The following is a 144,179-nucleotide window of genomic DNA, read 5'->3' as shown; positions in this document are numbered from 1 at the left end:
AAGATACGAACCCAGTTGAACAATTCATGATAGGAGAGATCCTCCATGGTATACAGTTACTGATAAGAAACTTCTAACGAAACAGAGACAACTGCTTAATATTTTTAAATGGAATTATTCCTCTTTTTGCTACTGGAACATTAATTATAATACACGTAATTATGAAATTGACAAACGTTGGAAGTAAAATTTTCACAGCTAGTTACTTGGGATGTTGTAATCCACTCAATAGTAAGTTGCTGTGACATGCTCTGTGAGGGCAGCTGAATGTGGTGTTGTGTTTTTATTTGCTGCTCCGTATACCATACATAGCCGATGAAACAATGATGTAAACAATCAAGTTTAAATTTACCACTCCGGTAAATGGATCAGAAAAGCAGCAAAGATGTAAGCATACAAAGAGTATGAGCTACGAAGTGCAAAGATGTTATGTTTTTAGAATACAGGAAAATAACCACGTGTCGAAATTGCAGTCGCAATAAATAATGTTTTAACAGCTAAAAGCGGAATGATTTCATTTAAAGACTTCACGAATGTTGCGGACCCGTGTATCGTCAAACTTGTGCTGCATTGTAGGTATAAAGCAAAGCGTAAGTCTACATATAGAAAGATGCTGAATGAAACATGCTTGGCGGACAGGAGAGTAGTGCATGAAGCCTTGAATGACTATCGTCGAAAGATCTTTGACAAAACTCAAAGAAATTCTGGTCATGTGTAAAGGTACCAAAATTAGCGTCCACTCATGAACAAGACCGTAAATGAAACTGAGATTAGCAAAGTAAAAGCAGAAATGTTTAACTCTGTTTTTAAATAGTCCTTTATCAACGAAAACCCACGAGTATTGTTCCAATTTAGTAGTCTTGCCACTGAAAAGACTGAAAAAGATACGAGGTGTGGCTAGAAAAAAACCGGACTAGTACTGGTGAAACAATAAAACGAATGCAATAAGGCTGAAAGTCGCGTGGCCTGTCACGTGACTCTCGCTCCGCCTACTGCTCGAGTTTCATCTGCCTCCTGCACTCAGTCTGCCCGTGGCGTCTGTTTTAAGTAGTTCACGTTTTGTCTGTGCGTCGGAAAATGTTGAGTGTACAGAAAGAACAGCGTGTTAACATCAAATTTTGTTTCAAACTAGGAAAATCTGCAAGTGAAACGTTTGTAATGTTACAAGTGTACGGCGATGATTGTTTATCGCGAACACAAGTGTTTGAGTGGTTTAAACGATTTAAAGATGGCCGCGAAGACACCAGTGATGACACTCGCACTGGCAAACCATTGTCAGCAAAAACTGATGCAAACATTGAAAAAATCGGTAAACTTATTCGACAAGATCGCCGTTTAACAATCAGAGCAGTGTCTGAGTTAACAGGAGTTCACAAGGAAAGTGTTAGGCAGATTCTTCATGAAAGTTTCAACATGAACAAAGTGTGTTCAAAAATGGTTCCAAAGTGTCTCACAATTGAACAGAAGGATCGCCGAAGAATGATTTGTTCTGACGTCATGGAAAACATTGAAAGTGATCCCACCTTCTTACAAAATGTTATTACTTGCGATGAATCGTGGTTTTTTACTTACGATCCCGAAACTAAACGCCAATCGATGCATTGGAAAACTCCTGGTTCTCCACGACAAAAAAAGCACGAATGTCAAAATCGAAATTCAAGGCAATGATGATTGTTTTTTTTTGACATCAAAGGGATTGTGCACATTGATTGGGTACCAGAGGGACAAACAGTGAATCAGCATTACTACATTAGCGTCCTGGCTACCCTACGTGAGCGAGTACGGAGAAAACGGAACGATTTGTGGAGAAAAAAGTCATGGATCCTTCACCAAGACAATGCCCAGCTCACAGTGCGTTGTCTGGGCGCTGATGACCCCGCTGTTTAGCGCCCGTAAACCTCAAACACACACACACACAGTGCGTTGTCAGTGAAGACGTTTTTAGCAAAACACAACATTCCCATCTTAGATCATCCACCCTACTCACCTGATTTGGCCCCCTGTGACTTTTTTCTTTTCCCTAAAGTCAAGTCAGCTTTGAAAGGAACTAGATTTGAGACTGTTGAAGCAGTAAAAGAAAAAGCGACGGAAGTAATGTATGGACTTACCGAAAATGATCTGCAGCATTGCTATGAACAGTGGAAAATTCGTATGGAGCGGTGTAGAGACCGAGGAGGAGAGTACATTGAAGGAGATAACATGAAATTGTAAATAATTATAAATAAATGTTTTTTCCAGCATCAGTCCGGTTTTTTTCTAGCCGCACCTCGTATATGTGTCAGTGGCGTTGAGAAACAGCTGAAATCGTTAAAACTGAACAAAGCCCCAGGGCCCGATGGAATCCCTATTAGAATCTATACCCGCGAATCACTTAGCTCCTCTATTAACTACAATCTATCGTACATACCTCGAAGAAAATACCATACCCCGTACCTGGAAGAAAGTACAGATCACACCTGTCTACAGGAAGAGTATCAGAAGTCATCCACAAAACTACCACCAACATCCTTGACACCCATTTATCGTAGAATCTTAGAACACATTCTGAACTCAAACACTATGAGGTATTTCCAATAGAACGACCACCTCCATGTCAACCACCATGGATTTCGAAAACATAGGTCATGTGAAACCGAACTCACACTTTTCTCACATGGCAGCCTGAAACCCATGCATCATGTCTGTCAGAAACGTGCAGTATTTCTAGATTTCAGAAAAGCATTTGACTCTGTAACACACTAACGCTTATCAAAAGTACCATCACATGGGATATCGGACGAAATGTGTGACTGGATTGAGGATTTTTTGGTAGGGAATATACAACATGTTATCTTGGATGCAGAGTGGCCGATGGATGAAGAAGTATTTTCGGGTGTACCTCAGGGAATTGAGTTGGGTTCCTTTCAGCTCGTGTTGTATATTAATGACCTTGCGGCCAATATTAATGGTACTCTCGGACTTTTTGCAGATGATGCAGTTGTCCATAATGAAGTACAGTCTGAACAAAGCTGCACAAATATTCATTCAGACCTCGATCAGATATGAACGTCGTGCAAAACGGAAAATCATGGTATCCTATGAAAATAATATCAATGAATCACTATTGAAATCAGTAAACTCATACAAATACCTGGGTGTAACACTTGGCAGGGACATTAAATGGGGCGATCACATAGGCTGACTCGTTCGTAAAGCAGGTGGTAGACTTCGGTGTATTGGCAGAATACTACGGAAATGCAATCTCTCTAGAATGAAGATCGGTTACAAATCATTAGTGCGACCCATCTTAGAATATCAATCAAGTGTGTGGGACCCATACCAAATAGGAACGTATTTTAGCAAAGGCGAGACGAATCATCACAGTTTTGTCTGACTTGTAGGAGGGTCGAACAGTGATGTTGAAATAACTGAACTGGCAGACTCTTGAAGATAGAGGGTAACAATCCTGAATAAGCCTACTTACAAAGTTTCAAGAACCGGCTTTGGTTCAAATGGCTCTGAGCACTATGGGACTCAACTGCTGAGGTCATTAGTCCCCTAGAACTTAGAACTAGTTAAACCTAACTAACCTAAGGACATCACAAACATCCATGCCCGAGGCAGGATTCGAACCTGCGACCGTAGCGGTCTTGCGGTTCCAGACTGCAGCGCCTTTAACCGCACGGCCACTTCGGCCGGCGAACCGGCTTTAAATGATGACTCTAGTCAGGTGGCTTGCGGAGTATGGATGTAGATGTAGATGTAATACAACCCCGTACGTATCGTTCCGATAGTGATCATGACGACAGGATAAGATTAAGATGTAGATGTAATACAACCCCGTACGTATCGTTCCGATAGTGATCATGACGACAGGATAAGATTAATTACAGCAAGCACAGAGACATTTAAACAATCATTGTTTTCGCACTCCATACGTGAATTGAACGGGAAAAAGCCCTAATACATGGTACAGTGGGACATACCCTGTGGTCGCAGAGTGTGGATGTAGGTGTAGATAATACTGCGGTTCCTCTACTTCCTCGTCTGTGCAAAACAGTTGGAAAAACGATTCGAACTATCAGCTTTCACCCAACTACTAACATTATACAGTACAGTAACAGCTCTAACAGAAGGGCTTCCATTTCGAGTTCACCACAAGCTAACGTTGTTTCGGCTGTTATTCTTACGGTTTTAACTTCTATTCATGACTCATTTAATTGAATTAAATTCTTTCAAACTGACTGACATTTGAAGCACGAATAGGCTCTCTGTCTGCCCATTCTGAAACAGATTTTTTGTGGTTTCTTGAAGTCACTTAATATTTCATTTGGCTCAATGGATCATGTCCGAAGACTACAAACAAAGTTTTAAAAAAAGTCATTGTTCGTGTCTTCAAACGATTTGTTGCTCCACCGGTCAATGTGTCATCTGACATTAAACTGGTCCAACTAGAAGTAATATTTCTGAGCTAACGTGAGCTGCTTCCAGAGAAAGTCGTTTGGGAAAACTCGTTCTTACGTGGCTGCGTATTAAGAAACAAGTTGCGTTGCGAGAGCTGGCGTACGAGGAAAACTGTAGCACGGCCGTTTTTCCTGCTCCGTGGTGCGACTGCGGACTTCTCATTGGTCCGACAAACCATTAGCCTTGCCCAAGTTTCGAGGTTCAACTTGTTCACTACTTTCTATTGGTGCGCGAAGTGACCCCGTTTGATGAATGAAGACATGGTAGCTTTTGGCGCCCAGATTTGCTGGGTAACAGCTGATGCAGGTCATGTAAGAGATTTTCGAACGAAAAATCCACGCGTTTCCCTATCAGAGAGAACCTGATACTGTGACTACTTCTAAAGGCTGTTTGTGTACGGTGTACTATAGTGATGAGGTAAGGCCACTCGTCTGACTTCGGAGATGTTTGACAGGTCTGTATTCGTGTTGTCTTGTTGATTTGATGAGTTCTTGCACAGTGTAATGTTGTTATGGATGATTAAGAAAATGGTAGAAAGATAGATGACGAAAACGAGAGATGCCATTTATACTATTCCTCTCTGATAGCTCCAACGGGGTGGTGATAATAACATCACACGGATACACCACTGCCTATAGTTTTGTGTGTTTCCACTTCGTGAGAGACCATAGAAAAGTTCGAGATTTAGAATAGAACAAATGTGCACAACTTGGTGATCAGGAAACCTACGCCACCTCTTCTACTCCTGTATCCCAGACTTCTCTGGGTTAGGAAATATACTCAATATTTCGAACGATGTCCTCATGGTAGAAGGCCACTGTAGCTTTAACAATCTCGGCTATGTGGATGGGGGTAGGATGACTAAACACACACACTAATACGTGAGATGTATTCGCAGTTACGAATATGGACAACGATCAGCTGTGTAATGGAACCACGGACATGAGAATCTGTGCCGAACCGGGACACGCATGCATATCTAAAAGAACATTGCGTCTTATTTCTGAACAACATAGGTACAGCAATATCGTGCACACACGAATGGTCGAATAGGCGAAGAACACAGGAAAATAAATGTCCAGCGTCTTGTCAAGATCGGCGTAACTAGAAATGAAGAACTAACGCAACTCACCATTGATATAGAAGGAAGAGTTGTTGTTTAATCAGAATGTTCTGGCAGAGATTTGACTGTAGCTCCTCCAGAATAAGAGCACATCATATTAATCAATAAGCTACTCGTTCGGTCGATTTGGTGAAACTTTCTTGTTCTTACTGTGATTGTTATTAAAACTTTTCTGAGCAATGCTCCAGCTAGCACACATTTTTATCGTTGGATACCCTTCCGTCACTACAAATTAATAACCCAATATGGAACTAAAATGTTCTTGGGTCTCTTTTTTTAAAGGTGTTTCTCTGTAAGGTTTGCTGTAAATGCTAGTACACTGTATATCTGATTTAGTAAATCTGCACCAGCACTGCGTTTACTTCGGCAAGTGTGAAAAACTGCTTAAGGATACCAACCAGTCACGTCAGTGTGTCACAATAGCAACCGATTACCTACTGTCCGGCAAAAATGTTCAGCTTTCCTCACGGATGTAAATGAATGTCCACTAGCAGCTACACCTGGTAATTCCTTTACGTCGTGAAGATGTATCCGATGATGGTGCGCGTGTTCGGCCTACGAGCAGGTTGAATCCATGAATATCCTTACTTAACAGTTTCTTCTTCCATACAAGTGTGCTTGTGTCACAATCTTATATCAAAAAATAGACGAAGACACTCTCTTTCTCCGATAAATGATGATGACGATGATGTTTGGTTTGTGGGGCGCTTAACTGCCCGGTCATCAGCGCCCGTACAAAGTCGCAATTTTTACACAGTCCAATTTTTTTACACATTCCAATCTAGCCACAGTCGCATATGACGATGATGGAAAGATGAGTACAACACTAACACCCAGTCCCCGGGCAGAAAATCCCCAACCCGGCCGGGAATCGAACCCGGGACCCCGTGATCCAGAGGCAGCAGCGCTAATCACTGGACCACGAGCTGCGGACTCTTTCTCCGATCGTCGTCCGCACCAGAACTAAATACAGGACGGCACATAGACGAAGAAAATGTATAGTCGCAGCTAAGTCTGCGGCAGAGTAAAAGAAGGTAAGCTTTTCAGTACCGCTAAATTGCCTTCATAGATACGGGCAAAGAAACGATATTTATACCGCCCTCGATAACAGCTTCTCTTTTTTACTTAATTGTTTTCCCTTTGAGGTGGCTCCAAGCAATGGAGCCGATACTTATTCGGTAGCAATTAACACAACTCAGAACATTTATGCACGGCAACCGAAACGGTAGGAAAAGAAATTCAGTGAAAGTATACACGTATGATCTTACGTTTTCAATTAAGCTCACTGAGATAAAATTAGTCTCTTTTACATTTACGTCACTTTTCGGGGTTAGAAGCGCTTGGTTTTTCTGTAGCGCTTCCCGGATCTTACGCCTCTCGTTGTTTGAACGAGTTGGTTCGATAGTGATGACACTTGTCTGATATTAGGAGCAGTGATTTCAAAGCCTTCTCTACATATTCCTGATTTAGATTGACGTAGTGCCCCTAAATAGCTTGCGGCAAATCTCTTTGTCAGGGCGGAGGTACCAGAACGTGACCCAAAGGGCGATAGTTGCGTGATTGGTCGTCGGCTCTGCCCGTGTACGTCAGAAATTGCAGGAAGCCGAAGTTGAAACTCATAAATGTTTGACAGTAAATTAAACGTATAGCCATATATCTTCTATCCTCTTCTGAGTGAAATTTTACGATAACTGTAGCAACATATGCCAAATACTACTAATATTACTAGTATTTAAAAAGATAAATATTTTGACCGAAGTAGCTACCCACAGTTAGGAGCAAGACGCTCACCACGGTAGGGCAGAAAGTAGGACGTCATAGTTTGGACCGATCGAGGTGGTGCAATGGTTAGCACACCGAACTCGCATTCAGGAGGCCGACGGTTCAAATCTCTGTCCGGCCATCCGGATTTAGGTTTTCCGTTATTTTGAAAATGACATGGCGGATTTCCCTCCACATCCTTTCGTCATCTGAGAGTGTGCTCCGTCTATGATGAACGCGCTTTTTTCGCCATAGTTTGGGCAGACGTTGGAAAGACTTTGTGCGTGGCGTTCACATGTAGGGCGTCTCCTAAACCTTTGCACGTAAACCCACTTTTTTGTGGCCCTTTTTCCTTTTTCTCACTCCATTGTTTAGGGTAGCTATTACAGGAAATATGATGTTAATATCGGCCCGCGCTTGAGTGGCACGAGGGAAATGTAAGACACATATTCGTGTTCATACCAGTCATTATGGGTGTATGCTCCTCACAGAGAAACAAGTAATGTACCTGATGCTCATCCATTATTTACTGTTGCATTCATGTTTGTCTGATCTCTTTAAGTAGTCTGATTGATTAAGGAGGCTAAAAATATTCAGGATAGATGCACAGTTTACAACTGGTGTATAATTAACGACAGGACAGTTTTAAACAATCTATATTGGCTGTGATTATAAGAAATTGTTATTCTTTTGTAGATAGATATCGTGGAACGGCGAAAATGTTAAAATTGGACCACCCACAGGAAGGTGAGACTGTAAATTTCTCTCCACCGGTAGTAATGAACACAATTGAGACTTTGAATGTAAGCATAAATTATATAAATTATCGAACTGCCAGCGCGATAGCAGTTTCGATATTATTAATAAGGAGGGTTGTTGCGGGAGAAAGTTCGCCTCTGTTGAAAAAGGGTGGAGAGGGGAAACATTTATTATTTATTTTTTTATTTCTTTATGTCGATGAAGTGACTTCGGCAGTCGCCCACAATGGTTTAGCGAAATCTCTGAAAACGTAAGTCAAGATGTCAAGCTCGAGGTTTGATGTTGACAGGAGAAACCTGTGTTAACAACTGTGTCCCAGCACTTGATAACACCGCAATATGTATACAATACAGCTTGTATATGGATGCGGTCCCACTGTGAACTCGCCAACTCTTGTGTGTGTGTGTAACAAGGCCGATGCTTGAGGCAACGTGTCTCCCGACGGTTCAAGGAGCCAGCGAGCGGGCCTGCTACACCGGTGTCAAGGTGTACCACTCCCCCCCCCCCCCCCCCCCAAGAAAAAAAATCGTTTAGTAGCGATCTGTCCTCGCATAACACGGTCCCCAACAGCCCCCTCCCCCCCCCCCCCCCCCAACCCGTTTAATAAACTGGCTATACCAGTCAGAATCGTGTCCCGTTCTTGTACCACGAGAGACCTAACCGATAGATATGGAGCTGGGTCACGTTAATTGCAAAACATCTGTGCTCTTCAAACACAGGGCTTCGATCACTGTTTTTTAACATCATCATTGGAGACGGAGGATGGACTCGCATCGCAAAAATATGGGGAGAGAAGTTGGCGGAAGCCTTTTTATATTTACAGCTTTTGTCCTGCTTGTCGTGTGCGATATAGGGAAATTTAGGCACAGGTACCGTTTCCTCTCTTTCTCTCCCCATTAGCCGGCCGGGGTGGCCGAGTGGTTCTAGGCGCTACAGTCTGGAACCGCGCGACCGCTACGGTCGCAGGTTCGAATCCTGCCTCGGGCATGGATGTTTGTGATGTCCTTAGGTTAGTTAGGTTTAACTAGTTCTAAGTTCTAGGGGACTAATGACCTCAGCAGTTGAGTCCCATAGTGCTCAGAGCCATTTGAACCATGCCCTATCCAACGTCCGGGTAATATGTTGTTGAGGTGTCGGCGAACTGTAATGCGGAAGTGTGGTGGTGCTCCGTCATGTCGACCACATAATCTGTTGTATTGTCAAAGGCACATCGCTGACAGAGTACTCCACAGGGAAACCAGGTATGTTCCTCCGTCGAGGCATTGTGGAATATTAACTGCTCCAAGAATGTCATCGCCAACAATCCCCGCCCACACATTAATGGTGAACCGATGCTGATGACCGAGCGAGGTGGCGCACTGGTTAGCACACTGGACTCGCATTCGGGAGGACGACGGTTCAATCCCGCGTCCGGCCAACCTGATTTAGGTTTTCCGTGATTTCCCTAAATCGCTCCAGGCAAATGCCGAGATGGTTCCTTTCAAAGGGCACGGCCGACTTCCTTCCCAGTCCTTCCCTAATACGATGAGACCGACGACCTAGCTCTTTGGTCTCTTCCCCCAAACAACCAAACCCAACGATGCTGATGATGCGCCTCGACAATTCTCCGAGGATTGTCTGTAGCCCACAGATGACGATTATGCAGACTCGTGACTCCGGCTCTGGTAAGCGTTGCTTCGGCGGTAAAGAGACAGAAAACCTATAATTGTGCTGGTCTGGTGCAAAATCCTTCCCATAGAGGGAAATCCTCTGCTGATAATCCTTGCACTCGTTGCAGGCGGTAGGCATACTAGCTGTTCTTATGCAGGATACACACAATCGTACTTTGGCTTAAACCATGTTGGCGGGCCACTAATCTGGAGCTTGTATTGGGCTTAGTCTCAATATCCTGTAGAATCCGGTCCTCCAAATCTGGTGTGGGCACAGTTTGCCACATCCCTGCACGTTCGTCTGTCTGAAAGGACTCATTACCACACAAACGCTCAAAAAGGGCTTGAAATGTTGTGTGACGTGGTCGGTGTCTGTGAGGGTAGTTGTTTTGGTGCAGCCGTGCTGCCTCTTGACCGTTTCCATCTGCTTGACCGCACACAAACATCATCTCATCTAGGCTAGTTCCCGAATTGCGGCTCGTTCCAACTTGAACATCGGGACATCCTACCGCTTACAGTATGCTGCGTCAATCGCACAGCCTGCAACACACAAGGAAGACACGAGTAACTGTCATTCGCCAGCACCATCTACTGAGGCAACCATGCATTTCCGGACACATGTTCGTACGACCTTTTCTCCTTCATTTCCAGTCAGGAATCCATCACTGTAGTTTGTCGGTTTTATTAATGTTCGCCCTTTATGTACAGTTGTTACGTTGTAGAAATCAATGTACACACAGGTGTATGTTCCTCTATATCAGATTCCACTGACAATGGGTTAGGCACCCGAATATCGTTTTGGTAAATAAACATTTTAAATGCAGCTCATGGTCATAGTATGAAAGCTTTCACGACCGGATGACATATCTTCTGGTAAACCTTCCGGGATGTAAGGTCGTGGTCCATGAAACTCTTCAGGTCCTAACGTTTCGTCCAGAGCTGCGCTGGACATCTTCAGAGGGGTGTTTCTCCGGCAAGACTCACCGGAGGAGAAACACCCCTCTGAAGATGTCCAGCGGAGCTCTGGACGAAACGTTAGGAGCTGAAGAGTTTCATGGACCACGACCTTACATCCCGGAAGGTTTACCAGAAGATGTGCAGCTCATGGTATTTTGAAGGTGTGCTTTAATAAGTATCTTAAAACCACGGAGAATCAATAATTCAAGATTTTTATATCATACTGGGTTGTGCTGCTCCGTATAGCTTCATTAGTTTAGAAATTAATCAACTTGTATCACGCGATATAAATCCGCATTTCTGAAGGAACATATTGAAATGTTCGTCAAACCAATACGGTTCATGTTCCTCATGGTTTCTTTGAATCAGTCCGAGTAAATCCAGGAGTGATAAATTCGACAAGACCGTTGTAGCGTCAAATACAGAAATATGAAAAAATATATATTATTTTTATTTGTTCACATGGCACCGTATATGATAGGTGTAATGTTCAAATCTATGCTCTCATTCACGTCAAACGAATGCCGACATGGTTTATTGAACATAGCAAGGGCCAATTTCATTCCTTGTATTGTATCAAAACAAACGTTAATTCTCTAACGGTATTATGGTCGGTGGGGTAAAAAAAAATGTAAATATCGTGTGATTAGGGCCTCCCGTCGGGTAGACCGTTCGCCGGGTGTAAGTCTTTCGATTTGAAGCCACTTCGGCGACTTGTGCGTCGATGGGGATGAAATGATGATGATGATGATGATTAGGACAACACAATACCCAGTCCCTGAGGGGGGAAAAATCTCCGACCCAGCCGGGAATCGAACCCGGGCTCAGCTACCGGGGCGGACGTCGGTGGGTGTAACTCTGTAAGCTTCCTTATTAACACTTGATACACAAATTGTAACCAAAATAATGCAAATAGCTGAATGAACACGATTAATGGAGACGTGTCGTGAAAGACATAACTATAACTGTCAAATATTACAGCTGCTATATCAGTAATCAAGCATACATAATCTACAATAGTTTCTCCCCTCTAATGCCAAAACAAATATCATTAACAAGAAGGTAACACGGTCTTTAGAGATGGTGCACAAACACGCATTAGGGAAGGCTGGAGGAGAAAGGAGTCAGCTCGATGTGAGGGAAACTTCGGAAACGCTAAATCCGGATGGCCTGTCGGGGTCCTGAACTCTGGTCCTCCAGGGTCTTAACCACTTCGCCGTATCGTTCCGCATTGAGGTTAGAAATTAAAGTCAGCAACTATTTCATGAGAAACGGAGTTTCCAGTCTGAATTTCGAGCAAAATGACTTCTGATAAAATGATACATATGCAAGATGTGGTGTCGATAGCTACGATGCCACGGCGTAGGTGCAAGTTCTTAGGTTGGCACTACGACACCGACACCGACGACAGCGCCCCCTGGCCGGCGCTGTGCAGCTCTACGAGCGCCGCTGCAGATTCAGCCCATTTGATTCCGAGTAGACGACCGAGCAACATTATTTGTATTTCCTAGTGGGTGAGCCACGACAGATTTTGCCTTTGTAACTTCTAGCCGATGTTAGATTTGACATATGTACAGCTTCGCACATACGTGCTCATCTTTACCAAAAATTACGTATATGTCATTGACTAATATTCTCTATTAAATGTACTTTTACGTAAAAAGTTGTACCGAGAGTTCTACCTCACCTGCTCCTCCTAGCTTCCTACATTCGGCCTACGCTTCAGTTACAGGAGCAGACCCACGCGCCGCCTTCAAGGCGGGATACAAAACAAGAGATTGTTAGCTAGAACAGTACGGAGTGCAATCTTTACCACATGTGATATATGTATGTCAAAGTCTGATACCGGCAAGATGTGTAATACGTCGAGATGTCATTTCAATGTGTTATGAAAACGTTTCACATTCAAATAACGTTTTAATTACGTCTATTTGAAAACTTCGCCATTTATTTCGACCTCATTGTATTTTATTGTTGTAGACTCTACTGTTAGTCTGCTTCCATCAACAAAAATGTTTGTTTGTTATTCGAGGAAAACCCAGTTAAGTTGCTCGAAGGTGTACTGAACCGCAATCCTACCGAATGCAATTATAGTGTGCTAACCACTGCGCCATCTTGCTCGGCAGATTAACAAGAGGACCATCAGGACATAATGAGACAATGTCGCACAGTGTCACCTTGGTGTTTAAGAAGCCCACAGTGAAGTGTTCTTCGCACTCGGCGGCGAGGAACTGGACAGTAATGGGGCACTTAAGACTGTTACAACGTGACTGCCATTTGTCACACACTATGTTACAGCTTGTGGAACACCAACTGACAAATACCACAAGCTTTCCTTCCCAGCGTAATCAAAGTGTACTCGAGAAGGACCAGCAGAGCGACCGCCAGTTTATTTCAGTACATACTCTTAAAAGCGTGGAACGCTTCTCCGTAAAACTCTACCTTTCACCTGACGCAGATTTTGATGATAAGAAAGGTGTGTTAAATACCATGCATTAGATTACGTGATGTTTAAGGTGCATTACGCATTACTGCAGCGAACTGTCAAGACTCTGTTTGGAGAACTAGAAAATACTGTATACGGTGTTACCACTGCACAGGCCACTAAGATTTTATGGCCACAGAGCCCACTGTAACCAAGACGATAGCCCTTAAAAGTCAAAACGCTCTGATTATATAAAGCACATAGCCTCCCACAGGATGGAATATACTTAAAAACAAAAACAAAAAATAGCGCTTTTAGCGGAATATAATAAACCGACATTTGCAACTCGTACCAGTGTTGGACTCATTCGACTCAATGACAATTTATAACAAATATTTAGATCGGCAGAACTATGTGAACAAGTTGAACGGTGAGAATGAGACATGTCACAGGGAGGGGTCTGCTGCAGATTGACGGAAAACACAGCAGACCACGTTGGCTGCGACAGTCTGGACCTGAGTATTTCTGCTACGGACTTTCACCCACCTGCTGTGGACTTCAGTAACTCTTTCTCGCCTGGGCACTTTTTGGGGAGGGGGACCGTTCTTGATATTTAGTGAGTGCTATTATTGATTTCTGACAGGTAATCGTTTGGAGAATGGGAATCGAATATTTTGTTGACACCGACTTACATATGGAGGAACGATCACAAAGATAAAATGAGGGAAATCAGAGCTCGTACGGAAAGATATAGGTGTTCATTCTTTCCGCGCGCTATACGAGATTGGAATAATAGAGAATTGTGAAGGTGGTTCGATGAACCCTCTGCCAGGGACTTAAATGTGATTTGCAGAGTATCCATGTAGATGTAGATGTAGACGTCAATGTAGCTGACTCGGTCACTACAGGTGACTAATATAGTGACTACCAAAACTCGTCAGCAATAGCTCTCGCGAGACTGTTTACCATCGAGATGAGCTTAATCCCTATGGTTTTTCCCATCACTACAGCCTGTGGTGTTATTACAATTATCGGCTGACTTTCCAGCATAAAACATCGCTTATATTACTAGGTCGATAAGTGACTAACTCCTACGACGGGAATAATTTTGCCTCGTCGCTTAAATTTACATACAAACACCATTTAATTTCGATTTCAATAGTACGTAACCCGTAGTCCTGACAAAATCTTGGTTTTGCTTGTAATTTTCTTGTTTGAGTGATACCGGGAAAAACAAGTACATTTACTCATGTGGATATCTATGAGTGATTCCGCCGTGTGCCACCAATTCTCTGTTTAGAGCATTAGCCAAATTATACCAACATACATACACTGACGGAAAAATACTGCAACACCAGAAAATAATTAATGTACAGAAATGAAATTTTGACAGTACATTTATCTAGGTAACACACTTATACGATTAGCATTCCAAAATCACAGGTTAATACAAGGGCGATATACGGCATTGCAAATGTGAAATGCTACTACATTAATAACCGGTGTAACCACCAGAATGTTGAATGCAAGCATTCAAATGTGAATGCTCTGTGTTGTACAGGTGCCAGATGTCAATTTATCAGATTGGTTTCCATGCCTGTTGTACTTAGTCGGTCATTACAGGGACGGTTTAATGCTTTTTGTGGATGTCTCATATGTACTCTTTTGGAGACAAATCGAGTGATCGAGAAGGCCAAGGTGACATGTCGACACCGTGTAGAGCATGATGGGTTACAACAGCTGTATGAGCAGGAAAGCACCACCGGGAATGCTGTTCATGAATGGCAGCACAACAAGCCCATCACCAAACTGACGTGAGGACCTGCTGTCAGGGTGCGTGCGATAACCACGACAGTACTTCTGCTGCCATGCGAAATCTTACCCCAGACCAAATCTTCAGGTGTAGGTCCATTGTGTCTAGCAAGCAGACACGTTATTTGTAGGTCCTCAACTGGCCTCCTTCTAACCAACACACGGCCATCACTGGCAAAGAGGCAGAACCAGCTGTCGTCAGTAAACACAACATACCTCCACACCGTCCTGCAATGTTCTCTCTCTTGACACTACTGAAGTCGGAAACAGAGGTGGTTTGGGGTCAGTGGAATGTACTCTACAAGGCGTCTGGCTCGGATCTGTGCTTCAAGTAACCGATTTGTAACAGTTGATTGTGTCACTGTGATGCCAACTGCTGCTCAGATTGCTGCTGGAGCCGACCAGGGTGGCCGAGCGGTTCTAGGCGCTACGGTCTGGAACCGCGCGACCGCTACGGTCGCAGGTTCGAATCCTGCCTCGGGCATGGATGTGTGTGATGTCCTTAGGTTAGTTAGCTTTAAGTAGTTCTTAGTTCTAGGGGACTGATGACCTCAGATGTTAAGTCCCATAGTGCTCAGAGCCATTTGAACCATTTTTTGCTGCTGGAGATGCAGTACGATGCGCAGATCCTTACGGCGAACAGGGTGGTCTTTTCTGTCGGTAGTGCCAGGTCGCCTTCTGGAGCCCGGTCTTTTTACGACCATTCATTCCCGTGATCACCGCCGCCAGCAATTATGTACAGTGGCTACATTCCTGCCAAGCCTTTCTGTAATATCGTAGAATGAACATCTAGCTTCTCGTAGCCCTATTACACAACCACGTTCAAACTGGACAATGTGTTCATAATGGCATATTTGTGGCCTAAGGCATTCTTGACTAACACCAACTCAGCACGTCGAATCTCAAAGATAACTAAAGATCCAGACCGTTATACGATGTATATAAAGCAAACCTGATTTGCATCCTCATAGTGGCTCTATTAGAGCTACTCTTGTGCGACTGGCGCGAAATTTAAATAAACATAATCTTTCAGATGTAACACGTCAACCAACTTTCGTTTACGTCGCACAACTTCTTCTTCTTCTTGCGGTTTTTTTTCCGGTCACCGTCTTTACATATGTAGTGGGGAACAAATACTGATAACATGGTCAAACAAGAGAAGGCGCCAGCCAGTAATGAGAGCACGCGAAAGTGTGTCGGATAAGCAAACGCGTTTGTGTGTGTCCCGCAACATGACAAGAATTTTCGAGAGGTGCGCCATATAGACCGATGTTAGAGTCTGGTATTTCCAGCATTTGATGTAAAAACAAAGTGATTTGAGAAAACAAGAGTAACATTTAATATCTTGTTTTACTTCACACTACGCACCATTGTTCTAACTCTATTCACTGCTGAAAAGCTCGCTGAAATAATTATTTACTTTGGTGTTAAAAAGCGATTTATTGACCCGTTTCGGGCTCTGCCCATCATCGGAAATATAAAAAGAGAACAAAGTGTTCACTCAGGGTATCGAATCATGTCTATCACCCATTAGCAGCGGAACTATTTTGTCGACTTATTGCCCGCATCTCGTGGTCGTGCGGTAGCGTTCTCGCTTCCCACGCCCGGGTTCCCGGGTTCGATTCCCGGCGGGGTCAGGGATTTTCTCTGCCTCGTGATGGCTGGGTGTTGTGTGCTGTCCTTAGGTTAGTTAGGTTTAAGTAGTTCTAAGTTCTAGGGGACTTATGACCACAGCAGTTGAGTCCCATAGTGCTCAGAGCCATTTTGTCGACTTATTCAGCAGTGGATTAAGATGCAAGTTTACATGATGATCGCAAAAGCCTTCTACGCGACTGCATGTCGCACCCTAAGTCACGTTTACTGATCTACTGTACTTGAATTAAAATTAAAGCATGTAGACTTTGGATTTCATTATTATAACATTGTTGTTACAGTTCTACTTCTTGCCTCTCTTACTGCAGTGTTGTAACGCATATTAATGGCACTGCGGTACTTTTAGATTATTTACCCAGTAAATACTAAAAAAATGGTTCAAATGGTTCTGAGCACTATGGGACTCAACTGCTGTGGTCATTAGGCCCCTAGAACTTAGAACTACTTAAACCTAACTAACCTAAGGACATCACACACATCCATGCCCGAGGCAGGATTCGAACCTGCGACCGTAGCAGTCGCACGGATCCGGACTGCGCGCCTAGAACCGCGAGACCACCGCGGCCGGCCAGTAAATACTACAGATAATTCCCGTCTAATGTAACTAACCACGGATAGGAATTTCAAGTCTGTCACGTTTGGCTGCCTAACTGAAATCACTATCTCAAGCTAATTTAATTGGTAAGTGCGCTCGTTAGCACAGCAAATATTAACTGGAGCGAGTTACCTTAAATGTATACACACGCGCACTCGTCACTCATTGGCTGTCGTTTCATGGCCGTGGCGTTTGTGACCCACAATTATTTGGAAAAATTTGTTCGGTTTGACGTTCCCTATGTTAAATCCTGCCTACTCGTCAAATATGGGGTGCCTAGGAAACCTGTTTCCTGGGATCGCTAGACAACAATTCAAGCAAATCGGCTTAATGAATTTTATTACAAAAGGAAATGATTACAATACTTAACTTTGTGTTTCCAATCCCAAAGAAAGCAGGTGTTGACAGATGTGAAAATTACCGAACTATCAGTTTAATAAGCCACAGCTGCAAAATACTAACGCAAATTCTTTACACACGAATGGGAAAACTGGTAGAAGCCAACCTCGGGGAAGATCAGTTTGGATTCCGTAGAAACGTTGGAACACGTGAGGCAATACTGAACCTACGACTTACCTTAGAAGCTAGATTAAGGAAAGGCAAACCTACGTTTCTAGCATTTGTAGACTTAGAGAAAGCCTTTGACAATGTTGACTGGAATACTCTCTTTCAAATTCTGAAGGTGGCAGGGGTAAAATACAGGGAGCGAAAGGCTATTTACAATTTGTACAGAAACCAGATGGGAGTTACAAGAGTCGAGGGGCACGAAAGGGAAGCAGTGGTTGGGAAGAGAGTGAGACAGGGTTGTAACCTCTCCCCGATGTAATTCAATCTGTATATTGAGCAAGCAGTGAAGGAAACAAAAGAAAAATTCGGAGTAGGTATTAAAATCCATGGAGAAGAAATAAAAACTTTGAGGTTCGCCGATGACATTGTAATTCTGTCAGAGACAACAAAGGACTTGGAAGAGCAGTTGAACGGAATGGACAGTGTCATGAAGGGAGGGTATAAGATGAACATCAACAAAAGCAAAACGAGGATAATGGAATGTAGTCGAATTAAGTCGGGTGATGCTGTGGGAATTAGATTAAGAAATGAGACACTTAAAGTAGTAAAGGAGTTTTGCTATTTGGGGAGCAAAATAACTGTTGATGGTCGAAGTAGAGAGGATATAAAATGTAGACTGGCAATGGCAAGGAAAGCGTTTCTGAAGAAGAGAAATTTGTTAACATGGAGTATTGATTTAAGTGTCAGGAAGTCGTTTCTGAAAGTATTTGTATGGAGCGTAGCCACGTATGGAAGTGAAACATGGATAATAAATAGTTTAGACAAGAAGAGATTAGAAGCTTTCGAAATGTGGTGCTCCAGAAAAATGCAGAAGATTAGATGGGTAGATCACATAACTAATGAGGAGGTATTGGCTCTGAGCACTATGGGACTCAACATCTTAGGTCATAAGTCCCCTAGAACTTAGAACTACTTAAACCTAACTTACCTAAGGACATCACACACACCCATGCCCGAGGCAGGATTCGAACCTGCGACCGTAGCAGTCCCGCGGTTCCGGACTGCAGCGCCAGAACCGCTAGACCACCGCGGCCGGCCAATGAGGAGGTATTGAATAGAATTGGGAGGAAGAGGAGTTTGTGGCACAACTTGACAAGAAGAAGGGACCGGTTGGTAGGAGATGTTCTGAGGCATCAAGGGATCACAAATTTAGTATTGGAGGGCAGTGTGAAGGGTAAAAATCGTAGAGGGAGAACAGGAGATGAATACAGTAAGCAGATTCAGAAGGATGTAGGTTGCAGTAGGTACTGGGAGATGAAGAAGCTTGCAGAGGATAGAGTAGCATGGAGAGCTGCATCAAACCAGTCTCAGGACTGATGACCACAACAACAACAACAACAAATTTGTGTTAAAAAATGGTTCAAATGGCTCTGAGCACTATGGGACTCAACTGCTGAGGTGATTAGTCCCCTAGAACTTAGAACTAGTTAAACCTAACCAACCTAAGGACATCACAAACATCCATGCCCGAGGCAGGATTCGAACCTGCGACCGTAGCGGTCTTGCGGTTCCAGACTGCAGCGCATTTAACCGCACGGCCACCTCGGCCGGCAAATTTGTGTTAAACAGATGCGTCGCAAGGAAAGGGCGACAGAGAAAATAAACAATGTTCTTCAGCATATACAACTCCTAAGTCGCTGGTCTTGAAGTGCCTAATCTTGTTGCTGCTGTAGAAGTGGGCCGCGACCAGTCGGCGGGGCGCTTATGTCCTTTTCGCATAAAGGCCGCTGCCGTTGCGTTGTCGTCCTGGAGAAGGGCCGCTCAGCGTGCTATTGGCTGACGTCTTCTTCACAGCCCTCTCTGCTCTCTCGTTTCCGACTGGCGTGCAGCGCTTGACTTTATGGCGTAACACCCTACTCTGGCCTGACCTTAACATCGGACTGATTTCCTCCAGCTCGTTAAGGTTCATAGGGACATAACAGGCTTGCTAGGGGACTAATTTATTAAACTTATCCATAACTTATAACACGTGGTAAGTGACTGGAGTAGTACTGCATAATTCACACTACATCACGTAACAGAATGTGATACTGCAGACAACACAGTGTGTTATAGAGTGGGCGCGTTCCCCGAACTGCTCGTGCGAGCTGGCCTGCGCTCACGCCTCAGCGTTGAGCAACTGGCCGGCTCATGGACAGTAATGGTGTGGGAAGGGGAGGAGAGGAGAGGAGAGGAGAGGAGGAATCGTAAGAAGGCAGCTCTGCGCGAGAAACTATTCTCAATGAGGCTATCCTACTGAAAGAGCCTTAATTCTAGGGAAACGTATCCCTTTGCGATGGCCGATCAATGTCTTTTGCGGCAAATTTATTTCCTAGGACTCTCGTTCAAGAGAAATAACAATAAAAATGAAATTTACACTTACTTTTATAGATGAGCCAGAGAGCATGGGGCGTTTAAGTAAGAAAGATAATACATCATACGACTGATGCACCCTTATGATAAATGTCGCTATCGGACGAAGTTTAATTTGACATCAACTTGCATTTCGTGACTGTTTTATTGACACGTTGAACATAAAGCCAGTGGATGTCAATGAATCTTACTTGACAAAAGTATGAATGTCTGGTTCCACTTTCTAAGCACAACAAATTCGAAGATAAGGTTATAAGTTGCACACAGCTTTTGTGGACAGATTTCGCTCTCTTCACAGCGGAAAAAAGTAGCTCGCATAAGTACTCGCATGTAGATAAACATCTGCATAATCGTAGCTGAAAACCCGTGAAGTTGTTGGAAATTATGGTGAGGAAAATTTTATACGAGTCTGCAAGACGTGAGGGGCAGTTAATATACTACTGGCCATTAAAATTGCTACACCACGAAGATGACGTGCTACAGACGCGAAATTTAACCGGCAGGAAGAAGATGCTGTGATATGCAAATGATTAGCTTTTCAGAGCATTCGCTCAAGGTTGGCGTCGGTGGCGACACCTACAACGTGCTGACATGATGAAAGTTTCCAACCGATTTCTCATACACAAACAGCAGTTGACCGGCGTTGCACAGGATAGAGTAGCATCGAGAGCTGCATCAAACCAGTCTCTGGACTGAAGACCGTAACAACAACAACATTGGAATCCTACTTCCAGAAAACAACGTGTTGCATTACTTATTGAACGTTTATGTTCGAATACATGTTTGTTAATAACCATAGTGATAATTATATTATTAGATACTTATATATTATTGAATTATTAGATACTCGTATTGTGAAATTTCTCAGGCACTGCCTGTCACGCTGTAGACCTCAAAGTTCCAAACTTTAGCTAGCCCTTCTGCACTGACGTCTTCTAAATTGATGTCGAAGTGTCTCACTTCCGCTTTTCAGTTTCTAACCCGGTCATAACGCTGCCTGCCATCGACTTAAAAAGAGCTCCTCTCCACTTTAAGCACTGCTCTGTTAAGTATACAGGGTGAGTCACCTAACGTTACCGCTAGATATATTTCGTAAACCACATCAAATACTGACGAATCGATTCCACAGACCGAACGTGAGGAGAGGGGCTAGTGTAATTGTTTAATACAAACCATACAAAAATGCACGGAAGTATGTTTTTTAACACAAACCTACGTTTTTTTAAATGGAACCACGTTAGTTTTGTTAGCACTTCTGAACATATAAACAAATACGTAATCAGTGCCGTTTGTTGCATTGTAAAATGTTAATTACATCCGGAGATATTGTAACCTAAAGTTGACGCTTGAAACCTCCGACGTTCAGTTGCGTGTTGTAACAAACACGGGCCACGGTCGGCGAGCAGCATCTGCAGGGACATGTTTACGATGACGACCGTATTTACGAGTGTGGCTGTAGTGCACTGTTGTGGTTTGGTCTAGCTGTCGCAGTGTCTGCATGTAGCGCTTGCTGCTATTGTTATTCTGCATTCGTCTCCGCACGCAGACCAATTGTAGTACACCGTATTACCAGACGTCTGTGATAGTGTAGTGTTGTAGGAACTGTGACCATGGTGTATTCGAACTCTGAATAGGCGGAGATGATATTCATCTATGGCGAGTGTCGACGAAATGCAGCTGAAGCCTGCCGGGTGTATGCAGAGCGGTACCCGGACAGAGCGCATCCAACGTGCCACACATTGCAAAACATCTACCGCCAACTGTATGCAACAGGTATGGTCGTAGCACGTAAACGGGTCCGTAACAGGCCCGTCACAGGAGAAGCGGGTTCAGTTGGTGTGTTAGCTGCTGTCGCCATGAACCCACACATGAGTACACGGGACATTGCGAGAGCCGGTGGACTGAGTCAAAGTAGTGTCATGCGCATACTGCATCGTCACCGCTTTCACCCGTTTCATGTGTCGCTACATCGGCAATTACATGGTGATGACTTTAATCATCGAGTGCAATTCTGTCAATGGGCATTAACAGAGAATGCGTTGCAGTTCTACCTGTTTACCGATCAAGCGGGTTTCACAAACCACGGGGCAGTGAATCTACGGAGCCGGCCGAAGTGGCCGTGCGGTTAAAGGCGCTGCAGTCTGGAACCGCAAGACCGCTTCGGTCGCAGGTTAGAATCCTGCCTCGGGCATGGATGTTTGTGATGTCCTTAGGTTAGTTAGGTTTCACTAGTTCTAAGTTCTAGGGGACTAATGACCTCAGCAGTTGAGTCCCATAGTGCTCAGAGCCATTTGAATCTACGGAACATGCATTACTGGTCCGTGGACAATCCTCGCTGGCTCAGACAGGTAGAGCGACAGCGACCGTGGACTGTAAATGTATGGTGCGGAATCATTGGCGACCACCTCATTGGTCCTCACTTCGTTGCAGGGGCCCAAACAGCTGCAACATACATTGCGTTTCTACAGAATGATCTTGCTCGAAAATGTCCCACTGGAAACGCGTCGACGTATATGGTATCAGCATGATGGTGCACCTGCACATTCCGCAATTAACACTAGGCTGACCCTTGACAGGATGTTCGACGGGCGTTTCATAGGACGTGGAGGACGCATAAATTGGCCAGCCTGTTCTCCTGATCTTACACCTCTGGACTTCTTTCTGTGGGGTACGTTAAAGGAGAATGTGTACCGTGATGTGCCTACAACCCCAGAGGATATGAAACAACGTATTGTGGCAGCCTGCGGCGACATTACACCAGATGTACTGCGGCGTGTACGACATTCATTACGCCAGAGATTGCAATTGTGTGCAGCAAATGATGGCCACCACATTGAACATCTTTTGGCCTGACATGTCGGGACACACTCTATTCCACTCCGTAATTGAAAACGGAAACCACGTGTGTACGTGTACCTCACCCCTCATGGTAATGTACATGTGCGTCAGTGAAAAAGACCAATAAACAGGTGTTAGCATGTGGACGTAATGTGCTGTTCCAGTCTCTTCTGTACCTAAGGTCCATCACCGTTCCCTTTGGATCCCTACGTAATTCGGTGCTCTCCGATACACACGATCGAACAGCGGAGGAGTGGTACTCAAGCGTCAACTTTAGGTTACAATATCTCCGGATGTAATTAACATTTTACAATGCAACAAACGGCACTGATTACGTATTTATTTATATGTTCAGATGTGCTAACAAGACTAACGTGGTTCCATTTAAAAAAACGTAGGTTTGTGTTAAAAAACATACTTCCGTGCATTTTTGTATGGTTTGTATTAACCAATTACACTAGCCCCTCTCCTCACGTTCGGTCTGTGGAATCGATTCGTCAGTATTTGATGTGGTTTATGAAATATATCCAGCGGTAATGTTAGGTGACTCACCCTGTATACGGTTGTGTCTGAGGCTACGCCGGCCTTAACAAGAGGTCATTCGTCTGAAGACAGCATGCACTCTGCGCTCCCCTGCACTACACAATACTTCTAGATAAGCTCAAGTACTGTGGTATGAATGGAACAGCGCTCAAATGGTTTAAATCATACCTAACTGTAAGAGTGCAGAAAGTTGAAATAAGCAGTTCACATAATATGCAAAATAAGCTGGGGATTTCTCAAACTGGGGAACAACCAACAATTGGATGCCGCAAGGTTCGGCCTTGGGTCCTCTGCTGTTCTTAATATATATTAATGTCTTGCCATTGTATATTCACGAAGATGCAAAACTGATACTCTTTGCCGATGATAAAAGTATAGCTGTCACACCCAACAGACAAGAATTAACTGGTGAAATTGTAAACGATGTTTTTCAGAAAATTATTAAGTGGTTCTCTGCAAATGGGCTCTCATTAAACTTTGACAAAACACAGTATATACAGTTCCGCACAGTAAATGGAATGACACCATTAATAAATATAGACTTCGATCACAAATCGGTAGCTAAGGTAGAATATTCAAAATTTCTAGGTGTATGCATTGATGAGGTGTTGAACTGGAAAAAACACACTGAAGATCTGCTGAAACGTTTGAGTTCAGCTACTTATGCTATTAGGGTCATTGCAAATTTTGTCGATATACATCTAAGTAAATTAGCTTACCACGCCTATTTTCATTCTCTGCTTTCGTATGGCATCATTTTCTGGGTAACTCATCATTGAGTAAAAGAGTGTTCATTGCACAAAAGCGTGTGATCAGAATAATAGTTGGAGCTGATCCAAGATCATCCTGCAGACACTTATTTCAAGAACTAGGGATCTTAACTGCAGCCTCACAATATATATATTCACTTGTAAGCCTACTGTAATGTCGCTGGTTTAATTGTGGAGTATCTTTGCGGGCAGCCGCGTCTAGACAGTCGAGCGCGGGACACGGAACTGTTATGTAGTGTAGTGTGTAGCTCTGCATGTGAGAGGCATTGTTAGTATGGAAGTTGAAGTGTTGCTACAAGTGCTATTATAGTAAAGCGGTGATATGGAAATTGTTGAGAGGAAAGTGCGTCAAGAAGTAATTAGAAATGAGCAGTGCCGTCAATAACGTATTTGTGTTTCCTCTCATTGCGTGTCGCACAGCATCCATCATCCGCGTCGTGTTCGGTCTCCCAGAATGAATTAATATGAATCAGTAAAAATTAGTTACCATAAAAGAGTGCAGTCAGGTGCCAGTGACTTGTAGCGAGCGTGAGAACGTGCGTTCGATCATCGCGTTCCGCATTTATCAACAATCAGCCGCGCCGCGACGGTTACGCGCACGCTCGTACATGTGAGAACTAAGGAACTGAAAAATAAACTTTACGAACAGTGTCATATGATTACTAGTGTCAAGGTGGACTATTACCAGATATCTGCATGTGTGACGAGCGTGAGAACTTTCGTTCGATCATTCGGCTTCCGCATCATCAACAATCACCCGCGTCGTGTCGGTTACGCGTACACTCGTCTGAGTGATTTGTGGACTGATAATCATACATTATTTGGGATAAACACTTATGAATGAGAATGTAAACAGTGCAAGCTGCGATTTCCTTTCATCGTCTCAGAATATAGATGTTCATACCAGACGTAGGACAGTGTTGTGCTTGACGTTGAGTGGCTCCCCTAAACCCGCTTGCATATTTAGATAGATAATTTCAGGCAAGCCAGCAGCAGTGTGGAGCAGAACAGTACGACCGCCGCGGGAGTATCAGGTGCGTGGTGTGGACAGGGCGCACGGTCAAGAAAAGCAGAAGCGACAAACAGTTTAAGGGTACCCCCCGCCCATTAGTGCTCCTGGGCGTGTTACACACTTATGAAATTTGTTATTAACAATCCGAATGAATTCAAAAGTAATAGCAGTGTACATGGCTACAACACTAGGAGAAAGGATGATCTTCACTACTCAAGGTTAAATCTAACTTTGGCTCAGGAAGGGGTAAATTATGTTGCCACAAAAGTCTTTGGTCACTTACCTAATGGCATCAAAAGTCTGACAGACAGCCATATAGCATTTAAAAGAAAATTAAAAGAATTTCTGAATGGAAGCTCCTTCTACCCATTAGATGAATTTTTGGATATAGCAAGTGGGTAATTTCCCCACACCCGCCCCCCCCCCCCAAAAAAAAAAATTAAGTGTCATGTAATATTTTGTGTAATGTAATGTCTTGTATAGCCACCTTTTATTAACCTGACACGTTCCACATCATTACTAAGTGTCGTATTCATGATCAATGGAACAAGCACTAATCTAATCTAATGACGTCCGACCGCGCCGTTTTATTGCGAGCGCTCACTGCCCGGGCTGTGAGGGAGCGAAGCACCCGCGCTCGCCTGCCCGCCTCCTGAACAGGCGTCTGTTAGACCACCCCGGCACAGGCAGTCGATGGCAGAAACAGGTTATGTTTCAATTAATACTGAATGATATTATACCCATATGAAATAATTAATTTCTTTACAAGCTTTCATCAATTTTTAATGCTACAAATAAATTTTACATACGTAAACCGAGTGAATTCCATGTATCAACAAATTATTTTAATAATTTTAAGTTTTCGGGGAAAAGTAGTTATTTTTGTTTGTAAAAATCACCTATATTCTCATCTTCTTGCGATCTCAGCCTAATCAAATACACTACTGGCCATTGAAATTGGTACATCACAAAAAGGACGTGCTACAGAGGTGAAATTTAACCGACAGGACGAAGATGCTGTGATATGAAAATGATTAGATTTTCAGAACATTCACACAAGGTTGGCGCCGGTGGCGACACCTACAACGTGCTGACATGAGGAAAGTTTCCAACCGATTTCTCATACACAAACTGCAGTTGACCGGCGTTGCCTGGTGAAACGTTGTTGTGATACCTCGTGTAAGGAGTAGAAATGCGTACCATCACGTTTCCGACTTTGATAAAGGTCGGATTGTAGCCTATCGCGATTGCAAGTTATTGTATCGCGACACTGCTGCTCGCGTTGGTCGAGATCTAATGTCTGTTAGCAGAATATGGAATCGGTGGGTTCAGGAGGATAATACGAAACACCGTGCTGGATCCCAACGGCCTCGTATCACTAGCAGTCGAGATGACAGGCATCTTATCCGCATGGCTGTAACGGATCGTGCAGCCACGTCTCGATCCCTGAGTCGGCAGATGGGGACGTTTGCAAGACAACAACCATCTGCACGAACAGTTCGACGACGTTTGCAGCAGCATGGACTATCAGCTCGCAGACCATGGTTGCGGTTACCCTTGACGCTGCATCACAGACAGGAGAGCCTGCGATGGTGTACTCAACGACGAAACTGGGTGCACGAATGGGAAAACGTCATTTTTTCGGATGAATCCAGGTTCTGTTTACAGTATCATGATAGTCGCATCCGTGTTTGGCGACATCGCGGTGAACGCACATTGGAAGCGTGTATTCGTCATCGCCATACTGGCGTATCACCCGGCTTGATGGTATGGGGTGCCATTGGTTACACGTCTCGGTCACCTCTTGTTGGCATTGACGGCACTTTGAACAGTGGACGTTACATTTCAGATGTGTTACGACCCGTGGCTCTACCCTTCATTCGATCCCTGAGAAACCCTACATTTCAGCAGGTTAATGCACGACCGGATGTTGCAGGTCTTGTACGGGCCTCTCTGCATACAGGAAATGTTCGACTGCTGCCCTGGCCAGCACATTCTCCAGATCTGTCACCAATTGAAAACGTCTGGTCAATGGTGTCCGAGTAACTGGCTCCTCACAACACGCCAGTCACTACTCTTGATGAACTGTGGTATCGTGTTGAAGCTGCATCGGCAGCTGTACCTGTACATGCCATACAAGCTCTGTTTGACCCAATGCCCAGGAGTATCAAGGCCGTTATTATGGCCATAGGTACTAATTTCTCAGGATCTATGCACTCAAATGCGTGAAAATGTAATCACATGACAGTTCTAGTATAATATGTTTGCCCAATGAATACCCGTTTATCATCTGCATTTCTTCTTGGTGTAGCAATTTCAATGGCCTGTGGTGTATTTATATTTACCAGTTCCATACCAAAATAACTGTCTTTATGAAATAGTCTGCTTAAAATTGCTGTCTGTTTATACATGTTTGAATCTCCCCTTCACCTAAAAATAATGTTACTTAAAATGCAGCTTGACTCATAAATGATTACGTTAACGGCACTGTTTGTGAGAAGAAACCCTTCAGACGGTGGCGGCAGTTGTTGATGAGCTCTCTTCTTAACAAGATGTCTCTCCTATGACCGTCTGCTACACAACTTTTCCTTTGGAATTTTAGTTTGGCATCGTGTAGGATATGTTTACAAGTAAGCAATAAATATATTACGTCGCTTTGTTTACAGAGTAAACATATAAAGCCTTAACTATGTTTATTTTTAATTAATTAGTTTTCGATAGATAAGCTGTTGATTTACAACCCCCTCAACTACACAACGAAACCAAAGGAATTCATTACAATTACTGTATACATGGACATTGCTGCACATGTGCACCACACATCGACAGGTGCCTAAATGTGTGTCAAAATCAGTCAAAAAAAGCCAGAAGGTCGACAATGGGTAATCGACTGCCGACTGAGTAATATAGCATGTTGCGTTTCGAACTTATGTTTTTCGAACCGGTTGAAACTAATACTCCTAAGCATAAATGATCCTTAAAAGTGCAAGTAATATTGCTAGTTAATTGACAAAATTGAAAAACAATTTCCGTTTCCTTGTAAAATCGTATTCTGCAACATGTCGTGTACTGGTATACTAACTTTCAGTTAGATTTCATGACTAAAGTAAAAATGTAAAATTTATTCACCAAAACTCAAAAGCTACCATAAATTTGTCACTGAAGATTGGTTCCTTAAAACGAGCATTTTAATCGATGCAGCTGGTGTGCTTCTAACGGATTTTATTTTTAATTGTAATTGCGATACTCAAAGGAACACTGATTAAAAGCGGCGCTTATTGTATACCACATGACCGTGCTACAGTATATTCCTAGATACATAATATTTCAAAAACAGTTGTGAATCCAAGCGTTTCAGATGTCATTTTACAGACGGCGATGAAAATTAAATGGACAGATAAGAAAAGAAAAGAGACGCTTCACGGCACAGTCTACGGAGAAAAGAATGTGTGAAGCACACCGAGCATAAAAAGACTCAGTGTGCTAGGACATGTGAGAATAACAACCGAGGAGTAACTCTCCTGAATACAGAAGTAGCCATAGAGGACAAAAACTGTAAGGAAAGACAGGGCGTAGGCTATACAGGGTGGTCCCGAATTCATGGTACAAACTTTAATGGTAGGTACAGGACATTGTAACAAGGATTTATTGTATAGGAATGTATAGTCGCAGGTGACGCGGTGAGGCGTAAACAGGGGAAAGAGAAATGGAGTGATCGGTTGGTGTCACTGCCGGTAGAGGGCAGTAGATGAACATGATGTATCGCAGTAGGGACAAGCGCCATTCACAATTGTGCTGCCGTAGACGATGGGTGACTTTACGTATGCAGAAAAAGCAGACATGCATTACATGTACGGCCGTGCAAATGGTAACGCCAGAGCTGCGTTACGAATGTATCGCGCGGAGTATCCTAATCGACGAATGCCGGATCATAGAATTTTTCAACGGTTACATCGTCAACTTTGTGAAACAGGTACGTTCGACGTCAACAGACATGACGCTGGTCGATTAAGAGCTGTACGCACTCCAAGACTGGAAGAACGCATCTTGAACATAGTGGCTGATAGACCCGAGTCAAGCACAAGAACTGTTGCGCGTGACGTACATGTGAGTCATCAGACTGTATGCAGAGTGTTAAATGAAAATCGCTTACACCCCTTCCATTTTCAAAAAGTACAAGCATTGAATCCGGCAGATTATCCTCTTCGCGTGAACTTCTGCCAGTGGTTGTTGCAGCAATGTGCGTTGCAGCCGGATTTCGTAGGTCATGTGCTATTTACAGATGAAGCGACATTTACACGCGAGGGTGTCTTTAATGCGCACAATTCCCATGTGTGGGCAACAGATAATCCACATGCAACGCGTCCACATGCGTATCAACAACGTTTCGGTATTAATGTGTGGGCTGGTATTGTGAACGACTTTTTGATTGGGCCATACTTACTACCCACGCGACTCTGTGGCGAAAGCTATCTTATTTTTCTGCAAGAAGTGTTACCAGAACTGCTGCAAGATGTTCCGCTCGCCATTCGTAACCGCATGTGGTTTCAGCACGATGGAGCGCCAGCACACTTCAGCACTGCTGTACGGAATTACCTGAATGCCACGTTTGGTGCTAGATGGATTGGGCGTGGTGGACCAGTCCCTTGGCCACCCCGATCTCCTGATTTCTCTTGCCTCGATTACTTTTTATGGGGACATCTTAAGAGCCTTGTTTATGAGACTCCAGTTGACTCAGATGAGGATCTCGTTGCTCGCATATCTGTAGCTGCTGCAGGTGTGCGTGAAATGCCAGGCATCTTTGAACGTGTACGCCAATCGCTGCACCGACGCTGTCAAGCATGTATCGCTCATGGTGGACGCAATTTTGAACACTTACTGTAAACATGACACTTGTCAACAACGATTTCAATAAAATCTTTCGTTTTCCTTTCGGCCGTTATTTCCCCTGTTTACGCCTCACCGCGTCACCTGGGACTATACATTCCTATACAATATATCCTTGTTACAATGTCCTGCACCTACCATTAAAGTTTGTACCATGAATTCGGGACCACCCTGTATAGAACAAGTTATTCATGGTGTTGGGGGCTGATGCTCCGCGCTTTTCTTACATAAGATCCTGAAAGCTATGGATGAAGGTAATCAGAGGATGCGGTATTTCATTGTGGCTGAGCGGTTCTAGGCGCTTCAGTCCGGAACCGCGCTGCTGCTACGGTCGCAGGTTCGAATTCTGCCTCGGGCATGGATGTGTGTGATGTCCTTAGGTTAGTTAGGTTTACGTATTTCTAAGTCTAGGGGACTGATGACCTCAGATGTTAAGTCCCATAGTGCTTAGAGCCATTTTTTGATGCGGTATTTGTTAAAAAACGCATTGAGTCAGCATGACATCAACAAGCATCAACGAAAGTACTATTATATGAGGCTCCAAACAATATTTGTGAATGGGCTGAGCATTTCGCGGCAGGCAGTACGCAGCGTGTTATCTTGGATGGGAAGTCATCGACGGAAGTAGATGTACCTTCAAGTTCCAAGAACGCTACTGCAACCCTGTTTCTTCGCGTTGTATATTAATGACCTGGGAGACAGTATTTATAATTAGCTCAGACTTCTCGCAAATGATGTATTTATGTACAATGAAATACTCTCCGGAAAAAAAAGCTACTCAAATATCCAGTAAGATACTGCATACATAAGATTTCAGATTGGTGCAGAACCTGACAAGTTGCTTTAAACATATTAGCTACCACAAGAACTCAAAAATCTTAGCAGTAGCCCAAACACTTTCAAGTCTAAACTGAAGAGTTTCCTCATGGCTCACTCCTTCTATTCCGTCGAGGAGCTCCTGGAAGAGCTGAAAAATTAAGCAAATTCCAGTGTTACATTGTTGATTTTCTTTATTTGAACTTAACGAATTGTCACCTGAATACGTTTCTTGTATTTCATTTTATCTGTTTCTACTATCGTGTTATAATTTCATGTATTGACTCGTTCCATGACCATGGAGACTTCTTCTTAATTTGGTCCCACGGAACAATGAATAAATAAATAAAAATAAATAAATAAAACCGTAAAATTATACACTTTACAAAACGAAAACAAACGTAATAGACAGCGACTACAATATCAGTTATTCACACTCGAAACAGGTCAACTCACAGAAATACCTAGGTGTAACAATTTGTAGAGGCGTCAAATAGAACGATCATATAGGCTCAGTTGTAGCTAAGGCAGGTAGCAGACTCCGGTTCATTGGCAGGAGACTGGGAAAAAGCAGTCAGTTTACAAAGCTGACTGCGTCCAAATGCTTCTACGCCATGTCTTAGGGTACTGCTCAAGTGTGTGGGACGCATATCACCTAGGACTAACAGGGGATAATGAACGTATATAGAGAAGGGCAGCACGGATCGCCACTGATCAGCCAAAATGCTCACATAATCCTTGACAGTAAGGTCACCTCTCAGATTAAGCAAGGGGCCCATGGAGCAAATACTTACAGTTTTAGACTGGCAATACCGTGTACACTATTGCTGGTGTCACTAAAGCTCGCAGTTTAGAATCGCAATATGGCGGCGAGCGCAAAGGACGTATAAATAGCTGTTTTTTTAATGATAAAACAGTCGTAAGAAATGGGAATAAACTGAGACAACTAAGTTAGCTTTTAGAGTGTTGACATAATAGTCAATACATTCAACGTGTTCGGCTGTAATTTTTCTTAGAGCAGACGAAAGATACAAGGAAAGGAACATGTCTTAATGCAAGCATAAATAGAAACCTCTTACGTATTTTTGCTTTTGTAGTGTATGTATGCCTAAATAATTACATTATAGGTAATCTTTTGCGAAATACCGGCAGTATTTAAATAGTTTGTGTACATTTTAAGAGGTTTAATGATCGAGTATTAACGGACATAGCTTAATGATGTATTTTTAACCAGTTTTGATCAACTTATTTGAATAGTATGCTCGTTATGAAAGTGCTCCAATAAGTAGGACTTGCTATTTGTCGTTGATAACAAGTGTCTTAATTAATTTGAGTGCTCTTACGATAACTACAGTTTGCCTTAAACGTTTAACAAGGTGGTCCATTGATAGTGACCGGGCCAAATATCTCACGAAAGAAGCGTCAAACGAAAAAACTACAAAGAACGAAACTTGTCTAGCTTGAAGGGGGAAACCAGATGGCGCTATGGTTGGCCCGCTAGATGGGGCTGCCATAGGTCAAACGAATATTAACTGCGTTTTTTTTAAAAATAGGAACACCTATTTTTATTACATATTCGTATAGTACGTAAAGAAATATGAATGTTTTAGTTGGACCACTTTTTCCGCTTTGTGATAGATGGCGCTGTAGTAATAACAAACGTATAAGTACGTGGTATCAAATAACATTCCGCCATTGCGGACGGTATTTGCTTCGTGATACATTACCCGTGTTAAAATGGACCGTTTACCAATTGCGGAAAAGGACGATATCGTGTTGATGTATGGCTATTGTGATCAAAATGCCCAACGGGCGTGTGCTATGTATGCTGCTCGGTATCCTGGACGGCATCATCCAAGTGTCCGGACCGTTCGCCGGACAGTTACGTTATTTAAGGAAACAGGAAGTGTTCAGCCACATGTGAAACGTTAACCACGACCTGCAAGAAATGATGATGCCCAAGTAGGTGTTTTAGCTGCTGTCTCGGCTAATCCGCACATCAGTAGCAGACAAATTGCGCGAGAATCTGGAATCTCAGAAACGTCGGTGTTGAGAATGCTACATCAACATCGATTGCACCCGTACCATACTTATATGCACCAGTAATTACATGGCGACAACTTTGAACGTCGTGTACAGTTCTGCCACTGGGCACAAGAGAAATTACGGGACGATGACAGATGTTTTGCATGCCTTCTATTTAGCGACGAAGCGTCATTCACCAACAGCGGTAACGTAAACCGGCATAATATGCACTATTGGGCAACGGAAAATCCACGATGGCTGCGACAAGTGTAACATCAGCGACCTTGGCGGGTTAATGTATGGTGCGGCATTATGGGAGGAAGGATAATTGGCCCCCATTTTATAAATGGCATTCTAAATGGTTTTCCTACGTAATGTTCTACCGATGTTACTACAAGATGTTTCACTGCGTGACAGAATGGCGATGTACTTCCAACATGATGGATGTCCGGCACATAGCTCGCATGCGGTTGAGGCGTTACTGAATAGCATATTTCATGACAGGTGGATTGGTCGTCGTCGCAGCATACCATGGCCCGCACGTTCACCGGATCTGACGTCCTCTGATTTCTTTCTGTGGGGAAAGTTGAAGGATATTTGCTATCGTGATCCACCGACAACGCCTGACAACATGCGTCAGCTTACTGTCAGTGCATGTGCGAACATTAGGGAAGGCGAACTACTCGCTGTTGAGAGGAACGTCGTTGCACGTATTGCCAAATGTATAGAGGTTGACGGACATCATTTTGAGCATTTATTGCATTAATGTGGTATTTACAGGTAATCACACTGTAATAGCAGGCGTTCTCAGAAATGATAAGTTCACAAAGGTACATGTATCACATTGGAACAACAGAAATAAAATGTTCAAATGTACGTACGTTCTGTATTTTAATTTTAGAAAACCTACCTGTTACCAACTGTTGGTCTAAAACTGTAAGCCATATGTTTGTGACTATTACAGCGCCATCTATCACAAAGCGAGAAAAGTGTTCCAACTAAAACATTCATAGTTCTTTACGTAATACACGAATATGTAATAAAAAATGGGTGTTCCTATTTTTAAAAACGCAGTTGATATTCGTTTGACCAATGGCAGCGCCATCGAGCGGGCCAACCATAGCGCCATCTGGTTTCGCCCTTCAAGCTGGACAAGTTTCGTTCTTTGTAGTTTTTTCGTTTGATGCATATTTCGTGAGATATTTGGCCCGGTCACAATCAGTGGACCACCCTTATACCCTAATTTGATGTTCTTCTCATAACACGATTCTTCATTGTATGTCTTAAACTCAACTAGTAAGCAAATATCTGCTCAACTGCAGAAATTCTTTAAACCACCCCGAAAAGCTTACAACGCCATTTAGTTTCAGAAAATCGTGTTAGTACCACATACAAACTTTCTCCCGTCGCCATCTTACCTCACCAAACGTCAGGCTTCAGTAAAAGCTACTTCTTTGCCATTCTGTACCATGGAGTACCGCGACATGGCTTCATAAATGAGTGGTTTTGGGATTACTGCTCGCCCTGTAATTGCCGGCCTATGAAGCTTCCTTTGTGCAGTTTTGCCTGCTGACAGCTGCAGTGACTTTTGCAGCTCTCTTCCTCAAGCAACGCACACTTTCGTTCACGTTGTACCTCAGTTGATGATGTTTCTCTGCTCTCCCTGTAAGCGATATAAGCCTTCAATATGATACACTTTGAAACTCGAAACACTTCGGTTACCTTGGTTACAGAGGCACGTACCATACGAGCGCAACAAGTCGCCGGCCGCGGTGGTCTAGCGGTTCTAGGCGCGCAGTCCGGAGCCGCGCGACTGCTACGGTCGCAGGTTCGAATCCTGCCTCGGGCATGGATGTGTGTGATGTCCTTAGGTTAGTTAGGTTTAAGTAGTTCTAAGTTCTAGGGGACTGATGACCACAGATGTTAAGTCCCATAGTGCTCAGAACCATTTGAACCATTTTTGAACCAACAAGTCACCCTCTTTCGATTCAATGAACTCATAACCGCAAAGAACACTATTCTGACCACGACTGAATGTACTGAAGACGTTGCACATTGCACAGGTGGCGTTCGTGTCCAAATACAACAGCGCAACCAGCACGCTTGGCTATCATGTGCATTTATGTCCAAGCATGCACTTCTCAGAGATTCAGGAACCAGGTTTTAAATTGTAAGACATTTCTAGGGGCAGATGTGGACTCTGACCACAATCTATTGGTTATGAACTGTAGATTAAAACTAAAGAAACTGCAAAAAAGTGGGAATTTGAGAAGAACCAGAGGTTGTAGAGAGCTTCAGGGAGAGTATTAGGGAACGGTTGACAAGAATGGGGGAAAGAAATACAGTAGAAGAAGAATGAGTAGCTTTGAGAGACGAAATATTGAAGGTAGCAGAGGATCGAGTAGGTAAAAAGACGAGGGCTGATAGAAATCCTTGGATAACAGAAGAGATATTGAATTTAATTGATGAGAGGAGAAAATGTAAAAACGCAGTAACTGAAGCAAGCAAAAAGGAATACAAACGTCTCAAAAATGAGATCGACAGGAAGTGCAAATTGGCTAAGCAGGGATGGCTAGAGGACAAGTGTAAGGATCTAGAGGTGCATATCACTAGGGGTAAGATACGAGATGCTGCCTACAGGAAAATTAAAGAGAACTTTGCAGAAAAGAGAACCACTTGTATGAATATCAAAAGCTCAGATCGAAACCCAGTTCTAAGCAAAGAAGCGAAAGCAGAAAGTTGGAAGGAGTATATAGAGGGTCTACAAGGGCGATGTTCTTGAGGACAATATTATGGAAATGGAAGAGTAAGTAGATGAGGATGAAATGGGAGATATGATACTGCGTGAAGAGTTTGACAGAGCACTGAAAGACCTAAGTCGAAACAAGGCCACGGGAGTAGACAACATTCCATTACAACTGCTGACAGCCTTGGGAGAGCCAGTCCTGACAAAACTGTACCATCTAGTGAGCAAGTTGTATAACACAGGCGAAATTCCCTCAGACTTCAAGAAGAATGTAATAATTCGAATCCCAAAGAAAGCAGGTGTTGTCAGATGTGTAAATTACCGAACTATCAGTTTAATAAGCCACGGCTGCAAAATACTAACGCGAATTCCTTACAGACGAATGGAAAAACTGGTAGAAGACGACCTCGGGGAAGATCAGTTTGGAGTCCGTAGAAATGATGGAACACGTGAGGCAATACTGACCCTACGACTTATCTTACAAAATAGATTAAGGAAAGGCAAACCTACGTTTTTAGCATTTGTAGACTGGGAGAAAGCTTTTGACAATGTTGACTGGAATACTCTCTTTCAAATTCTGAAGGTGGCAGGGGTAAAATACAGGGAGCGAAAGGCTATTTACAATTTGTGCAGAAACCAGATGGCAGTTATAAGAGTCGAGGGTCAGGAAAGGGAAGCAGTGGTTGGGAAGGAAGTGATGTTATTGAATCTGTATATTGAGGAAGCAGTAAAGGAAACAAAAGAAAAATTCGGAGTAGGTATTAAAATCCATGGAGAAGAAATAAAAACATTGAGGTTCGCCGATGACATTGTAATTCTGTCAGAGACAGCAAAGGACCTGGGAGAGCAGCTGAACGGAATGGACAGTGTCTTGGAAGGAGGATATAAGATGAACATCAACAAAAGCAAAACGAGAATAATGGAATTTGGGTCGAATTAAATCGGGTGATGCTGACGAAATTAGATTAGGAAATGAGAAACTTAAATTAGTAAATGAGTTTTGCTATTTGGGAAGTAGAGAGAATACAAAATGCAGACTGGCAATGGCAAGGAAAGCGTTTCTGAAGAAGAGGAGTTTGTTAACATCGAGTATAGATTTGAGTGTCTAACAACCCTACGACAACAAAGGTCAAAAATTAATTATGATTTTAGTGTCGCTCACGCTGCTAAATATTGCATTTTCGGGCAACAACCAAGTTATATTATGTGGCAGGTCTGATTGGAGCACAGTTAATAAAGTTATTTCGTGAAGTAATGGATAAACTAGACACTTATATTTTCGTGTTTCCAACGCCCCCTAGTCTCGTTGTGAACTCATGGCTCAATCGTCGAAAATATAGCTAGTGATGGTTCCAAGCTCGGATGGAAAGAGGCCTAGGTGTTATTCTGCGATATTCAAAAGTTTTATAGACGTGTTTCATAAACCGTTCTTGAAAATTAAACTTTTGCAAGTTAGGACAATGGTGATGTAAAAAATTAATCAGCACTCCGAATTTAAGTTAGACTTCCTTTTTATTACTTTTGTTGCAACATCACTCCACAATATAAAACATACTTGAAAATATCTTCCTCCCTGTTAATGTTCACATTTCATAAACTGGCTACAATATGCGTCTTTTCAACATGACAACCAAGACTTGACTCTCTAATAACTGCTTACGGGCCCAAAACTCAGAGTTACAAGTACGTCAAAGATCATAGTGACAAAAGAAAGAATACACATAAGAATAATATCATTGCAATTCAAACATATCGATGTATGAAAGTACCTCTACATTAATGAAATCAAATCTGAATGTTGTCACAGAAATATGTTAACTATTTTACAGAAACACAGTAGAATATTGCTGGTATCGAGAGGTTGAGGTGAGGTGCCGTAATGGTTATGTAATTCAAGTACCATTACGAGTGTCGGGAAGTCGTTTCTGAAAGTATTTGTATGGAGTGTAGCGATGTATGGAAGTGAAACGTGGACGATGAATAGTTAAGAGAAGAAGAGAATAGAAGCTTTCGAAATGTGGTGCTACAGAAGAATGGTGAAGGTTAGATGGGTAGATCACATAACTAATGAGGAGGTACTGAATAGAACTGGAGAGAAGAGAAATTTGTGGCACAACTTGATTGGAAGAAGGGATCGCTTGGTAGAACATATTCTGAGGCATCAAGGAATCACCAATTTAGTATTGGAAGACAGCGTGGAGGGTAAAAATCTAAGAGGGAGACCAAGAGATGAATACACTAAGCAGATTCATAAGGATGTAGGCTGCAGTAGGTACTGGGAGATGAAGAACCTTGCACAGGATAGAGTAGCATGGAGAGCTGCATCAAAGCAGTCTCTGGACTGAAGACCGCAACAACAACATGCGTTTCTCACGGCGTTTCCATATTTTCGTCCGATGTAGGTGCAGAAGAGACTGGCACTGGAGACGAAGGCGTGGAGCGCCGCATCAAATCAGTTAGAAGATGGCGACCCTTAAGAAGCATCGCGAGTGGCAGGTACCAGCGGTTCTGCAACAGCTCGCTTCTTCTCTGCACAGACGGTTCCGGTGCGTCCCGTCTGCTGCCGCTGATCACGGCGCTGACGGCGATGGGGCTGCGGCTGCTGCCCCACCAGCGCCCCCAGCCGCTGGCGGGGCTGCGGCTGCTGCCCCACCAGCGCCCCCAGCCGCTGGCCGAGGACGACCCCTGGACGCAGTCGCGGGTGGCGGCCCCGCCGCCGCTGCGCACTCTCTACCAGTGGCGCCAGATCGACTTCGAGTTCCCGTCGGAGCTGGCGCGCCAGCAGATGGCGGCCTCCGGGCGCTACGTGCGCCGCAACGCGCTCCCGCTGGGGCTCGACGTTTACGGCGACCGCATCTTCGTGAGCGTGCCTCGCTGGAAGGACGGCATCCCGGCCACGCTGGCCACCATCCCCAGGGACCCAGCCAAGGTGCGTATCGGCACTCGGCACGACTTTGTAAGCTCACTGTACGTAAATGGCGGCTCTGCTACTACCGTCCATTCCAGGTCCCAGTTAACAGTATCATCATGCTATACAGGATGTTACAAAAAGGTACGGCCAAACTTTCAGGAAACATTCCTCACACACAAATAAAGAAAATATGTTATATGGACATGTGTCCGGAAACGCTTAATTTCCATGTTAGAGCTCGTTTCAGTTTCGTCAGTATATACTGTACTTCCTCGATTCACCGCCAGTTGGCCCAGTTGAAGGAAGGTAATGTTGACTTCGGTGCTTGTGTTGACATGCGACTCATTGCTCTACAGTACTAGCATCGAGCACATCAGTACGTAGCATCAACAGGTTAGTGTTCATCACGAACGTGGTTTTGCAGTCAGTGCAATGTTTACAAATGCGGAGTTGGCAGATGCCCATTTGATGTATGGATTAGCACGGGCCAATAGCCGTGACGCGGTACGTTTGTATCGAGACAGATTTCCAGAACGAAGGTGTCCCGACAGGAAGACGTTCGAAGAAATTGATCGGCGTCTTAGGGAGCACGGAACATTCCAGCCTATGACTCGCCACTGGCGAAGACCTAGAGCGACGAGGACACCTGCAATGGACGAGGCAATTCTTCGTGCAGTTGACGATAACCATAATGTCAGCGTCAGAGAAGTTGCTGCTGTACAAGGTAACGATGACCACGTCACTGTATGGAGAGTGCTACGGGAGAACCAGTTGTTTCCGTACCATGTACAGCGTGTGCTGGCACTATCAGCAGCTGATTGGCCTACACGGGTACACTTCTGCGAATGGTTCATCCGACAATGTGTCAATCCTCATTGCAGTGCAAATGTTCTCTTTACGAATGAGGCTTCATTCCAACGTGATCAGATTATAAATTTTCACAATCAACATGTGTGGGCTGACGAGAATCCGCACGCAATTGTGCAATCACGTAATCAACACAGATTTTCTGTGAACGTTTCGGCAGGCATTGTTGGTGATGTCTTGATTGGGCCCCATGTTCTTCCACCTACGCTCAATGGAGCACGTTATCATGATTTCATACGGGATACTCTACCTGCGCTGCTAGAACATGTGCCTCTACAAGTACGACACATGTGGTTCATGCACGATGGAGCTCCTGCACATTCCAGTCGAAGTGTTCGTACGCTTCTCAACAACAGATTCGGTGACCGATGGATTGGTAGGGGCGGACCAATTCCATGGCCTCCACGCTCTCCTGACCTCAACCCGCTTCACTTTCATTTATGGGGGCATTTGAAAGCTCTTGCCTACGCAACCCCGGTACCAAATGTAGAGACTCTTCGTGCTCGTATTGAGGACGGCTGTGATACAATACGCCATTCTCCAAGGCTGCATCAGCCCATCAGGGATTCCATGCGACGGAGGGTGGATGCGTGTATCCTCGCTAACGGAGCACATTTTGAACATTCCTGTAACAAAGTGTTTGAAGTCACGCTGGTACGTTCTGTTGCTGTGTGTTTCCATTCCATCATTAATGTGATTTGAAGAGAAGTAATAAAATGAGCTCTAACACGGAAAGTAAGCATTTCCGAACACATGTCCACAAAACATATTTTCTTTCTTTGTGTGTGAGGAATGTTTCCTGAAAGTTTGGCCGTACCTTTTTGTAACACCCTGTATGGCTATCTGTCCCACTTTTGATGCTATTAGGTAAGTGACCAAAGACTTTTGTGGCAGCATAATTTACCCCCTTCTGAGCCAAAGTTAGATTTAACCTTAAGGATGATCTTCACTACCCAAGGTTAAATCCATTTTCCTTTTAACAGGAAATTAAAAGAATTTCTTAATGGCAACTCCTTCTACTCATTAGATGAATTTTTGGATATAGTAAGTGGATAATTTCCCCAACCCCCACCAAAAAAAATTAAGTGTCATGTAATATTTTGTGTAATGTAATATCTTGTATAGACATCTTTTATTAACCTGACACGTTCCACATCATTACGAACTGTCGTATTCATGATCTATGAAACAAGTACTTATCTAATCTAATCTAATCAGTTATACACGAAACAGTAGCTTATAAAATACGTAGAGTGTCAGGTTTTTTAACAATTCAAACTTAATACAGTCAGACTCGCTGTACTACATTGTCCCATCGTGGGACCTTTGCTACTTCCATGAAACACTATTGATTTTCATGTTCAACTGACGGCAGAACGTCCTTTTCCGAACGATAAAAACATACGAAAAGAAAACAGCAGCAGTGTCCTAAATGTAAGATTGGCCAATGAAATAACTATAGCTCGTACAATGCAAATGGGTTATGATTAAATTTTGACAAGATTCACTAAATTTACTTTCATCTTTTACAAAGAACAACTGAACTTGTAGGGAAAGATCCGTACCCAAACATTGGAAAGTTGCACAGGTCACGCCAATATTCAAGAAAGGTAGTAAGAGTAATCCACTAAATTACAGGCCTATGTCGTTAACGTCGATATGCAGCAGGATTTTGGAACATGTATTGTGTTCGAACATTATGAATTACCTCGAAGGAAACGGTCTATTGACACACAGTCAACATGGGTTTAGAAAACATCGTTCCTGTGAAACACAACTAGCTCTTTATTCACATGAAGTGCTGAGTGCTATTGACAAGGGATTTCAGATCGATTCCGTATTCCTGGATTTCCGGAAGACTTTTGATACTGTACCACACAAGCGGCTCGTAGTGAAATTGCGTGCTTATGGAATATTGTCTCAGTTATGTGATTGGATTTGCGATTTCTTGCCAGAGAGCTCACAGTCTGTAGTAATTGACGGAAAGTCATCGAGTAAAACAGAAGTGATTTCAGGCGTTCCCCAAGGTAGTGTTATAGGCCCTTTGTTGTTCCTTATCTATATAAACGATTTGGGAGACAATCTGAGCAGCCGTCTTCTTTTGTTTGCAGATGACGCTGTCGTTTATCGACTAATAAAGTCATCAGAAGATCAAAACAAACTGCAAAACGATTTAGAAAAGATATCTGAACGGTGCGAAAAGTGGCAGTTGACCCTAAATAACGAAAAGTGTGACGTCATCCACATGAGTGCTAAAAGGAACTCGTTAAACTTCGGTTACTCGATAAATCAGTCTAATCTAAAAGCCGTAAACTCAACTAAATACCTAGGTATTACAATTACGAACAACTTAAATTGGGAAGAACACATAGAAAATGTTGTGGGCAAGGCTAACCAAAGGCTGCGTTTTATTGGCAGGACACTTAGAAAATATAACATACATACTAAGGAGACTGCCTACACTACGCTAGTACGTCCTCTTTTAGAATACTGCTGCGCGGTGTGGGGTCCTTACCAGATAGGACTGGCGGAGTACATCGAAAAAGTTCAAAGAAAGGCAGCACGTTTTGTATTATCGCGAAATATGCGAGAGAGTGTCACAGAAATTATACAGGATTTGGGCTGGAAATCATTAAAAGAAAGGCGTTTTTCGTTACGAAGGAATCTTCTCACGAAATTCCAATCACCAACTTTCTCCTCCGAACGCGAAAATATTTTGTTGACACCGACCTACATTGGGAGAAACGGTCACCACGATAAAATAAGGGAAATCAGAGCTTGTACGGAAAGATATAGGTGTTCATTCTTTCCGCGCGCTATACGAGATGGAAATAATAGAGACTTGTGAAGGTGGATCGATGAACCCTCTGCGAGGCACTTAAATGTGATTTGCAGAGTATCCATGTAGATATAGAAGTAGATGTAGATAAGGTATTCAAACAACGAAATGCGACAAGTAGACATGAAACCATGTTTTTCAACTTGAAATTGACCACTGTCGTGACTGGAAATCCAACACCTCCCAATTAACGAAGTACAGCTCCGTTTCCAGTGCACATAGTTATAGCAAGTACTGATTTGAAATTGAAGAAACTAGTCTGTCACCACATTTATACGAGGGCTGGAACTTAAATAGTGGCAACTATTTATTCGCAACAGATACAAGTAGGTTACATGTTTGTACCTGTTACTGTCCTTCAAAGTGGTCACCAGCGTCGTGTAGAACCCGTTGCTAGCGATGTGGAAGGCGTAGTATACCGTTAGCAGAGCCTGTTCTGTTGATGGTGCGAATGGAGCGGTCTACTGTCTGTCGAATCTCTGGAACAGTTCTGAAAAGAGTGTCACGAAGTGGTTCCTTCATCTTCGGAATCAAATCAGAGTCACAAGGACTTAAGTCCGGGGAGTATGGTGGATGGTACAGTACTTCCCAGTCCCATCGACCGAACAGGACAGCCACACTTTGCGCTGTATGCGCCCGCGCATTGTCGTGCAAAATGATGGGTGGGTTGCGCAGAAAGTGTCGCCGCTTCTTTCCCAAAGCTGGTCGCAGGTGATGCTCCAAAAACGAACAGTACTACTGTGCGATGACGGTCTGCCGTGGAGGAAAGTAATGCGTTGGGATAACGCCGTCAGAGTCGTATACGAGAAGCACCACAACTTTAGACAGCTCCATTCGCACCATCAACAGAACAGGCTCTGCTAACAGTATACTACGCCTTCCAAATGGCTGGCAACGGGTTCCACACAACGCTGGTGACTACTTTGAAGGACAGTAACAGTTGCAAACATGTAACCTTTTGTATCGGTTGTGAATAAATAGTTGCCACCATTTAAGTTCCATACCTCGTATGTACAAAAAAATACAGTCACACACAAATCATCAACAATGCTGTATTTTGGTGGCTTGCATACATCAATGATTTAGATAGTGATACTGTAGGAGCAACATCATTTGACGGGTATCCGTGGAGGGGCCAGACAAACCCCATGGTTTTAGTGGTTTCAGGGGCAACAGTATGCATGATTGACTAATCTGGTCTTATAACATTTAACAACATGGCCCTGATACTCTGGTAATGCGAATGGCTGAAAACATGGGGAAGCTACAGCTGTTACTTTTCGTAAGGGCTTACAGCTCTACTACATGGCTTAATGATGACAGCATCGCCTTGCGTGCGCAATACATTTTGGAACTAAAATAGTCCTCCACTCAGAAAAATGTTGTCATCAAGAGAAACAAAGCCAGCATTCTACTGTCTGAGTGTGGAAGAAAGAAATGGATAGGTTAAAGTTAGATATACCGGGAATAAGAGAAGTGTGGCGGTAGGAAGAAAAGGATTTCTGATTAGGTGACTACAGGGCTGTCAACGCAAAATCAAATAAGGGTAATGCAGGAGTAGGCCTAAGAATGAATAAGAAAATATGAATGCAAATGAACTTCTGCGAACACCGTACTGAACGCAATATCATAGCAACTTTGACACAAAGCCAAGATCTACTACATACCTATAGCAGACATATGGGCTGATGCAAAAGATTTTACATCACTGATCACTATTATCGACAGGATCGAAGCTGTACTGGTGATGATATATATCTAATTTCCTGAACGGTTACACATATCGTAACGCTGTTTTAGGCAGATGTTAGAGCGTCGAGAAGCACGTATTTTTTTGTATTGTTGATGTGTATTTTTTGTATTGATGTTTTTAGCGCTGGTATTAACGAAAATATTGAAGCAAGTATGTTTTTCTTAAATCAAATCGTATACTTTTTACAGGTGCATTCGATAGCTCTTGAGGGCTGCGTAATTGTATACGGTAAGGTGGGCCTGCGCTACGCAAATAAAGATTTATTTCCCCCAGACCAACTTATGACCTAGATGCAGGTTCACCTACGAATGTTGTATGTGGAAATACGACATAGGCTAGAATCTAGCGTATCACATAGAGTTTAGAAAAACTACTTCACATTTGTGTATCCCCCCAGATTTGTGTGAGTTGAAAACAGAGAAATCAACTGCTTTTTCTTCAAAAGTAAAGAAGCCCTATACGCTGCAAAAAGCAACTACTGTATTAAATATCTAAATGTAAGAAGGAACATTTGACCTATGTTTTCCTGTACGTGGCTGCGTCCTTCTTAGAGGTAAAATACATGCTGTCGAACAACTGTGTCTACCTATACTGTTCTAAATTATATCACATGGGATACATTCGTTGAACCAAATACTTTATCAAACATACTTTGGTGATCCTCTGTATATCGCAAAATAAATATTCTTAAGGAAACGTCATTTTCTGCTGAACGTAGGCGCGTAATGACCGTGTTACCAGCTACGTGCAATACACGTTGTCGACTTATTGACATTGCAATGCAATTTCGTACACACGTAAATGAAATAAACAATTTACTAATAATGATTTGGTAACCACCCAAATCACATAATATAAAGTTTGTCTTCCAAAAAAATAACTTTTCTCTTTAGTTAAGCATTTGTTCAAAGTGTAGACCATGGACTGAAAGGCACATTCGCAACCACCATTAGAAAGAACGAAGAATAGATGTAATTACAGTGGATAATACGGTAGAGCATGCACTGGCGATTCGACGACACATATCATCTGGCATAGTTGGGGCTTCGTCGTAGACTGCGTCTTTGAGTGCTCCCCAAAGAAAGAAATCAAGAGGAGTCAAATCAGGGGACCTCGCAGGTCATTTGAGAATAGAATTTCGTTCTATCCAACGTCCAGGAAAGTTCTGGGGGCCGAACCGCACAATAAGCCTGGGTTCGGTGTGGGGCGGCGGTGGGGTGGGTGGACTGCTGTGTCCTGTTCTGGGGTTGTGAACCGCTGAAGGCTACGGCGGGACGAAGCCTCTCTGTCGTTTCTAGGTCCCCGGTTCAATACATAATACACAATCCCCACACGCCTAAAGTTCGGAATCGAGCTTTCAGAGTACCTCCTTGGCCCCCAAAGTGCCACATCTTAAGCCACTTAAGCATCTATGGAGTCAAATCATTTGTCTGTTAGCACTGATTGTCTGCGACCCTCTCTTCAACAGCTGTGAAAAGCAATACAGACAGCACGGCTGCATACACTCGTACAAACCTACTAGCACTTGTCTGAGTTATTTCTAGTTGATGCCTGAGACAGCAGGTATTTTCCCTAAAATTAAGTCAGAGGTAAAGACTGTGGAGCTCAACCCATGAATGGGCTTCTGGCCTGACTGCTGGTGGAATTCAGACTTTGGTTTGCCATGGCACTTGAACACTCGTATCCCCTGAATTTTCTAGCAGTCTGAGAGGACCTGGGTCCATCTTAGAGGGACTGGAATCCCGGATTGAATCCTGAACCTCCAGCGGTAGAGCCTAGTGCCCTCCCTGATAGATCAGCAAAGCCTCCTCGGTACACGCAGGTGGTCATAATAACTCGACTGGAGCGGCCGGTGCTCTGGGATCATCGAGCTGAGGAGTGTGGGCACTTTGCAGGCGGGCTCGCAGTCGCCGGCGCTTCGGCCGTACCCCAGCTGGGACTGGCACGGCCGTGAAGACTGCGTGGGCCTGACGTCGGTGTACCGCATGCACGTCGACCCCTGCGGCCGGCTCTGGGTGCTCGACTCGGGCGTCACCAACGCCATCGACAAGATCCGCCAGCAGTGCGCCGCGCAGATCTTCCTCTTCGACCTGCGCACCGACCAGCTCATAATGCGACACGTCATCCCCTCCGACCAGGTGAGTGCACACAGCAGCAACACCAGTCTGAAACCGACGCTCTGAATGTCTCTCTTCCATACACGTCGAGCACTACTATCAGAATTAATATTTCACTCTGGAGCTCGTAACGTTTCACCTCTCGATGTACACATAAAATTAATGTATGAGAATGCAGGCTTTCTCGGCGAATCACGATGATAAAAACTTTTCGGGTTGACAGACGAGTCAATGTGTTGTTCTCCAGCAACTTTTCAGCAAGTTTCTTATTTCGCATCTTCGCCTGAAGGTAGCAAGTAAGAAACTTGCTGAAAAGTTGCTGGAGAACAACACACTGACGCAGCTGTCAACCCGAGAAGATTTTGTCTTCAAAATTATTGTAATTTGAATGAAGAAAGGCGACCGCTGTGGCCGAGCGGTTCTAGGCGCTTCAGTCCGGAACCGCGCTACTGCTACGGTCGCAGGTTCGAATCCTGCCTCGGGCATGGATGTGTGTGATGTCCTTAGGTTAGTTAGGTTCAAAAATGGTTGAAATGGCTCTGAGCACTATGGGACTTAACAGCTATGGTCATCAGTCCCCTAGAACTTAGAACTACTTAAACCTAACTAACCTAAGGACATCACACAACACCCAGCAATCACGAGGCAGAGAAAATCCCTGACCCCGCCGGTTAGTTAGGTTTAAGTAGTTCTAAGTTCTAGGGGACTGATGACCACAGCAGTTAAGTCCCATAGTGCTTAGAGCCATTTGAACCATTTTGAATGAAATAATATATAACTCTGCGTCAGTAACAAAATGGTTCAAATGGCTCTGAGCACATTGGGACTCAACATCTGAGGTCATCAGTCCCCTAGAACTTAGAACTACTTAAACCTAACTAACCTAAGGAGGTTCGAGTGTGTGTGTTTGTCCTTAGGATAATTTAGGTTAAGTAGTGTGTAAGCTTAGGGACTGATGACCTTAGCAGTTAAGTCCCATAAGATTTCACACACATTTGAACATGTGAGGCGACCAAGAGGTTAGGCTGCGACTTGAACTACCAGTAATAAAATTAATAAGCTACACCACTTACAAACAAGATGCTGTTTAAAGATATAAAAGACACTTACATTGAAAGGAGAACAATATGTGTGCATACTTTTAATTATACATCACTGACGCAGCGTCGTGCGTGTTTGTGTGCTAAGGAGCTATAATTTTCGTTAACAATTTTAAAGCCAACTGTGTAAAAATTGCACGACTTGCAACAACAATTTTGTCGAAAAAAATATAATTTCTCTGCTACAAAGACACATTGTGTCACGTACACGGGGAGAAGCACATGCGACTGTGACCACCATAATACAGCACACATACTGGTCCTTAGGCACTGTAAGCACCTTTTATACCTGAAAACTATTTTCCAAGTCTCATCTATATATAACTGGTGTAACTAATTCATTTCATTATTAACAGTGCACGTTGCAACCTAACCTCTCGACCACCGCACATGCAACGATAACAAATCGCCTACGCTTGCCGCTAAGAACAGCAATGTAAAGGAAGAATTCACCTGATTATGATTACCCATCGCCAAGCACAGAAATGGAAGTAAAAACTTAATGACGCCAAAATTTTTTCCATTTTAACTAACGACACCGTCCACAAGAAATGTAATGGATAATGTAATTTGTTTAGCAGTATCTCCCATCTAAGTGCACATTGTCGCTCTCGATGTATGTGGACATTGCATAGTGATAGAAAGTTCCTAATGAATATGTGTCAAGTTAAATTGATGAATTTTCATAATTTTAATAAATTTGGAAGTAGACATTTAAGTGTTACAAATCACACTAAATTTTAGTAGTTATTGATAACTACATAAATAAATAAAATGTTTCCCAAATATGGTCCCTTACATACTCTATTAAAAATTCATACTATAATAAAGGTGTACGATCTTATAACAACGCCAAGTTTTCTCTTCTACAAATAATTTGTTAACCTAGTTGCTCCTCACAAAACCTTTTAGCTCAAAACAAACCCTCTTACATCTACTTTCTCAATACATGCTAGCAACATTGTCCGAAATTTCTCGTGGGTAAATATAAAGTATATAATTTTCAGTCAGTCAGATAACGCATTTACAAAAATAAATTATGTAGTTGTAATAAATGGTTTGGAAGCTAATTATATTGACAACAACTTTTCGTATTTCAAAGTTTCTGCTTGTTAAATATTGAATATAATTTTATAGTAACTTCCATCAAAATATTTGTTGCCAGGACGATAGTACATAAACTCTCTTACATGTTTACTTTCTGACAGTAGACAGGCGCAAGAACACAGATATAACTTGTTATTTGTGTGAAATTAATGAGTGCATCAGGCCAATTGTATCACAAGCGGAGTGTACTATTCAGTGCAACTTCTGGTAAGCTGACGATGTGAATCGGATTTGAAATCGAACCTGGAGCATCGACTTTGGATGAGACTGCTCTCACCAACTAATCATCTGAGTATGAATGGCGGTCCGCCATACGGTTTTAACTTGCCAGTAATTCTTTCCCAATCCTCCAAACTCTGTAGAGGTGCAAAGGCCCACTCAACAGGCATCATTTGCAGGAGAGCTTCTGCGGAATTTGATAAACGGGAGACCAGATATGGGAAGGTTGAGGCTTGAGACGTTTTCAGATGGCTTAGTAACGAAATTCAAAGAATCCAGAATCTCGTTCGACACACGACTTTTACTGATTTCTGGAAACCAAAATCTCTCGAGTCATTCGACGCCGTTTTGGATACTTTCTTCCATTCTTTCATCTTCCGAAAAGCTTATGACCAGAGTTTCCTGGGGTATCAAAAAGATTTCTTTGTCTATTAGCTTGCAAAAAGTAAAAAAAGAAAAAGAAAAAACAGTAACTTAGGTATAAAACGTAAGTATTCTGGACCTTCTAGATTCAAGTCATGAATCAATTCCTGGATCTGAAACGGAAAATTATCTTTCATAAGGAAAATGCAGTTGCCTAAGAACACTGAGGAGCCTGAAGCGCAAATTTTTGGTACATCTGCAGTCTGTCTTCATTAGATTTGGCATCCTCTGAATTCCATCTATCGTAGTAAATTAATCTATGGTTGGAAAATGTTTGTAGTTCAATGAAAAGCTTAAAGCAGTAGTGCATAGGCGTTTTTTTTTTCGGAAATTGCAAAGGAATGGAGTCCGCGCAACAGAGAACCGTTGGGCGAAATCCATTGACTAAACAGGAATTATGACGGAAAATACGTTATTGTTTACATTTAAAGGGCAGCATTCGATTGTCATATCGGTTAATGTTCCCTTGACCTCAAAATTTATGGAGTTGTGGAGGTCGTAAGTTCAAAATAGAGGAAATAACAGTATTCATATGTATATAAAGCTTTAACATGATGTGTGTGAAGATACGGTTAATTCTAGTCACAGCAGCAACAATCTACGAGGTGCGACAATAATTTAATGAGACTGATGTGAAAAAAAAAATGTTGCTTACCGTTTTAGTCAAGTTTAGCCTTGTCTCCTTCAAAGTAGTTCCCTTCTGATTGCACACACTTTTTCCAGTGTTTCTGTCATTGATGGAAACATTTCTGGAACTCATCTTCTGTAATATCCTCCAAGACCCTCGTCGCAGCTTTTTGGACATCTTGTGTTGTTTGAAAATGGTGTCTCTTGACGGCCATTTTGACTCTTGGAAATAGAAAAAAGTCGCACGGAGCGATATCTGGTGAATAAGGTGGCTGTGGTAATACTGAAATTTGTTTTGAGGTTAAAAATTGCTGTACTGACAGAGCAGTATGGGATGGCTCATTATCGTGATGCAGATCTTCAGTTATTAGTTGGAGAACCGTTTCTCGATTGATGTTCAGTTCTTCTGCAATCATTTTCACGGATAATCTTCGATCAGATCGTTCGAGTTCAAGCACCCTGGCCAAGTTGACATCCATCTCTGAGGTTGATGGTCGTCCACTAAGATCTTCTTCAAGATTCGTTCTGCCTTCACTAAACATTTTATGCCAACGAAAAACTAGAGCTATAACCTCCTCTCCAAAAGCCTTCTGAAGCTTACCGTAAGTTGTCATCGCGTTTTCACCCAATTTAACGCAAAAAGAAATGACATACCGTTGCGCAATATTATGCGGTTCCATTTCCGTGACGAGAGACACAAACACATGTTAACTTATTACAGCACAACTCACGACTGAGCAGTTGCATCGATGTGCTGCTTGGACTAGAAGCAGATTATAGACCAAGGTCAAAGGTATTGTGCCTACACAAGCCTGCAGGGTTGCCACATCTTGCAAAGAAAATCAGTCTCATTACTTTATTGTCACACCTCGTACAGTGTGGTCAGAAACAGTCCGAGAAGCTTGTCATGGTGTTGCAGGGTAAATTGTGCTGAGAAATAGATGTCAAGAAAAAAAATTTGGTATGTTGCACCGTTTCCGAATTGTTAAGCATTGAAGTTAGCCAACCAGGCCGTTGCGAGCGCGAATTCAAGCGGTCCGCCTGAGACAGTGTCGCAGTTCTTCGTTTGTTTTCCTAAATCCGACCAAGAGGGCGAGACAAAAATTGTACATGGGACGTTATTAAGGATCGAACCCGAGCCAAAGGCTGAGCAGTCTTGTGCGCTATCACTTACACAAGGGGTTCCCAACAAAATTTTTTCGAGGACCCCACCTCATCGAGCATGATTGGTACCTTGTCATATCACAGTATCAAGTACCTAAAAAAAGCCAAATTATGAGTCTTTTTATACGTTTTCTATTTTTGGTACTTAGAAAAAACATTGACATATTCCTTATTGAAAAAATATTGAGCTTAATACTTTTTCAATTTAGCCACCATTGTTATTGTTAAATTTTTGATTATTATTTCTTAAAACCTTTGTCTTCAAATCTGGGTGTTTAGTATAACAAACTCCTTTAAAGAATAAAAATTGATTATGAATTGAAAATGAAAGGAAAAAATTAAAACTGTGTGTATTGGTCTTTCAAGTGTACCACACTTGAGATAGCATTGAGTAGACATGTGTGAAAAATAAGAAAATCTAATTCAAGGTATTATTTATTTGAAAAAATATAGTTACAGCAGAGTACTCCATCAGAAGCGGCCAAAACAAAAAATCTGTTATCATACGAAATATATTTGATATATTTTTTTATTCTAATAGCATCTTGCGGACCCCTCTGGCATAGCTCGCGGACCCTGTTGGGAACCACAGAACCTACGCTATTAGAACATCTGACACGAACTGTATCTGACGGGCCCCTTGCATTTGGGCGAGGAACGGCCCGGTTAGCTAGCTTCAATCCTAATTACTCGGAAACGGCGCAACGTATCGAAATTTTTCTCGGCACGACCCACCCTGCGACGCCCCGACAAGCTTCTCAGACAGTTCCTGACCACTATGTATAATGAAGAACGGTACGTAAACTGAGGAATGCCCGCCGGTGCTGTGTGCAGTACAAGGAGGGCTCGCTGCTGTCCAACATCGTGTCGGACGTGCGAGACGGGCAGTGCGAGGATGCGTTCGCGTACGCCACGGACGTGTGGGGCTTCTCGGTGATCGTGTTCAGCCTGCGCGAGCGGCGCTCCTGGTCGGTGTCGCACCCCTACTTCTACCCGGACCCGCTGGCCGCCCGCTACCAGCTGCACGGCGTCTCCTTCCGATGGACCGACGGCGTCTTCGGCCTGTCGCTCTCGCCCGCGCACTCCGGAACAGGTAAGGCTCCAGAATAACAAACCAGAAAAACACCAAGTAACCTAAAGGCGCGTCGCAGGCGATGTGGCAGCATTGCAGTTTATCTCCGTTATTGTTCACTTGTTTGCGGAGTGAGTCTCTTAAACTGTTAACCTCAAATAATTCCGCAAATCTTATGTGGTAACGACACTTCGTTTCAAATCTGATGAACTGTAAAAACGTATCACCTGTATCCTATACAGTCTCTCGTCAGTAACTACTAGTTCATGTTGTTGTTGTTGTTGTTGTTGTTGTTGTGATCTTCAGTCCTGAGACTGGTTTGATGCAGCTCACGATGCTACTCTATCCTGTGCAAGTTTCTTCATCTCCCAGTACTTACTGCAACCTACATCCTTCTGAATCTGCTTAGTGTATTCATCTCTTGGTCTCCCTCTACGATTTTTACCCTCCACGCTGCCCTCCAATACTAAATTTGTGATCCCTTGATGCCTCAGGATATGCCCCACCAACCGGTCCCTTCTTCTAGTCAAGTTGTGCCACAAACTACTCTTCTCCCTACATCTATTCAATACCTCCTCATTAGTTATGTGATCTACCCATCTAATCTTCAGCATTCTTCTGTAGCACCACATTTCAAAAGCTTCTATACTCTTCTTGTCCAAACTATTTATCGTCCATGTTTCACTTCCATACATGGCTACACTCCATACAAATACTTTCAGAAACGACTTCCTGACACTTAAATCTATACTCGATGTTGACAAATTCCTCTTCTTCAGAAACGCTTTCCTTGCCATTGCCAGTCTACAATTTATATCCTCTCTACTTCGACCATCATCAGTTATTTTGCTCCCCAAATAGCAAAACTCCTTTACTACTTTAAGTGTCTCATTTCCTAATCTAATTCCCTCAGCATCACCCGACTTAATTCGACTACATTCCATTATCCCCGTTTTGCTTTTGTTGATGTTCATCTTATATCCTCCTTTCAAGACACTGTCTATTCCGTTCAACTGCTCTTCCAAGTCCTTTGCTGTCTCTGACAGGATTACAATCTCATCGCCAAACTTCAAAGTTTTTATTTCTTCTCCATGGATTTTAATACCTACTCCGAATTTTTCTTTTGTTTCCTTCACTGCTTGCTCAATATACAGATTGAATAACATTGGGGATAGGCTACAACCATGTCTCACTCTCTTCCCAACCACTGCTTCCCTTTCATGCCCCTCGACTCTTATAACTGTTATCTGGTTACTGTACGAATTGTAAATAGCCTTTGAAAGAGAGTATTCCAGTCAACATTGCCAAAAGCTTTCTCTAAGTCTACAAATGTAGGTTTGCCTTTCCTTAATCTTTCTTCTAAGGTAAATCGTAAGGTCAGTATTGCCTCACGTGTTCCAACATTTCTACGGAATCCAAACTGATCTTCCCCGAGGTCCGCTTGTAACCTCCCCCTCACTTATCGACCTTAATGACAGTGAAAAATTAAACCGCGTGTACCTAATGGAAATTTGGGAAAAGCAATCGTCACCGAGGTTAATTTGTCGGTAAAGAGGGAGGAAAGGGTTACATCTAAATGAAAGGAAAAATGCTAATGAAACTGGTGGAAATTAATTTTGAAATAGGGGTAAAGTTAATAAAGAAAGTAAATGTGCGGCCGTTACGTTAACAATCAACTAGCGGTAATTAGATATTTGAGATTTTGGGGAAATTAAGGTCGCCAGTCCTAAGGACAATTACTATAGTAACTGAAAAAGAAATATTATTACACATATAATTAGCACTAGAAGCGTGGCAACTGAAGGTTGACACGTGTTGTGTGAAAACTGGATGTTTGTCTGAAGTAATAAATTTCGCTACACCCTGACTTAATTTATCAAAAGAATTAATAAAACTGGAAAATTGAAAGTTAATTTAGTGAATGAATTTAATAGTGAACTTTGCTTCTGAAGCACATCGAAATTCAGTAAAATACGGTTAGTCTTGGACTACCCCAACATCATTTCAAAAGCTACTTGAATCTACGCAATTTAGAAATAAGAGATTAAATTTGAACTTGAATTAAATGATTCTGAACAATTAACAATAGTAAAATTTAGTACGTACCAAGCTGAGCTGCAGTCACAGGTAAGCTAAAATATGCTAACAAAACTCGCACTCTTAATTTGTGCTCGTGTAATCTAAGTATTGTAGCCAGCTATGAATACTTTAACTGAACTTTGAAATTAAAGTAGTGAAATGGAATGATTGTATTTTATTGCTGGCGTCTGAATTTGAACGACACTCGGGTTCATTCCGGAAAAGGAAGGGACCCTGCTTGGTAATGCTATTGGGACAATGAGCAACAAAGGTTCATGCTAAGTAGCTGTAATTTTGTGATGCAACAATTTTAAAAGTTTGAAAAGCTGAGGTCTGCCATACAGTTCTAAAACTTTACGTGCTTCCAGTCTTCCTTGTTGGTTGATTGAAGGTTTGAAGCCGTCGATCGAGGATGTGGCGACAGTCACTCATTGTTGGCCGTCGCTGTTGCAGAAGCTGGATGTTGGCGCGCCTTCTTCTCGACACGGCCACCAGACGAAACGGGCTCTTGATGTGCGCCAGCTAATGCTTCCCGTCCGCGACACCATGTCAGAAAGTATCATCCCTAGTCGAGCGCAACTACATGCTGCCAAACCCCGAAAGCGCGGCGACTCGCGGGAGCTTCACACCACACACCTCCTCCACTCGCTACTCCAGCCAGACTCTCTCTCTGCCCGCGCTCCACGCGGCAGAGTTAACACTACCAAAGATCCTAAACACTTTCGTTCTCCACACGACCTATCGATGTGTTCGTTCGATAGTATAGTTTTCCCTAGGCCAGACCCAGCGTATAAATACAAATAATATTCACAAAACAAACCAACATAAATGCATATATATATATATATATATATATATATATATATATATATATATATATATATATATATATATATATATATAAACAGTAAAACAATTTCAATATGTAAAGACACAGAAATGTCATATATTCAGGTAACAAAAATAAGGAAAACAAATTATAGTACAATAGATGGAAACAGGAGGATATGCATTTCCGGCGTTACACGCTTCTACCAGTTTTTCCATTCGTCTGTAAAGAATTCGCGTTAGTATTTTGCAGCGGTGACTTATTAAACTGATAGTTCGGTAATTTTCACATCTGTCAACACCTGCTTTCTTTGGGATTGGAATTATTATATTCTTCTTGAAGTCTGAGGGCATTTCGCCTGTCTCATACATCTTGCTCACCAGATGGTAGAGTTTTGTCATGACTGGCTCTCCCAAGGTCGTCAGTAGTTCTAATGGAATGTTGTCTACTCCCGGGGGCCTTGTTTCGACACAGGTCTTTCAATGCTCTGTCAAACTCTTTACGCACTAGTTCATACATTTATTTATTCATGTTATCATGACTGTAAGATTGCCAACGGCCTTGCCGCAGTGGTAACACCGGTTCCCCTCAGATCACCGAAGTTAAGCGATGTCGGGCTGGGCTAGCACTTGGATGGATGACTATCCAGTCTGACGAGCGCTTTCGGCAAGCGGGGTGCACTCAGCCCTAGTGAGGCAAACTGAGGAGCTACTTGATTGAGAACGGCTCCGGTCTCGTAAACTGACATACGGCCAGGAGAGCGGTGTGCTGAACACATGCCCCTCCATATCCAGTGACGCCTGAGGGCTCAGGATGACACGGCGGCCGGTCGGTACCGTTGGGCCTCCCGAGGCCTGTTCAGACGGAGTTTAGTGTAGTTTATGTCTGTAAGAATACAGTAAAATTAAATATAAGAGAACGTACATTACTGGTGTTAGGAAGATCCCCCATGGATGCACATTACAAAGGATTAGTAGCAAATAGGTAAGGTGAACAAACGTAGTGGTATCAGCATGAAAAAGGGAAAGTGCTTTAACAAGCAGGTCACTAAGCTGCGGTAATACACTGAAGGACCAAAGAGACTGGACAGAATAAGGCACTGAGGTCGGCAATCCCTATACAAGACAAGTGTTTGGCGCAGTTGTTAGATCGGTTACTGCTGCTAAAATGGCAGGTTATGAAGATTTAAGTGAGTTTGGACGTCGTGTTACAGTCGCCGCCCGAGCGATGGGTTACAGCGTCTCTGAGGCAGCGATGAAGTGGGGATTTTCCTTTACGACCATATCACGAAAGTACCGTGAATATCAGGAAGCCGGTAAAACCACCAATCTCAGACATCGCTGCGGCCGGAAAAAGACCCTGCAACAACGGTACCAGCCGCCCGCTATGACCGAGTGGTTCTAGGCGCTTCAGTCCGGAACCGCGCTGCTGCTACGGTCGCAGGTTCGAATCCTGTCTCGGGCATGGATGTGTGTGATGTCCTTAGGTTAGTTAGGTTTAAGTAGTTCTAAGTCTAGGGGACTGATGACCTCAGATGTTAAGTCCCATAGTGCTTAGAGCCATTTTTGAAGAAAGATACCAAGGACGACCGAAGAGAATCGCTCGGCGTGACAGAAGTGCAGCCCTTCCGCAAATTGCTGCAGATTTCAACGCTGGGCCATCAACAGGTGTCAGCGTACGAGCCATTCAACAAAACGTCATCGACATGGGCTTTCAGAGCAGAAGACCCACTCGTGTATCCTTGATGACTGCACGACACAAAATTTTACGCCTCGTCTGGGTCCGCCAACACCGACATTGGACTGTTGATGAGTGGAACCATGTTGTCTAGTCGCACGAATCTCGTTTCAAATTGTATCGAGCGGATGGACGTGTAAGGGTATGGAGACAACCTCATGAACCCATGGACCCTGCATGTAAGCAGGGGACTGTTCAAGCTTTGGTTCGTGTGCAGTTGGAGTAATATGGGACCTCTGACACGTTTATATACGACTCTAGACTTATGCAAGCACATATCTGATGACCTGCATCCATTCATGTCTATTGTGCATTCCGACGGACTTGGGAAATTCCAGTAGGGCAATGCGACACCCCACACGTCCAGAATTGGTACAGAGTGGCTCCAGAAACACTCTTCTGAGTTTAAACACTTCTGCTGGCCACCAAACTCCCCAGACATGAACATTATTGAGCATATCTGGGACGCCTTGAAACACGCTGTTCCCCCGTACTCTTACAGATTGATGGACAGCCCTGCAGGATTTATAGTGTCAGTTCCCTCCAGCATTACTTCAGACATTAGTCGAGTCCATGCCACGTCGTGTTGCGGCTCTTCTGCGTGCTCGCAGGGGCTCTACACAATATTAGGCTGGTGTACCAGTTTCTTTGGCTCTGCAGTGAATGTCTCTAGGTAACAGTGGATGGATCAGAAGATGAAATACGGAGATACACTAGCAAGGTTACACTTATTTCGAAAATCACTCCAACAGGGGTTCGAATTTTCCAGAAATTAGGAAAGCAGTAAGGAGAAGTAGAAGCTATTTCACGTGACACCTTGCAAACATTAAGCTGATACTATAAATGAGGCGCTGTATGAGCAGTAGTGTGCTAAACGCAGTACAGGAGCAGTCGAAGTCGGAAGGCATACATGGACGCCTTGCAGTTCACCAGCGAAATCTCGACGTTGCGGTGCTGAATGCTATGCATCAGTAAGCAATCTGCGAGTAAGGCCGTATTACATTTTGGAGAGCAACTGACTTACAATAAGATAAACGCAGAGCGACAAAAATACACTCCTGGAAATTGAAATAAGAACACCGTGAATTCATTGTCCCAGGAAGGGGAAACTTTATTGACACATTCCTGGGGTCAGATACATCACATGATCACACTGACAGAACCACAGGCACATAGACACAGGCAACAGAGCATGCACAATGTCGGCACTAGTACAGTGTATATCCACCTTTCGCAGCAATGCAGGCTGCTATTCTCCCATGGAGACGATCGTAGAGATGCTGGATGTAGTCCTGTGGAACGGCTTGCCATGCCATTTCCACCTGGCGCCTCAGTTGGACCAGCGTTCGTGCTGGACGTGCAGACCGCGTGAGACGACGCTTCATCCAGTCCCAAACATGCTCAATGGGGGACAGATCCGGAGATCTTGCTGGCCAGGGTAGTTGACTTACACCTTCTAGAGCACGTTGGGTGGCACGGGATACATGCGGACGTGCATTGTCCTGTTGGAACAGCAAGTTCCCTTGCCGGTCTAGGAATGGTAGAACGATGGGTTCGATGACGGTTTGGATGTACCGTGCACTATTCAGTGTCCCCTCGACGATCACCAGTGGTGTACGGCCAGTGTAGGAGATCGCTCCCCACACCATGATGCCGGGTGTTGGCCCTGTGTGCCTCGGTCGTATGCAGTCCTGATTGTGGCGCTCATCTGCACGGCGCCAAACACGCATACGACCATCATTGGCACCAAGGCAGAAGCGACTCTCATCGCTGAAGACGACACGTCTCCATTCGTCCCTCCATTCACGCCTGTCGCGACACCACTGGAGGCGGGCTGCACGATGTTGGGGCGTGAGCGGAAGACGGCCTAACGGTGTGCGGGACCGTAGCCCAGCTTCATGGAGACGGTTGCGAATGGTCCTCGCCGATACCCCAGGAGCAACAGTGTTCCTAATTTGCTGGGAAGTGGCGGTGCGGTCCCCTACGGCACTGCGTAGGATCCTACGGTCTTGGCGTGCATCCGTGCGTCGCTACGGTCCGGTCCCAGGTCGACGGGCACGTGCACCTTCCGCCGACCACTGGCGACAACATCGATGTACTGTGGAGACCTCACGCCCCACGTGTTGAGCAATTCGGCGGTACGTCCACCCCGCCTCCCGCATACCCACTATACGCCCTCGCTCAAAGTCCGTCAACTGCGCATACGGTTCACGTCCACGCTGTCGCGGCATGCTACCAGTGTTAAAGACTGCGATGGAGCTCCGTATGCCACGGCAAACTGGCTGACACTGACGGCGGCGGTGCACAAATGCTGCGGAGCTAGCGCCATTCGACGGCCAACACCGCGGTTCCTGGTGTGTCCGCTGTGCCGTGCGTGTGATCATTGCTTGTACAGCCCTCTCGCAGTGTCCGGAGCAAGTATGGTGGGTCTGACACACCGGTGTCAATGTGTTCTTTTTTCCATTTCCAGGAGTGTATTTGATGCCTTTGCCTCTTGTCACATAATACCTGTAGTTAAAAGAACAAGAGCAGTCTCCTCTTGTCTCTGCTAGTGAGCTAGTATGTGTGTTTCTGTAAAGACGGCCTGTCGTGGCCTAGCACTCGTAATTAAGACGAGCCGCGCGGGGTAGCCGAGCGGTCTTAGGCGCCTTGTCACAGTTAGTGTGGCTCCCCACGTCCGAGGTTCGAGTCCTCCCTCGGGCTTGGGTGTGTGTGTTGTCCTTAGCGTAAGTTAGTTTAAGTTAGATTAAGTAGTGTGTAAGCTTAGGGACCGATGACCTCAGCGGTTTGGTCCCATAAGACGTTACCACCAATTTCCGATTTCCTTAAGGCGACAGAGCGAAATATAACTGTGTATGCTCTGTGAGTCGAGTGAGTCAAGGAACAGTACTCATTTCTGGTGGCTAGTAAGCAAAATTGTTAGAATAACTGGAACAGTTTGCCTTAATGCAACTGTCTCTTGAACGAAAGCCACACAGGTAAAGCCACTGTGAGACACCTCTCCCAATAATGTACATGTATATGATATTGTTGAACTGTTTCAACAATACCTGTTCGAAATCCAGAACTCTTTCTAGTATGATAACAGCCGTCTCCGTTCCACTCACCTGCCCTAAGTAACTGAAGAAGGCTTAGTCCTGCTAACTTCATAAGATTTTACGGCGGAGCTAGCTCACAGGTCATTGTTGCTCAAGTCGTGCTGCAAATAACACGGACGCGACAGTGTAACGTGGCAAGATTAGGGCCATAAGGAACCCTGTAACAACTGACTACGCATGTTTTACGTTACATTCATTATGATAAGTTGACATTGTATCAAATCCAACATTTGGAAATTACTGTGACATAATTAGTGCAGAGAAATAAAACGCAGTGTATTTTCGATTGTGACACACTGATAAAGCCAAATTACAGGCGCGAAGGTTTAAACAGTGAGAGTTAGCAGCAATCGAGGACAGAGGAGGCGTGAGAGACGGAGAGTATAAGGAACGTGACAAAAATAACATGTAATGAAGATAATGGCGTGACAGACATGTTGTTGTTGTTGTGGTCTTCAGTCCTGAGACTGGTTTGATGCAGCTCTCCATGCTACTCTATCCTGTGCAAGCTTCTTCATCTCCCAGTACCTACTGCAACCTACATCCTTCTGAATCTGCTTAGTGTATGCATCTCTTGGTCTCCCCCTACGATTTTTACCCTCCACGCTGCCCTCCAATACTAAATTGGTGATCCCTTGATGCCTCAGAACATGTCCTACCAACCGATCCCTTCTTCTGGTCAAGTTGTGCCACAAACTCCTCTTCTCCCCAATCCTATTCAGTACCTCCTCATTAGTTATGTGATCTACCCATCTAATCTTCAGCATTCTTCTGTAGCACCACATTTCGAAAGCTTCTATTCTCTTCTTGTCCAAACTATTTATCGTCCATGTTTCACTTCCATACATGGCTACACTCCATACAAATACTTTCAGAAAAGACTTCCTGACACTTAAATCTATACTCGATGTTAACAAATTTCTCTTCTTCAGAAACGCTTTCCTTGCCATTGCCAGTCTACATTTTATATCCTCTCTACTTCGACCATCATCAGTTATTTTGCTCCCCAAATAGCAAAACTCCTTTACTACTTTAAGTGTCTCATTTCCTAATCTAATACCCTCAACATCACCCGACTTAATTCGACTACATTCCATTATCCTCGTTTTGCTTTTGTTGATGTTCATCTTATATCCTCCCTTCAAGACACCATCCATTCCATTCAACTGCTCTTCCAAGTCCTTTGCTGTCTCTGACAGAATTACAATGTCATCGGCGAACCTCAAAGTTTTTATTTCATATGAAAAGAGAAACAAGCATTTCCTCTACAGTTTGGCAGAGGGGAAAATGGCTTACAGCGTGTCCCGCAGAAACACCAAAAAGCTTTAGGGACAGATCCCTTGCACCAAAACAAGAAAAAAATGTGGTAAACATGGGCTCTAAAATGCATACCTTACGAGCTATGAGCAAGTGTTCATCTTCCATACTACGAAACTGAAATCTTCTACTGCAAAGACTTTGCTGACCATATTTGGGGAAGAGTTAGTATGGACTAAACCACAAAAATATTCTGTAAAGAGGGGGTCCTAAAATGCATGATTTAAGAGATACGAGGACTTGTTCATCTTCGCTAGTGTGAAACACATCTCTTCTACTGAACATGCAATCACAGCTGTTAAGGTATGCATTTTAGACCCATGTTTACTAGACATTTTTTTCTTGTTTTGGTGCAAGGTACCTGTCCCTAAAGTTTGTTGGTGTTTTTTTGGGGGGGACACCTTGTATACGTTACTTCTTGAGGTAACGTCACGAGGCTAACGCAAAGCAGCGCTTCATCTTATTCTTTTCTTTTAAAAAAATAAAAAAAATAAAAAAAAACAGGACACTGCATTGTGCGTGAAATGCAGGGCAGCAGCTGCAGAGGAGTGATTATGGAATGTTTTCGATTTATGGATCGGCACAGCCAGGATACTAGATAAGTGTGAGACCATGTGTTTCGATTGTAATGACATGACAAATACTTGATCTCTGATGTGAGGTACCCTGGTGCCTGCAGACTGAGAAATCTGTGAAGCAGACATAGCTTGTAGTAGGCACATAATCTGTCTGGTCGCAGCTATTCTGTTCTATATAGTACAAAATTCGCTTCAGCTGCCAGTAACGTCTTAGTTATTGCGCGACCGGTTGCGAAGTCTAAAGCTCCGTCTTCAGGTGCCGCCAGGTAATTATGAAACCGTTATTTGGTGGCGGTGGGGCCAGTAAGTCATGTGGGATCACTCACACGACAAACCGATGAAGTCCGTGTCCTGCTGTCCAAACGGCCACCGTGGTTGCTGGTCCTACGCTCTCATATGTTTGTTTGACAAGGGTGTGGTCCCCCCACGACTGACTGGCCCGACCGCTTCACATTTATGTTTCCATAATTACTTGTTGGCACCTGAAGCTGAGGCTTTAGGCTTCGAAACCGGTCGTGCGATAAATGAGAAATTACTGGCAACTGAAGTGGATGGGATTTTCGCCTGATCAGATATTTTTATCCTAACTGGACGTATGAAGCACTGATACGGTGAAATACACGGATGTTGCACGTGAAATACACACAAGTTTTCGTGGCTAGTTTCAAAGGTCTAGAGTTTTCATTACTCGCACCGTGCTGGATTACATCCCGTTATCGCAACAGTGGAGGTCCAGAAGAATGAGTGACTGCGTAAGTTTACGTTTCACGTCCTGTGAAAATATGTACCGAAACTTCTCCATGACATAGATGCAACCAGACGTCGTCTTGCATGAGATGACAATATTTTCTGCCCCTTTTAGGTTCTCATTCAAAGTTACGTCCAAGTTCTTTACTGTTTCCTGATACGTTATTGCGATGCCGTGGCGAAGAATAGGAGGTAATTTTTCGTGGAATGCATAACTAAATAATTTTCGATGGCATTTTAAAATTACCCAGGGCTTTTTCTCATTTAGTTCAAGTCCCAGGTTTTGCGTCCATCTGAACTCTGAAGACGGATCGTCATTAATCCGTACGATGGTGCCATCTTGAGGTGTGGCACTTGAGTCAAGCTGGCGGTCGTCCGCAAAGAAAAGCTGTGGACAGGAGGACAGACCCGAAGTGATGTCGTTCACTACAGGGAAAACAATAGTGCGCTCTGGACTGGCCACTGAGGCAGTCCTGTGAGAAGCTTCGGAGACGTTTTTTCTTTGCCGGAGACAAGACGCTGCTGCTTATTTTTCAAGTAGCTTTCAAACCACTTCAGTCGGTATCAACATCGCTTTTTCTTCGCCAAACGAATAAATGGCTAATTGTGCTGCTAATGTCGTTTTTGTATTAGTCTACATACGTAATAGGAGCTTAATGTTTCTCCGTTTTGTACAGTGGTTAATGTCTTATTCTGAAGTTAGAGATATCGCAGCCAAGTAAAGAAATACGTTACGCCGAATAATGAGGAAATGAAATGCTGCAGTGAAACATTTCATATCACAGAGTTCAGCTATTCTATCCTGTTCTTATACAGCTATATGATCTTGTGCGCCCTTTGACAGCCACCACGCGTACTCACATTTGTTTTATGCTTCCAATTTGTTTTGCGGCTCTTTACTGAATGAGACCGTAATATTACTTTTCCAGACACGCAAGAGATGGAGTTCATGGAACATTTAGCCTACTGAGTGCAAAAACTTAACTAGGAATACACAGAATACAACACCAAGAAATAACTAATGTAGAGTAATGAAATTTCGGGAACACATTTGTCTATATAACACATTTAAGTGACTGATATTGCAGGCAAAAGTGCATGTATTGTGTCGTACAGATTCCAGGTGTCAGTTTGTGGGAAGGACCTCCATGCCTGTTGCACTTGGTCAGTGCAGGGACGTTTAATGCTGTTTGTGGGTGACACCTGAGTTGTCGTCAGATGATGTCTCATATGTACCCGACTGGAGACAGATGTGGCGATCGAGCAGGCCAAAGTAGCAAGTCGACACTCTGTCGAGGATGTTTGGCTATAACAGCGGTATGCGGACGAGAGTTATCCTGTTGGAAAACATCCCCTGGAATGTTGTTCATGAATGGTAGTACAACGGGTGGAATCACCAGACTGACGTATAAACTTCCAGTCAAGGTGCGTGGAATAGCTACGAGAGAACTCCTGTTGTCATACGAAATCGCTCCTCAGACCATAACTTCACGTGTAGGTTTCGTGCGTCTAGGCTTCAGACACTATGGTTGCAGGCGCATATCAGGACTTCTCCTATCCAATACAAGACCATCACTGGCACTCAGACAGATCCAGCTTTCATCAGAAAACGTAACAGATATCCACGCTGCCCTCCAATGAGGTCTCGCTTGACGCCAGATGGCGCTGGTTTGTGGCCAGCGAAATGCAACCCACAGAGCGTATGGCTCAGAGCTGACATAGAAGTACTTGCTTTGCAGATCTACTAAACGCCACCTGAACAGGCCTTGGAAGGCCCAACTGTACCGACTGGACGCCGCGTCATCCTAAGTCCACAGGCGCCACTGGATGTGGATATGGAGGGGCACGTGGTCAGCACACCGCTCTCCCGGCCGTATGTCAGTTTACGAGACCGGAGCCGCTACTTCTCAATCAAGTAGCTCCTCAGTTTGCCTCACAAGGGCTGAGTCCACCCCGCTTGCCAACAGCACTCGGCACACCAGATGGTCACCCGCACAAGTGCTATCCCAGCCCAATAGCGCTTAACTTCGATGATCTGACGGAAGCCGGTGTTACGACTGCGGCAAGACCGTTAGCTTGTTTTGTAAATCAAACCAGCCTTTCCTGCTGCCACTTAATTTATTTCTCCCAGACGCGTTTCGCCTTTTTCTTGTTCTAAGGCGTCATAAGTGGGATCTACTCCTGGAAATTGAAATAAGAACGCCGTGAATCCATTGTCCCAGGAAGGGGAAACTTTATTGACACATTCCTGGGGTCAGATACATCACATGATCACACTGACAGAACCACAGGCACATAGACACAGGTAACAGAGCATGCACAATGTCGGCACTAGTACAGTGTATATCCACCTTTCGCAGCAATGCAGGCTGCTATTCTCCCATGGAGACGATCGTAGAGATGCTGGATGTAGTCCTGTGGAACGGCTTGCCATGCCATATCCACGTGGCGCCTCAGTTGGACCAGCGTTCGTGCTGGACGTGCAGACCGCGTGAGACGACGCTTCATCCAGTCCCAAACATGCTCAATGGGGGACAGATCCGGAGATCTTGCTGGCCAGGGTAGTTGACTTACACCTTCTAGAGCACGTTGGGTGGCACGGGATACATGCGGACGTGCATTGTCCTGTTGGAACAGCAAGTTCCCTTGCCGGTCTAGGAATGGTAGAACGATGGGTTCGATGACGGTTTGGATGTACCGTGCACTATTCAGTGTCCCCTCGACGATCACCAGTGGTGTACGGCCAGTGTAGGAGATCGCTCCCCACACCATGATGCCGGGTGTTGGCCCTGTGTGCCTCGGTCGTATGCAGTCCTGATTGTGGCGCTCACCTGCACGGCGCCAAACACGCATACGACCATAATTGGCACCAAGGCAGAAGCGACTCTCATCGCTGAAGACGACACGTCTCCTTTCGTCCCTCCATTCACGCCTGTCGCGACACCACTGGAGGCGGGCTGCACGATGTTGGGGCGTGAGCGGAAGACGGCCTAACGGTGTGCGGGACCGTAGCCCAGCTTCATGGAGACGGTTGCGAATGGTCCTCGCCGATACCCCAGGAGCAACAGTGTCCCTAATTTGCTGGGAAGTGGCGGTGCGGTCCCCTACGGCACTGCGTAGGATGCTACGGTCTTGGCGTGCATCCGTGCGTCGCTGCGGTCCGGTCCCAGGTCGACGGGCACGTGCACCTTCCGCCGACCACTGGCGACAACATCGATGTACTGTGGAGACCTCACGCCCCACGTGTTGAGCAATTCGGCGGTACGTCCACCCGGCCTCCCGCATGCCCACTATACGCCCTCGCTCAAAGTCCGTCAACTGCACATACGGTTCACGTCCACGCTGTCGCGGCATGCTACCAGTGTTAAAGACTGCGATGGAGCTCCGTATGCCACGGCAAACTGGCTGACACTGACGGCGGCGGTGCACAAATGCTGCGCAGCTAGCGCCATTCGACGGCCAACACCGCGGTTCCTGGTGTGTCCGCTGTGCCGTGCGTGTGATCATTGCTTGTACAGCCCTCTCGCAGTGTCCGGAGCAAGTATGGTGGGTCTGACACACCGGTGTCAATGTGTTCTTTTTTCCATTTCCAGGAGTGTATTTTTCCGTTGTGAAGATGGTCCCTAATCGAAACCGGTAGTGAATAAATACAATGTAAGACAGCACAATTCGTATCATGCATTTCTCCACCTAGCATGATTACTTACTGTCCGTAAAAACAGAAACGAAAGTCAGAGCAGGTATAGAGATCAGTGAGCGCTGCAGGTGACACCATTTCGGTCGTCATTCGGTTACTCCCCTATCCTTCTCCTACGCACTAACATGTGATTGTCTCCTCTTGGAATACTGTTCGTACACACTTCAGATATGCCACGGTGGCAGTTCTGAGGAGTCCTCGCAGATGGCGTGTTGAATATCAGCATCGATTTGCATTTTTAAAAATGTATTGCAGGCCTGTTCGACATGATTCGTGTGTAGTAAGCAAACTGGCTTTCCCGAAAAGTTGACAAACACTCTAAGGAGGAAGTCATTAACAACTGGTGTGAACGGCCGCACACCCGTTACCTCCCATTAACCTGACTTCTTCTAGGAAATGCTAGCCTAGCGACATACTGCCAGTACAACAGGGGTATGTTGTTCCTTGCCGTTGAGCTGTGAATATTTTCTGTGTGACTCAGACGGGCGCTTTCTATCAGAATACTCAGCATTAGTTAAAAAGAGTTTCTCATTTGTCATCAGACAGCAGGAAATGCATGTTAAACAATGGCCCTAAAATTATTATTAATGTTTCCGATGTTAGTTTAGTTGCGGAATTTCGTGAGTCCATCTTCCCGTATGATTTATTTGATTGTAGTAGGTTATGTATGGTATAACGAATTCTACGAGAATTTATCATTGTTCATCTGCATAAAACGTAAATAAACAGGGAGATAAGGTAAGGAAATCGATTAGTATTTGTGTGGGATAGGATTCACATCACCACTACCTAGGTGGTGGTCAAACACGTTGCAGCCAGGACTTCCACATATTATTTCCGCGCATAGGCTCTCTCTTCCCTCGGTCTTTTCCCTCTGAGCAAGTGCTCAGTCACTAATCACACTAATCTAACATAATCTAACCTTCTCTTCCTCTCAGGAAGGTGATGTTCACCCTCGAGAACTGGGGATTGGTGCTTGCATTTAATTGCCTGACCGTAATGGAAAACCTTACCTGTCATTTCCTTTTTTGTAAGTAATAGGAATATGAGTCTTCCTTTTTCTGGAAACGATGCTGTGTAACAACGAATGAAAATCGCACTGAGCCTGTTCCATAAACTGTAAATACTCATACATGATTTTTAATAATGTATTCGAACTGGCCGACCGGTGTGGCTGAGCGGTTCTAGGCGCTACAGTCTGGAACCGCGTGACCGCAACGGTCGCAGGTTCGAATCCTGCCTCGGGCATGGATGTGTGTGATGTCCTTAGGTTAGTTAGGTTTAAGTAGTTCTAAGTTCTAGGGGACTGATGACCTCAGCAGTTAAGTCCCATAGTGCTCAGAGCCATTTCAACCATTTATTCGAACTGGGCCATGAAGAAACACAGAGAACTCAGGAAAACGACGTCAGATCCAAATTAAATCTGCATCTGATAAAAGTATGCCGGCTGAAATAAATTTAGCAGTGTGTAGTGCGTTTCAGTATTCAGTCGCTCACACTCAGATGTTAGCGAAGAGGCAACCAAATAAACGTTCAAGTGCTGTCCGGTTAACGAGGTATTTGCGTAACCTCTAAAGCTACTCCTGTCTTTGCTCTTAGGTTTTTAATTGTGCCACGATGGAGCTTGCTTTCTGAGATCTCCCTTTACAATACACTTTTCAGCGTCAGTGAGACTGGGCATCCTTTCGAGCAATTTTAAATTTGGATCTGTTAACCTACTCATAATTGTGTCTTCTTCACACTACCGCTTAATCAATTTCAGCATATCTGTGGGCAGCTGATACTTTTGTGCATAGATGCATACGTGATTTTATAGCTTTACGTGAATTGTTGTAAGTCATCTGTAGACACTGATCAACTTGAAAATCGTCATATAGGCGGAAAACAGCTAATTGTTTGAAACATTTAAAGTTTTGTCTAATAATTACAGCCAAAAAAGGGAAAAATGACGTCATTCAACACTCATGCATAGTACAGTAGCCTTGTTTTGAGTCATTGTGGACCACCAGGACCTGAGTTGTGACCTTATTTGGCTGCAGATTGTGCAAAAGAATGAGTGAGGTCTGCTGTTATGATATAGTTGTGAATGAGCTAACCCCTAAAGGTGAGTCCGCAGCTTTTGTCTCTTGTCAAGCTACGTATAAGTTCGCTGAATCCAAACAATGTCACTAACAGTCAGTGCAGGGAGAAGATAGGGTACGCTCCCTTCTTAAATGTAAAACATCTTTAATTTCTTTTACCAAATCTTGGAAAATTTTGACTTTTTCGTGCCTTTATTTTACTTTATACTATACTGACGGAAAAAAATCGCAACACCAAGAAGGAGTTGTGCAACATAAACGAAAATTGGCAGGCATATTTCTACATCTGGAAGATGATGTCTGTTCAGATTTCGCGCCAGTCGCGTAAGAGGTAACTTAAAGGTTGGACGTGGTTAGTTGATGTTAATGAAGAACGACTTCAACATGACAAAGACACCATGAATTGAAGTTGATTTTGAAGATATACTTCGTTAGATTGGCAACAAGTAAGTAAACACATCAAAAAGGAGCAAACATCTAATGAAGTTGTAATATTTACGTTGTTAATAGCACAGTGTCCGAAGAAATAGTTAGATCGAGTGGCAAATGAACAACAGTACACCACAGAAAAGAATGAAAAACAAGGTCGGAACTCAAAACTGTGCTTATATGTCGGTAATAAAGTGGTAGTGCGACCTCCAGACCAGATGAGAGGAAACGCAGTTCGCAGCAAATCGTAAGTAATTACTTTTTTTACATAAAAAACCGTGACGTGTACTGTTTGATAATCTAAAAATAACAAAACTGTATCATTATAGATCGGCCGGCCGAGGTGGCCGAGCGTTTCTAGGCGCTACAGTCTGGAACCGAGCGACCGCTACGGTAGCAGGTTCGAATCCTGCCTCGGGCGTAGATGTGTGTGATGTCCTTAGGTTAGTTAGTTTTAAGCAGTTCCCAGTTCTAGGGGAGTGATGACCTCAGAAGTTAAGTCCAATAGTGCTCAGAGCCATTTGAACCATTTTTTTTTATCATTATACACTCCTGGAAATGGAAAAAAGAACACATTGACACCGGTGTGTCAGACCCACCATACTTGCTCCGGACACTGCGAGAGGGCTGTACAAGCAATGAACACACGCACGGCACAGCGGACACACCAGGAACCGCGGTGTTGGCCGTCGAATGGCGCTAGCTGCGCAGCATTTGTGCACCGCCGCCGTCAGTGTCAGCCAGTTTGCCGTGGCATACGGAGCTCCATCGCAGTCTTTAACACTGGTAGCATGCCGCGACAGCGTGGACGTGAACCGTATGTGCAGTTGACGGACTTTGAGCGAGGGCGTATAGTGGGCATGCGGGAGGCCGGGTGGACGTACCGCCGAATTGCTCAACACGTGGGGCGTGAGGTCTCCACAGTACATCGATGTTGTCGCCAGTGGTCGGCGGAAGGTGCACGTGCCCGTCGACCTGGGACCGGACCGCAGCGACGCACGGATGCACGCCAAGACCGTAGCATCCTACGCAGTGCCGTAGGGGACCGCACCGCCACTTCCCAGCAAATTAGGGACACTGTTGCTCCTGGGGTATCGGCGAGGACCATTCGCAACCGTCTCCATGAAGCTGGGCTACGGTCCCGCACACCGTTAGGCCGTCTTCCGCTCACGCCCCAACATCGTGCAGCCCGCCTCCAGTGGTGTCGCGACAGGCGTGAATGGAGGGACGAAAGGAGACGTGTCGTCTTCAGCGATGAGAGTCGCTTCTGCCTTGGTGCCAATGATGGTCGTATGCGTGTTTGGCGCCGTGCAGGTGAGCGCCACAATCAGGACTGCATACGACCGAGGCACACAGGGCCAACACCCGGCATCATGGTGTGGGGAGCGATCTCCTACACTGGCCGTACACCACTGGTGATCGTCGAGGGGACACTGAATAGTGCACGGTACATCCAAACCGTCATCGAACCCATCGTTCTACCATTCCTAGACCGGCAAGGGAACTTGCTGTTCCAACAGGACAATGCACGTCCGCATGTATCCCGTGCCACCCAACGTGCTCTAGAAGGTGTAAGTCAACTACCCTGGCCAGCAAGATCTCCGGATCTGTCCCCCATTGAGCATGTTTGGGACTGGATGAAGCGTCGTCTCACGCGGTCTGCACGTCCAGCACGAACGCTGGTCCAACTGAGGCGCCACGTGGATATGGCATGGCAAGCCGTTCCACAGGACTACATCCAGCATCTCTACGATCGTCTCCATGGGAGAATAGCAGCCTGCATTGCTGCGAAAGGTGGGTATACACTGTACTAGTGCCGACATTGTGCATGCTCTGTTGCCTGTGTCTATGTGCCTGTGGTTCTGTCAGTGTGATCATGTGATGTATCTGACCCCAGGAATGTGTCAATAAAGTTTCCCCTTCCTGGGACAATGAATTCACGGTGTTCTTATTTCAATTTCCAGGAGTGTATCTGTTGTGAACGACTTCACTTGTCGTACATGCTATTTAACCAGAAAATTATACGCCATTGCTCACTTGAAAACGTTCAAATGATACTTAAGGCCATAGTATGTATCACGTTTAAAGTTGTCACAATAGATATTTTTATACTGTGAAGACGGTCCATGATCGAAACCGGTAGTGAATAAATATACTGTAAGATAACACAGCGTCTATGATGCATTCCTCCAAGTGTATCAATGCTGTTGACAGGCGCCTGAAAAAAAAAATAATAATCATGCTACGTTACGTGCAGTCAAAAAAAAAAAAATAAAGATTGGCTCTGAGCACCATGGGACTTAACTTCTGAGATCATCAGTCCCCTAGAACTTAGAACTACTTAAACCTAACCAACCTAAAGACATCACACACATCCATGCCCGAGGCAGGATTCGAACCTGCTACCGTAGCGGTCGCGCGGTTCCAGACTGTAGCGCCGAGAAGCGCTCGGCCACTCCGGCCGGCTACATGCAGTCAGCTTGCCCGCAAAATATCTGCAGAACTTTCAGGTACACTAAGTGCCAACCATACGAGCATTCTGATTTAACAGGTCTGTGCTCAAATTTGCATCTTACCGCCTCCAATAGACCAAACCAGTACTTTATTGGATGTCGTCCAGCCCCCCACAACTGGCCTTCAACGAACAGGTCTCCCCAGGTCGTTTGTCAGCGACACGGCAAACCTTTAGATAAGAGAGTTGTCCTCTCAGGAAATGTTGGCTATAAATCTTCCGAAGCGCACACATAGTAATCGAAAATCCCACAAGCGATGTACATCTCTTCGCAATTCAATCGCGAAAATTTCTCCGTGTTTTAATAACGATAGACGTATTACGAAATTCATTAAGTAGTGAAAGTACTTCAGATGATTACCATGTAACGTTGTATATGAGACGAATGTTTCATGGCACGTTAAAGAAAATGCTAAAAGATCAACGCTCTCACAGGCAGAGACAATGCATTAAGAACGAACTTCATGTTATAGAATTACGCTGTATGAACGTCCTCTCAGATACACTGCCGGGAAAAAATCGTAACAGCACGAAGGAGTTGGGCTACATAAACGAACATTGGTGGGAGTGTTTCTATATGTGAAAGATAATGTCTGTTAAAATTTCGCGCCGGCCACTGTGGCCGAGCGGTTATAGGCGCTTCAGTCGGGAACCGCGCTGCTGCTACAGTCGCAGGATCGAATCTTGCCTCGGGAATGGATGTGTGTGATGTCCTTAGGTGAGTTAGGTTTAAGTAGTTCTACGTTCTAGGGGACTGATGACCTCAGATGTTAAGTCTCATAGTGCTCAGAGCCATTTGAACCATTTTTTTGGATGGAATGAGTTAATGTTAGTGGAGAATGCCTCTCAGGCAACAAAGACGGCATTATCAACACCTCGCTGAGTTTGAACGAGGTCTTGTAACAGGGCTACGAGAAGCTGAATGTTCCTTCTGTGATACTGTAGAAACATTTGGCACAACTTTAGCCACTATATACAGTACTGGCCATTAAAATTGCTACACCAAGAAGAAATACAGATGATAAACGGATATTTATTGGACAAATATATTATACTAGAACTGACATGTGATTACATTTTCACGCAATTGGGGTGCATAGATCCTGAGGAACCAATACCCAGAACAACCACCTGTGGCCGTAATAACGGCCTTGATACTCCTGGGCATTGAGTTAAACAGAGCTTGGATGGCGTGTACAGGTACAGCTGACCTTGCACCTTCAACACGATACCACAGTTCATCAGGAGCAGTGACTGGCGTATTGTGACGAGCCAGTTGCTCGGCCACCATTGACCAGACGTTTTCAATTGGTAAGAGATCTGGAGAATGTGCTGGACAGGGCAGCAGTCGAACATTTCCTGTATCCGGAAAGGCCCGTACAGGACCTGCAACATGCGGTCGTGCATTATCCTGCTGAAATGTAGGGTTTCGCAGGGATCGAATGAAGGGTAGAGCCACGGGTCGTAACACATCTGAAATGTAACGAACACTGTTCAAAGTACCGTCAATGCGAACAAGAGGTGACCGAGACGTGTAACCAATGGCACCCCATACCATCACGCCGAGTGATACGCCAGTATGGTGATGACGAATACACGCTTCCAATGTGCGTACACCGCGATGTCGCCAAACACGGATGCAACCATCATGGTGTTGTAGACAGAACCTGCATTCATCCGAAAAAATGACGTTTTGCCATTCGTCAGGTTCGTCGTTGAGTACACCATCGCAGGCGCTCCTGTCTGTGATGCCGCGTCAAGGGTAACCGCAGCCACGGTCTCCGAGCTGATAGTCCATGCTGCTGAAAACGTCGTCGAACTGTTCGTGCAGATGGTTGTCGTCTTGCAAACGTCCCCATCTGTTGACTAAGGGATCGAGACGTGGCTGCGCGATCCGTTACTGCCATGCGGATAAGATGCCTGTCATCTCGACTGCTAGTGATACGAGGCCGTTGGGATCCAGGACGGCGTTTCGTATTACCCTCCTGAGCCCACCGATACCATATTCTGCTAACAGTCATTGGATCTCGACCAACGCGAGCAGCAATGTCCCGATACGATAAACCGCAGTCGCGATAGGCTACAATCCGATCTTTATCAAATTCGGAATCGTGATGGTACGCACTTCTCCTCCTTACACGAGGCATCACAACGACGTTTCACCAGGCAACGCCGGTCAACTGCAGTTTGTGTATGAGAAATCGGTTGGAAACTTTCTTCATGTCAGCACGTTGTAGGTGTTGCCACCGGCGCCAGCCTTGTGAGAATGCTCTGAAAAGCTAATCATTTGCATATCACAGTACCTTCTTCATGACGGTTAAATTTTGCGTCTGTAGCTCGTCATCTTCGTGGTGTAGCAATTTTAATGGCCAGTAGTGTATGATTGCTGGCAGCAGTTGTCACGAGAATGTACCATTGCAAGAAGTCCTGGCTCTGTATGGCCACGTGGCACTATCGAGAGGGAAGACGATCGTATTCGGCGTATGGCTCTGGCGCATCGTACTGCATCTGCATCAGAAATTTGAGCAGCAGTTAGCACCACAGTGACGTAATGAACTGTTACAAATTGGTTACTTCAAGTCCAGCTCCGAGCCAAATAACCGCCATTTACGACTACAATGGTGTTAGCGAGACCTCATTGGAGGACAGGGTAGAGGTTGTTGTGTTTTCTGATGATAGTTGGTTCTGCCTCTGGGCCAGTGATGGCCTTGTGCTGGTTAGGAGGAGGCTAGGCAATGGCCTGCATCCATCCTATCTGCGTGCTAGACTCACTGGCCCTACATCTGGAGTTACGATCTGGGCTGCGATTTCGTATGACACCAGGAATACTCTCGTAGTTATCCCACGCACCTTGACTGCAAATTTGTACGTAAGTCTGGTGATTCGACCCGTTGTGGTGCCATTCACGAACAGCATTCCAGGGGTTGTTTTCCAAGAGGACAACGCTCGTCCACATACTGCTGTTGTAACCCAACGTGCTCTACAGGGTGTCAATATGTTGCCTTGGGCTGATCGATCACCAGATCTGTCTCAAATCGAGCACATATGGGACATAATTGGATGACAACTCCAGCGTCATCCACAACCAGCATTAAACCATCCCTGTATTGACCGACCGAGTGCAACAGGCGTGGAACTCCATCCCACACATTGACATTACGTATCTGTGCAACACAACGCATGCACGTCCGCATGCTTTCATTCAACATTCTGGCGGTTACACCAGTTACTGACGTACCACAATTTCACACCTGCAATGGCTTATGTCGTGCTTACATTAACCTGTGATCTTGCAACGTTAATCACTTACATAAATTACCTGGACAAATCTATCCCCGAAATTTCATTACTCTATTTTGTGACGCCTCCCAAACCCAAGGTCCTCGGCGATACTTTTGGGGCAGCCACCACAAATTGTATTATGCGTGGGTAGTGACCAGGATGTAGCTATGTCTGTTGGCCGAAAAATAATTAATGACAAGAATTGCGCCAGCTAGAATGAAGAGATAACTTATCTTTATTTCTGACGAAACGTGCACCAGCAATACAAGTCCACGTAATATCCAAGAGTAATCCGTGTACTGAGCCTAGTCGAATACAATAGCAAATATCACACTGCAATGGCTCCGCTATAAACTCCACGAAAGGCTAGCAATAGACAATCGCCAATAGACTGTCCGTCTCGGGGCCAGCGCTCCTCCTTATATGCAAAACGCAGAGGGCGCTGCGGACCCGAGCTCAGCCATGGCGCGACCTCTTCCGTCGGCGGTAACGCCCTGAGACGCCGACGGCCGCGACAGGAACTGTGGCCAGCGATGTCACGGTCAGGGCGCGCGTGCGTGTGTTGGTTGGTTGGGTCCGTGGATACAACATTCTACATTAATTATTTTTTGATGTTGCAATTTTTTCCCGTCAATGTAATATGGTACGATATCAAACAAGCAGGAACTTCCACCGATATGGCACCTGATATCGTAACAATATAAATAGATAATGCATTCTTATGACGCAGTCAACAGCGAAAATTCTCGAAAATGCTGTTATTCTCTACTACGTTTTTGCGTAATGAATTAAGAAACCTTTAGACACAGAGGACGGGAAACTACTGTTGGTGTACATTTGACAACATGCAGTTAAGAAAAGAGCTCTGTTGCTATCAAATATTGACATTAAATTCAGAAAAAATGTTGCTGATAATGTATAACTGAAGCACAGAATTGTGTGGAAGTGAAGTATGGGCCACCAGAGAAAAAGAAACCGTAATCATCTAATCAGGCGATGCTGAGGTAATTAATTTAGGAAATATGACATTAAAATTAGTCAATGAGTTGTCCTATTTGGTTATCAGCAGCTGTATTCAGTAAATGATGAAAGAAATGTCCGGCATTTAGCTGCAGTGGAGCGTTGAACGAACTCAACGACGACAGATAAAAATCCACACCGGAACGGAGAAGAAATCCGGATTTCCCACTTTACGAAAGTGACCGCCTTAAGCGCATCGGCTATCCGAGCACGTCCCCTGCCCTAGGCTAATCTCCACATGCCGCATGCTGCAGAATAGCACTCCTTATCTATTGAGCGACTTGCAGCTGTATCCTCGCAAGACTTCGGATACTGTTGTGCGTCCGCACTGAAACATCGTAACGCAGTCTGGGGTATGTATTTACACAGGGATGGGATCTTTCGTTTCGGACACAGATGATTCGAGCAGCAGCTGTATTCAAAGGCGTAAAGCTGGAAATTCGGATTCGACTTCCGGTCCGGCACAGATTTTCATCTGTCGCCACTGATTTCGTTCAGTGGCCCACTGCAGATAAACGTCGGATGTTTCTCTCGTCATGTATTTCCTATTTGCGCAGTAAAATAACTGACGATGGCCGAAGCTGGGTGGATATAAAATATAGACTAGCTATAGCAAGGAAAACAGTACTGAAGAAAGCGATATTTGTTATCTAATATAAACTTATCAGCCAGAACTTCACGACCACCTACCGAATTGCCGGTATGTCCGGCAACGAGTCGTGGCATGGCAGCAATGAGGCCCTGCTAGGTCGCTGGATGGAGCTGGCTCAACATCTGGCCCACACAAGTCACCTAATTCCTGTAAATTCTGGGGAGGGGGGCGATGAGCTCTGACGCCACGTTTAGTCACATCCTCGTTGTGTTCGATCGGGTTCAGATCTGGAGTGTTGGGGCGGGGGGGGGGGGGGGGGGCAGCACATCAATTGGAACTCTCCACTGTGTTCCTCGAACCACTCCATCACACGCCTTGTGACATGGCGCATTATCTTGTTGAAATGGCACTGCCGTCGGGAAACATTATCATCATGAAGGAGTGTACATGTTCCTTGGTCGTCATAGAACCTTGCAAGAGCTCCACTAGATCCATGTATCCCCATGCCAATGTTCCCCAGAGGATAATGGAGCCGCCGCCACTTTGTCTCCGTCCCGCCGTACAGGGGTCATGGAGCTGTTGCCCTGGAAAACATATCCGCGCTCTCAGATCGACACCATGAAGAAGGTATCTGGTTCATCAGATCCATGGAATGTTCTGCCGCTGCGCCAACGTCCAGTACCGATGCTTCAGTCGAAGTTGCCGATGTTGTCATGTTAAAAATGACAAATACGTGGGTCCTCGGCTGCGGAGTGTTCAGTGCACTGTGTGTTCAGACACACTTGTACTCTGCACAGCATTAACGTCTGATGTTAGTTCCGCCACAGTATGAGGCTGTCCTGTTTTACCAGTCTGTCCAGCCTACGGCGTCCGACGTCTGTAACAAGGGTGGCCGCCCAACCCCACGACGTCTGGGCGTGGTTTCACCTCCGTTTCGCCACGTGTTGAAGACACTCACCACAGCACACCTCCAACACCCGACAAGTCGTGCAGTTTGCGAAATGCTCGTGCCGAGCCTCCGGGCCACCAGAATCTGTCCTCAGTCAAATTCACATAGATCGCATGCTTTACCCATTTTACACACGGACAGCACGCTCACTGATACTACTTTCACCGTGCGTGTCTGATCAGCAGTCATTCCTCGCCAGGTGAGGCTGCTGTCAACTGAACGGCTTTATATCGGTAGCAGGTCAGCGGTCATAATGTCCTGGCTGATCAGTGAAATTCAAATGTTAGAAAGTCTTTTCCGAAACTACACTCCTGGAAATGGAAAAAAGAACACATTGACACCGGTGTGTCAGACCCACCATACTTGCTCCGGACACTGCGAGAGGGCTGTACAAGCAATGATCACACGCACGGCACAGCGGACACACCAGGAACCGCGGTGTTGGCCGTCGAATGGCGCTAGCTGCGCAGCATTTGTGCACCGCCGCCGTCAGTGTCAGCCAGTTTGCCGTGGCATACGGAGCTCCATCGCAGTCTTTAACACTGGTAGCATGCCGCCACAGCGTGGACGTGAACCGTATGTGCAGTTGACGGGCTTTGAGCGAGGGCGTATAGGGGGCATGCGGGAGGCCGGGTGGACGTACCGCCGAATTGCTCAACACGTGGGGCGTGAGGTCTCCACAGTACATCGATGTTGTCGCCAGTGGTCGGCGGAAGGTGCACGTGCCCGTCGACCTGTGACCGGACCGCAGCGACGCACGGATGCACGCCAAGACCGCAGGATCCTACGCAGTGCCGTAGGGGACCGCACCGCCACTTCCCAGCAAATTAGGGACACTGTTGCTCCTGGGATATCGGCGAGGACCATTCGCAACCGTCTCCATGAAGCTGGGCTACGGTCCCGCACACCGTTAGGCCGTCTTCCGCTCACGCCCCAACATCGTGCAGCCCGCCTCCAGTGGTGTCGCGACAGGCGTGAATGGAGGGACGAATGGAGACGTGTCGTCTTCAGCGATGAGAGTCGCTTCTGCCTTGGTGCCAATGATGGTCGTATGCGTGTTTGGCGCCGTGCAGGTGAGCGCCACAATCACGACTGCATACGACCGAGGCACACAGGGCCAACACCCGGCATCATGGTGTGGGGAGCGATCTCCTACACTGGCCGTATGCCATTGGTGATCGTCGAGGGGACACTGAATAGTGCACGGTACATCCAAACCGTCATCGAACCCATCGTTCTACCATTCCTAGACCGGCAAGGGAACTTGCTGTTCCAACAGGACAATCCACGTCCGCGTGTATCCCGTGCCACCCAACGTGCTCTAGAAGGTGTAAGTCAACTACCCTGGCCAGCAAGATCTCCGGATCTGTCCCCCATTGAGCATGTTTGGGACTGGATGAAGCGTCGTCTCACGCGGTCTGCACGTCCAGCACGAACGCTGGTCCAACTGAGGCGCCAGGTGGAAATGGCATGGCAAGCCGTTCCACAGGACTACATCCAGCATCTCTACGATCGTCTCCATGGGAGAATAGCAGCCTGCATTGCTGCGAAAGGTGGATATACGCCGTACTAGTGCCGACATTGTGCATGCTCTGTTGCCTGTGTCTATGTGCCTGTGGTTCTGTCAGTGTGATCATGTGATGTATCTGACCCCAGGAATATGTCAATAAAGTTTCCCCTTCCTGGGACAATGAATTCACGGTGTTCTTATTTCAATTTCCAGGAGTGTATTTATCAGAAATGTAGTCCTGTACGGAAGTGAAACATGAATAATAGGAACTTCAGACGAGAAGAGGACAGAAACTTTTCAAATGTGCTGCTACAGAAGAATTAGACTGGTAGTCCGCATAACAAATGAGTGGGTACTGAATCGAATTGGGGATAGATAGGATACATCGTGAGGCATCAAAGAATAATCAATTTGGTAATGAAGGGAAGTCTCGGGGCAAAGACTGTAAACTGGAGACCTAGGCATAAATACAGTAATCAGGATCAGATTAACTTAGACTGCAGTAGTTACGGAGAGATGCAGAGGCTTGCGTGGGGCAGTCTTCAGACTGACGACCGCAGTAGTAGTAACAGTCCGTTTCAAACGCGGTGCTACAGAAGACTTTTTATACTGGCAAAAATGTGAAGCACCCAGATGGGGAGAGCAAACGAAATTGAGAGGGTATGAGGTGCTGTTTCAGTGATAACAAGTCAAATCAAATTTACAAAGAAGCCCACTCATCAGGCCGGCCGGTGTGGCCGAGCGGTTCTTGGCTCTTCAATCTGAAACCGCGCGACCGCTACAGTCGCAGGTTCGAATCCTGCCTCGGGCATGGATGTGTGTGATGTCCTTAGGTTAGTTAGGTTTAAGTAGTTCTAACAAGGGAACCTCCCCATCGCACCCCCCTCAGATTTAGTTATAAGTTGGCACAGTGGATGTTGTTGTTGTTGTGGTCTTCAGTCCTGAGACTGGTTTGATGCAGCTCTCCATGTTACTCTATCCTGTGCAAGCTTCTTCATCTCCCAGTACCTACTGCAACCTACATCCTTCTGAATCTGCTTAGTGTATTCATCTCTTAGTCTCCCCCTACGATTTTTACCCTCCACGCTGCCCTCCAATACTAAATTGGTGATCCGTTGATGCCTCAAAACATGTCCTACCAACCGATCCCTTCTTCTGGTCAAGTTGTGCCACAAACTCCTCTTCTCCCCAATCCTATTCAGTACCTCCTCATTAGTTATGTGATCTACCCATCTAATCTTCAGTGGATAGGCCTTGAAAAACTGAACACAAATCAATTGAGAAAACAGGAAGAAGTTGTGTGGAACTGTGAAAAAATAAGCAAAATATACAAACGGAGTAGTCCATGGGCCATATATGCAACATCATGGACCATGTGACCTGAAGAGCGCCGTGGTCCCGTGGTAGCGTGAGCAGCTGCGGAACGAGAGGTCCTTGGTTCAAGTCTTCCCTCGAGTGAAAATTTTACTTTCTTTATTTTTGCATAGTTATTATCTGTCCGTTCGTTCATTGACGTCTCTGTTCACTGTAATAAGTTTAGTGTCTGTGTTTTGCGACCGCATCGCAAAACCGTGCGATTAGTAGACGAAAGGACGTGCCTCTCCAATGGGAACCGAAAACATTTGATCGCAAGGTCATAGGTCAACCGATTCCTCCACAGGAAAACACGTCTGATATATTCTATACGACACTGGTGACGGCATGTGCGTCACATGTCAGGAATATGTTGTCGACCCACCTAACTTGTACACTTGGCGAATGGGTAAAAAGATTCTTCTACCTTGCCCGATTTAGGTTTTCTTGTGGATGTGATAATCACTCCCAAAAAAGTGATGAAAACATAAGAGTTTGTCACATAAACTGAAAATAAAAAATTGAACTTTTCACTCAATGGAAGATTTGAACCAAGGACGTCTCGTTCCGCAGTTGCTCACGTTACCACGAGACCACGACGCTCCTGCATTGCCATTCTCCTTGATGTTGCTTACGTTCCCATGAACTACTCAGTTTGTATATTTTTGCTTATTTTTTCATAGTTCCACACAACTTCTTCCTGTTTTCTAAATTGATCTGTGTTCAGTTTTTCAAGGCCTATCCACTGTGCCAACTTATAACTGAATCTGAGGGGGGTGCGATGGGGAGGTTCCCTTGTAGGTTCTAGGGGACTGATGACCTCAGATGTTGGGTCCCATAGTGCTCAGAGCCATTTGAACCACTCATCAGTATGACGTTGCACCACACCTGTCCTGGATGCGTGCACTGATTCGGTTGAGATGGGTGTCATAAAGCAGTTGCATCCGCTCCTGAGGTACGCTAGCTCACTGCTGTTTCCACTGGTTCGAGACATCTGGATGCTGGCACTGGGACGGAATTGATGTCCAAGCTGGTCCCACATGACCTCCGTTCGAGACATATCTGGCGATCGTGCTGGCCACAGGAGTAGCTCAACCTCTCTCAGAGGATTGTGTGGACGAGCTTTGTCCTGTTGAAAAATGGCACGACGATACTGTTATGTGAAAGACGATTCAGGATGTCTGTGACGTACTGTTAGTAATCGGGGTTCCCCAAATCACAATCAGCCGTGACATGAAGTCATACCCAACGGCTCCTGACACCGTGCCGACAAGAGGAACACCGAAATACTGCATCTGCAAACCGTTCAAGGAATAGGACTCGTTCCCAGGTTGCTGAAATACTAGCTGATGTTGGTCACCCGAGGTAGTGCAGAACCGCGTTTGATCTCTGAACACACTGCGACATCAGCAATCCAACCTAGCTGACCACAGCACCACTGCAGACGTAGCCGTTTATGTGTTGGTCTTAACGCCAGTCTACGAATGGGACGGTGATCTTCCACTCTAGGTGCTGCTAGTCTCCTGCCTATGGTGCTGCATAATCCAAAATATTGCAGAGAGTCTATAATTTGTTCTTACGGAAGGCGCGGATGTGAAGAGACTACAGTGTTCTTGGTGCACAATATGGCGATCCTTCCTTGTGGTGGTCGGCCATGGTCGACCGAAACCTTGACGCTGAATATATCTGCGCTGATGTTACCAAGCAGTCCAACATCGGGCCACTTTCACATCCGAATCCCCCACAAATCCGAACATTGGAGCAGCCCGCCACATGGAGGCCCACAAAGAAACCGCTCTCGAAATCTGCCAGATGCTGACAACACTGCCACTTGAGTACGTCGCATCTCTGTGCTCTTCACAGCGATCACTCAACATCTGCCGACGTTCACGCCCTTATATACTCCACCATGGCTGGTAACAACACTGACCACGATCAACACAAATGCACCCTCGTGGCTGTTCTACCTGTCACGGAGATTTGAAATTTTAATCATTTAGATACCTCCAGATGGCGTGTACAAGAACGAAGTTACGTTGGCAACCAACAACCTCTCCTGGCTGTTTCACTTTTTTTGTCAGGCAGTGTAGTTAAGTTGACGGAAGTAGGAAATCATGAGACACCAAAAGGAGTAGACGAGGAGGAGAATACGTGGAAAACTCTAACTAGAAGAAGGGACGGCTAGTGAGACATCAGCTGAAGTAACCAGTTATATTTAACTTGGGAAAAACATGGATCCACAAACGAGCCGTTTGTGAAATACACACATCAAAAAAAAGTTTTGCATCACCTCGGTTACGAAAGTTCCGGAACCTGCATAGAAAACTGGAGTAGAGATCAACATAAACATCATTTCCACCATTTTTATTGCTCACGAAAATCACACATTTTATGTTGTACCACCATACAGCTAGACCTTCAGAGGTAGTGGTCCAAATTGTTGTACTCACCGGTACCTCTAATACCCAGTAGCACGTCCTCTTGCATTGATCCATGCCTGTATTCGTCGTGGCATACTAAAGTTCATCAAGGCACTGTTGGTCCAGACTGTCCCACTCCACAATGGCGATTCGGCGTACATCCCTCAGAGTGGTTGGAGGATCCCGTTGTCCATAAACAGCCCTTTTCAATCTATGCCAGGCATGTTCGATAGGGTTCATGTCGGAAGAACATGCTGGCCACTCGAGTCGAGCGATGTCGTTAGCCTGAAGGACGTCATTCACAAGATGTGCGCGATGGGGGCGCGAATTGTCGTCTATGAAGACGAATGCCTCGCCAATACGTTGCCGATATGGTTGCACTATCGGTCGGAGGATGGCATTCACGTATCGTAGAGCCGTTACAGGGCCTTCCATGACCACCAGCGGCGTACGTCAGCCCACATAATGCCACCCCAAAACAGCAGGGAACCTCCACCTTTCTCCACTCGCTGGACAGTGTGTCGAAGACGTCCAGCCTGACCGGGTAGCCTCCAAACACATCTCCGACAATTGTCTGGTTGAAGGTATATGCGGCACTCATCGGTGAAGAGAACGTGATGCCAATCCTGAGCGGTCCATTCGGCATGTTGTTGGGCCCATCTGTACCGCGCTGCATGATGTCGTGGTTGCAAAGGTGGACCTTGCTATGGACGTCGGGAATGAAATTGCGTGTCATGCAGCCTAATGCGCAGTTTGAGTCGTAACACGACATCCTGTGTCTGCACAAAAATCATTATTCAACATGGTGGCGTTGCTGTCAGGGTTCCTCCGATCCATAATCCGTAGGTAGCGGTCATCCTCTGCAAGGGTAGCCCTTGGGCGGCCTGAACGAGGCCCGTCATCGACAGTTCCTGTCTCTCTTTATCTCCTCCCTCCATGTCCGAACAACATCGCTTTGGTTCGCTCCGAGACATCTGGACACTTCCCCTGCTGAGAGCCCTTCCTCGCACAAAGTAACAATGCGGACGCGATCAAACGTCGGTATTGACCGTCTAAGCATGGTTGAACTACAGACAACACAAGCCGTGTACCTCCTTCCTGGTAGAATGACTGGAATTGATCGTCTGTCGGACCCCCTCCGTCTAATAGACGCTGCTCATCTCTGGGCGGGTTTAGTGACATCCCTGAACAGTCAAAGGGACTGTGTCTGTGATAGCATATCCATAGTCAACGTCTATCTTCTGGATTTCTGGGAACCGGGATGACGCAAATCTTTTTTTGATGTGTATATATACAGAAGTAACCACTCATAAACACCCAGTCGGAGGTAAGAGCTTGTAATGTGCGCCTACTCCATGAATAACATAGTATCAAACTATCATCTCAAAAAAGATAAAATGAGAAATGTGAAGTGAGACCAGTAAGTAACAATATAAATTGTGAATGGAATACTATTAAAGAGATTATAATGCAACTGGCCGCTAAAGGATTAGGAATGAGGAAATAGAAATTTTCTAGAACTGGATTAACGATTTGTAACGACCATGACAGCAAACTAATAAAAGACAAAAAGAAGACGTACTTGAAAACCTTGACATTACCTAATAATATGAATTACAGAGACAATAAAAGTAAATCTGGTTTAGTAATGAGAAAAATACGAAAAACTAAACAGAAAAGTGGGATCGATACGTTGTGAAACGGAACATGATATTCTAGGAAGGCAAAACAAAGCATACAGTATACTGAATTACTTGAATAAACAAGAACGAGATACCTTACAAGTAAATATAATATCCGAAATGAAATGTTTTAAACGTTTACGAATTGATAATGAACAAAAACCAGAAATAAACACCAATACCATCGATTCTGTGGATCTGATAACAATGAAAGAACAGAAAAATATAATCGAAGAAAGAAAAAACGAAGAGTCATCGGGCACTGATATAATAAATATGAAGCTGATTAAATATGCATCTCATCAACTAAAGCATAGACTTGTAAACTACGAATCTGTGGCCTTAGACTTCAGCATGAAATATTGTCCTTATTAGCACAGAAGTATTTGAAACGTTTTTGACTAAGTCCCCATGTAACTGGATTCAAATTTCACCCACAGCCTACCTCAGCAAGACATAAAATACTACCTCAGCACGCTACATTCAACAGTTTACTTTAAACTCGTACCTTCTGAAGGCCGTGTCCCCCGTGTCCTCTCCGCATTTGGGTGCAATACTGCGTTCGACCCAGCTGTGTGTTAAGAATTCTTTCAAACAAACCCAAACCACCTCCTAAGTTTTGATAAGGCTGTAAAATTCAGCCGCGCGGGATTAGCCGAGCGGTCTAGGCCGCTGCAGTCCTGGACTGTGCGGCTGGTCCCGGCGGAGGTTCGAGTCCTCCCTCGGGCATGGGTGTGTGTGTTTGTCCTTAGGATGATTTAGGTTAAGTAGTGTGTAAGCTTAGGGACTGATGGCCTTAGCAGTTAAGTCCCATAATATTTCACACACATTTGAACATTTTTGTCAAATTCACTGCTCCAGTTTTGCTACCAAATTAGGGGAAGTGCTGGATATTTCACTGCTGAGATGATCCAAGACAGAAAAATCCAGAGGATTGAGGTCACGTGATCGTGGAGTCTATGGTACGGTCCTGCTCGACCTAGGTATCCCTTTTGGAGCGTGTGGGTGCGTTAGACGTCGTTTAATATCAGCAGTAAAATGTGCGTGTGTTCTACCATTCACATACGACATTTCCCAAGCACTTTATGATACGCTTGTATATACAGGGTGACCTAAATTAAAATTCCAATTTCAGAACCCTGTAGAAAGAGAACTACTGCTAGAATGACGTTAGATCTGCAGTGTATTACTGCAAGGGGAAACTCCATGGAATAAAATAATTTAACGAAAATTTTGCCAATAGAAGACGCTGTAATCATCTTAACGTAAATGGGTTCGGCTACAAATGACAGATGATTCGCAATACGACGTATGTGGTATGAGGTGCACGTTACAGCAGTCATACTGTTCTATTTGCATGACTGCTCAAGTTCGGCGGGCAACAGTCGTGGGACTGATACTTATGGAACCCCTTCCACCACGGCAAGGTTGTACAACATCGGATGGCAAAAACCAATTTTTAATTGTCCTGAGGCCAAAAGAAGCATAAAAAGGAAAACGAGATCGGTTTCTAACTGTCGTGAGATTGGCGAAAGACTTGTATAATATGCTGTCCCCCGATTTTTGCCACAAGCTGAAATCGAGAAACAATGTGTTCCACAACAGATCCGATTGTCTCGGGGTCACATTCAGAATGCGTTGCGCATTGCGTGCCTTCAGCTCAGCTGCATTCGTAATTGGAAGAAAGAATATAACATCTTTCAGATAACCCAATAGTCACGTGTCACACGGATGAAGATCAGATGATCTGGTCGCCCAGGCTGCAGGGGGATAACGGCTGATAATCCTAGCGTTTCCAAAATGTCTCTGCAGCAGCTGCTTCACCGGCTGTGCAATATGTGGAGGAGAGCCATCTTCTAGAAAAATGATCCCACCCACATACTGACACTGTTGAATGTTTGGAAGGAGGTTAGGGCACAAAAGTCTCGCACATCGTTTAACAGTGATGGTACAGGTAACAGGGCCCGCAGGACTCATCTCCTCGTAAAAATACGGCCCTACGATAAACGATGCCGTCGACCCGCACAACACAGTCACCACTGTAGAATGAAGTGGTACCAGTTGATGTGCATGCGGATTTTCCGTTGCCCAGATTCTGCAACTCTGCGTACTGACATGTCCTTCGAGATGGAAACGGACTTTGTCTCTCCACAGAAAGCTCCATGGCCATTTATTGGCCACTTCCTTGCGAGCAAGAAATTACAGAGCGAACGTTTGTCGTGTTGGTAGGTCAGCAGGAAGCAACTCCTGAACATGGGTGATTTTGTGTGGATAACAATGCAGGATGCTTCTTAGGATTTTATGCACCGCACTTGCAGGCATATCCAACATTTGTGCAACTCTGTCCCCTGCATGTTTGCAGACCACTGCTCAACCCCTCCTGCAATTCCGTGGCCACATCTTCGCCAGACGTCAGATCAACTGCTTTCCTCCCTCTGCCACGTTGCACATCAAAAGAACCTGTCTTTTCGAACTTTGTAATCATTATCTCCAGAGCGTTAGCAGACATCAGACCAACGCCTTTTTTCATACTCTTCGGTGTCCATGTTGTATCATGTACCAGTACCACCCCAAGGGCGTCGCCAAGTTGGCAGCAGAATTGCAAGTTTCCATTAGACGCGAACAGCGGATTCAGTGGACCCAATGGAGCCTGCCCGCTGAGCCACGCCTCCAGCAGCGCTGGATTACGGACACCGGCACCCTCTGCCGCTGCATATAGGACGGCCGGCGGCAGCCAGCCGACACCACATACACCTGGAGCCTCTTCACTAAGACGCCATCATTCGTGCTTTGTTTAGTGCGCCTCATCGTTTTTGCTGATGCAATAGCTGGACTCTGTTTCTTGCTGAATATTTGCAATGAGTCTTTGTACAATTGGAGAAAATCAAGATAAGTAAATCTTCTGTTTACCCTGTTGACTTGTTCACTGATCATATCTGCTCCCATCTGGAACTTCTGCAGGACAACTGGCGCAGTCATCGTTCTTGTAAACGAGGTTTACCAGAGTCTTGGGCACAAACTGAAGAACAGTCTGTAACCTCCCCCTCACTTATCGAACGTAATGACAGTGAAAAATTAAACCGCGTGTGTTGTTGTTGTGGTCTTCAGTTCTGAGACTGGTTTGATGCAGCTCTCCATGCTAATCTCTCCTGTGCAAGCTCCTTCATCTCCCAGTACCTACTGCAACCTACATACTTCTGAATCCGCTTAGTGTATTCATCTCTTGGTCTCCCTCTACGATTTTTACCCTCCACGCTGCCTTCCAATACTAAACTGGTCATCCCTTGATGCCTCAGAATATGTCCTACCAACCGATCCATTCTTCTAGTCAAGTTGTGCCACAAAAACCTATCCATTTCCCTTTTTAAATTTTCTAACCTACCTGCCCGATTAAGGGATCTGACATTCCATGCTCCGATCCGTAGAATGCCAGTTTTCTTTCTCCTGATAACAAGTGTACCTAATGGAAATTTGGGAAAAGCAATCGTCACCGAAGTTAATCTGTCAGTAAAGAGGGAGGAAGGGGTTACATCTAAATGAAAGGAAAAAAGCAAATGAAATCGGTGGAAATTAATTTTGAGAAAAAGGTAAAATTAATAAAGCACGTAAATGTGCGATCGTTACGTTAACAATTAATTGTAGTTAATTGGATATTTGAGATTTGGGGAAAATTACGGTCGCCAGTCCTATGGACAACTACTATAATAACTGAAAAAGAAAGGTTATTGCACATATAATTAGCACTAAAAGCGTGGCAACTGAAGGTTGACACGTGTTGTGTGAAAACTGAATGTTTGCCAGAAGTAATAAATTTCGCTACACTCTCATTTAATTTAGCAAAAGAATTAATAAAACCGGAAAATTGAAAGTTAATTTAGTGACTGAAATTAATAATGAACTTTGTTTCTGAAGCACAACGAAATTCAATAAAATAAGGTTAGTCTTGGGCTACCTCAACAATCATTTAAAAAGTTACTTGAATCTACGCAATTTAGAAATAAGAGATTTAACTTTGAACCTGAATTAAATGATTCTGAACAATTAACAATAGTAACATTTAGTACGTACCAAGCTGAGCTGCAGTCACAGGTAAGCTAAAATATGGAAACAAAACTCGCACCCTTAATTTGTGCTTGTGTAATCTAAATATTGTAGCCAGCTATGAATACTTTAACTGAACTATGAAATTAAAGCAGTGAAATGGAATGATATTACTTTAATGCTGGCGTTTGAATTTCAACGACACTCGGGTTCATTCCGGAAAAGGAAGGGACCCTGCTTGGTAATGCAATTGGGGCAATGAGCAACAACGGTTCATGCTAAGTTGCTGTAATTTGGTGACACAAATTGACCAGTTTGAAAAGCTGAGGTCTGCCATACAGTTCTAAAACTTTACGTGCTTCCAGTCTTCCTAGTCGGCTGATTGAAGGTTTGCAGTCGTCGATCGGGGAGGTGGCGACAGTCACTCATTGTCGGCCGTCGCTGTTGCAGAAGCTGGATGTTGGCGCGCCTTCTTCTCGACACGGTCACCAGGCGAAACGGGCTCTTGATGTGCGCCAGCTAATGCTTCCCGTCCGCGACACCGTGTCAGAAACTATCATAGCAAGTCGAGCGCAATTCCATGCTGCCAAACCCCGAAAGCGCGGATACTCGCGGGAACGTCACACAACACACCTGCTCCACCGCCACACTCCAGCCAGACTCTGCTCTGCCCGTGCTCCACGAGGCAGAGTTAACACTACCAAAGATCCTAAACACTTTGGTTCGCCACACGATCTATAGATGTAATCGTTCGATAGCATAGTTTTCCCTAGGCCAGACCCAGCATAAAATACAAATAATATTTACAAAACAAACCAATTAGACATATATATATATATATATATATATAGTAAAACAATTACAATATATAAAGACACAGAAATGTCATATCTTCAGGTAAAAAAATAAGGAAAAAATTCATAGTACAATAGATAGAAATAGGAGGATATGCATTTCCGGCGTTACAAGTCGTGGACTGCCCGTCTCTTGTTGTGCTTCTGACGCTTACAGCGCCAGTTATTGGTCAAATTTTCCCTAATTTTTTTTTATTCCGTGATGTTTCCCGCTGTGTCAATAAGATGCTGATCATATTTGATGTCATTCTAATCAGTGGTTCTCTTTCTACACCGTTTAGGAACTGGTACTTTGATTATGGACAGCCTGTACTACGACATTGGACACACCCAGTACAGTTACCAAGCTTTACTAAAAATTATCGATGTGACTTGATGTAGTCAGCTGTAACAATTTAAAACACTGTACAGCACAAGAACACGAAGTGGGACTCTTGTCCTTCTCAGGCAGTGATCTTCCAATTGTCGCACAAAGTTAGGGCTTCACGCCGTAACTGACTCCTCTGTATCACTTCCAAGCTTTACAGAGGCTCTCTAGTGATGCTGTGGGACTCTATTGTCGACAAAGTATTAGAGAATGATTCATTTCTGGTGCATCATAAAAATACAAGGAAAGTTATGAATTGAACCCCCTGTGGACAACTTGGATACTAGAGACAGAGCATGTTCTAGGATAGATAGAGAATCAGCCGTGTCCGTTTTAAAGAGACCATCCAGTTACTTTTCTTAAAGTATTCTAAAGACCACAAAAAACTAAGTAACGCGCCAATTCGATCGGCGAGTGCCATATATATAACTACTGGATACCCTTTTGATCCTGTTGCATAAATGATTTCTCATCACATTTTAGAACCCGAAAAGTTATTTTTTCCCTGAAGTACTTCAGCAGTTTGATATTATCGTTAAAAGTTTGCAGAATAAAGCCAGGAAAAAACACACCTGAAGTTTTATAACACAAAAGCAGTACTTCTGGAAAAGAAGTATGAGCAACAAGACGTCAAGAAAGTACAATACAGGCTTAAAAAACGAGATTTCTAAGAAGAGTGGAAGGATGTTCAAGGGAAGATCGGAAAAGAGAAAAGGACATAAAAAAGTTTTGAGAACATGTAACCTAAACCAAAAAATAAAGGAAAACAGGAGAAAATTAAAGGAAAGTGTAGATTGCATGGGTGCCGGAAGATTCCCGGTAAAGGATCTCAATTATAAATGCACTGGAAGAACAAATCAATCCACACCATACAAGAGATGTAGCACCTAATATGCCTAATATGTGACACGAAGAAGAAGATACTTCATCTCTAGAAAAAATAAATGACCTTTCGCGGAAACTACTAATTAGTTCAGCTGGAGCACCAACATTGCCTCAGAATCATTGAGACTCTTAGAAGAGTAAACCATGACAAAACGTTTCCACCTACTGAGCAAGACGTCTGAGACCCTCAGACTTACAAAGAATGTAATAATCCCAATATAACAGAAAACAGGTTCGGAGAAGTGCAAATATCACCATGCTCTTAGTTTGATACGTCATGGTTTCAAAATACTGAAACGAATTATTTACATAAGAATAGAAAAACTGGTAGAAGCCAACCTCGATAAGGTCTGTCTGGATAAATGTAAAAACACGTGTGGAAATATTAAAAATGTGAAGGAAACCAAGGAGAAATTTGGAAAGTGAATTAAAGTTCACGAAGAGGAAATGAAATCTTTAAGATTTGCCGATGACATTGTAATTCTGACAGAGAGGGTAAAAGAACATAGAAGATAACTTAGGCGCTGCCGAGGGTACTAGATTATGAACTGAGACCCTAAAATTAATAGATCCTTTTCGCCGTTTGGGAAGCAAATTACGAGTAATTGTCACTGGACGAGGTTGGGTCGATTGGGTATGCAAACTGGCAATAGCAAGAAAATAATTTCTGAAAAAATTATTATCATCAAATATAAATTGAAGCGTTAGGAGGGCTGGAGTGTAGCAGCATATGTAAGTGAAACATGGACGATAAACACGACTTCTTTGGGACTGGAATTATTAGACTACATTCCTCTTGAAGTCTGAGGCTATTTTACCTGTCTATCACGCTAAGTTTTCCAAGGACCCTAATAATTCTGAGGGAAAATCGTCTACTTCAGAGACCTTGGTTCGACATATGTCAAACTCTTCTCGTATTAACATATCTTCCATCTTGTCCAATTCCTTCTTTATAAAATAATATAATATGCTTTCAAGTTTGTTTTCCATGTACAGCTTTTCTTTTTACTCCTTTCAGCTTTGAGCCTTACTTTGTTTACTTATTACTGGCTTACAATCAGAGATCTTGATATTCAACCAACTCTTCCGTTTCCTCAAAAGGCCAATTCAGTTCCCGCGTTGTTGTTGTTGTTGTGGTCTTCAGTCCTGAGACTGGTTTGATGCAGCTCTCCATGCTACTCTATCCTGTGCAAGCTTCTTCATCTCCCAGTACCTACTGCAACCTACATCCTTCTGAATCTGCTTAGTGTATTCATCTCTTGGTCTCCCTCTACGATTTTTACCCTCCACGCTGCCCTCCAATGCTAAATTTGTGATCCCTTCATGCCTCAAAACATGTCCTACCAACCGATCCCTTCTTCTAGTCAAGTTGTGCCACAAACTTCTCTTCTCCCCAATCCTATTCAATACCTCCTCATTAGTTACATGATCTACCCACCTTATCTTCAGCATTCTTCTGTAGCACCACATTTCGAAAGCTTCTATTCTCTTCTTGTCCAAACTGGTTATCGTCCATGTTTCACTTCCATACATGGCTACACTCCATACAAATACTTTCAGAAACGACTTCCTGACACTTAAATCTATACTCAATGTTAACAAATTTCTCTTCTTCAGAAACGATTTCCTTGCCATTGCCAGTCTACATTTTATATCCTCTCTACTTCGACCATCATCAGTTATTTTGCTTCCTAAATAGAAAACTCCTTTACTACTTTAAGTGTCTCATTTCCTAATCTAATCCCCTCAGCATCACCTGATTTAATTTGACTACATTCCATTATCCTCGTTTTGCTTTTGTTGATGTTCATCTTATATCCTCCTATCAAGACACTGTCCATTTCGTTCAACTGCTCTTCCAAGTCCTTTGCTGTCTCTGACAGAATTACAATGTCATCGGCGAACCTCAAAGTTCTTATTTCTTCTCCATGGATTTTAATACCAACTCCAAATTTTTCTTTTGTTTCCTTTACTGCTTGCTCAATATACAGATTGAATAACATCGGGGAGAGGCTACAACCCTGTCTTACTCCCTTCCCAACCACTGCTTCCCTTTCATGCCCCTCGACTCTTATAACTGCCATCTGGTTTCTGTACAAATTGTAAATAGCCTTTCGCTCCCTGTATTTTACCCCTGCTACCTTCAGAATTTGAAAGAGAGTATTCCAGTTAACGTTGTCAAAAGCTTTCTCTAAGTCTAAGTTCCTGCGTAGGTCTTACATATCTTTCCCATAGTCACAGATGCCCCTACAGCGTTACATTTCTCCTCCAGCCCTTTCCACTTCGCCGTTTTACAATGCAAAAGTCAGTTACAGTTTCCAGGAGTTTTTATTTCGTTTTTGTCGATTCATTTCCTGCATTTTTATATCTCCTCCTTTCGTCAGTTAAATTATACATCTCGTGTTTTACCTTAGGACTTCGACTGGGTCTTGTCTTTTTGCCTATTTGATCCTCTGCACCCTTCACTATTTTTTCCCTGAAAGTTGCCCATCCGTCTTCTATCATATTTTTTTCCCCTGTTTCAATCAATGGTTGCTCAATTCTTTTTTTGAAACTCCCGACGCCTTCTGGATCTGTTAACGCATCCAGATGCGATCTACGAAACGTCCTACACTTCTGAAATTTCTTCTAAGCGTCTCTGGAGTTGGTCTGTACTAACAATAACACAGTAAGACCGTCCTGTCTGTATGTCTATAAATATGTTCATCTCCAAAACTACTACACTAATTTCAAGGGGCTTTCATAGGTATCTTGAGCGTAACTTGGGGCAACATATAGGCTTTGTTTTAGCAAAATGGGCCACGAAAAAAAAGGATAACGTAATTCTAAATTTTTGGAGTCTGCTCACCTCAGTAGTTCGGATGTTTATCTAAGAAATATGACCACACGGCGTAGTACACCAAAGAGGCAATAGATGACGCTGTTAGTTTCGTAGTACACCAAAGATCGAACAGATGTAAGTGTTCGTTTTTTTTTTTTTTTTTTTTTTTTTTTTAACCTCAGTGACAGAAGTTTCTCCGCAACATTACGTCAGCGACAGAATTAAGCTCCACAATCTTAACTTTAAAAATACAAACATTGAATTTACTTGGCTAGGATATACGAATTTACTGATTTCGCTTTGTGTATTAAAAAGTTAACTGAATTGGTCCGCTTCTTTCGACAGGTTTTATATGTATTTGACTTCTTGGCTGGGGAAAACGAATTTAGTGACAAAATTACACTGTGTGGTGTAACCGCCTTGCTGAGGATAATAGTTGTCAAATAAAAACAGATCAGAGTAAAAGGCTCAAACAGCTATAATCCAGTAGCTAAACACTTTGTTTATATTGTCAGTTAATTTTACATTGCGTATTACAATAATTACGGTACGAAGTAATTAGATGCCGTTACGGTAAAGAACAGTACAGCGAGTTGACAGTATCACAAGAGTTTTTACAGGTTTCTAGCAGTGTAAAATACTGTATATTTTATGTGCTTCTTTTGTTATTCAATTGTTTGTAAATGAAAAGTTCTAAGTGTAATTAAAGGAATCGACGATACATGTTCCTACCAGTCGATGGACATAATTTAGCCAACATTTTTCCGCGAAGATGTTGAAAATCACGCTGGAGACCTCAAAGACAACATTACATATGTGGGTTCCACCTAATGACTTAACAATTAATTGTTGTTGTTGTGGTCTTCAGTCCTGAGACTGGTTTGATGCAGCTCTCCATGCTACTCTATCCTGTGCAAGCTTCTTCATCTCCCAGTACCTACTGCAGCCTACATCCTTCTGAATCTGCTTAGTGTATTCATCTCTTGGTCTCCCTCTACGATTTTTACCCTCCACGCTGCCCTCCAATACTAAATTGGTGATCCCTCGATGTCTAAGAACATGTCCTACCAACCGATCCCTTCTTCTAGTAAAGCTGTGCCACAAGCTCCTCTTCTCCCCAATTCTATTCAATACCTCATCATTAGTTACGTAATCAACCCATCTAATTTTCAGCACTCTTCTGTAGCACCACATTTCGAAAGCTTCTATTCTCTTCTTCTCTAAACTATTCATCGTCCACGTTTCACTTCCATACATGGCTACACTCCATACAAATACTTCCAGAAACGACTTCCTGACGCTTAAATCTGTACTCGATGTTAACAAATTTCTCTTCTTAAGAAACGCTTTCCTTGCCATTGCCAGTCTACATTTTATATCCTCTCTACTTCGACCATCAACAGTTATTTTGCTCTCCAAATATCAAAACTCCTTTACTACTTTAAGTGTCTCATTTCCTAATCTAATTCCCTCAGCGTCACCCGATTTAATTCGACTACATTCCATTATCCTCGTTTTGCTTTTGTTGATGTTCATCTTATACCCTCCTTTCAGGACACTGTCCATTCCATTCAACTGCTCTTCCAAGTCCTTTGCTGTCTCTGACAGAATTATAATGTCATCGGCGAACCTCAAAGTTTTTATTTCTTCTCCATGGATTTTAATACCTACTCCGAACTTTTCTTTTGTTTCCTTTATTGCTTGATCAATATACAGATTGAATAACATCGGGGAAAGGCTACAACACTGTCTCACTCCCTTCCCAACCACTGCTTCCCTTTCATACCCCTCTACTCTTATAACTGCCATCTGGTTTCTGTACAAATTGTAAATAGCCTTTCAATCTCTGTATTTTACCCCTGCCACCTTCAGAATTTGAAAGAGAGTATTCCAGTCAACATTGACAAAAGCTTTCTCTGAGTCTACAAATGCTAGAAACATAGGTTTGCCCTTCCTTATACTTTCTTCTAAGATAAGTCGTAGGGTCAGTATTGCCTCACGTGTTCCAACACTTCTACGGAACCCAAACTGATCTTCCCCGAGGTCGGCGGCTTCTATCAGTTTTTCCCTTCGTCTGTAAAGAATTCACGTTAGTATTTTGCAGCTGTGGCTTATTAAACTGACTGTTCGGTAATTTTCACATCTGTCAACACCTGCTTTCTCTGGGATTGGCATTATTATATTCTTCTTGAAGTCTGAGGGTATTTCGCCTGCCTCATACATCTTGCTCGCCAGATGGTAGAGTTTTGTCAGGACTGGCTCTCCCAAGGCCGTCAGTAGTTCCAATGGAATGTTGTCTACTCCGGGGGCCTTGTTTCGACTCAGGTCTTTCAGTGCTCTGTCAAACTCTTCACGCAATATCATATCTCCCATTTCATCTTCATCTACATCCTCTTCCATTTCCATAATATTGTCCTCAAGTACATCGCCCTTGTATAGGCCCTCTACATACTCCTTCCACCTTTCTGCTTTCCTTTCTTTGCTTAGAACTGGGTTTCCATCTGAGCTCTTGATATTCATGCAAGTGGTTCTCCTTTCTCCAAAGGTCTCTTTAATTTTCCTGTAGGCAGTATCAATCTTACCCCTAGTGAGATAAGCCTCTACATCCTTACATTTGTCCTCTAGCCATCCCTGCTTAGCCATTTTGCACTTCCTGTCGACATCATTTTTGAGACGTTTGTATTCCTTTTTGCCTGCTTCATTTACTGCGTTTTTATATTTTCTCCTTTCATCAATTAAATTCAATATTTCTTCTGTTACCCAAGAGTTTCTACTAGCCCTCGTCTTTTTGCCTATTTGATCCTCTGCTGCCTTCACTATTTCATCCCTCAAAGCTAGCCATTGTTCTTCTACTGTATTTCTTTCCCCCATTCCTGTCAATTGTTCCCTTATGCTCTCCCTGAAACTCTGTACAACCTCTGGTTCTTTCAGTTTATCCAGGTCCCATCTCCTTAAATTCCCACCTTTTTGCAGTTTCTTCAGCTTTAATCTACAGTTCATAACTAATAGATTGTGGTCAAAGTCCACATCTGCCCCTGGAAATGTCTTACAATTTAAAACCTGGTTCCTAAATCTCTGTCTTACCATTATATAATCTATCTGATACCTTTTAGTATCTCCAGGATTCTTCCAGGTATACAACCTCCTTTTATGATTCTTGAACCAAGTGTTAGCTATGATTAAGTTATGCTCTGTGCAAAATTCTACAAGGCGGCTTCCTCTTTCATTTCTTCCCCCCAATCCATATTCACCTACTATGTTTCCTTCTCTTCCTTTTCCTACTGACGAATTCCAGTCACCCATGACTATTAAATTTTCGTCTCCCTTCACTACCTGAATAATTTCTTTTATCTCATCATACATTTCATCAATTTCTTCGTCATCTGCAGAGCTAGTTGGCGTATAAACTTGTACTACTGTAGTAGGCGTGGACTTCGTGTCTATCTTGGCCACAATAATGCGTTCACTATGCTGTTTGTAGTAGCTTACCCGTACACCTACTTTTTTATTCATTATTAAACCTACTCCTGCATTAGCCCTATTTGATTTTGTATTTATAACCCTGTATTCACCTGAGCAGAAGTCTTGTTCGTCCTGCCACCAAACTTCACTAATTCCCACTATATCTAACTTTAACCTACCCGTTTCCCTTTTTAAATTTTCTAACCTATCTGCCCGATTAAGGGATCTGACATTCCACGCTCCGATCCGTAGAACGCCAGTTTTCTTTCTCCTGATAACGACGTCCTCTTGAGTAGTCCCCGCCCGGAAATCCGAATGGGGGACTATTTTACCTCCAGAATATTTTACCCAAGAGGACGCCATCATCATTTAATCATACAGTAAAGCTACATGCCCTCGGGAAAAATTACGGCTGTAGTTTCCCCTTGCTTTCAGCCATTCGCAGAACCAGAACAGCAAGGCCATTTTGGTTAGTGTTACAAGGCCAGATCAGTCAATCATCCAGACTGTTGCCCCTGCGACTACTGAAAAGGCTGCTGCCCCTCTTCAGGAACCACCTGTCTGGCCTCTCAACAGATACCCTTCCGTTGTGGTTGCACCTACGGTACGGCTATCTGTATCGTTGAGGCACGCAAGCCTCCCCACCAATGGCAAGGTCCATGGTTAATGGGGGGAGAACAATTATTTAAGCGATGCAAATTGGCTTCGAATTGTTATGAAAAATGAGCGATCCAAATGATATTCGAAATCTTATGCAAATGGGCTTGTACGATTAAAATACAAGGGTTCACTTTTTCCGACTGAGAAGTGGAACCCTAAAAAGTGATGGTATGCCAAAGCCCTTCTTTAATATTCGTTTCGAAGAACGGAACTATTCCGAGCAAGTTAGCAATCAATAAATTACGGTCAGAGTCAAGTCTGCTCCTGGAAATGTTTCGCAGTTTAAAATCTCTGTCTTATTTCACAATCTGTCTTAAATCTTCCAGTATGTCCAAGTCTCTTCCAGGTATACAACCATGTTTACAAATCTTAAACCAAGTGTTATCAAATTGCGTCTGCATAAAATTATTCCAGGAGGCTTCCCTTTTGATTCATTTCCCCCAGTCCTTGATCTCCCATTTATCGTTCACTTTCCCTTTCTACGACCGAAAACCAGTCCCTCATCATAATTAAATTTTCATCGACCTGAATAATTTCTTTCATCTTACCGCACATTCTTTCAAACTCTTTATCATGTGTGGAAGCATACTAACTCAGGTAATGGGTGTTAGCTTTGCGTCTATGTTGGCTACGATAAAGCATTCACTGTGTTGTCATACTAGCTTACCTGTATTCTTATTTTCTTGTTCATTTTAAATCTAATCCTGCATTACCCTTACCTTATTTTATGATGTTAATCCTCGAAAAGAAATACGCATAGCTAATCATTTGGTAGCTCATATGGCTGTCTGGGCATAATACGAGTGTCATCCACAAAGTAAGTTCCGTTTCTATGAGGGCTATCCACAAAGTACATTACGTTTTGGAATTAAAAATCAATAAAGTATTGGAATTTTTTAAATTATATACAGATGAAAGCCACACTTAAATACTACTTTTCTACATAGTTGCCATTTAAATTAAGGCGCTTATCGTAGCGATGGAGGAGCTTGGAAATTCCTTCGTCGTAAAATTCGGCCGCCTGCGCCTTCAACCACGTGGTTACCTCTTCTTGAAGCTGTGCGTCGTCATCAAAACGCTGCATAGCCAACCACTTCTTCATTGCTGGGAATAAGTGGAAGTCGCTCGGTGCCAGGTCGGGACTGTACGGCGGATGAGGAAACAACTCCCACTTAAAAGATTCGAGAACTTCACGAGTGGCATTTGCCGTGTGGGCCCGGGCGTTGTCGTGAAGCAGCAAGATCTTTGAGCCCAACTTTCCCCTTGCGCTTGTTTTGTATTGCTCTTCAGAGGTTGTGCAGAGTTTGGCAATACCTTTGAGAGTTTATTGTAGTGCCTCTTTCCAGGAAATCCACAAAAATCACACCTTTTCTGTCTCAAAAGACAGTCGCCATCACCTTCCTTGCCGACATTGACTGCAATTTTGTCTCGCAGTTCACATGCTTAACCCATGTTTCGTCACCAGTAACGATGCGATCGAGTAATGAGTCGCCATATTTCTCGTAAACGTCCAAAAACGTTAACGCTGCAGCCATTCGCTGATTTTTGTGAATCTCTGTCAAGATTTTTGGTATCCATCTTGCACAAAACTTGTGGTAACCAAGCTTTTCGGTAATGATTTCGTGCAACAAACTTTGTGAAATTTGTGGAAAACTCATAGAGAGTTCCGTTATTGTGAAATTACGGTTTTCACGGACCGCGGCATCGACTTTTTCGACAAGTTCGGCAGTCACTATGCTGGGTCTTACACTTCGCTCTTCGTCGTGAACATTAGTTCGGCCATTTTTAAATTTTATGACCCACTGACGCACTCCACCTTCAGTGATTATGTTGTCCCCATACACTTCACAAAGCTGCCGATAGATTTCTATCGGTGTACAGTTTTTTTCAGTCAGAAACCTTATTACAGCATGCACTTCACACTTCGCGGCATTTTCAATTAACGCTGACATTTCAAACTGTCACAGTAACTCAACGGAGTACAGCACGAACCTCTCACTAGCATGGCAGGATGCCAACTGAGCGGCGGAATGCCATGAACCAAGATGGCCGCACTAGCCCCGCCCCTAATGGACACAAACGAAAACGTAATGTACTTTGTGGATAGCCCTCGTATTTCTATCCGCGGCAGAGCTACGATAGCAGTTCCGAGCATGCGCGGCAGTTATTCTGACTCAAGGAGAAGACATGTACGCCATTTCCAGATCACTGCTGCCGACGTGTTCTTTGTAGTGCTTCTTTATAATGTCAGCCGTAATTGTAAATGCAGCCGCGTGTGAAATCAGATCTGTGATTCGTTTTATAAACGCAAAGAAAGTTAAACCAAAAGGAAATTCATTGGCAAATCTGCGAGGTTTACGGACAAAATGCTATGAGTGATTCAGTGGTTAGAACATGGGTCAGACTGTTCAATGAAGGATGTGATCAAGTGCTCGATGAAGAACGAAGTGGACGCCCTTCTGTGGTTACTGATGAAATGGTTCACACAATTGAAAAATGGCTCTGAGCACTATGGGACTTAACTTCTGAAGTCATCAGTCCCCTAGAACACAATTGAAGAGCAACGGTGAGTTTACACTTAGTGCCCTTGCTATGGAAGTTCCACAAATCTCACGATCACTAATTCATGAAATTGTTACTGAAAAACCACATGGTTGAATACACAGGCAGCAAACTTCTATGAAGAAGGCATACAAAAACTTGTGTCACGTCATGACAAGTGCCTACAAAATTTCGGAAGCTATGTAGAAAAGTAGTTTAACAGTTGAAGATTCCAGAATGATATTTTCACTCTGCAGCGGAGTGTGCGCTGATATGAAACTTCCTGGCAGATTAAAACTGTGTACTGGACAGAGACTCGAACTCGGGACCTTTGCCTTTTTTTCTAAAAAAAAAAATCTCATATTGTTCGCTTTGGTTCATTGTACCTGCTCGGGCGGACGTCGCAAGACATCCGTGTAAGTTCGTTGTTGATCGATTAACTCAGTTTTTTTTTTTTTTATTACAGAGGGCAGCTAACCCTCTGACCGAACACGCTGAGCTACCACGCCGGCAACTGAGCTACCCAAGCACGACTCACACCACTTCCTCACAGCCTGGCGGAAGTACGGCTGTGAGGACAGGGCTTGAGTCGTGCTTGGGTAGCTCAGTCGGTAGAGCACTTTCCTGCGAAAGGCAAAGGTCCCGAGTTCGAGTCTCACTCCGGCACACAGTTTTAATCTGCCAGGAAGTTTCAGTTGTAGATTTTTGTAAAATAAATTTTTTTATCTGTGTCTGTACACGTTTGTTTTATAGAACCAAACGGAACTTATTTTGTGGACGACCCTCTTATTAAATTTCAAATGCAAATCAAAAATACCATTTCAACTTCACACAATTTATCATGGCAACATGCACAACACCAGTAGAACAAGAATTTCTCTCTATGTATATTTTTATACTTGTGAGGTGTTACTTCATCATATCCATATGCAAGAAAAACTAGATTACATGTGAATCGCAGTGTCACGTCTTCCACCTCGTCTGTGCGCAGGAGACCGCACACTGTTCTTCCACCCGATGTCGAGCTTCCGCGAGTTCGCGGTGCTGTCGTCCATCCTGCGCAACGAGACGGCGGCCAAGACCAGCGACGATGAGTTCCACCTGCTGGAGGAGCCGCGCGGACTCAAAGACGCGCACGCCTCCGCCTCGGCCATGGACCGCCGCGGTGTCATGTTCTACAACTTGGTCACCAGGGACGCCGTAAGTCACCAGCACACCTAACACCTCCAGTGTTACACTGGAAGTTACGTGGAGCAGTCATCAAGCTTTAATTACCACATGGAAAAAATCACGCTCCGACCATGAAACTTGCTGATGGTATTTGCCTTTTCTACATACAGGGTGGTTACAATTCAAGTGCAGCTACTCACAGAGGTCCATTGTGGGATGCAGGTATCATACGGCAGCGAAATTTCGTAGATATTCTAATACGTTAAAGTGGAACCAGTTTACGCTGGAAGAAATTAGTTCCAATTTTGGACACCATGTGCAGATCAGGCGTTGTGACAACCAGAAAGACATACGGAAATGTTTCCAAATGCAATGGATTAGGAATGGGGCGAGGGCATAAGAGATCAAACAAGTGAGAAAGGCATAATGCCGATTTTATTACTAAGCACCTCTTACACAATTTGCCCAATACGAGCATCAGAGACATCCACAAGATGCTGGATCCATAATATGGCGTGTTCAACAGTTGCTCGTGGAATCTGAGCAAAGAGTTCCTGTATACTGGTCTTCAGATCAGGTTGAGACCAAACGTGTCCCTAGTAAATGCCTTCCTTTGGATATCCCCTGATCCCAAAGTCATGATCTAGCAGGCCATACATCTGGAAAACATCTAGAGGTAACACGTTCGTGGAAGGCTGCGTTAAGCAGGTATTTCAATGGGCGAGCAACGTGAGGTGTTGCCCACTGTGGCTGAAAACATTGGCTTCCACACAGCTGCGCTCTTCCAAAGAGGGAATCACATGGTGTACAAGGAGGTCTCGATAACGAGCAGACATCGTTGTACAACTGACAGGCGCTCTGGGTGTATTCTCTTCACGGAAGAACAGTCCGAGAATAAAGGTGCTTGTGAATCCACATCACACAGTCACATACAGTGAGTACATTGGCTGTTCGTGCACGACCTGCGATTTAACGGTACACCAAATTTGGCTGTTCTATGTATTCACTGTGCCCTGTGGAGTATAATGTCTCATCGCTCCAAAGAATATTGCCTGAGCACATGCGATCAACTTTGCCAGGAATGGGACAGCAAGTTCAGGACATTGCTTCAGATTACGAGGTTTCAGTTATTGCACCGTTTGGATCTTATATGGGTGCCAGTGTAAAATAACCTTCAAAACTTTCCATACCATTGACCATGGGATGGAGAACTCTCATGATGCTGCACGGGCACTGTGACAACCCGAGGCCCAAGCTGCATTGTTAATTACAGCACAGGAACTTTCTCTTCCAGGTGCTATGCCAAGGTCACCCCTGTTTTCGAAGTTAATTACTACTTTCTTTAAACCATTGAACGACATCGGGCTTCTCGGGCTTTCCGTCAGCGATACTCTCTCGATACACTGCTGACGTTTACATAAACTGTTTTCAGTAACAGTGCACAGTCTGACTGCTCGACAGCCATACTTTTCACTCACATTATGTCTTATCAGATGACAGCACGGATGTCATGCTGCCATACAGACGGTGTTCACCGCCAGATTTGCACCTGATGGTCGAAATTGGAACTAATTTCTTTCCAGTGTAAATTAGTTCTACATTACTGTATTAGCATATTTACCAAGTTTCCATACCATATGATAATTACAGACCTCAGTTAGCCCCAGACAGTTTTCATGAATGTCAGATATTATTCTCGCATTACAGTTTCATCTCTTTTCACTGCTCAAAGGAATGTGTTTACCAACAATACTGTCCAGAACTGCTTTGCATTTGAAAGACCAGTGGAAGAAAGCAGGAATATCCTGAAGTGTGGAGAAACAAAACCTTAATGGTTTTATACAAGAACAGCTCTGCTGCAAAACTAAATCCAAACAATGTGCAAAACAGAGAGTAAAAAAAGCTGCCAGAAAAAGCACCAACACGGGTTTGGGCCAAGAGTTTGTTCTTCATACCATAATTTTGAAACATGGCCCTCAGCACAGTGAATAATGCAGCACTAGTTCTAGATTGGCAAACATCACGAAAAGGCATCAAATGAGAGTCTACCTAAATCTGAATGTATGTATTCACAAATCTCTTCATTTATGCATTCAATTAGTGTGTCCTGTACAGCTTTTCAAATCCCCAGAAGTAGCCCATTTTCTTCCAGTCTGCTTTCAAATCTTCTTTTCTGTTTAGCACAAGTTTAAAAATGGCTCTGAAATTTGCAGGATTCAGGGAATCTTCGCTCTCATCATGACCTGTGAAAGCTACCTCCTACTTACACAAAAGATTTATGGCGACAGAATTTTCACCATGTCTCTGTTAGCTTTCACTTCTCTGCCGTGTCTAATTTTTAACAGTGATGTTCATTACGCAGTTCTGAAATAGTATACCCTTGTTTGGATAGTTCTTTATATGAAATAAAGCAACTTATATGATCTTTAGAAGTATACCATGCTAAACCCATAAACAGATTCTTCATATCGTGGGAACCCTCAGCAGCCATGTAGTTTTTCTTGTGCTTAAAAACAAACACAGCGAGAAGAATGAGTCCCCTTTCGTAGAGCTAGCACATAACCACTTATGCTGGTCATACCACAAACTTTGGAATTCACGTGTTATGCGCTTATATTTCTGAAGAAGGTGTAGCTCCAATGTTGGAAATTCTTTCTTCAAAATTTAATGTTGTTTGGTTTCACACCTCTTCAGAAATGAGGAAGTTCCTGCACAGAAATAATGATGTTCTCAATCAAAAGTGTTACATCTGTACTGGTACAAGGCTATGTTCAACCATATTCACTGCACATGGGACAGCTATTTTAAGAGAAACCTAGAGAGGTGGCACACAGCCACTGGCCTCCCTTGTCACGGAAGTATGGCTTCAACAACCTGTAATCACTTCTCCCATTCCTAGTAGTGGCATCATGGTTCCACAACAACTGAACATTTGCAGGAGGGCCTGGCATATGACTGGCCTCTTCACCATAAGCTTTGTACCTCTCTGCCTTAGGTTATGGTTAAGCTTTCGCAATTTGACTAGCTCTCTTGTGCTGGCAGTTTAGACAAACATAAGCTAACATTTATCAGTAAACACTTCCGGGCTAAGTTGCCGTGGTCGATCTGTAGAAATTCTTCTCCCTGACGTTTCGTTCTCAACTACGGAGAACATCTTCCGAGGTGAGTCGACGACTGGCTGCTAGGAGCTGGGGCTGCCGCTTATATGGAGATCGTAGAGGGCGCCACCACACGTCACGTGGCATCGATGTGTGGCTATCTCTGGCTATCGTCTGTTCTCTCGATTGCAGGCAATCGATTGTCACGTGATTGATGCAACGTCGACCGCCATACATTGTTCAATTTTAATCGTTCTTCTTTACGATTAAAATTGTATTGATGTTTGTGGATTTCAATTGCCTCTCTATACATACGTGTATAATAGTGCGACGTACTCACTAGCACGCTTGTCTCACCAAATTTTATTTCGTGATCTCCATCCTTAAAAACATGTTCCGCTACTGCGGATTTGTCGATATGTCCCAAGCGACAGTTTCTTTTGTGCTCCGTCAACCGTGTATTGATGCTTCTTTTTGTAGTTCCTATGTAAACCCTGCCACAACTACACAGAATTTTATATACCCCTGGGGTGGCTAGGGGGTGACGAGCATCTTTTGTTGATCTTAGGCATTCACTAATTTTCTTAGTAGGTCTGAAAATGAAAATAGCCTCCACCTGAAACTTGGCTAGTACTTTTCCAATGCGATCAGTGATGTTATGGATGAACGGAAGAAATACTTTTCCAGCTGATGGTTGTTGCTGTCTCCTATTTTTAGGCATTTTTCTACTTGGGTGAAGTGCTCGGTTAATCTCGTTTTTCGTATAACCATTTTTCGCAAAAGCCATTCGTAAATGATTTAGTTCTTCCTGTAAGTAGCCTGGTTCACAAATATTATTGGCCCTATCCACTAGTGTTTTTATGACCCCCCTCTTTTGCCTAGGGTGGTGGTTTGAGTTCTTATGGAGGTAGCGATCAGTATGTGTACCTTTCCTGTAGACCTTATGGCCTAAGGTCACATCCGCCCGTTTGATTACTGATACATCCAAAAAGTTAAGTTGTCCGTTCTTCTCTTTTTCCATAGTAAATTTGATCCTTGGGTTGATGCTATTTAAGTGCACCAGGAAATCATTCAAGTCTTCTTCCTCATGACTATTTTCATGACCTACTAAGAAAATTAGTGAATGCCTAAGATCAACAAAAGATGCTCGTCACCCCCTAGCCACCCCAGGGGTATATAAAATTCTGTGTAGTTGTGGCAGGGTTTACATAGGAGCTACAAAAAGAACCATCAATACATGGTTGACGGAGCACAAAAGAAACTGTCGCTTGGGACATATCGACAAATCCGCAGTAGCGGAACATGTTTTTAAGGATGGAGATCACGAAATAAAATTTGGTGAGACAAGCGTGCTAGTGAGTACGTCGCACTATTATACACGTATGTATAGAGAGGCAATTGAAATCCACAAACATCAATACAATTTTAATCGTAAAGAAAAAGGATTAAAATTGAACAATATATGGCGGTCGACGTTGCATCAATCACGTGACAATCGATTGCCTGCAATCGAGAGAACAGACGATAGCCAGAGATAGCCACACATCGATGCCACGTGACGTGTGGTGGCGCCCTCTACGATCTCCATATAAGCGGCAGCCCCAGCTCCTAGCAGCCAGTCGTCGACTCACCTCGGAAGATGTTCTCCGTAGTTGAGAACGAAACGTCAGGGAGAAGAATTTCTACAGATCGACCACGGCAACTTAGCCCGGAAGTGTTTACTGATAAAGACGCCGGCCGTGAAAGTCTACATGGAATGATAAGCTAACATCTTTTGCACTCACTGCTGCTGCTGCTGCTACTACTAGTATTCTACTGCAGAAAAACTGAGGAGGCCCAGTCATCCTTGCCTTCTTTGATCAGTAGCCACTACCTTGTTTGGAAGAGCACCTTTGTAGTCCTCAATTATGTTACATGCTGTTAAAAGCTTTTGAAAATCTAGAATTCCTAACATCAGGAACTTCTGGGATTCAGGTGCAAACTCTGACGAAAACTTCTGCAGGGCTGACACACTTGTCTATCACAGCACGACTGGAACTTCATAAAAGCTGCAACTCTTACCCCACACTCATTGGGTATGCCTCTTTGTGGAGTAGCATTCTCCCCAGGATGCAACTTCCAGGTTTCCAGTCCAGATACTGATACCCACAGTATCACACATCAACAAGAGGGAGTCAAAATATAGAGGCAAAAGAGTTATTTTAACCACTCTCCACATAAGACAGAGCTAATTAATGCTGATGAAGAAAAAGCAAAGCAAAAAACAAGCCTTAGAGTCTAAGTCTACAAAATGGCATCTTGAGCTACTACAGGAAGTCTGTAGTAAGTGAAAAATATAAAGCTACAACCAGATCTCAAATAACTAAGATGAGTAGTCCAAGATCCAAAATTCCTTAAAACCTAAAGCAGCCAACTTTATCCAATTATAATGGTAGATTAGAAGAAGCTGACAAATGCTTCAACTGCTTTGAAGATGAGTCGCAGTGTGTGCCTCAAATGGCCACTCAATTCTTACGAGGATGAGGACACAAAATATTATAGTTTCTATGTGATTTAGAACTAATTTTTGCATGTGAAAACTTTTTTTCATTTACAAATAATTCTAGTGTGTGAAATATTATTCCCCATTTTGCCCCTCTCATGAGGCAAATTGCCATTTCTGAAATTTTGCAATAAAAAAAGAAGTCTGGTAATTAAATACTGACATGGTGTAATTTTTATGAAGTTAATATTATAACAAAGAGGTTTTAACCAAATTAACACTTTCGCTGCGGCATCGGTGCAGGCGCGCAACTCTCCAGTGCGGCCCGGAAACGTGCGAGTGCGGGCCGGTAACACTCTGAAACGGCAGGTAGTGTCATGTAACAGATTCGAAAGCTGTGCTTCCACGCTATCATCACTCTGCAATTCTTCTACAGCCTCTAAATGATCTCGCATTCGGGAGGACGACGGTTCAATCCCGCGTCCGGCCATCCTGATTTAGGTTTTCCGTGATTTCCCTAAATCGCTCCAGGCAAATGCCGGGATGGTTCCTTTCAAAGGGCACGGCCGACTTCCTTCCCTAATCCGATGAGGCCGATGACCTCGCTGTCTGGTCTCCTTCCCCAAAACAACCAATTAACCTCTAAATGATAATCTCCGTGGTATGCCTCGTCCTCACTACACAGAAAATCACTGTCGTCTAGTACACTAAGTAACTGTTCCTGTCTCACTTTAACACTTTTCCTGCTCCTTTTCACATTGGAAGGTCCAGGTGTCTGTTCATGAGTCTCCACTACGAACGATATATGTTCGATAACTGGCCACACAAAGGTGTACACGCTTTTATGCTAGCTTAGCCGCTGCAACTAGACTGCGTAATCCGACAGTGAGCGCGGACGCTTATAAGCGTCAGCCGCACTGGCTCGTCGCTTGTTGTGACGCTTATAAGCGTCAGCCGCAGCGAAAGTGTTAAAGTCTTATTATAATTTTCCTGTACTTCAGAATCACCGTTGAAAATTGGGCACCCCATTCTGCCACAGGTTCCCCTAACTAAATGTCAGATCTCAGCACGAATAATATTCCCAATGTTCTGCCTCTGCCTCTGCCTCCTCCTCCCCCCCCCCTCCCAATGCACACTTGGTTTACATTTGTCCTGCGCAAGCTAAATACGCTATGTACCATAATCAAATTCCCCCCTTTGTATTCCACTCGTAGGTGGTAAGCAGAAAGAAAGATTGTCGGTACCCATCCACGTGTGCAAACTCTCCCCAACTTTACAGCTGTGAACATCAGATATGTTTTTCAACTCATATCCTAGAATTTTTAGAGTAGGGCTTTTCATAATGTCAACACCTTTTATAGTCTCCCACTGAAGTCTACATATCGTGACTTTGGCACTCTCATGCTACATTAACAAAACAGTGACGAAATGTGTACTCCTTGTTTGAACCTTCTCTACCTCATTAATTAATCCAACTTACCAAGGGTCCTGCATAAACAAAAATATTCTAGATGATCATTCCACATTTTTGTGTTATTAACTTTTTTTAATCATAAAATTTCTGATGTCATAGGTGGGATGCTGGAACTCTGCACAGCCACATGGTTACCGCATGTCGCTGCAGGGCATTGTGGCACAAGATAATGTGACGCTCATTTTCCCTAATGACCTCAAGGTGGATCATGAGCTGCGCCAGAACCTGTGGGTCCTCAGTAACCGTCTGCCACTCTTCCTCTACCGTGAGTTGGACCCCAACGACATTAATTTCCGCATCATGACGGGGTCTACAGATGAGCTGGTGCGTGGAACCGTGTGCGACCCCGACATCACACTCATTCCTGGACAAGGGGCACTCTCCCCCAGGAACCAGTTCTGCCCTGCCAATGAGGTGCGATGATCAACTGCTGCCAAGCCTGGACACCCACGTCAAGCTGCTCTTTTGTTCAAGATGCCTCTTGTATATGAGTCTGGAGCTTAAAGTTTGTCATAAGTCACTAGTGTAAAACACACTTCTCATCAATTGCTGGTAATCATTCATTGTTCATCTCTTCAAGAAACTGGGTGGAATTAACATCACTGAAATGTAATACTGCCATAGAAAGGGGAACTGTGCTCTCTCTGGAAAGGCAAAATGATAAAGTTACTTCTTTCAATACCCCACAAATTTTTGAGTGTTTCCTTGTCTGTGAAGGAAAAGATTAAACAATTGTTACAGAAGGCAAAAGAATGACTCATTATACTAATTTTGTTTAACAGAACTTTCCTTCTTATATTGTATATAACAAACCATGGATATTTGACCGTGACAATGAGGGCATATCTTAAACAAACTGATGATACTGTCCCTGGATTTATCGTCTTCCTTGAACCTTATTATACTTGTATTTTCATCCTTGGCTGAAACATTATTTGTAGTCCAAAATCCAATATTAATGTGAATTCCCTCGAGACTGAACACAAATTATTATTTTATCGAGTTCTCACAACCATTAAATGAAAGCCAGTGACAGTGGGCATTTCCTTTTCTCATTTCTTTTCCTTGAAGTATTTTAATTGCCTCATATGCTGTTTTAGAATCAACTTATCATTTCTATTTGTACATGAAGAATGAAACGGTACCTTCAGATGAGTATCACTGTTACAGAAATTAAGATGTTCAATATTAATTCTATGTCATTTCTTACATATCTGCAAACTCTACGGCCAGTAGTATCTAGTAAGCACCCATAGGCTCTCTTTCTACATGACATTTGTTTTTTCTATCTTATGTAGACAAATATTGCTTCCTAATTATCTATAGTACTACAATATACACTCAACTTTGTGTATATCATAAGGTAACTCCTCATCAGTGTAATTGCCTCTCATCAAAGTTAATAATATTCATACACTTTTGTTATCAATAGGGTGATAACTTTGCATTTAGACTCTCAACAAGGAAGATGCAGATTGTTAAGACACAATGATAGTTTGATGTGTTTGTACTAAAAGTGCTTACTACATTACATATCTAATGTGAAAAATGACAGTCCTACATTACATTTAAAGTAACTCTGGAGCCTGGTAAATGATACTACAGTTCTATCATGAAACTGAAGTTAAGAAATAAGTGGATTAGAGCATATGAATAATTTACTCTATATTATAATCCTCAAGGTACACTAAAAGCAAGCAGTGACTTTCAGAATTAATTTAAAATAGAGTAAACAATGATGCATCATAGTACAGGAACCATTTCAACAATTTGACATTGTCTTTACTAGCATGAACACTGTAGTTGTTTAGTGTACTGAGCTTGTAATTGTAACAATTCAAAAATACAATGACTGTTTCATGTATACTTTATTAACTGAGTGCCTGTTTCATTTTGAATTTATATACTTCTGAACATCAGCAGCAGTCAGAAACCCTCTCAGTTCACTGGTCACTTAAATACAGTGTTGTAAATTATCTATGTAGAACTAAGGAATTAAAATGCATCAAAATCAAAGTGAATGGTTGATAGCAAATATGTGCATGGGATTGTGCCTCATACTTCATGTCATTTCTTCTTTGTAAAATATCAACTTGTACAGTTTTAGTACTATTTAAATTGTGTAAATAATAAAGAAATTTTGTCAAAATAATTGTCAGAAATTTTAAAGAACACATATTCGTGCATATCTGAAAAGAAAAGTCATTGGTGCATGTCACTGACACTCCACATACTCCCTTTTTCTTCCAAGCATTCATCCTACAATACAGAAGGCATTTCAGACACCATTTTGCATGGATTCACCAGCATTTATAAATATCAAGAGTTCATACTCAGTGTACTTAGTATGATTGGATGTATGCAAACATTTTAAATGGTTGATATTTGACAGACCTCCCATACACATTCCAGAGTTATCTCTCTCCCCCCCCCCCCCCCTCTCTCTCCCCGTCTCTCTCTCTCTCTCTCTGCCTGATTGGTCTGAGTGTGCCTGTGTTGTCTAAATTAATGCCTGTGCTACACCTTAACTTTGGACCTAAACTGGCATTTGCAATAATGTACTCTTGGAAATTTTATGGTCTTTATATCTGTGCACAATTTTTGTGATTACACACACACACACACTTGTATTCAAAATTATATTTGACTCCCTTGCAATGAGTAGTTGGTATCTGAGATACAATCTCATTTATGGGACATGTTCGCAATCATTGATTCAAATTGCACCTGTTGCTATGTCCAGTTAAATGTATCCAAGGTGGAGGGATGGGAGGGCAGGGACATTCTTCTGAATTCACTACCGCTTTATGTAAATTTTTGAGGATATACACAAATAATGCAACTTTATCTCAAAGGACTGGAAGTAATCCAGTAACTTTTTAAGGTGGATTCCTCTGACAAAAAGATGAGCACATTTCATTAGTACATTATACAAAGCAGATTTTTAAATGTAAATACGGATGCTACCTATCTGACTTAACACTCTGAAGTGATTTCCTCATACGATTAAATCCATTTTATCCAAAGACTTGGTAAGTGCAGGTCTAAAAATATTTGCCGCAAATACTTTTATTCACATACCAAAAACGTTAGATTGACACTGAACACAAAATTCTACAAAAGAAAAGGAATGATACTTATTCCAAAAAACACACACACACACACACAACAACACACACACACACACATTATCAATACTCCTGAAAGTAGAATAAAACAAAGCTAACTTTAAAACACATTTGTTCAAATCTGATGCCACCTATTACACTACTTGTTAACTAAACTGCATGTCTGACAATGTTAATGGAATTACGTAAACACACATTTTTTAATGTGGACTAGCATCATTCAAGATGAACAATGTCTGTTTTGAAAGCTACACTTTTGGGTTAAGTGTCATTGTCATTGTCTCACCAGTTTGAGACTTTTTGCGCAGTCATTGCAACTAGACTGCAAAATTCATAACTCTGAAACTGCAAGGTGTGCTTTAGTCCATCCCATTGGGTTTGAAAAGGCCTCAAGACCTGGAGAAAACATCTTTTTGACCTTGAAACTTTTTGCTCTTTGCCATGCTTAAGTTGTGCAGTAGGAGAGGGGACATCCTGGATTAGGGTTGGATGCATAGCCATGTTTATTTTAGACAAAACTGGTATTGGTGTCCTTTTGTTGTAGTGATGGAATGAACACTTTCTGCAGCTAATTAACAGCTGTACAATTAAGTGTTAGAGAAAAAGACTGGTTATTCCATTTCATCAATTTTCCAAAAATGTTAGCATCTGCTTGGTCACAGGACAATGATGGAGCTGCTTCCACACAAAGGAAACAGTATAATTTCTCATGATCAACTTGACAAGCAAAGAAATTCTGTTACTTAGAAATTTCTACTGCCTCAATATTTCTCATCACAGTTGGCAATGCTGAGTATGCAGTTTACTAGAATAACAAATAATCCAAATAATCATTTATATACATAAGTCTGAATTTTATAACAATTAGAAAGTTCATACTCTAGATCTCAGGAGGGACCAATATGATGTACTGTGCACCCTCATCCTCCCCAATTGCACGAACATCTATGACTACCAATTAACCAAAGTCTACCTCCTGCTGTGGCTACAATTGAGCATACTGTTGGTTCCATTTCAGATCCCAGAAATTGTACATCCATGTATTTGGACATTGTACAGTACAGAACATTAAACTATGTCTGCCATGGGTAATGTTAGCTGTAATCCCCATTTTTAATTCGCACTCACATCTTTATGATGAGATGACTGGTATATATGTTCACTTACATTTTATGATATTTTTTGATGATAATACATCATTTACCCGACTTTCTTCAACATCACACTTTAAAATGGCTCTACAACTGAAATCATGATAGTGAAATAAATTAATAATAAAACTTACTGCCAAATAGTGGCAATGATTTTATTCAAAAAAATATAATTATGACTTGATGTTCCAGTGTTAGGAGAGGAGCAAAATAGTATCTTAGCATCCACAAATAGGTATGCCTGTACATACAAGTTACCTAACTGTGTGTGCTTTTACTGTTGATAAAAAGAGCAGTAATGTTCAGGAAACACCCCCCCCCCACACACACACACACACACCCCAAGAAACTGCAGTCCCCTACCCATCCCTGCCAGATTGGACTTCCCTGATTTCATGTCTGAAGTAGTCATGTGACAGGAGGGACCAAAAAACAATCTGGAGACATTATAGGCTCCCACACCGGTAGTAACTAAGGAACTGTCTAGATACAATATGACAGTTCACCATTTGTTCCAAGTTTTGTCTGCCAGTGCTACAGTACTATACTCTATATAATACTGGAAGGACAATAATATGATATCTACTTGAGTATAATCCTTTGTTGGTGTCTGTAGTGGTGTTAGGACAGCATCCATCCATGTGTCAGGAAAATGTCCTCTGCCCAATGACATTTGACAGGGTGTGTAGTAAAGGTACGCCAAGTGTATGGCCCATCCGAGAGGTCTGCACACTGCTGCAGTGTGTGTGAGAGCATAAATAAATTTTGCACAGGTTCACAGTAGATGCTGAAGGTGAATAATACTGCCTTTCTTTATGACCCAGGCGAGTGAGCACTGTCCATGACCACGTAGATGTCATGTGCTAGCACTCACTTGGAAAGAGACTGTGGAATTGCAGCATCTCCATTGGCAGTGCACTTCCTTTACCACTACACCTTGCACTTACTTCCTCTTTCTGGTCAGTGAAGTTAGCTTTATAGACTATAATGAGTCCTTTTAGTTCATTTGCTTGACTTAGACACAAGGGCTGGAGTCAAATTCTTTTGTAATTATAAACAAAATTGACAATTAATAATTAGTAGTACTGTAAATTGTAAGACATTTCCAGAGGCAAATGTGGACTCTGACCACAATCTATTGGTTATGAGCTGTAGATTAAAACTGAAGAAACTGCAAAAAGGTGGGAATTTAAGGAGATGGGACCTCGATAAACTGACTAAACCAGAGGTTGTACAGAGTTTCAGGGAGAGCATAAGGGAACAATTGACAGAAATGGGGGGGAAAAAATACACTAGAAGAAGAATGGGTAGCTCTGAGGGGTGAAGTAGTGAAGGCAGCAGAGGATCAAGTAGGTAAAAAGACGAGGGCCAGTAGAAATCCTTGGGTAACAGAAGAAATATTGAATTTAATTGATAAAAGGAGAAAATATAAAAATGCAGTAAATGAAGCAGGCAAAAAGGAATACAAACGTCTCAAAAATGAGATCAACAGGAAGTGCAAAATGGCTAAGCAGGGATGGCTAGAGGACAAATGTAAGGATGTAGAGGCTTATCGCACTAGGGGTAAGATAGATACTGCCTACAGGAAAATAAAAGAGACCTTTGGAGAAAAGAGAACCCCTTGTATGAATATCAAGAGCTCAGATGGAAGCCCAGTCCTAAGAAAAGAAGGGAAAGCAGAAAGGTGGAAGGAGTATATAGAGGGTCTATACAAGGGCGACGTACTTGAGGACAAATTCTGGAAATGGAAGAGAATGTAGATGAAGATGATATGGGAGACATGATACTGCGTGAAGAGTTTGACAGAGCACTGAAAGACCTGAGTCGAAACAAGGCCCCGGGAGTAGCCAACATTCCTTTAGAACTACTGACGGCCTTGGGAGAACCAGTCCTGACAAAACTCTACCGTCTGGTGAGCAAGATGTATGAGACAGGCAAAATTCCATCAGACTTCAAGAAGAATATAATAATTCCAATCCCAAAGAAAGCAGGTGTTGACAGATGTGAAAATTACCGAACAGTCAGTTTAATAAGCCACAGCTGCAAAATACTAATGTGAATTCTTTACAGACGAATGGAAAAACTAGTAGAAGCCAACCTTGGGGAAGATCAGTTTGGATTCCGTAGAAATATTGGAACACGTGAGGCAATACTGACCCTACGACTTATCTTGGAAGAAAGATTGTTGTTGTTGTGGTCTTCAGTCCTGAGACTGGTTTGATGCAGCTCTCCATGCTACTCTATCCTGTGCAAGCTTCTTCATCTCCCAGTACCTACTGCAACCTACATCCTTCTGAATCTGCTTAGTGTATTGATCTCTTGGTCTCCCTCTACGATTTTTACCCTCCACGCTGCCCTCCAATGCTAAATTTGTGATCCCTTGATGCCTCAAAACATGTCCTACCAACCGATCCCTTCTTCTAGTCAAGTTGTGCCACAAACTTCTCTTCTCTCCAATCCTATTCCATACCTCCTCATTAGTTACGTGATCTACCCACCTTATCTTCAGCATTCTTCTGTAGCACCACATTTCGAAAGCTTCTATTATCTTCTTGTCCAAACTAGTTATCGTCCATGTCTCACTTCCATACATGGCTACACTCCATACAAATACTTTCAGAAACGACTTCCTGACACCTAAATCTATACTCGATGTTAACAAATTTCTCTTCTTGAGAAACGCTTTCCTTGCCATTGCCAGTCTACATTTTATATCCTCTCTACTTCGACCATCATCGGTTATTTTACTCCCTAAATAGCAAAACTCCTTGACTACTTTAAGTGTCTCATTTCCTAATCTAATTCCCTCAGCATCACCCGACTTAATTTGACTACATTCCATTATCCTCGTTTTGCTTTTGTTGATGTTCATCTTATATCCTCCTTTCAAGACACTGTCCATTCCGTTCAACTGCTCTTCCAAGTCCTTTGCTGTCTCTGACAGAATTACAATGTCATCGGCGAACCTCAAAGTTTTTACTTCTTCTCCATGAATTTTAATACCTACTCCGAATTTTTCTTTTGTTTCCTTTACTGCTTGCTCAATATACAGATTGAATAACATCGGGGAGAGGCTACAACCATGTCTCACTCCTTTCCCAACCACTGCTTCCCTTTCATGCCCCTCGACTCTTATAACTGCCATCTGGTTTCTGTACAAATTGTAAATAGCCTTTCGCTCCCTGTATTTTACCCCTGCCACCTTCAGAAGAAAGATTAAGGAAAGGCAAACCTACGTTTCTAGCATTTGTAGACTTAGAGAAAGCTTTTGACAATGTTGACTGGAATACTCTCTTTCAAATTCTAAAGGTGGCAGGGGTAAAATACAGGGAGCGAAACGCTATTTACAATTTGTACAGAAACCAGATGGCAGTTATAAGAGTCGAGGGACATGAAAGGGAAGCAGTGGTTGGGAAGGGAGTGAGACAGGGTTGTAGCCTCTCCCCGATGTTATTCAATCTGTATATTGAGCAAGCAGTAAAGGAAACAAAAGAAAAATTCAGAGTAGGTATTAAAATCCATGGAGAAGAAATACAAACTTTGAGGTTCGCCGATGACATTGCAATTCTGTCAGAGACAGCAAAGGACTTGGAAGAGAAGTTGAACGGAATGGACAGTGACTTGAAAGGAGGATATAAGATGAACATCAACAAAAGCAAAACGAGGATAATGGAATGTAGTCGAATTAAGTCGGGTGTTGCTGTGGGAATTAGATTAGGAAATGAGACACTATTTGGGGAGCAAAATAACTGATGATGGTCGAAGTAGAGAGGATATAAAATGTCGACTGGCAATGGCAAAGAAAGCATTTCTGAAGAAGAGAAATTTGTTAACATCGAGTATAGATTTAAGTGTCAGGAAGTCGTTTCTGAAAGTATTTGTATGGAGTGTAGCCATGTATGGAAGTGAAACATGGACGATAAATAGTTTGGACAAGAAGAGAATAGAAGCTTTCGAAATGTGGTGCTACAGAAGAATGCTGAAGATTAGATGGGTAGATCACATAACTAATGAGGAGGTGTTGAGTAGGATTGGGGAGAAGAAGAGTTTGTGGCACAACTTGACAAGAAGAAGGGACCGGTTAGTAGGACATGTTCTGAGGCATCAAGGGATCACCAGTTTAGTACTGGAGGGCAGCGTGGAGGGTAAAAATCATAGAGGGAGACCAAGAGATGAATACACTAAGCAGATTCAGGAGGATGTAGGCTGCAGTAGGTACTGGGAGATGAAGAGGCTTGCACAGGATAGAGTAGCATGGAGAGCTGCATCAAACCAGTCTCAGGACTGAAGACCACAACAACAACAACAACAGCAAGTAATGTTCATCAATATAAATCTCATTCATTTGTTCTATTCAAAATATATCTCATTGTCAGTCCATTGCAGCCGTGCACTGGGTGCAAATATTATTTGATCAGCTATTGATTCACTCAAATTTACAGTTCCGCAGATAAATCAATGATCTTCATTAACATTCAATATTCAGTTATCGCTTTGATTTTCATTATACATAATCATAATCTGTCGCTGTGGCAATACTTCATGAACCTCAGATGTACAGCATACACTTTCTCCCAAGAAAATGGAAAATTAACATAAATTCTTTCATCATATTATATGTTTTGGGAAAGCCTGCAACTGTGACTCATTATTTAAAAAATGAAAACTGCATCAAATACATATTTTTTGGTGCTTAGAATAATGTGTTTTGAGTATACACACACATAATGTAATGCAAAACACTGCAACAGTTCTGGACTGTGTACAAACTCTTTGTGAAGCTATAGTGTCAGAATATCTTTGTAGCATATTCTGTAAACAAACAGGGTAAGTTGTGGTTTGCACGTGTGTGATATTCTGCATCATGAAGGCGGCAAAATATCTGAAGCAGACAAACAAAAATACTATTTCTAACATTTGTCTGATTTTCCAATTACAGTCTAACTTCAAAAAGACACAAGAGAGGCAGAAGAGAACACATGCAGACATCACCAAATATATTCATGTAAACAAACGCACTTGAAAATGAGAATAAATTCTCAGAACTCGTTGTGCTAAGCAGCAAAAAATAAGTAACTGGTGCAGTTTTCATTATTTAAATAATGTAAAATCAACAGCTTAAAAGAAATTCTCATTCGAAATGCTTTCCAGAGTCTGACAGGCCCATCAGTGCCAGTGCGTTGTGACAAAGCCGTACAGCCTCTATGCTTTCTTTCCTCACACAGATGCCAGAGCCACTCGCCAGTTGGCCCACACTCGGTGGGATCTCACTCGCTTTATGACAAGTGAGGCAACTGTTGACAGCATGCTTCTACACACATGCAAAGCTAGTTGTTGTTGTTGTTGTTGTGGTCTTCAGTCCTGAGACTGGTTTGATGCAGCTCTCCATGCTACTCTAACCTGTGAAGCTTCTACATCTCCCAGTACCTACTGCAACCTACATCCATCTGAATGTGCTTGGTGTATTCATCTCTTGGTCTCCCTCTACGATTTTTACCCTCCATGCTGCCCTCCAATACTAAATTGGTGATCCCTTGATGCCTCAGAACATGTCCTACCAACCGATCCCTTCTTCTAGTCATGTTGTGCCACAAACTCCTCTTCTCCCCAATTCAATACCTCCTCATTAGTTATGTGATCTACCCATCTAATCTTCAGCATTCTTCTGTAGCACCACATTTCAAAAGCTTCTATTCTCTTCTTGTCCAAACTATTTATCGTCCACGTTTCACTTCCATACATGGCTACACTCCATACAAATACTTTCAGAAACGACTTCCTGACACTTAAATCTATACTCAATGTTAACAAATTTCTCTTCTTCAGAAACGCTTTCCTTGCCATTGCCAGTCGACATTTTATATCCTCTCTACTTCGACCATCATCAGTTATATTGGTCCCCAAATAGCAAAACTCCTTTACTACTTTAAGTGTCTCATTTCCTAATCTAATTCCCTCAGCATCACCCGATTTAATTTGACTACATTCCATAATCCTCGTTTTGCTTTTGTTGATGTTCATCTTATATCCTCCTTTCAAGACACTGTCCATTCCATTTAACTACTCTTCCAAGTCCTTTGCTGTCTCTGACAGAATCACAATGTCATCAGCGAACCTCAAAGTTTTTATTTCTTCTCCATGGATTTTAATACCTACTCTGAATTTTTCTTTTGTTTCCTTTACTGCTTGCTCAATATAGAGATTGAATAAGATCACGGAGAGGCTACAACCCTGTCTTACTCCCTTCCCAACCACAGCTTCCCTTTCATGTCCCTCGACTCTTATAACTGCCATCTGGTTTCTGTACAAATTGTAAATAGCCTTTCGCTCCCTGTATTTTACCCCTGCCACCTTTAGAGTTTGAAAGAGAGTATTCCAGTCAACATTGTCAAAAGCTTTCTCTAAGTTTACAAATGCTAGAAACGTAGGTTTGCCTTTCCTTAATCTTTCTTCTAAGATAAGTCGTAAGGTCAGTATTGCCTCACGTGTTCCAGTGTTTCTACGGAATCCAAACTGATCTTCCCCGAGGTCGGCTTCTACTAGTTTTTCCATTCGTCTGTAAAGAATTAGTGTTAGTATTTTGCAGCTGTGACTTATTAAACTGATAGTTTGGTAATTTTCACATCTGTCAACACCTGCTTTCTTTGGGATTGGGATTATCATATTCTTCTTGAAGTCTGAGGGTATTTCGCCTGTTTCATACATCTTGCTCACCAGATGGTAGAGTTTTGTCAGGACTGGCTCTCCCAAGGCCGTCAGTAGTTCCAATGGAATGTTGTCTACTCCCGGGGCCTTGTTTCGACTCATGTCTTTCAGAGCTCTGTCAAACTCTTCACGCAGTATCGTATCTCCCATTTCATCGTGGAACAAATACCACTCATCTGGGTTCACCAAGCAGATGTAGTGCTCTAGTGAGGATTTCTTTAGCTTACTGTAGGGCAACTTGATTAATTTTGTCATGATCAGTTATAAACAATACAGTTCCCCCATGGAAAAGGTGTAATTGTATATACTTCAGTAATAAAACCAAAGTTCCAAATGCCACTCTCAGTGATGTCACTCTAGTGATCCCAGCTGGTGGCAATCACTACTGCAAAATTCCTTATCTCTGTATTATGTACCCGTATCAGGTTTTGCCCAGAGACCACTATTCCTCATTACTCTAGGAAATGACACCCCCACCCCCGAGTACAAACATCCAGAAACCCTCCTGATGGTCTCCCATTATTGCTGTGATTTTCAGTTCATGAGCCTTAAACCAAGTGTTAGTGGTAATTAAAGTGTGCTCTGTGCAAAATTCTAGTTCCCCATCTCAATTAAATTTTCATCTCCCTTAACTGTCTGAATAACTTCTTTTATCTCATCGTACATTACTTCAGTCTCATCATCATCTGTGCAGCTGGTTGGCATATAGGCTTGTGGGATTCATGTCTGTCTTGGCTACGATAATGCTTTCACTATGCAGTTCACAGTAACTTCTTATTCATTATTAAACCCAATCCTGCATAACCCCTATTTCATTTTGTATTTATAGTCCTGTACTGGCCAGACCAGAAGTCCAATTCCTCCTGACACTGAACTTCACTAATTTCCACTGTAACTCCAACCTATCTCATATCCAATTTTAAATTTTCTAACCCACCTGCCCGATTAAGGATCCAACATTCCACACTCCGATGAATTTTCGTGATTATTTAACGATTTCAAGAATTCCCAACGTAAGTCCTTTCTCCTATCCTTTATAATTTTGCAGCATTTGGCTCCCACTGTCTCAAAGGCTCTGAGTTTTCTGAAGTTGGTCAGCCTTTTAAATGTCAAAGAGCCATATGCCCAGTTACAGGTGGCATTCCTCACTCTACCTGGGAGCACATGATTGTTTAAGATGGCTTGATGACTCTGGATCAATGTGTGGCCAGCTTGATGGATCATATCTATAATGCAATTTTGGCACATTCTTGTCATTTATTGTCCAACTGACTTCCCACAGAGAACAGCCAGTGAGGGTTTGGGAGAATATTGAAGGACTGATGATTGCAATAGCCCCTTGACTCTAGCTCTTGTTCATCATGTGTGTTAAAATCACCAAAAATGAGAAATAGTCAAGTGCGATGTTTGCTGATGATTTGATTCTGCCAGAGATGGCAAAGGAGGCAGAGAGCTGCTGTACGGAGCAGACAAGTGTCTTGAAAACAACATGAATTTCATCAAAAGTACAACAGTAATGGAATGTAGTCAAATTATATCAGCTGATGATGGAATTAGATTAGGAAATGAGACATTAAAAGTAGTAAAGAAGTGTTACTATCCGAGAAGCAAAATAAATGGCAGTGACAGAAGTATAGGGGATATATGTTATAGCGAGGAAAGTGTTTTCCAAAGTAGACAAATTTGTTAACATCAAACATAAATCTAAGTGTTAGGAAGTCTTCTCTGAGGATCCTAGCATTGTAAAGGAGTCAAATGTGGACATTACGCAGTTCAGACAGGAAATTTAGACTACAGACAAATGTTGAAAATTATATGGTGAAGAAGCATTGACCCATAGACATTATTTTGTGCTTTTCATATTCCTGTATTATGGCTACCCACCGTGATTCATTACAAGCTGGGGCAGACTGGTTGAGGCATCCAGCTGCCTTCTGCGTGTGTGCATGTGATGTCCAGCAATGCTGACAGAGTGCAGCATGGCCAAGGGGTGACACAATGCCACTGCTTGTCAGCGATGTCCTGTGCTTGTCAACTAAGACGGCGGCAGATGAAGCTCAGTTTATGTCTCCATTGCTGTCTAGCTGGCAGTAATCGGTGATGCAGCAACCATGACTCACTGCATAAGCACAGTTGTCGGTGCATTAAGTCCCAAAGTTCAGTTGGTCCTGGGTGGCTCCGTATCTCGTGTCACAGGGCAGGCTGACCTGACGCGGGGTTGAACTGCAGACCCCTTATAGCACCATATAGCATTCTGGATGGCGTCCTAAGAGTCACAGTCCTGCAGTGATAGCGCCTTGATACTAACAGAACATTATATAAGTTAAAAGTAGCTAGGTATTTGTACACTTGCTGGCTGCACTTGCTTGGGCTTTGCTATGCGTTGCAGCATGTATACTAAACACTTCTGCAGTTGCTGGTGTGGAAAAGCTACCGCCTTCTGCTTAGGTGTTGCACGATCAGTTATTTTCACAATTCGCCTGGACAGCTCGCTTCACAAAGTGTGATGGCTGTGTTGTGTATTGTAACGCATAACAAATGTGCTTGCCTGTAGCTGGCTCTACTTTAATCTACTTCCTACTTTCTGCATCTCTGAGCAAATGTGGGTGGTGTGCTTCAACATGTAGGTCTGATAATTAATGAGGAAATACTGAATCAAATTTGGGTGAAAAGGAATTTGTGACTAAATTGGACTAAATGAAGGGGTTGGTTGATAGGACACATCCCGAGGCATCAAGGGATTGTCAATTTGGTAATGTAAGGAGTGTGAGGGGTAAAACCTGTAGCAGAAGACCTAGGCCTAACTACAATAAGCAGATTCAAATGGATGTAGGATGCCATAGTTACGAAGAACCTTAAAAAGCTTACTTGCATGATGAGCTGCATCAAAACAGTTTTCAGACTGAAGGCCACCACCACTGCCAACAACAACAACACCAACAACAAAAGGTGAGATGTACAATGATGGTGTTGAAGGTATTGTTGTCTAGAGCTCTTTTAGGGGTTGTAAAGGGAGCACATGGTCACACTTTATAGATCAGGGTAAAAACAGAAATCCAAAATCTGAGTGGGCAGACGGGATTTAAACTGTCATCCTCCTGAATGTAGTCCAGTATCTTTTCTTTAAAAAAAACTGGCATTTCTCACTCGACTCTTCAATTACTCACTTCAAGTTGAATTTCAATTCTGTAGCCCCATCAGGTCACTCATTTCTGTGGGTCAGTGTTCATTTTGTCTCCATATCTATCAACCCCTTTATCAATGTTAAGTGTGTTGTATCATTCAACAACTGAATGTTAATGCAATTTTTGACATTTCAGTACATCTTCTGCAAAACACATTGCATTCTTATGACGTTCCACACATTTCAAATTTGCAGTGATAAATTCTAACACTTTCTCCATACCTTCTAAAAGTTCCTTCATCTCTTTTAAGGACATGAATAGATTTTGGTTCAGATGTATCCTACTACCATTTACATTTTTCTTTTGATGCAGGAGTAACCTGTCAAGCTCTATTAGCTGACTGGGTGTCACTGATGATCAATCCACCGCACTGCAACAGCTTTGTTATAAAAAACACCATCTGTTTCGGTCTCAGATGACATTAGGGAAATAGAGCCCAACCCAAACAGAGCATCAGTTTTGAACGTTTGCCTACCTGGTGTGTCCAGCTGACTCCTGCGAAGTTCTTCAAAGAGTAGATAATACAGCTGCAAACAATTCTCAAATGTTGTTCAATTGATGGACACTACAGAGTCTATGCTTTTAAGTGGTCTCTTTCACATTTATTATCACTTTAAATGTTGCAATGACTAGTTCAGTTGTACAACACTGATTACACAGGTAGTGAAAATTCCAATTTCTCCCCACTTCATTCTTCGAACAGTACAGTATTGGTGACGCAAAGTATAATACTTAATCTAAGTCCTAATAGTGAGCAACAGCATGAAAACACAAACAGCAGCGCACTTGGGAAAACTGTTCATATCTCAGGTTACTGGAACAACACTAAATTAATGCTTCACAGTATCGATTCAGGATGAAAAAAGCAACTGGCTGTCTCAGTCTAAAATTTTGATGTGAGATGTTACACCTTTGATAGGCAGCCACAGTCACTTCTTAACTGGCTTGAAACATGGCGTTATTCATGTAAATGATTACCACTAGCAAAAACTATTATAAAAGCTTAAAACACACTGTGACTCAACTGATTAGCAACTTTCACACACATTCGTTATAAAGAGGTATTAGCAAATACCATGGCTAGGTACGAATTTTCACAGATGGGTTACACATACATGATGCATTATCGCTAGTGCACCCAGGACTCTTACAAAGACATAGCTTTTGAATGCTTCCTTTCACATAACCACTTGAAAAACTGCTAGGTTAAATTTTAGGCCTTTTGATGGACTATGTACTCGAGACTATCTACATCTATATTCTTTGAACCACTATGAAGGACGTGGCAGGGCAGGGTGTGTGTCCCACAGTACCAGTTATTAGGTCTTTTTCCTAATCCATTTCTTGTCCTCACAATTCCTACACAAGTGATACGTAGGGTGTCACAGTATATTTCTTGGGTCATCATTTAAAACCAATTCTTTAAACTTTGCTAGTAGATTTTCTCAGGATAGATTCGGTCTATCTTCAACGGTCTGCCAGTTTAGTTCTTTTATCATTTCTGTGAAACTCTCCCATTGATCAAACAAACCTGTGACATTTTGTAGTCTGTTGTATTCCAACAATAAACCAAAACCTGCTTTACCCATGACTCACCCTAGGTGATCATCACATTTCATGTCCCTATTGTTATGCCCAGGTATTCGGAGGAGCTTGCCAATATGAACTGTGATTCAATGATATTATATTCACAGGATACAATGTTGTTGTTTTTTTTCTTTTCTTTTAATAAGTTCAGAATTTTACCTTCCTGAACAGTTGAAGCTAGTTCCCAATTCTTGCACCACTTTGAAATCTTATACTAAGGTCTGGCTAAATATCTGTACAGCTTTGTTCAGACTGTCCTTCATTGTAGATAACTGAATCATCTGCGAAAGGGCTGAGGTTACTAATAACATGGTCTGCAAGATCATTAATACACATAATAAACAGTAAGGGACCCAACACACTCCATTGGGGTAATCCCGAGTTTTTTCTACCTCTTTAGATGACTCTCCATCCACAATAACATGCCTCATACCTCTATCAAGAAATTATCAAATGGTTCAAATGGCTCTGAGCACTATGGGACTCAACATCTATGGTCATCAGTCCCCTAGAACTTAGAACTACTTAAACCTAACTAACCTAAGGACAGCACACAACACCCAGCCATCACAAGGCAGAGAAAATCCCTGACCCCACCGGGAATCGAACCCGGGAACCCGGGCGTGGGAAGCGAGAACGCTACCGCACGACCACGAGATGCGGGCAAGAAATTATCAGTCCAGGCATATCTCTCATCTGATATCCCATACAATCATACTTTTCATAATAGGTGTAGGTGTAATAGTCAGCCAAATGCTTTTTAGAAATGAGAAATACTGCATCTATCTCACTGCCTTGATCTGTGGCTTTCGGGATGTCATGTGAGAAAAGTACAAGTTGGGTTTCACGTGATCTTTGCTTTCAAAATACATGTTGCTTGGCAAGGCAGATGTCGTTCTGTTTGAGATACCTCATTGTGTGAGCTCACAATATGTTCTAAGATTCTACATGAAATGGTTGTCACAGTTATTGGACATTAGTTTTGCAAACACTTCCGCAACCCCGTCTTGTAGACAAGTGTGGACGGCACTTTCTTCTAGTTAATGGGCACTGCTTTTTGTTCAAGGAATCTGTGATGGATTATAGTTAAAAGAGTGCCCAACCACTCCCTGAACTCCTACCTTCTACAAGCTTCCTAAGGTCTATAAACCCAACCACCCAGGACAAACCATTGTGGACCGTTATTGTGCCCCCACTGAGAAAATCTCTGCCTCTTAGACCAATACCTTCAGCCTATTACCCAGAACCTACCCTCCTATATAAAAGATACCAATGATTTCCTCCACCAACTCACCACAATTCCTGTTCCTTAACCATGTTGCCCTGCTCATCACTACTGATGTCACCTCCCTTTACATTAACATCCCTAATGCCCATGGCCTTACTGCTATTGAGCACTATCTTTCCCAAGGCACAACGGATTCCAAACCAACAACCTCCTTCCTAGTCGCCATAACCCACTATATCCTCATCCACAATTACTTCTCCTTTGAAGGCATTACCTATAAACAAATCAGAGGTATGGCTGTGGGCACCTCCACAGTGCCATCATACACTGACTTATTCATGGGCCATCTAGAAGAATCTTTCCTAAACATCCAGAATTCTAAACCCCTCACCTGGTTCAGATTCACTGATGCCATCTTTGCAATCTGCATCAACAGTGAGGACACTATCCACATTCCTCCAGAATCTCAATGCCTTCTCACCCATTTGCTTCCCTTGCTCCTACTCAACCCAACAAGCCACCTTCTTACATGTTGACCACCATCTCAAAGATGGCTACATCAGTACCTCTGTCCATATCAAACCTACTAACAACCAGCAATACCTCCACTTTGACAGCTGCCACTCGTTCCATACTCTGAAGTCCCTTCCATACAGCTTAGCCACCCTTGGTCATCACATCTGCAGTGACGAGTGGTCCATCTGGAAATATACTGAGGGTCTCACTGAGGCCTGCACAGAATGTAATTATCCTCCCAACCTCATCAAAAACCAAATCTTCCATGCTTTATCTTTCCAGTCACCCACCACCCCATAAAGTGTCACCATCCGGCCACAGAGGAGCATTCCCCTCATAACTCAGTACCTCCCAGGACTGGAGCAACTGAATTACATACTTCACCAAGGATTCGATTACCTCTGGTCATGCCCTGAAATGAGAAATGTTCTGCCCACTATCCTTCCCACTCCTCTCTCAGTGGTATTACATCATCCACTGAACCTACACAATATACTTGTCCATCCCTACACAATCTGTGCTCCCAACCCTTACCTCATGACTCATATCCTTGTAATAGACCTAGATGCATGACCTGTCCCATACATCCTCCCACCACCATCTACTCCAGTCCCAGTGACAAACATCACATATCCCATCAAAGGCACGGCTACATGAAAAATCAGTCATGGGATTTAAAAGTTAAGTTGCAACCACTATGCTGCATTCTATGTGGGCACGACAACCAACAAGCTGACTGTCTGCATGAATATGCCACTGATAAACTATGGCCAAGAAATAACTGGAGAACTCTGTTGCTGAGTACACTGCCCAATACGACATTCTTCATTGCAATGACTGTTTCACAGCCTGTCCCATATGGATCCTTCCCACCAACACCAGCTTTTCTGAATTGCGCATGTGCGAACTCTCCATGCAATATAGCCTTTGTTCCCATAACCCTCCTGGCCTCACCCATCTAGCCCCTCCCCTGTTCCCATTACAGCTCTACACAGCCCTCTATTCCACCAACACACCCAGTCTTTTTTACTTCTCTCCTTTCCCACTACGCCCCCTTCCCCAAACACTGTCTAACCTCCCAACTGCACCTAATTGCCCTACCCTTTCTCCACATCATCCCTGCATGCACTTCAGCACTTCACCATCCCCCACCCCTACCCTCCTATCCCTCCCCATCCCCACCTCAACTTCCTCCTTACCCAACCCAGTTGCCTCTCCCATTATGGACTGCTGCTGCTCATAGTCTGGCTTCAGCTACCAAGACTGCATGGATGCAGGTGTGTGTGTGTGTGTGTGTGTGTGTGTGTGTGTGTGTGTGTGTGTGTGTGTGGTCATCATTTTTGACAAAGGCCTTGTTGGTTGAAAGCTTATTTTGTGACAGTCTTTTTGTTGTGCCTATCTGCGACATCCTTTTGGAACTTAAGTGACTTATAACCAAAAACGAGCAATCTATTATGATAACAGAAAACTTAGTATAAGTTTTACTGTTTCTCTGAAGTGTATTTTAGGTTATGGCCACAAAGAAAATTTGACAGTATCGTTAATTTATGATAAATGCAAACAAAGTACACTTCTTAAAATAATGTGACGTTGTTGTTGTGGTCTTCAGTCCTGAGACTGGTTTGATGCAGCTCTCCATGCTACATGCTACTCTATCCTGTGCAAGCCTCTTCATCTCCCAGTACCTACTGCAACCTACATCCTTCTTAATCTGCTTAGTGTATTCATCTCTTGGTCTCCCTCTACGATTTTTACCCTCCACGCTGCCCTCCAGTACTAAATTGGTTGGTTGGTTTGTGGGATTAAAGGGACCAGACTGCGATGGTCATCGGTCCCTTTTTCCAAAAAATTAAAACCGCCCAAAGAGAATAAAAAACAAACAGCAGGAAAGATGTCAGACGACACAGGACGAGAAAGACTCCGACAAAGATCAGACAAAACAAATTAAAACACACAGAGTGTGACGGTGGTTGGCCGACCATAGAGAAAAAAAGAGGAAAAGCCAACCAAGAACACATTAAAAACTCAGTTTAAAATCAGAGGCAAAAAGCCAGAATCAACACTAAAAACCAAACACTCAGATTAAACTATAAAAACCCCCTGCCCGAATAAAACGCAAAACTAAGTCCACCATGGCAGAGTCATCTAGTAAAAGGGCAGGGAGCGTATCAGGCAGCGCAAATGTCTGCCTGAGCACAGTTAAAAGCGGACAAGTTAATAAAATGTGCACCACCGTCAAAACCGCCCCACAGCGACTGAGAGGCGGGTCCTCACGACGCAATAAATAACTGTGAGACAGTCGGGTGTGGCCAATGCGGAGCCGACAAAGAACAACTGAATCTCTGCGAGTGGCTCGCATGGATGGCTGCCACACACGCGTCGTCGCCTTGAGAGAACGGAGTTTGTTTGGCGTGGGCAGATTGCGCCATTCAGTGTCCCAAAGCGAGAGAACTTCGCGGCGGAAGACTGCCCGCAAATCAGTCTCCGGGAGGCCAATGTCCAGGGTGGGTTCACTGGTGGCCTGTTTGGCCAGGCGGTCAACACATTCATTGCCCGGGATACCGACATGACCGGGGGTCCACACAAAGACCACAGAGCGGCCGCAAGAGTATGCAGGGACTCATGGATAGCCATCACCAGACGAGAACGAGGAAAACACTGGTCGAGAGCTCATAAACCGCTCAGGGAATCGCTACAGATAACGAAGGACTCACCTGAGCAGGAGCGGATATACTCTAGGGCACTAAAGATGGCGACCAGCTCAGCAGTGTAAACGCTGCAGCCATCCGGCAAGGAACGTTGTTCGGAATGGTCCCCTAGAGTTAGCACATACCCGACACGACCAGCAACCATCGAACCGTCAGTGTAAACAATTCCAGAGCCCTGATACGAGGTCAGGATGGAATAAAAGCAGCGGCAGAAGGCCTCTGGAGGGACTGAGTCCTTCGAGCCCTGTGCCAAGTCGAACCAAAGATAAGGGCAAGGAACACACCACGGGGGTGTACGCAGAGGTGCCCGGAAAGGAGGTGGAACAGGGAAAAACCCAAGCCCGGAGAGAAGCTCCTTGACGCATACGGCGTTTGGACAACCCGACCGGGGCCGACGGTCTGGCAGATGGACGACTGACTGCGGGAACAGGACACGGTAATTTGGATGCCCGGGCAAGCTAAAAACATGGGCAGCATAAGCAGCCAGTAATTGTTGGCGTCGTAACCGCAGTGGAGGGACACCTGCCTCCACTAGTATGCTCTCCACAGGGCTGTTGCGGAAAGCACCAGTGGCAAGGCGTATCCCGCTATGGAGGATTGGGTCCAGCACCCGCAACACAGATGGGGAAGCTGAGCCATAAGCCAGGCTCCCATAATCCAGACGAGACTGGATTAACGCCTGGTAGAGCCGGAACAGGGTAGATCGGTCGGCGCCCCAGCGGGTGTGGCTCAAGCATCTCAGAGCATTTAGATGCCGCCAACACGCCTGTTTGAGCTGCCGGATATGAGGCAGCCAAGTCAACCGGGCATCAAAAACCACCCCCAAAAACCTGTGTGATTCCACCACTGAAAGAAGTTCGCCGTTAAGAGAAAGCTGCGGCTCCGGGTGGACAGTACGTCGCCGGCAGAAATGCATGACGCAGGTCTCGGCTGCCGAAAACTGGAACCCATGAGCTACAGCCCAAGACTGCGCCTTGCGGATAGCGCCCTGTAGCTGACGTTCAACAGCTGCAATGCCAGTAGAGCTGTAGTAAAGGCAGAAGTCGTCAGCATACAGGGAAGCGGAGACAGAATTTCCCACGGCTGCAGCGAGCCCGTTAATGGCTATTAAAAACAGGCAGACACTTAAAACAGAACCCTGTGGCACACCGTTCTCGTGGACATGGGAGGAACTATACGAGGCTGCGACTTGCACGCGGAAGGTACGATACGACAGAAAATTGCGGATAAAAATCGGCAGAGGACCCCGAAGACCCTATCCATGAAGCGTAGAAAGGATGTGATGACGCCATGTCGTATCGTACGCCTTCCGCATGTCGAAAAAGACAGCGACCAGGTGCTGACGGCGGGCAAAGGCAGTACGGATGGCCGACTCCAGGCTCACCAGATTGTCGGTGGCGGAGCGGCCTTTATGGAACCCACCCTGAGACGGAGCCAGAAGGCCCCTTGACTCCAGTACCCAATTCAAGCGCCGGCTAACCATCCGTTCAAGCAACTTGCAAAGAACGTTGGTGAGGCTAATGGGACAGTAGCTGTCCACCTCCAGAGGGTTCTTTCCAGGTTTCAAAACGGGGATGACAATGCTTTCCCGCCACTGCAACGGAAACTCCCCCTCGACCCAAAGACGGTTGTAAAGATCGAGGAGGCGCCGCTGGCAGTCCACTGAAAGGTGTTTCAGCATCTGACAGTGGATGCCATCTGGCCCAGGAGCGGTATCAGGGCAAGCGGCTAGGGCACTGCGAAATTCCCACTCACTGAATGGAGCAGTGTAAGATTCTGGGTGGTGGGTGCGAAACGAAAGGCTCCGACGTTCCATCCGCTCTTTAATGGAGCGGAAGGCCAGTGGGTAATTGGAAGAAGCGGAACTAAGAGTAAAATGCTCTGCCAAGCTGTTGGCAATTTCGCCGGAGTCTGTACAAACTGTTCCATTCAGTGAGAGCGCAGGGACGCTGACAGGGGTCCGATAGCCATAGAGGCGTCAAATCTTGGCCCAGACCTGCGATGGAGAGACATGGAGGCCAATGGTGGACACATACCGCTCCCAGCACTCCTGCTTGCTTTGGCGGATAAGGCGGCAGGCCCGCGCACGCAGCCGTTTGAAGGTGATGAGGTGTTCAATGCAGGGATGTCGCTTGTGACGCTGTAGCGCCCGCCGGCGATCTTTAATCGCTGCAGCGATCTCAGGCGACCACCAATGCACAGTCCGCCGCCGAGGGGACCCAGAGGAATGGGGAATGGCAGATTCGGCGGCAGTAACGATGCCGGTGGTGACCGATTGAACCACCGCATCAATGTCATCATTAGAGAGAGGCTCAATAGCGGCGGTGGAGGAGAACAAGTCCCAGTCAGCCTTATTCATAGCCCATCTGCTAGGGCGCCCAAAAGAGTGACGCCGTGGTAGTGACAGAAAGATCGGAAAGTGGTCACTACCACACAGGTCATCATGCACACTCCATTGGACAGACGGTAAGAGGTTAGGGCTACAGATTGAAAGGTCAATGGCGGAGTATGTGCCATGCGCCACACTGAAGTGTGTGAAGGCACCATCATTTAAAATCGAGAGATCGAGCTGCGACAATAAATGCTCAACGGTGGCGCCTCGACCTGTTGCCACTGACACCCCACAGAGGGTTATGGGCGTTGAAGTCGCCCAATAGCAAGAAAGGTGGCCGCAATTGGGCTATCAACGCAGCCAGGACATGCTGCGAGACATCACCATCCGGTGGAAGGTAAAGACTGCAGACGGTAACAGCCTTTGGCATCCACACCCGAACAGCGACAGCCTCTAAAGGTGTTTGGAGAGGGACACACTCGCTGTGCAGTGTGAAGGACATAGAGGCAGACGCCACCAGACACCCTTTCATATGCTGTCCGGTTCTTATAATAACCCCGATAGCCACGGAGGGCAGGGGTTCGCATTGCTGGAAACCAAGTTTCCTGAAGAGCAATGCAGAAGAAAGGGTGAAGGCTGATAAGTTGGCGGAGCTCAGCTAGATGGTGGAAGAAATTGCTGCAGTTCCACTGGAGGATGGTATTGTCCATGTCTGAGAAAGGCGTGACGGGACTGGGAAGGCAGATTACGCCGCTGGATCACCTGCTGCCTCCGATTGAGCACCTGTGCTAGTGCTTTCCATGGCGTCTGAGGGACCGGCGAGATCGAGGTCCTCAGCGGACGCCAGAATCTCCACCTCGTCCTCAGACGCAGATCTTGTAGGAAGCGGTGGGATGGGTGCCACCGCAATGTCGTTAGCCTTGGGGACATTCTTCTTCTTCTGTTTCTCTCGCTGTGCCTTCGGTGGTTCAGGCTTGGAGGGCTTCACTGGGTCAGTCTCAGGGACGGACGACGACCGTGAGGCCCTATGACCAGGGACTGGTGGTTGTTTCAGCCACTTGCGGGTTTCCGCTTTTCCACTGGTCAGAACTTGCGAAGGTAGGTCTCCAAGGGACCCCTTCCTGGCGAGAGTAGCCGAAGAAGTCTTACGCTTCTTTGGCTGGGAAGGGGGAACTGATGTCCCCGATGGTTGGGAGGGTGTTACTCCTGAAGTAGATGGAGCAGGAGCAACATGGTGTGAAGTGCCCCTCACACTCAAGGGGGCTAGTGGATTTTGACCAATCATAGATGCAACCGGACGGGACGACACAGGAGATGGGAGAACCGTTGTAGCAGCAGCGGTGTACATCGACGTCATTGGCACAGGATGGAGCCTCTCATATTTCCGCCTCGCCTCTGAGTAGGTCAGGCGGTCCAGGGTCTTATATTCCATTATATTCCGTTCTTTCTGGAATATCTGACAGTCCGGCGAGCAGGGGGACATTCACACAGATGGGAGGTGGAGCACATGGAGTATTGGGATGCGAAGGATGTCCACAATCTCGACATGTGATGCTGGAAGTACAGCGGGATGACATGTGCCCGAACTTCCAGCATTTAAAACACCGCATCGGAGGAGGGATATACGGTCTCACATCACAGCGGTAAACCATCACCTTGACTTTTTCGGGTAAGACGTCACCCTCAAAGGCCAAGATGAAGGCACCGGTGGCCACCTGATTATCCCTCGGACCCCAATGGACGCGCCAGACGAAGTGAACACCCCGTTGTTCTAGATTGGCGTGTAGTTCATCGTCCGACTGCAGAAGGAGATCCCTGTGGAATATAATATCCTGGACCATGTTGAGACTCTTATGCAGTATGATGCTGACGCGAGCAACCTCCGTGACTGGGTAGAGGATGCTGTCTGGATGAGAACGGAACCAGAGCGCATTTTAGACAAGCCCTCCACCTCCCCGAACTTGTCCTCTATGTGCTCCACAAAAAAGTGGGGCTTGGTTGACATAAAAGATTCACCATCGACTAGGGTACAGACTAGATACCGGGGTGAATAATCTGCACCGCCTTCTTTAGCCATACGTTCCTCCCATGGAGTGGCCAGGGAGGGAAATGATCTTGGATCAAATTTCTTCCCGTTGAGGTTAGACCTCGATCGCTTAGAGACTGCTGGTGGCTGGCCGCCAGCGAGAGATGATGTACCACGCTTCATTGCGGGTCATCCGCCCTGATGCCACCTACTCCGACCAAGGGCCCTCCCCACGGGTGCCACCCAGCCGCAGCAATAGCCACCTGGCAGGATGGCCATTGCCGGGAGTCCTGATGCCCCAGGGAGATGGGCATCTAATCCTTGGCATACGTGGGGGGTTAACGGCGCAGGCATCAGTAGAGCGATCCCTGTGTTGTCAGGGGGCTACAACCAACAGGGTACATGGCGGCCCCACCACAACGGACTGGCTACCGTGCTGGATCTTAGGTGCAAAAATGTCCAAGGTCGTCGTCGCAGTTAAAAGCAACACTGCAGAGTGCAGCGTGGTAATCGCACCCAGGGACGTATCCTAGCCCAAGAGATGGAAAACGAGCGGGACACCACTGCAACGACGCAAAAGCCGGCTAAAGGTCTCAATGCACGACAGATACAGTGCACCATGTAAGGCGCCCTCCCCAATTGGCTCGCTCTTCGGAATAATTTGGAGGTCAAACCCGAGAGGGGACCATCACATAAGGCCGAAACATTTGAGACTCCTTTTAGTCGCCTCTTACGACAGGCAGGAATACCGTGGGCCTATTCTAACCCCCGAACCCGCAGGGGGTAATACTAAATTGGTGATCCCTTGATGCCTCAGAACATGCCCTACCAACCGATCCCTTCTTCTAGTCAAGTTGTGCCACAAACTCCTCTTCTCCCCAATACTTTTTTCAATACCTCCTCATTAGTTATGTGATCTACCCACCCAATCTTCAGCATTCTTCTGTAGCACCACATTTCGAAAGCTTCTATTATCTTCTTGTCTAAACTATTTATCGTCCATGTTTCACTTCCATACATGGCTACACTCCATACAAGTACTTTCAGAAACGACTTCCTGACACTTAAATCAATACTCGATGTTAACAAATTTCTCTTCTTCAGAAATGCTTTCCTTGCCATTGCCAGTCTACATTTTATATCCTCTCTACTTTGACCATCATCAGTTACTTTGCTCCCCAAATAGCAAAACTCCTTTACTAATCTAATTCCCACAGCATCACCCAACTTAATTTGACTACATTCCATTATCCTCGTTTTGCTTTTATTGATGTTCATCTTATACCCTCCTTTCAAGACACTGTCCATTCCGTTCAACTGCTTTTCCAAGTACTTTGCTGTCTCTGACAGAATTGCAATGTCATTGGCGAACCTCAAAGTTTTTATTTCTTCTCCATGGATTTTAATACCTACTCCGAACTTTTCTTTCGTTTCCTTTACTGCTTGCTCAATATACAGATCGAATAGCATCGGGGAGAGGCTACAACCCTGTCTCACTCCCTTCCCAACCAATGCTTCCCTTTCATGTCCCACGACTCTTCTAACTGCCATCTACTTTCTGTACAAATTGTAAATAGCCTTTCGCTCCCTGTATTTTACCCATGCCACCTTCAGAATTTGAAAAAGAGTATTCCAGTCAACATTGTCAAAAGCTTCCTCTAAGTCTACAAATGCTAGAAACGTAGGTTTGCCTTTCCTTAATCTTTCTTCTAAGATAAGTTGTAGGGTCAGTATTGCCTCACGTTTTCCAACATTTCTATGGAATCCAAACTGATCTTCCCCGAGGTCGGCTTCTACCAGTTTTTCCATTCGTCTGTAAAGAATTAAAGTAAGTATTTTGCAGCTGTTACTTATTAAACTGATAGTTCGGTAATTTTCAAATCTGTCAACACCTGCTTTCTTTGGGATTGCAATTATTATATTCTTCTTGAAGTCTGAGGGAATTTCGCCTGTCTCATTCATCTTGCTCACCAGACGGTAGAGGACTGGCTCTCCCAAGGCTGTCAGTAGTTCGATTGGAATGTTGTCTACTCCTGGGGCCTTGTTTCAACCTAGGTCTTTCAGTGCTCTGTCTAACTCTTCGCGCAATATCATATCTCCCATTTCATCTTCATCTACCTTCTCTTTCATTTCCATAATATTGTATAGACCCTCTATATACTCCTTCCACCTTTCTGCTTTCCCTTCTTTGCTTAGAATTGGGTTTCCATCTGAGCTCTTGATATTCATACAAGTGGTTCTCTTATCTCCAAAGGTCTCTTTAATTTTCCTGTAGGCAGTATCTATCTTACCCCTAATGAGCTAAGCCTCTACATCCTTACATTTGTCCTCTAGCCATCCCTGCTTAGCCATTTTGCACTTCCTGTCGACATCATTTTTGAGACGTTTGTATTCCTTTTTGCCTGCTTCACTTGCTGCATTTTTGTATTTTCTCCTTTCATCAATCAAATTCAGTATCTCTTCTGTTACCCAAGGATTTCTACTAGCCCTCGTCTTTTTACCTACTTGATCCTCTGCTGCCCTCACTATTTCATTCCTCAAAGCTATCCATTCTTCTTCTACTGTATTTCTTTCCCCCATATGTTACTTATTTGCAGTAACAACACAAACACCGATTTATTACAAAACAGGTTACGCAAAAAACTGATAAATTACAAAAATCTTCGCAAGTATGCAAAACTTCTCAAAAATATATTTTTTTCACATAAATATATAATGAAATTTTCGAACCATTAGTTGTGAACGAGGATACTGTGGCCAAAGTTTCTGATAAAGCACAGCAAAGTTTACAGCTAACAATACAACGCTACTCAATATATTGTCGCAGAATATGGTGAGTAGCACAGCCACCATGGTGTAGTGGTTATGATGCTACACTGTTGTGTGGAGGGTCATGAGTTCAAAACTCAGCTGAACTGTAAAATTTTAATTTCTATATTCAGTTCAAGTACATTCTAGAAGTATCCACAAATGTCAAGAATCATTGTACTGGAATGTTCTGTAACTGCATATATACCGTACGTGTTCTGGCGGGAGGCAGTTTGCTCCATACTCTTGTATGTGCAAGTGCTGAATAAAACTTCATTAAGTGAAGTTAGTGTTCGTCATTCATCTAATTACACCTTCTTCTACACGACATTATTCTGGTGGAGACACTGGGTATTGTAACTTGTGATAGCACATATTATCGACAACACACTAGCTTCCATCACGCCACGACACAGCCGCCGTTTACGTGGCGAGAAACCTGAGTTCGAGCCATATTCAACAGATAGCAATCTATTGGACACAGAAGAAGAAGAGGACATTACAATGACAGCAACTGTGTACCACCACATGAGACATCCTTCCGTGTTCTCTGGTGACGATGGCCAAGATCCAAACAAGTGGCTGAAGGTATATGAGCATATAGCCAAATTTAACAAATGGGATGACACTGTGTGTTTGGCTAACGTATTTTTCTACTTGGAGGGCACTGTCAAGCAATGGTACAAGAGCAACGAGGAGATATTCATAAGCTGGGAAGTATTCCAGGCGGAACTGTGCAAGTATTTCGGTGACAAACGACGACAGAAGTGCAAGGCTGAAGATAAATTAAAGTGCAGGGCACAAAATCCAGGAGAAACTACAGCATCCTGCATTCAAGACGTCTTGAAGCTGTGTAAAATAGTGAATCCTAGAATGAAGGAGGAAGATAAGGTTGCACATCTCGTGAAGGGTGTAGCTGAGGACATGTATCAAGCCCTACTCCTGAAGGAGGTTTTGACAGTAGATGACTTCATAAAATGGTGCCAGTATATCAAGACAATGCATCAAAAAAGAATTACATGCAAGAAGGTTTAACGGCTTCCAAATGCCGTATTGATGTGTGTGATAGAGGAAGGAACTGATTTCACAAGTGTTCCTCGTCAGATAGTGAGAGAGGAAGTTCAGAAGGCACTTGGATTGCACAGCGAGCAAAAAACTGAGACGCTTCAAGAGGTCATAAGGGAGGAAGTGGAACAGACATTGCCGTTTGAATTGCTGACTTCGCGCCCGCCGATGCCGCGACCAATGATCGACGCTACCGGCTCCCGTGCCATTCACCGGTGCCCATTCTACACCTTACTGATGCAGCTTAGAACTCTATGCTGGGTGAACTAAAGACAATAACTATAAGAATTAATAGAGAGATCCCAGATTGGACTAAATTAGCAAATTTAATAACTGCTCAAATTTCCTCTTTAAGTGAAAAATTAGATGCAGATTCAGCTTCTTTAAGACAAGAACTAAATGCTCAAAATACTTCATTAAGGGAAAAAAATAGAGGGACAAAGTGTAGCTGCAACTGCTCAAATTGACTCCTTGAGAAATGAAATAAGTACAACTGTAAGTGAAAACTAGAAGCACAGGGTGAAGCTTTAAATTCTAAATTTGAGGTGTTAAATGATAAAGTGGAAAATTTATGAGCAGATTTAAAGAATGAATTAAGTAATTCTTTAATTGTACAAATAAATCAAATGTTTATGGACTTTAACCAAAAGCAGGATGATCCATTTCAGCGGTTGACCCAGAAATTAGACTTTGATATTGAAGGCAACTGTGACAATAGAGATTCTGAATTTAATGAAAAATTACGATAATTTCAAAATGTATGTAATGTTACGTATGATGCAGTGAAACAAAAGACTACACACATCGAAAGACAGGATAAACTGATCCCTATTATTCAATAAAAAATTCCAGATGTTAGTACACGGTCGATTATTCAACCGCAAATTCCTTGAGTTGTTAGTGCACGAACTGTCAGTTCACGAGGAAACAATGTAGAAAAAAATTTCAAAGAGAAAATAGTCAACTCTGACATTATAAATGTGTGTAGTCTGGCGGAATCTTTGGAGCTAATTATAGATTGAGAAATTTCCGAGAGTATAATATCAAGGAACAATGCAACTGTTGCTTTTTCCAAACCTAATGATACTAACAAGGTTACAGACGACTCGTAGAAAGAATTCAAACTTGTCCATGACAAGCTGTTGGGTTAGATAGTAAAATGGTAATTGTTTTGTTGTGGGGAGACTTTCACATAAAGTTTAACGAGAAATATTGGTCCATAAGTAATAGAGTGAGGTCAATGTCAGATCCATGGGATCTGGGTGGATTCACATCTGTTCCCCAGGGACATTAACATTGTGTGTTAACGGGCAGAGAGACGACTGTTGGATCCCAAGTTGGGTTCAGTGTTATTTCCATATCCGTTTTCCCACACCGAATTCTCTTCAAGTCTTATACTATCCTGTATTCTGTTCTCATCCTCTTATGTTGTCATGTAGTTTAGTAATTCAGCATACTCAGTCTTGATGTGGCGGACAAGCAAGAGTTGCAGCAAATCACTGATATCAAGGTCATACTGCTTCTTGTGGAGGTAGCAGCACGTGATCTTGTCATTATACACAGTCTTACTTGTTTTATGGGCGCTAGAATCCCCAGTTATAAAATCACCTTGATGGATTTGTTGTTATATCGAGTCAAGACTGAAGCATTTGGTAATGCCTGGTATTATGTAAGTCAAATGCATGCTCCGCTCTAGGCTCGATGTAAAAGAGAATTGACAGCATGCTCCGCTCTAGTAATCAACGATGTCAAATCCGATCTTAGTTAGGTTTTATTTTTGCCAAAAGTAGTCTTCGAATGTAATCTCTTCACCAGTTTTCCATATGAACATGTGTGCAGAGGTATTCATGGATGGCAATGGGGAAAAAAAAATTATCCATTGGAACATTTTATGATGTCCTTCTCGGTTATTCCAGGAGCGCCATTGCTGGTCTTCTTGACTTGTCCTGGGTTTCTCGATTGTACTGTTGACAGCAGCCAACACAGTCTCCACGGATAGTCGTATTTTTGCCTAACCAGACAGTCTCTACCACCATCTGCATATAGTTAGGTCATATTTTTGCCTAGCCAACCCACGTATAGTTAGGTCTGATTTGGGCCTAAGCTATTGTAGGATACAATGTAATATGAATAATTATATATTTGTGTTGATATGATACACAGTTTTCTACTTACTACTGAATAATTTTGTGAGTTGTGATGTGAATGGGGAGGATTTATATAAATTTTTAAAGGGGTGGGTAGTGCAGGTACAAACATGACTGACACTTTCCAGAATGAAATTTTCACTCCGCAGCGGAGTGTGCGCTGATATGAAACTTCCTGGCAGATTAAAACTGTGTGCCGGACCGAGACACAAACTCGGGACCTTTACCTTTCGCAGGCAAGTGCTCTACCATCTGAGCTACCCAAGCACAACTCACGCCCCATCCTCACAGCTTTACTTCTGCCAGTATTTCGTCTCCTACCTTCCAAACATTAGAGAAGCTCTCCTGCAAACCTCGCAGAACTAGCAATCCTGAAAGAAGGGATATCACGGAGACACAGCCTGGGGGATGTTTCCAGAATGAAATTTTCACTCTGTAGAGGAGTGTGCGCTGACGTGAAACTTCCTGGCAGATTAAAACTGTGTGCCAGACCGAGACTCGAACTCGGGACCTTTGCCTTTCGCGGGCAAGTGCTCTACCATATGAGCTACCCAAGCAGGGGTGCTAGTTCTGCAAGGTTCGCAGGAGAGCTTCTGTAAAGTTTGGAAGGTAGGAGACGAGATACTGGCAGAAGGAAAGCTGTGAGGATGGGGCGTGAGTCACGCTTGGGTAGCTCACATGGTAGAGCACTTGCCCGCCAAAGGCAAAGGTCCCGAGTTTGAGTCTCGGTCCGGCACACAGTTTTAATCTGCCAAGAAGTTTCATGACTAACACTACACACAAGCCACACCTTTCAGGCAACCCTCGCAGACAAGTGTGACTGATTCTTCACCATCTGCCATTCCACAGGAGTTGCTGAGATCTTTCTTCAGGGACTTCAAAGGTGAAGGTGAGAGGAGATGTGTAACATCATACCTCCTCAGGCTTCTCACTCAAGTACCGGCGAAGAAGGAATCTAGGGGAAGGGGTGTGGGAAGGGTTCCCTGTCTTTGGGGCTATTTTCTTTCACTTCTTCGATCTTAGCAACCATTTCAATCTTTTCCTTTTTTACTTCTCTTCTGAGTACCGGTCTATCTTTCCCTCTTTCCATATGCATACACTTCTATCGCTTAAGTCCTCCTCAATTTCCATGGTTTTCTATAGCCTTCAACTTATTTTACATAAGCAGGTCGAAGAATCAGGCTACACGACTACCAATATGCATACACACAATGAAACACAAAGCCACCAACAGAAAAGACAATGTGAGAACCGTCGTGTGTTGGAGCGGGAAAATTGTGCACATGATTGGTATGCACACCTGGTTATGTGAGGTGACGGTTCCACATCACATACAGGTATGTACAGGGATATATTTATATATGTAAGAACTAAGAGTATTCATGGTATATATATATATATATATATATATATATATATATATATATATATATATATATATATATATATATATATATATATATATATATATAAGCAAACCACGGTTGCTTCATCAGGAAAGAGGGAAGGAGAGGGAAAGATGAAAGGATGTGGGTTTTAAGCACACACGCATATCCATCCGCACATACACAGACACAAGCATATATATATAAAATAGAGGGCAACATTCCACGTGGAAAAAATATATCTAAAAACAAAGATGATGTAACTTACCAAACGAAAGCATTGGTACGTTGATAGAGACAATAACAAACACAAACACAAACACACACACAAAATTCAAGCTTTTGCAACCCACGGTTGCTTCATCAGGAAAGAGGGAAGGAGAGGGAAAGATGAAAGGATGTGGGTTTTAAGGGAGAGGGTAAGGAGTCATTCCAATCCCGGGAGTGGAAAGACTTACCTTAGGGGGAAAAAAGTACAGGTATACACTCGCGCACACACACACATATCCATCCGCACATACACAGACACAAGCAGACATTTGTAAAGGCAAAAAGTTTGGGCAGAGATGTCAGTCGAGGCGGAAGTACAGAGGCAAAGATGTTGTTGAATGACAAGTGAGGTACAAGGGGCGGCAACTTGAAATTAGCGAAGGTTGAGGCATGGTGGGTAACGGGAAGAGAGAATATATTGAAGGGCAAGTTCCCATCTCCAGAGTTCTGATAGGTTGGCATCAGTGGGAAGTATCCAGATAACCCCGACGGTGTAACACTGTGCCAAGATGTGCTGGCCGTGCACCAAGGCATGTTTAGCCACAGGGTGATCCTCATTACCAACAAACACTGTCTGCCTGTGTCCGTTCACGCGAATGGACAGTTTGTTGCTCGTCATTCCCACATAGAAGGCTTTACAGTGTAGGCATGTCAGTTGGTAAATCACGTGGGTGCTTTCACACGTGGCTCTGCCTTTGATAGTGTACACCTTCCAGGTTACAGGACTGGAGTAGGTGGTGGCGGGAGGGTGCATGGGACAGGTTTTACACCGGGGGGCGGTTACAAGGGTAGGAGCCAGTGGGTAGGGAAGGTGGTTTGGGGATTTCATAGGGATGAACCAAGAGGTTACAAAGGTTAGGTGGACGGCGGAAAGACACTCTTGGTGGAGTGGGGATGATTTCATGAAGGATGGATCTCATTTCAGGGCAGGATTTGAGGAAGTCGTATCCCTGCTGGAGAGCCACATTCAGAGTCTGATCCAGTCCCAGAAAGTATCGTGTCACAAGTGGGGCACTTGTGGGGTTCTTCTGTGAGATGTTCTGGGTTTGAGGGGGTGAGGAAGTGGCTCTGGTTATTTGCTTCTGTACCAGATCGGGAGGGTAGTTGCAGGATGCAAAAGCTGTTTTCAGGTTATTGGTGTAATGGTTTAGGGATTCAGGACTGGAGCAGATTCATTTGCCACGAAGACCTAAGCTGTAGGGAAGGGACCGTTTGATATGAAATGGGTGGCAGCTGTCATAATGGACGTGCTGTTGCTTGTTAGTGGGTTTGATGTGGACAGATGTGTGAAGCTGGCCATTGGACAGATGGAGGTCAACGTCAAGGAAAGTGGCATGGAATTTGGAGTAGGACGAGGTGAATCTGATGGAACCAAAGGAGTTGAGGTTGGAGAGGAAATTCTGGAGTTCTTCTTCAGGTCTGAGTCCAGATCATGAAGATGTCATCAATAAATCTGTACCAAACTTTGGGTTGGCAGGCTTGGGTAACCAAAAAGGCTTCCTCTAAGAGATCCTAAATAGGTTGGCGTACGAGGGGGCTTGTTTCAAGAATCATAAAAGAAGGTTGTATACCTGGAAGAGTCCTGGAGATACTAATAGGTATCAGATAGATTATATAATGGTAAGACAGAGATTTAGGAACCAGGTTCTAAATTGTAAGACATTTCCAGGGGCAGATGTGGATTCTGACCACAATCTATTGGTTATGAACTGCAGATTGAAACTGAAGAAACTGCAAAAAGGTGGGAATTTAAGGAGATGGGACCTGGATAAACTGAAAGAACCAGAGGTTGTAGAGAGTTTCAGGGAGAGCATAAGGGAACAATTGACAGGAATGGGGGAAAGAAATACAGTAGAAGAAGAATGGGTAGCTCTGAGGGATGAAGTAGTGAAGGCAGCAGAGGATCAAGTAGGTAAAAAGACGAGGGCTAATAGAAATCCTTGGGTAACAGAAGAAATATTGAATTTAATTGATGAAAGGAGAAAATATAAAAATGCAGTAAATGAAGCAGGCAAAAGGGAATACAAACGTCTCAAAAATGAGATCGACAGAAAGTGCAAAATGGCTAAGCAGGGATGGCTAGAGGACAAATGTAAGGATGTAGAGGCTTGTCTCACTAGGGGTAAGATAGATACTGCCTACAGGAAAATTAAAGAGACCTTTGGAGAGAAGAGAACCACTTGTATGAATATCAAGAGCTCAGATGGCAACCCAGTTCTAAGCAAAGAAGGGAAGGCAGAAAGGTGGAAGGAGTATATAGAGGGTTTATACAAGGGCGATGTACTTGAGGACAATATTATGGAAATGGAAGAGGATGTAGATGAAGATGAAATGGGAGATAAGATACTGCGTGAAGAGTTTGACAGAGCACTGAAAGACCTGAGTCAAAACAAGGCCCCGGGAGTAGACAACATTCCATTAGAACTACTGATGGCCTTGGGAGAGCCAGTCATGACAAAACTCTACCATCTGGTGAGCAAGATGTATGAGACAGGCGAAATACCCACAGACTTCAAGAAGAATATAATAATTCCAATACCAAAGAAATCAGGTGTTGACAGATGTGAAAATTACCGAACTATCAGTTTAATAAGTCACAGCTGCAAAATACTAACGCGAATTCTTTACAGACGAATGGAAAAACTGGTAGAAGCGGACCTCGGGGAAGATCAGTTTGGATTCCGTAGAAATGTTGGAACACGTGAGGCAATACTAACCTTACGACTTATCTTAGAAGAAAGATTAAGAAAAGGCAAACCTACGTTTCTAGCATTTGTAGACTTAGAGAAAGCTTTTGACAACGTTAACTGGAATACTCTCTTCAAATTCTGAAGGTGGCAGGGGTAAAATACAGGGAGCGAAAGGCTATTTACAATTTGTACAGAAACCAGATGGCAGTTATAAGAGTCGAGGGGCATGAAAGGGAAGCAGTGGTTGGGAAAGGAGTGAGACAGGGTTGTAGCCTCTCCCCGATGTTATTCAATCTGTATATTGAGCAAGCAGTAAAGGAAACAAAAGAAAAATTCGGAGTAGGTATTAAAATTCATGGAGAAGAAGTAAAAACTTTGAGGTTCGCCGATGACATTGTAATTCTGTCAGAGACAGCAAAGGACTTGGAAGAGCAGTTGAACGGAATGGACAGTGTCTTGAAAGGAGGATATAAGATGAACATCAACAAAAGCAAAACGAGGATAATGGAATGTAGTCAAATTAAATCGGGTGATGCTGAGGGGATTAGATTAGGAAATGAGACACTTAAAGTAGTAAAGGAGTTTTGCTATTTAGGGAGTAAAATAACTGATGATGGTCGAAGTAGAGAGGATATAAAATGTAGACTGGCAATGGCAAGGAAAGCGTTTCTGAAGAAGAGAAATTTGTTAACATCGAGTATAGATTTAAGTGTCAGGAAGTCGTTTCTGAAAGTATTTGTATGGAGTGTAGCCATGTACGGAAGTGAAACATGGACGATAACCAGTTTGGACAAGAAGAGAATAGAAGCTTTCGAAATGTGGTGCTACAGAAGAATGCTGAAGATAAGGTGGGTAGATCACGTAACTAATGAGGAGGTATTGAATAGGATTGGGGAGCAGAGAAGTTTGTGGCACAACTTGACTAGAAGAAGGGATCGGTTGGTAGGACATGTTTTGAGGCATCAAGTGATTGCAAATTTAGCATTGGTTGCAGTAGGTACTGGGAGATGAAGAAGCTTGCACAGGATAGAGTGGCATGGAGAGCTGCATCAAACCAGTCTCAGGACTGAAGACCACAACAACAACAACGAGGGGGCCATCCTGGTACCCATGGCTGTTCCCTTTAATTGTTGGTATGTCTGACCTTTAAAAGTGAAGAAGTTGTGGGTCAGGATGAAGCTGGCTAAGGTAATGAGGAAAGAGGTTTTAGGTAGAGTAGCAGGTGATCGGCGTGAAAGGAAGTGCTCCATCGCAGCGAGGCCCTGGACGTGCGGGATATTTGTGTATAAGGAAATGGCATCAATGGTTACAAGGATGGTTTCCAAGGGTAACAGATTGGGTAAGGATTCCAGGCGTTCGAGAAACTGGTTGGTGTCTTCGATGAAGGATGGGAAACTGCATGTAATGGGTTGAAGATGTTGATCTACGTAGGCAGAGATACGTTCTGCGGGGGCTTGGTAACCAGCTATAGTGGGGCGGCCGGGATGTTTGGGTTTGTGAATTTTAGGAAGTGGGTAGAAGGTAGGGGTGCAGAGACGGGAACTTGCCC

At 43.8% G+C, this 144,179-nt stretch overlaps 1 protein-coding gene across 1 annotated transcript; it reads left to right on the top strand.

Annotated features, from left to right (window-relative positions):
• Positions 1-38,320: 38,320 nt before the first annotated feature.
• Positions 38,321-109,792, top strand: LOC126234283 (protein yellow-like). The gene is made up of 5 exons (XM_049942969.1): positions 38,321-38,662; positions 45,999-46,241; positions 51,695-51,953; positions 100,467-100,675; positions 107,799-109,792. The coding sequence occupies exons 1-5, from the start codon at positions 38,321-38,323 to the stop codon at positions 108,120-108,122; spliced, it is 1,377 nt and encodes a 458-aa protein (XP_049798926.1). The 3' UTR covers positions 108,123-109,792.
• Positions 109,793-144,179: the final 34,387 nt, after the last annotated feature.

The sequence above is a fragment of the Schistocerca nitens genome, chromosome 2 (assembly GCF_023898315.1).
Source record: "Schistocerca nitens isolate TAMUIC-IGC-003100 chromosome 2, iqSchNite1.1, whole genome shotgun sequence".
In the NCBI taxonomy this organism is placed as follows: domain Eukaryota; kingdom Metazoa; phylum Arthropoda; class Insecta; order Orthoptera; family Acrididae; genus Schistocerca; species Schistocerca nitens.
This window is presented reverse-complemented; position numbering and strand designations above follow the sequence as displayed.

Excerpts from the sequence above, each read along its gene's own strand:
- LOC126234283 (XM_049942969.1), top strand. The coding sequence starts at position 38,321 with ATGGGGCTGCGGCTGCTGCCCCACCAGCGCCCCCAGCCGCTGGCGGGG. Across the intron at positions 46,242-51,694 it reads ACGTCATCCCCTCCGACCAG|TACAAGGAGGGCTCGCTGCT; the intron begins GTGAGTGCACAC and ends TGCTGTGTGCAG. Across the intron at positions 100,676-107,798 it reads ACTTGGTCACCAGGGACGCC|GTGGGATGCTGGAACTCTGC; the intron begins GTAAGTCACCAG and ends CTGATGTCATAG.